At 43.7% G+C, this 108735-nt stretch overlaps 11 protein-coding genes across 23 annotated transcripts; 8 read left to right on the top strand and 3 right to left on the bottom strand.

The window, feature by feature from the left end:
* The first annotated feature begins 849 nt into the window (after positions 1-849).
* On the top strand, positions 850-5566 carry LOC106748632 (cytochrome P450 6k1-like). Its single transcript, XM_014627342.1, has 6 exons — positions 850-917; positions 1266-1837; positions 2133-2357; positions 2939-3213; positions 4208-4388; positions 4994-5566. Exons 1-6 carry the CDS (start codon positions 850-852, stop codon positions 5155-5157), a joined length of 1485 nt encoding a protein of 494 aa, XP_014482828.1. The 3' UTR covers positions 5158-5566.
* Positions 5567-8616: 3050 nt separating this feature from the next.
* On the top strand, positions 8617-13604 carry LOC106748699 (cytochrome P450 6k1-like). 3 transcript variants are annotated; one of them, XM_014627505.1, is made up of 7 exons: positions 8617-9152; positions 9428-9666; positions 10254-10487; positions 10645-10928; positions 11283-11472; positions 11781-11961; positions 12680-13604. In XM_014627505.1, exons 1-6 carry the CDS (start codon positions 8758-8760, stop codon positions 11936-11938), a joined length of 1500 nt encoding a protein of 499 aa, XP_014482991.1. In that variant the 5' UTR covers positions 8617-8757; the 3' UTR covers positions 11939-11961; positions 12680-13604. The 3 variants fall into 3 exon arrangements, with proteins under 3 accessions (XP_014482991.1, XP_014482990.1, XP_014482989.1); XM_014627504.1 differs by lacking the exon at positions 12680-13604 and adding an exon at positions 12506-12673; XM_014627503.1 differs by lacking the exon at positions 12680-13604 and having other exon boundaries at positions 11781-12204.
* Positions 13605-13820: 216 nt separating this feature from the next.
* Positions 13821-23694, bottom strand: LOC106748698 (DNA topoisomerase 2-binding protein 1-A). 2 transcript variants are annotated; one of them, XM_014627501.1, is made up of 25 exons: positions 23364-23694; positions 22748-22887; positions 22534-22669; positions 22351-22458; positions 22056-22262; positions 21694-21910; positions 21451-21585; positions 21298-21374; positions 21048-21217; positions 20765-20906; positions 20318-20444; positions 19841-20056; positions 19538-19722; positions 18896-19062; positions 18616-18821; positions 18301-18434; positions 17871-18101; positions 17537-17599; positions 17258-17445; positions 17050-17171; positions 16903-16967; positions 16676-16813; positions 16306-16506; positions 14514-14743; positions 13821-14127 (listed from the first exon to the last, which is right to left on the bottom strand). In XM_014627501.1, exons 1-25 carry the CDS (start codon positions 23472-23474, stop codon positions 13905-13907), a joined length of 3939 nt encoding a protein of 1312 aa, XP_014482987.1. In that variant the 5' UTR covers positions 23475-23694; the 3' UTR covers positions 13821-13904. The 2 variants fall into 2 exon arrangements, with proteins under 2 accessions (XP_014482987.1, XP_014482988.1); XM_014627502.1 differs by having other exon boundaries at positions 22534-22666.
* Positions 23695-24726: 1032 nt separating this feature from the next.
* On the top strand, positions 24727-51363 carry LOC106748705 (protein sidekick). 2 transcript variants are annotated; one of them, XM_014627521.1, is made up of 15 exons: positions 24727-26066; positions 38576-38671; positions 40084-40263; positions 40696-40909; positions 41151-41324; positions 41397-41605; positions 41777-41927; positions 42000-42127; positions 42436-42546; positions 43637-44833; positions 45009-48179; positions 49669-49826; positions 50029-50191; positions 50282-50604; positions 50852-51363. In XM_014627521.1, exons 1-15 carry the CDS (start codon positions 25976-25978, stop codon positions 51092-51094), a joined length of 6609 nt encoding a protein of 2202 aa, XP_014483007.1. In that variant the 5' UTR covers positions 24727-25975; the 3' UTR covers positions 51095-51363. The 2 variants fall into 2 exon arrangements, with proteins under 2 accessions (XP_014483007.1, XP_014483008.1); XM_014627522.1 differs by lacking the exon at positions 42436-42546.
* A 2691-nt stretch (positions 51364-54054) lies between these two features.
* Positions 54055-56414, bottom strand: LOC106748687 (probable aminoacyl tRNA synthase complex-interacting multifunctional protein 2). 4 transcript variants are annotated; one of them, XM_014627471.1, is made up of 4 exons: positions 55990-56414; positions 55053-55238; positions 54697-54907; positions 54055-54535 (listed from the first exon to the last, which is right to left on the bottom strand). In XM_014627471.1, the coding sequence occupies exons 1-4, from the start codon at positions 56197-56199 to the stop codon at positions 54144-54146; spliced, it is 999 nt and encodes a 332-aa protein (XP_014482957.1). In that variant the 5' UTR covers positions 56200-56414; the 3' UTR covers positions 54055-54143. The 4 variants fall into 4 exon arrangements, with proteins under 4 accessions (XP_014482957.1, XP_014482958.1, XP_014482959.1 ...); XM_014627472.1 differs by having other exon boundaries at positions 56008-56414; XM_014627473.1 differs by lacking the exon at positions 55990-56414 and adding an exon at positions 55407-55498.
* A 130-nt stretch (positions 56415-56544) lies between these two features.
* LOC106748686 (nucleosome-remodeling factor subunit NURF301) lies at positions 56545-78808 on the top strand. Of its 3 annotated transcripts, none has more exons than XM_014627470.1 (24): positions 56545-59017; positions 59781-60063; positions 60359-60567; positions 61330-61677; positions 61964-63172; positions 63663-63853; positions 64536-65982; positions 66236-66371; positions 67119-67411; positions 67552-67689; positions 68202-68312; positions 69129-69331; positions 69853-70089; positions 70224-70446; positions 70812-71135; positions 71395-71592; positions 72013-72240; positions 72514-72847; positions 75436-75640; positions 76016-76290; positions 77049-77216; positions 77563-77758; positions 77879-77963; positions 78295-78808. In XM_014627470.1, the coding sequence occupies exons 1-24, from the start codon at positions 57949-57951 to the stop codon at positions 78495-78497; spliced, it is 8313 nt and encodes a 2770-aa protein (XP_014482956.1). In that variant the 5' UTR covers positions 56545-57948; the 3' UTR covers positions 78498-78808. The 3 variants fall into 3 exon arrangements, with proteins under 3 accessions (XP_014482956.1, XP_014482955.1, XP_014482954.1); XM_014627469.1 differs by having other exon boundaries at positions 61330-61710; positions 67152-67411; XM_014627468.1 differs by having other exon boundaries at positions 61330-61710.
* A 2060-nt stretch (positions 78809-80868) lies between these two features.
* LOC106748681 lies at positions 80869-92162 on the top strand. Its single transcript, XM_014627461.1, has 12 exons — positions 80869-81384; positions 82533-82767; positions 83590-83820; positions 83980-84074; positions 84320-84389; positions 84643-84813; positions 84955-85442; positions 85702-85860; positions 85982-86334; positions 87455-88359; positions 88889-89136; positions 89265-92162. Exons 1-12 carry the CDS (start codon positions 81377-81379, stop codon positions 89437-89439), a joined length of 3138 nt encoding a protein of 1045 aa, XP_014482947.1. The 5' UTR covers positions 80869-81376; the 3' UTR covers positions 89440-92162.
* Positions 92163-94032: 1870 nt separating this feature from the next.
* LOC106748684 (4-hydroxyphenylpyruvate dioxygenase) lies at positions 94033-99393 on the top strand. The gene is made up of 12 exons (XM_014627463.1): positions 94033-94243; positions 94359-94385; positions 94478-94540; positions 94740-94844; positions 95000-95125; positions 95410-95499; positions 95841-95941; positions 96218-96295; positions 97290-97524; positions 98381-98503; positions 98580-98696; positions 99003-99393. Exons 1-12 carry the CDS (start codon positions 94241-94243, stop codon positions 99075-99077), a joined length of 1143 nt encoding a protein of 380 aa, XP_014482949.1. The 5' UTR covers positions 94033-94240; the 3' UTR covers positions 99078-99393.
* On the bottom strand, positions 97655-102718 carry LOC106748685 (probable nuclear transport factor 2). Of its 4 annotated transcripts, none has more exons than XR_001374780.1 (5): positions 102380-102580; positions 102226-102297; positions 101894-101992; positions 99924-100132; positions 97655-97758 (listed from the first exon to the last, which is right to left on the bottom strand). XR_001374780.1 is itself a non-coding variant. In XM_014627466.1 (5 exons), exons 1-4 carry the CDS (start codon positions 102479-102481, stop codon positions 101151-101153), a joined length of 387 nt encoding a protein of 128 aa, XP_014482952.1. In that variant the 5' UTR covers positions 102482-102718; the 3' UTR covers positions 100047-100132; positions 101144-101150. The 4 variants fall into 4 exon arrangements, 3 of the variants coding, with proteins under 3 accessions (XP_014482951.1, XP_014482952.1, XP_014482950.1); XM_014627466.1 differs by lacking the exon at positions 97655-97758 and adding an exon at positions 101144-101264 and having other exon boundaries at positions 100047-100132; positions 102380-102718; XM_014627464.1 differs by lacking the exons at positions 97655-97758; positions 99924-100132 and adding exons at positions 100153-100230; positions 101144-101264.
* On the top strand, positions 102634-104776 carry LOC106748682 (tRNA (adenine(58)-N(1))-methyltransferase non-catalytic subunit TRM6). The gene has a single exon (XM_014627462.1). It carries the CDS (start codon positions 103187-103189, stop codon positions 104603-104605), a length of 1419 nt encoding a protein of 472 aa, XP_014482948.1. The 5' UTR covers positions 102634-103186; the 3' UTR covers positions 104606-104776.
* Positions 104777-105670: 894 nt separating this feature from the next.
* On the top strand, positions 105671-107375 carry LOC106748639 (transcription initiation factor TFIID subunit 10-like). The gene is made up of 3 exons (XM_014627351.1): positions 105671-106029; positions 106668-106732; positions 106854-107375. The coding sequence occupies exons 1-3, from the start codon at positions 105919-105921 to the stop codon at positions 107053-107055; spliced, it is 378 nt and encodes a 125-aa protein (XP_014482837.1). The 5' UTR covers positions 105671-105918; the 3' UTR covers positions 107056-107375.
* The last annotated feature ends 1360 nt before the right edge of the window (positions 107376-108735 follow it).

Below are 108735 nucleotides of genomic sequence, written 5' to 3'. Positions count from 1 at the left end.
ATATATATATATATATATATGTATTATCGTAAGTATTGTTTATATTGCAGAAATTTTTACCTATCTGTGTATTACCACAGTATATGTAAATACGTGTCCGCAGAAAACATGACACTTGAGCAAACAAACACAAGAAACTTCTTAGTTATTGTAAATCGATAAACACTGTTTTACTATGTCATAATATATGCTATAAACTTGTAAAAAACGTAATGGACTTTTGTTTAACTGTTTCATGTATAAGTACAGAACGAATAAAATTTAATTTTTCTAAATGTACGTAAGTACATTTTCTAATGTATGTAAGTATATGTCCGCCACTAAATGTATATGTCACTGTACATGGGAAATTATTTTAAATAAATAATTCATGACGTTGTTTTACTTTTAGTTTTTTTTTCAGTTTATATTACATACATGATGTTATTAAACCTTTTTGGACAACGATGATAAATGCAATTGTTAGTTTGCAGTACATCATCAGATTTCAGAAGATCATTGCCTTATTCTGCGTAAAGTTGGAGAGAATTCTCTTATTTTCTTTTTTCCTTTCTCTCTCCCCCTCTTTCCCTTCCCCTCTCATTTTTTTTATAACACATAAATAAGCTACGTTTTTAATTTGAGCTATTTCAGCTACTTAATTACATTAATTAAATTGTGATGAAGTTCGTCCGCTCGACTGTGATAGTTATCTGATTTATATTTCGGACTTCCATTTTATATATTTTGACTGATAGGCGCAATACAGCTGCCGCTATCGGATTACCGATAAGTATATAAGTGACGACTGCAGACTTGGAGCAGCACTCAGTTCTCAAGAACAATTAGACGGTGAAGAAAGATTAAAGGATGGAGATTATATTGGCCACATTCGTATTGCTCGCTGCGGCGGTATTGTTTTTCTACGTATATTCCAGGTTTGTATCAAACTCAATAAAAAAAAGATCATCGGACTATAAAAGATAATAAAGTATTTAAGTATGTTAATATGTGTTCTGCGAATGAGCAAAACTATAACGTAATTTCTTCTTGTTTCTTCATATTTGTTGATTTTTATTTTAACACATTATTTTGATTAAATTCCATTTATGGTTTAAATTCTATCATTAATACACACGTGTGAGAACGACGAGCAATTTTTTCTTTCTCTCTCTCTCTCTCTCTCTCTCTCTCTCACAAGTTCTATGTTTAAATTTAAGATAAATTTCTCTTCATTTCGTAAACCTGAAGCATACCTTCACACGAACGTGCTATGCTGTCGCTAGATATAAGCTGAACTACTGGAAGAGACGCGGCGTCGAATCGCTCCCGACGGATTTCATTTTCGGCAACTTCAAGGATGCCGTGCTCTTCCGTACCGCACCGGGATATCATCTCGGTGACCTGCACAAAGCGGCCAGGTCAGAGGCGCCTTTCGTCGGCTTCTATATCTTCCACAAGCCCTGTCTGCTGTTGCGCGACCCCGAGATCATCAAGCACTTCATGATCCGCGACTTCGACAATTTCTCTGACCGCCACTTCGCCGGCTCCAATCAGAAGGATAGCATCGGCATGAAGAATCTCTTTGGCCTGAAGAACCCGATGTGGAAATACCTGCGCTCCAAGATCACGCCTACCTTGACGAAGGGCAAGCTGAGGCAAATGTTCCCGTTGATGATGGAGACAGGAGGACCCATGATGGAGTTCCTGAAGAATCAGCCGACCGACATTAACAATACGAAGCTCGTAGACGCCCAAGATCTCAGCTACAAGTACACGACCGATTTGATCGCCTCGGTTGCTCTCGGCACCAAGATGGATTCCTTCCATTATCCGAACGGCGAATTCACCACCGCAGGTAAACTGACTGACCCACCTTAAGATCCGAGTTGTTCTTAAGAGCGATTAATTTGCAATTATTATTAAAATGTAACTTTTAAATTAATTTAAAAACTGTTCTCTTCGGTCAAAACTTTTTGGTTCGTTCTCTCTCTCTCTCTCTCTCTCTCTCTCTCCCTTTTTTTATCAGGTAAATTCCACTCTATTTTTTTCCCGTGTATCTATATATAGTAAAATAATAGATTACGGGGTTCATCGGTAGGGAAAATATAGTAAATGATATTGGTATGATAAATCGCAAATGAATCGTGCAGTTGCCGAGTTCTTCCACGGGTTTAAGAGGATGGTCGCGTTGGTGATGGTGTTCTTCACGCCCGAACTGGTTGAGCTGTTGGGCACAAATATACTCTTCAACTCCTCCTTCGTGAAGAAGGTCTTCTGGGATGCGATGGAGAACCGTGAGAAGAGTGGCAAGAAGAGAGGGGATTTTATCGACTCGTTGCTTCAGCTGAAATACGGCGACCAGAATCCCGATTACAGTGAGTACCAATCTACCTCGCAGTTGTATATTTTTCAGAAAATTTGTGAACACTTTATACCGTGAAAACTCAAGTGTGTTTCGAGCTTTCTGGCAAGTTTCAACCGGCAATTATTTCATTGTGTTAGACGGAAAAAATCTCAGTTCCTGCAACTGAATAGGAATCGAGATGAAATTTAGACAATATAAAACATCCTGAAACCGTTCCGAATGCGCCGAGGAGGAGCGTCTTAATACGCTCCTTATAGCATCCGGGATACATTCTGGATGATTTTAAAACATCTTGTGCTATCTGTGAATCTCGGCGACGGGAAATATATCATCTGTTACCGCGACTGAGAACATTCGCGTGAACATTCGGCCGCATAATAAAACTCGGCTGAGAGGCAAATGAGAACGATTAACTGAATAGGAATCCGGGAATCTTTCTGTTGCTGCAACCGAGTTCTCGTCTAGTCCCCAGGCAAAAGAAAATTCAATTATACCGACGAAAACTGTTTTTTCCGCGTACGAACGCTAAATTGGACCATAAAACTCGAAGATGACGATAGAGACTGAAGTATCGAACTCTGTCTGTCACAGAATTCGAAGGTGACAATCTGTTGTACCAATCCGGGACCTTCTTCTCCGGCTTCGAGTCGAGCTCCTCCTGCATGTCTTTCACGTTGATGGAACTGTCGAAACATCTGGAGTATCAGCAACTGGCCAGGGAGGACATTAACAGGGCTATCGACAAATACGGCTGGACGTACGAGGCATTCAACGACATGAGATACTTGGATCAAGCGATCGCCGAGGGCCTGAGGTTATATCCGCCCGTGTCGACGATCGACCGATACACCCGTCAAGATTATGAGGTCGGTACTCTCGCAAAAAATATATTGCCTGCAATTTGAAATTTTACTCGGAATGAAATTGTAAAAACGTTGAAAGTTTTGCAAGAGGTCGTTAACTTTCAAATAACTTGGCACTTAAACAACACGTATATCTGAAAGACCTTTAAAAAACGCACTTTAGACGTCTTATTGTCTAAAAAACCTCTTTACGACGTTCTCAGAATGTTTTAACGTTATCTGGGTAGATATTTGGGTAATTAAATTTATTATAATTTATTATTAAATTTATTATAATAACTCAGCTAATGTGTAGAATTATTTCGGATTTAGAAGAAAAGATAACGCTTAATTACCAACATCTCGACTTTCAACAAGTTCCTCCTTTGTTCGTTTATCCATAACAACTTCAACATTTTTATATCTCGTTATCTTTTCATGAAGAAGTTACGTTACAGATAAAGTTGCCGATCCACGTGATTTCTACGTATTATTTAATTAAACCTATTTACAGTTCTGAAGTACTACAGTACTCAGACTAAAGTACTCAAATTGCAGAAGATATTATATATTACATATTACATAATTAAATACTATATATATATATATATAGTAGGCCGATCGATAAGAGATATTCTTGACTTTGAAATACACTTTATAAATTTATATATATAAATATATATAATTGTATAAATTTATATTAAATTTATATATATATATAATTCTTTTTTCTCTGTATATATAAAATAATATAGTCTTATATTATATATAATATGCAATCTGAGTCAACATGTATTATTCTTAATGTAACATGTTATGTAACATGTATCATAGACTAACGCTTTTTAACAGTGAAGAGAAATATCTCACTTTCTCTAATTTTTGTACAAATTACATTTCACCGATGATTTTTTTCATCGCTTTCTTTTATTAGAAGGAAAGTTTATATTGATTTGGACTGTGGATTTCTTCGAAGCCGAAAATTAATAGCAGCGAAAAATTTGTGTTCTTATTCCAGATTCCCGGCACCGACATCACCATCGAAAAGGGCACACCGATATACATCTCTCTGTACGGCATGCATGAAGACCCCAGGTTCTTCGACGAGCCGCAGGTATACAACCCCGACAGATTCTTTGAGGATAATCCAATCAGCGACGCCTACATGCCCTTCGGACTTGGACCCAGAATGTGTATAGGTGCGTATATAAGAGAAGACATTTTGTGATCGTTCGGCCGATCGATAAGAGATGTTCTTGACTTTGAAATACACTTTCCTATGATTAATATCACATCATTGAGATTGAGAGCGCGATAAAGCGGACATGTAATTATCTTCCGATAATACATGTTACATAACATGTTACATTGAGAATAATACATGTTGACTCAGATTGCATATTATATATAATATAAGACTATATTAGATAGACTATATTATTTTATATATACAGAGAAAAAAGAATTATATATATATATATATAAATTTAATATAAATTTATACAATTATATATATTTATATATATAAATTTATAAAGTGTATTTCAAAGTCAAGAATATCTTTTATCGATCGGCCTATTATATATATATATAGTATTTAATTATGTAATATGTAATATATAATTAAATATATAATTAAATACAATACTCTATATTACATATGATATAAAGAGAATTGCACATTTTATAATTATATATAGTCATAAACAGATCGATGAGTCTTCGATGAATCGCATTCTGACGACGTCTTGAGTAATTATTCAACAAAGATTACTCAATCGAGTCTCCTATTCGCTGTTTGCAGGATCGAAAGTGGGTACGTTGCATGCTAAGGTTGTTCTGGCGATGCTTTTGCGCGAGTACGAAGTCTGGCAGAGCCAAGAGAACAAAAGCACTTTGGACACACGATCAACCTTCACCGCAGCGGCCGATGGCATCAAGCTTCACTTCAAGAGAATCGTTCGATAAGCGGACGCATATCGGACATAATCGCAACTGACTTTGAAATCGAATTCGTTGTCAGACAATCAGCGAAAATAGCAACGGCGAATCCGTTTCGCCGAGGAATAATTGTACACCATGTGTGTCCACCGAGTGTGTGTACACACGTGGAAAACACACTGCAACGATCCGAATTTTTCACTTCGCTTATGGCAGTGTACTTTCCAGGTATACTTCGCTTCCCCGTATCCGGGTGTCTTCTTGACATTAACAGTGATAAAACTGGGAAAACATTCGGATATAGAAGTGGATTTCTTCGTACAATATACGCACGTGCAACACACACACACACACACACACAAATACACATACGTTTATATTAATATATACGTTTTATATTGATTCTAGAAACGAAGGACATCTTCTTTTAGCTTCGTTAAATTACTCCATAATTTTCATATTATTATTTTATTATTTCAATTTTATTCACGCGTTTATAACAGAGAAATCACTCGAAATGATTCATTAGTTATGAACTGAGCTCGTTAGTCGGCGTTAACTTATTTAATCCTATGGACTATAACATGAAAATCTTTCTAGACTTGAAAGATAGATATTCGGAGCGAGAAAAGAATCAATAGGAGTGTGTCGCAATAATCAGAGCACGAATGTTAACGGAGTGTTAAACAGATAATATTAGCTCCAAGATATTAATAATATTGACAAACGCATTTGTAAATACGCTTCCCGGTTATTCCGGAAACGACGAAAAAGAAATTACACTCATAACGTTGTGAACAACGTCAATATCGAGCTTCTCGTGTGAATTTATGTCGGATAGAATTTAAGACTAAATCAGAAAGGGATCTCTCTGGCCCGTTAGTAATTCCCTCTAACTAATCAGTGCCCGTGATAGTCGAACATCGTCGTGTCGTGCGAGGTGTCTGGAAACTTGCGTCTCGAAGTCGTACTGAGTCGATACTGTATTCGAAATGAAAAGAAAAATATTGTTATGTACGGTTAAACTGTTACACAGTTTAACACAAACACATGCGAGTTTTCATACACCTCACATAGTAAGTGTTTATTTATAGTCAGTGTCACAATTAATTGTTAATTACTGTTGTCTGTCGTGCTTCAAATGCCTCGTTTGAATACCTAATTAAGGCACAACTATTTATTAAAATTTCTTATTGTCAACGCAAGATTAAATTAATTAATATACATATATACATATACAATAAAGTTATTGCTAATAACATAACTGAAAACACGTGTACATAGTATAGAATCCAAATCTCATAATCTCCAATTTTTCCTTTTCCTGATCTCACTCTGTTCTATATTCTGTTAACAATAATCAGTAATTTATTACCATAATAAATAATTGTAAAATGAAGAAATAGCCGCAGAAGGAAAAATAATAGTTAGAAATAATAAAAAAATAATAGTTGGAATCGAGTAGGAAGAAATAACAAAAGAAAAACGAATATAAAGAGTTGATTAGAGATGTGAGAAATATGCGAATACGAATTGACTAGAATCAGATTCGATTTGATTCGAATTCGAAACCTTATTATTCAAATCTAGATAATTCGAAAATATCGAATCGAGAAAATTCAAGTATGAATCTCACACATTAGCATTGACGAAGTAATAAAGACGTCCAGCATGACAGGAATTGGCATAATATAAAAAATTCGCTGTACGTTAAGATCCTCTTCAAACATATTAAAAGCAATAGCTCAAAACAGCAGCAAGAGAAATACTATTAAAATCAGCGTATTTAAATAAATTTTCATAATATCATGTGAATAAATAAAAAGCGCTGGCATTAGTGGTAACTTTTAATCATTTGATATAAATATTAAATTTAGCCTGTATCGCAATATTAAATATTATTATCAATTATTAATTTTACAATTTATAATTATTCTGACACAAGTCTCGCAGCTGTGCATATCTACGATGCGCAATATATTATTTTTATGAAATTGCATTTTTCTAAAATCACTCAGTTTCTGCATTGATCGTGAACGACCGATAACATTTAAAAAATTTCTTTGGAACTAATTATACAATAAAAATGTTGAATTTGTGATCAGTGACTTCAAAAACACTTCAGCTATTTTTTTCTCGATAACTATGGGCTTAAGGAAAAATTTTCTAAGAACAAAAAAGTCTTAATATTAGTCAAAGAATACCCTTAAATTTTTTCAGATTTTTTAAACGATTTTTCGAAAATTTCAATTTTCCCATTTTCTGGAAAGTCAAAAATTTTCTTTTATGGTCCTGAAAAAATTAGAGGGTATTCTTTGACTAATATTACGGCTTTTTTGTTCTTAGAAAATTTTTCCTCAAGTCCATAGTTATCGAGAAAAAAATTGCTGAAGTTTAAAACTAAAATTTGTTGTTTCGGACGTCATTTTGTCTAAATAAAAAAATTTTTTTTAATTATGTATAGCCAATAACTTTTAGTTTTGGTGTCATGGACGCGATATTTATCGGTCTTAAGTATGTAGAAAAATGCAAAAGCAAAAAAATTACCTAAAAAAAAAATGTTATCAAAAAATTTATGTTTTTTTTTTAATTTGCTATTTTTCCATAAAAAACTCATTTTAGGGTCTTCTAACCACCATCATTCAAAAGAGCAACCTTCAAAACATAGGGAACAGTGGTTCCAAAATTTTTTTCGATCAAATGCGTCGTACAGTGACTCTTTGAACTTTGGTACCGAAAAATGTCCGTTCAGGCGCTAATGGGTTAATAATTGATTTATAATCTTGCATATCTGACTATTCCAACTACCGTTACCTTAAATAAAATATATTTTATCAGTATCAATTTTATCATCAATTTTTACTACTAGTTCAATTTTGTTCTAAATATTCAAATATACGTATCTTACTTTCTTACTTTCTTACTTCTTACATATTATCACAAAATCGATGTTATACCTTTCATACCGAAGTCTTTCCTTACTACTGTCATGTCGAATTTAACGATTACGTTGTTAATTAAAAATTGTGTTTCAGCAGTTCGATTCGAAAATGAAAAAAATGAAAATCGATTCGGCATAAAAAATTTTTAATTCACGCAGCTCTAGAAGTAATGTGCACAGCCAGGTAAAAAAAAATAAATAGCCAAGATTCGCGAAGCAAGTATAGTCCCCCTTTCTTATTTAATTGTTTATTTATTCATTCATTTAGTTAATTGTTTACTCATCTATTCACTTAGATTTTACTTAATTTTTTACTTGTATAATTTTAAAATTTTATCTTTTATTTATTCAGTTTGCATCTTTCTATCTCTATACCAGTTATCTGCGACTATGACGTAAACAATATAAGCTGAACGTAAAGCGGCTAACGTAGCGGATAACAGCTATCTTTATCGGCACAAATGAATAAAAAATTGTTATCATGCCCCTTGATAAATGACTTAGCTATTTATTCGTATTCGTTTTCGATTTCTCTCTTTCCTCTTCGTCCGCAGTTTCTTACAGTATCTGTAACGGCTTGCATTAACATTTATTTATTACGCAGTTCTCGGTTTACGTAATTTCACCTCGGTGAAGACCAAGTTTAACGTACAGACGCAAGGTTTCGTTAACGATATAGGTTCGCGATGACGAATATTTTCTTCATACTTTTGGCGCTCTTGGTGATGCTGTACCTTTGGGGGAAGAGGAAACATTCTTACTGGGAGAGACGTGGCATACGTTCGTTGCCCGGATTGCACTGGTTCTTCGGGAACTTCAAGGACGCCGTGCTGATGCGCAAATCGTCGGGTATGTTGATCGGTGATCTACATAAGCAAGCCGCCGACGAGGATGACGTCGTGGGCATCTACATCCTGCACAAGCCGTTCCTCCTCGTGAGAAATCCGGAGCTTATCAAGCAAATGCTTATCAAAGATTTCCATATGTTTCCAAACCGTCACTTCTCAGCCCAAAGCACGATTGACGAAATCGGTTCCTCCTCTCTCTTCTCGATAAGCAATCCTAAATGGAAGCATATGAGGTAAATATTATTATTATATCGCAAATTGTATCGGAGTTATAATTCAAGCTCCAACGCTCCGATGTAAATGCCGAAAATATCTGTTATCGAGGACCATCGTGCTAAGTCTTCGAATATTTATGATTACATTTAATTTCTTAAACTGGGCCGTGTCGGAAAAGCGCCAACTCTTACATTTCTTTTTCTCTTCCTTTGCTTCGAAATTCTTTAGGTTAGTTCATCGACACAAAATTAAATTAAAATTAAGTGATAAATCTCTTATGTTCCTTCCACAGGACGAAAATGTCGCCGGTGTTCACGAGCGGGAAGCTAAAGAATCTCTTCCTGCTGATGGTGGAGTCCGCAGAATCCATGGGGGCATATTTACGCGATCAGTTTAAAGGAGACTCCAAAGTTGCGTCGTTCAACGTCAAGGAGACATTCTACAAGTACACCACCAACGTAATAGCTTCCATGGCATTCGGAATTTGCATCAACTCTTTCGACACGCCCACACCGGAATTTTATACTAATTGTAAGAGATTTTTAAGTTTAAAGATCCATATATATGCGAGTAAAAACGATACACGGAGAAAAATATTACTTCACTGCTAACAAAAGCGATTATTCCATTTACTTCCCTTCTTTTAAGTGATGATTATATTCGACAAATATTTCTTCGAAGAATATTTTCTTGATAATAATCTTCAAATATATTCGTAATGAGTATGTATTGTCATCACAAATTTTAGAAAAACACTTTAGAAAAACTCATTATTACGTACTCGAGAGAATTTATTCTTTTTTCAAGAATATTATGAGCTTTACCGAAGAAGTAAATTCGGTTAATTTAAGAAAATAAGCAAAACCGAAGTTTGTTTTAACTTAATATTCTTGAAGTACCAAATTTGTATATACCAGGATTCAGAATACATTTCGAGTAAATTTGATGTTTATGATGAACTTGTAACATATAAACTAATGAAATACTCGAAATAAGTAATATTTGCTTGAATGCAATAAATGTATTTTTCTGTGTATATGATTATTATATATGATTTCTTCTCTCTCGTGAAACAAATTTCCTACCACCTTTGATATTATTTTTCTTCTCTCACATAGCGGTCATAGCTTTCCAACAGAACTTCTTGAGGTCCGTGAGGTTCTTCTTTCTTTTCTTCTTTCCGAATATCGGGAAATATTTTGGCCTGAAAATGCTCGGTGAGCAAACGAATTACTTCCGTAGGGTCTTCTGGAACTCGATGGACAACAGACGATTTAGTAAGAAGAAACGGGGCGATTTGATCGATTCTCTCCTGCAGCTGAAGAACGAGGATGCAACAAACGAGATCTTCCGTGAGTGGTTGTCATTGATTCGCGGATGTTCGTGCAAACATAAATATCTCGACAGCATGCAGACGGAAAAATAAGAGACCGAGATTAAGATCGAAAGATGATTCGATCACTACCGGTCTGCTCACTTATTGCTGTGTCCATTGTCTGCTCCCCTCAGAATTCGAAGGGGATACTCTTATCGCTCAAGCAGCGATCTTCTTCGCCGCCGGCCGCGAGACCAGTATCACCACTATGACCTACACACTCTGCGAGTTAGCCAAGAAACCGGAGATACAGAAGCGCCTCAGACGGGAGATCCTCGAGAAGATCGAGGCCGCGAACGGTGCTGTCACGTACGAGGCTGTCCAAGATATGAAGTATCTGTATCAAGTGGTGTCCGAAACGATGAGGCTGTATCCGCCTGCGCCGCTCATCGACAGAGTTCCCCTCGAGGATTACACGGTAGGGCATGATTTAAAAACGTAACAGTATGTAACATAACGCACATACACAAAACATATACATATGTAACATAATATACATATAAACATGTAATATAAAACATAATATAACACACTACAAAACTAATATAACACACAATAACAACATAATAATAACAACATAACATTACTAATGATAAAAACATACAAAAGTAAGGAGACGATTAAAACCTAGTCATACATGTAGGAATTTAATAGTGAAATTAAAGTGATATTCGTGATACAATATGGAGACAGAAATCTATTCTCGTCACGTAAAATTAGTTCGGCACGGAAAATGTCAAACGTTACAGTTTATGATTTTTACAAATTACAGTTTCCCGGCACAAAGATAACTGTCGAGAAAGGCACGCCGGTATATATCGCGTTGTACGGTCTTCACACCGATCCCAGGTATCATTCGAATCCCACGACTTTCGACCCTGACCGGTTCAGCGACGAGAGGAAGAATGAGATGCTACCGTGCACCTTCATGCCGTTCGGCGAGGGTCCGCGCAATTGCATAGGTCGGTAAATCATATCCATTGCTAATGCATCGGTAGAATTTCTTGCTACTTGTGTGCCGGAATGCACACAATGAATAATGTATTTATAACTATATAAATACATCGTGTATACCAGACAGTATCAGTCAAATCTGTAGTACGTAGGATGTTACACTTATGAATGAGCCTACTAATTATTCTATTTTGATAAAACAGTGGTGAGTAGAAATTTATAGAGAATTCATTTTAAGGAATATCTTTTTTTTTCTAATCTCTGCCTATATCACACAATCGGTCTTTCTTTTCTAATACAATCTATTTTCGAGCAGGCAGTCGATTAGGATACCTGCAAACCGCCGTGGGACTGATATCGATTCTGCAGGACTACGAGGTCGCGTTGAATCCTTCTTGGCTAAGCACCGTGGACAAAAGAAATGTGTTTACTACGCCACCGATGGGATTCCAGTTGGATTTGAAGAAGATATAGACGACATGCGTGCACGGTGACATGTTAGTATGTACATTATTGACTTTCCGGTGTTGGTACGGTTGATCAAAAGATCCGAAAAACGTTGATAATGTCGACTTATCAATAGTGCAAAAATAGAACGCGTAATCTCTGAAAAAAAGGCATGATCGATATATAATATTATCGCCTTGTTTTATTATTGTGGACACAATGTTAATTGTCTAAGACCTTGGGAAGTAATATTTTTTTTATTGATATAATAAATATATATTGGTTTATCGAGATTATACATACATTAAGAATCCTAACTGCGATCCAGTGGCTTTTATTACATACTCTGTCGTTAAGGATACCAGCAGGATGGCTGATTTATAATTTTATGACAATGTCTTGCCCAGATATAAATGCTGATCGTGTTTTATCACAATGTAGTTGTATGTCATGTCATACTGCGACTCCAACTTAATACATTTTTAAAGATCATTATGTAATTAACATCACATGAGCACAAGATGTACACAAATGATGTGTATAAGTTTTCGATTTGTGATTATGATTAACACTATTAGATTATATATTTTCCAGACATTATGGAGAGAACGACATCTGAGCAGTATCCACGCGCATCTGTATCTATTTTTGTCGATCGCAGCGAGGGATATCGTTAAATCTGTTCTACGATTTTGAACGACAGTTATCGTTATCGTTACGTCGTCGTTGCGCAGGTATAATACATGGCAGAAAATCTGTCGTTAAAAGTTGCAGAAGAGATCTACTACTACTTCAAGGAGTTTTTCACCTGGTAACAAGCTACATCGATCACTTATTCCAAGGATCTTCCAGGATCATTCTCGGGAACGCAGAGGGTTGCTACGGGACATTCTTACGACGACATTAGCAGAACGCCGATATTCTTAAGGGATACTTCTTTATTATCTGTAAAAAAATCTTTATTTCGACATTTCATCGTCGTGTTTTCAAATTGACTATATACATTATTGTAACCCGTCGTCTACAAGGTAGATCGTAATCTACATTGCGGAGAGAGTAACACATGTACCTCGTAGGCGTCTTCACATTTACAAGTAATTATAGTTTTGGTTCACCGTAATTTCCTCGATAATGCGAAAAAACAAAGTATGATATCGCGCGTCACTGCGATATCTTTCGTATTAGGAATCACCGTCGAATCAGTGATGCGCGATGAATCAAGATCAAGACCGGTATTCATAGTAAGATCTTAAAGTTCAAGTCTTAAGTCCATCTTCAGATGTCCCGTAGCCAATGAAATGAGCCGTGCAGCATCCGAAGACGAGAAGACGATCTTTAATATAAGATATGTAGTTTTTAAAATTTCGAAAAAATCCGTCACTTTCTCCATTCTCCCGTTGACTTTTTCGCCTTCTTATCTTCTTTTCGGAAAAAAATAAATATGGCGGGTCTTAATCGAGCACACGTGCATTTTTCTAAACGAATTTTTATACCCTCGAGACAGAAAAGCCGAAGAAATCCGCGGAAAAATTGGGAAAGAATCGGTTTCTTTCTGAAACTTTGAAATATAATAAGATCCGTCTATGAATGCCGGCTCAAGACGCGACCTCCTTTACTTCCTCTTCGATTGGCCAGCGTTTCGATTCTGACATCGAATGCACAGTGTGAAGTGACAACGGAAAGAAAAAAAAAATGTAAAAATTAACGAGTCGATACTTCCTCGTGGCAACTATTGTGAGTCTGTCGGCAAAGAATTTCGAAATCCAACTTGCAACACCGGTATCAACATCGGCCGGCCGCGCGAATCACTCTTCAACGTCCAAGCGATTTCCGAGCGGCCGAGGCACGCGAGATGCTCCTTTTGCCTCCTTTATACCTTGGCTCTCTTCACACCACTGATTTCAAAAACGAAAACATGACGCTGTCCCTGCCACAGGAGCGGCTATCCATGCAAGAAGGAGAAGCAAGAAGAATATCCTCGACGAATCGGATTTTACTTCGGCAATAACGCAAGGTATTTCTTGAATTCCGGCAGTACACAGTCCCGCGGATTCAACGGTATCGTCACCGTCAGATAGTCGCTCAGGTATTGCGGCAGGAAACAGAGAATGCCCTTGTTGGCCAACATGGCCCAATCTATCGGCTGATTCACCTGCCTGACGTTCACGAAACAGTGAGTGATCCTGCGTCCGGTCGGACTCGCGTCGTACGGCGGCCTACGACAATTTATCGCGACGATAGATAATTGAGCATCTCGCAAAACAATTTGACATTGTCGTCTAATGTTAATTTCTCAATCTGTTTCAACCCTGCGAGTGGCAACTATTGCGACAGGGTCATTTGCTAGTTTGAAATTCTTCCCTATTGCACAACTTGTAGCCTTTCATATGTACACGTAAGTTTGAAATTATTATAATCAAAGCTATTATAACGCTATAAATCATTATAACCAGAGTTACCTCTGCGATTTTCAACCTTATGCGTTATATATAAGGTTGAAAACCGTGTGATTTTCATTCCAGGAAATAGTACAGCAAATATGACGTTGATCAAACGATCGGTGCAAAATAATAATACAATTGAATTTCGCGAAGATACACACCGTGCTTGGATGACCACACCGCCGCCTGCTTCGATCAGTCTTTTAAACTGATCGTACTTCTCCTCGGAGACCAGCAGTAAAGCCACCATGTCGGAGAACGGACCGTCCGATTTCATGGACAATTTCAGCCTCCACCTGTAAGCAGCGGCCGCGATCGCCTGCTCGATCTCACCGTTCGGCTCCGGGATTGTACCTTTGCTCCTCGGGTTGCCCCATTCGTACTCCTCCTCCTGCAAAATTGTCATTTGCCAGGATCAATCGGCGTTCGATACTTCGCATTCCGTCAGTCGCGAGCACTTCACATTCGTAAATCATAAAACTTTTTCAAATTCACTTTCAATTCAAGCCTCCTTCATATAATTCAAACTCTCGTATAATTTTAATTATCGCATTTGAACGCTTCAAACTTCTTCACGTCAAATATAGAATTGCACGTACAAAAATACATATGGAATTGAGCTCCACGGTAATCTTCCGCTCGCGATCTTGCAAGTGAGCGTTATCATCGATCATTCAGATTTCATATGCCGATTCTACGAAAATGGTGGACTTTACAGCATAAGTTATCACATTGATATAATAATAATCGTGATAACGGAGTTATTATATAATAGTTATCGGCGATGTTGCCTACACATGCGAATCTAAATGGAAATTATCAGATCCACGCGCTCTGTAAATACAGATTGGATCAGTATTGTAATGTACACCAATAAGGGCCGATATCGAATTTCTTAATGGAGCCGAGATATTTTTTTATCGCGAATAACAGGTTCGTGGAGAGTTACTCAAAGTTAATTTTCGCATGCACATACTACAACAACGATCTGTATTTCGTTGCAGGAGAGATCTGGGATAACGATGTTATCGTTTGTATTATCACAAATCGCTTATCACTATTTAATATGGCGAAATTTATCCGATGCAAATTTATCTAGAGTACAAAAATACGCGAGTTCAATAGGACGCGATTATAAGCTCTCAGCGCGACTTTCACCGATGGAAAAGTCCACAAAATTAAGAAACCTAGAAACGGATTTGTTTCCGATGTTTCGTGTATATTCCAGTTCACTTCGCCGGGAAAAGGAACGTCATGAGGCATGAATTGCAATGAGAGACTCAGGTTGCTCTTCTCTGCGAAGAAGCAAACTGGGATGTTCATGAAACGTCGGAAATCTATGATGGTGCTAACTCGAAAGCGAAATCCAATATTTCTTCACGTCACCGAAACCGAAAATTCACATTATGAAATCTAATTCAATCCCAATTCGACACTCACGTGTCAAATTGATCCAAGCGAAAAATTAAGATCCTATAGTCAAATCTCGAATAATCGCATATATAAACAGAACTTTTTTTTCTTAAAGCATGCGAAATATTTTGCTCTTTTCTGTGTAGAATCTACACATTATCTTTTTTCACATACCTTAAATTGTTTATTTAAAAAATAATGATTGCAATAACGTCAACCAAGGGTTAACGTAGAATTTATCGACGAGCCATGGTCGTCCGTGAATCATCGATACTTACATTGAGCTTTCACACGTTCGCTTAAAGTATGTATTATCGCAAAAGACTGTTCAATATCGTTAATCGGCACATGATTATTGTTTCATATATCGTTCGATTATCACTCGTGCGGCGTGAATAAAAGGTCACGTGAAATCAGTGCAATATTCAACGCGCTGATCTGCTTTTAATTTCGCGAAATGAATGGAGAAGCGGCCTCGATAAGTTGTTCGAGGGATCTCCAATGCGACAGCGATAAGGATAGAGACGCTACACTACTAACGTCGAGGAATCTGCCCGCTTGTTCGGAGTTGCGTAGATACGAGCAGTGCAGGACCCACTTCCCGGACGCTATGCTTCCGAGCATCTTCTCGTTTCGCGACGGCCTGATGCAGAGGAGATGCGTTGCACTGTTGTCGAAGTTCGCATCCATCGATACATCTCCGCCAAGTGCATGTATTACTCGCTCGTACACGTGTCGGTCCTGTGCCGGGCATTAAGTTTACGTTAAGGTTCTTGAATATAGGAGGATATAAGGAATCTTGAATATAAGAATACGAGAGTTCAAGGAGACGCTATTTTTGACTCGATGACTCGAATAGAAAAAAAGAAACCAGCAACACTGGATAAATGTTATGTATCTGAGAGCGTACTTTTACACCCGACAGCATGAACTTTCGTATCGACGACGGTTCGCATTCGTATTCTATCGACACGTCTTGTTCAACGGGCTCCTGGACTTCGCTGATATCGCCCTCGTCCTCTTCGATTCTTTCTTTGCTCAGCCTCGACTATAAGTACACAGATCTCGCGTTACAAGTGAGAAGTAACAGGACAGAGAACGGAAAGAAGAAAACACGCATGAGCAATTGTGCCTTACTCGTCTCGAATGACTCGGATCCTCCCACACGATGGCGTCGACAGGCTGCGAGTCCTTTACCATATCTGTGTGTGAGATGATCAGGAAAAATTAGAATAGATATGAAACTTGAAGGAATGACACTTGATGAATACAGCGGACACTCACAGTTTTGTATGTGGTCGGAAGTTTCGTCGTCGTACTTCTTCGCGTTCTCACCGGACAGAGAGTACCTGCTCTCAGGGGTGCTGGACGTCCGTTGAAGCACCTGATCCAACTGCGCTATTTGCCTGTTTAGACATGAATTCACAATCTCACAAATTACTTGTCTACACGCAGTAAAAGGAAATACAAAATGAAATATAAATGTACGTACATGTTTATCTCATTACTCGGATCATTCGATACCGGAGTACCTTCCTGACTGAATTCGAGCTTCCTGTTGATTAACGTAGGAGTCGACGGACTGTCTTTACTAGACCGGTCGTCGTCTTGTTTCTTTTCCGTCCTTGTCGCGAGAGAATTGTCGTTCGATTTCGCTGCCGCTTCATCCGATGCGTTTTCCTAAAAGTATGAAAGATACGTTAAGAAGGAAAGAGTGAGTTTAAGGATTATATGAAAATGATTAAAATAATAAAACATGTTTATGCCTCACCTTTTCAGACTGACCTGGGTTCTTCAGTTTCTCCCACAACTGTCTCTTCAGTTCCGAGAGCGGCTGTAAATCGCGCTTAATTATAGCTTGTATATGCAGTTAGAGAAAGAGAACACTCGTGTATAACACGTCCCTGAGGTGATTTCAAACTATTATTCTATTCATTGAAAACTCAATTAAAACTCACGGAAGGATGTCAAATCAGAAAATCGCATTTACATAAAACATTTTGATTTCCAACGTAAAATATCTTACCGATAAAATTAGAATTCGCGAATTATACATATAAGTATTTTCAGTATTAAAATATTCCCACTGACAAAGCGGTACTCACAGTACTGGGTGCGCGTCGTTTCAACGGCGGTTCCGTCACCTGCAAATCCGGGAAATTCTCAACCCACTTGACCCAGCCCTTTCTCGTGTCAGGCGACGGATCGGGTTTGAAAATCTGTCCATATGGGGTCTCCGGAGTGGAGACATGAAACGGTGACTGCGGCGTCTTATTCATCACGAGGCTGAGTCTTTTGTTTATCAACGGGGTGTCGCCGGACATTATCTCCTGACTCTGTGTGTGTGCAACGTTGTCGAAGTTATTATTTAAGTTTCAAATTTTATGCCGTGCATTTAAGTGCCTCGAATTATATTTTTTACGACATTAAAAAATCGTTTCTCAAGCCTTGGGTACATCGTCGTGAGACTCTTCGCACAGACACGTGCTTACAAGGTCTCTTTAAAGATCAAGGTCACTTGAGACAGACGAGTACCTTGATTTGAGGCAAATGCCGTTTTGGCGTGATGATGTTCCTCGTGGTCTTGTCTGCCGAGTTCATTTCACTTTCGTCAACATTCGAGGGATTTATCTCTATATTGATACAGCTGACGGTCGACCTGTCGGGCGCTTTTACCATAAGCAAACATTAGAATTGTGCGATGCACCAAAAATAACATTTCGAGATGTGCAATTATAAAACTGAGAAACGCAAATACGGAGACACGGAATTTCGTTCACGTGTAATCAATTGAAGGAGAGAGATGACGGACAAGTTAGAGGGCGACTGATTCTTTCTAGATCAATTTACCCCTCGTTTCCCCGACGAGGAACGACGTTTCGTCCACCAGCGTCAGCTGATCCGCGCAAGCCTTCAGCCAGTTGGCAGTGACGGCCGGTAGTTTCCACCTCACCGCCGCGTTGTACTTGTTTCCCTCCGGAGTCGGGCAAACCAGATGCGTGCTGCCATACACATTCTTCCCTGCGTTCGCTTTCCGTGAGAATATGTCTTGGCATCTGTGTGTAGAAATGTATTCGTGTATATGAAAAAATACTGTTGGCGCAAGTTTCACGGTTGGATTATACGTTACATAGCGCCGAGTTCCGTGCCCAATGCCGAGAGGTACTTCCGTTCCATCCCCGTGTACATGCTCATCGTTATGACGCATTCCGACAGCGGCCGACAAGGTTTCCTGATCGATAACGGCTTGTGATAATACTCGATGCCGACGATTTCCTTCTGGTTTATGCAATCTTCCTGTTTTGACCAGCGAATATCAGCGGTGTTTTAATACATCTAACACATTACAAGACTCGAGTCCACTCGATAGATAGATAGACAGATAGATGGGATAGATAGCTAGGTGGATAGATAAATAGATAGATACATGTGTAAGTAGATGGACATAAATAGAAAGGTAGATAGATATCCAGTAAACACTAAGTAACAGTAACGTAACATCACTTGCGATATAATGCTTGTGTTATGTAACCGTTACAATATTGTAGGAAATTGTAACATTGATGTTACGTTGTTGATAGTTGGTATTTATTAGATAGATGGATAGATGGAGAAATAGATGGATTTATTTCGTGCTCTGGGAAAAAAAATGTCTTCTCAAGCGCTAAGAAAAAGAATAGAAATTAAAATATAAGTTAAAAGAAAGAGAGAGAACAATGACGGTCACGTAGAAAGAGAGAGAAAAGATATGAGTGATACGAAGAATACTTACGATAAACAAGTCAGTGACAATCTCGTTGACCGTGTGCTTCAGTGGCGCGCCTTGCACGGGCACGACGCCGTAGTCCGGAATACCGGTGTACGAATTCGAGACCACGCGCCCGCTCAATGTCACAATCGTGTCCTCTGGATTACCATCCTCGTTGTTATCGAAGCCAGTCACGACGAACGTCAGACCTATGAACGGATTTATATTGATTCATTAATAAATATAAAGAACAACTCTTTGTGAGACTTCATCATACGGTTTCTCTCGTTTCGCTTCACACGCGAACAGAATCGCCATCGGTCATACCTTGGAATAGATTCTTGTCCACCATACAATCCTGACCGACCAACAGAATATCGCTGTTTCCCGGGTCCTTGGTTTGCATGGTTGCAGAAATTATGCTTTTAGGGCATGTTTCGTTCGTCATACTGTTGTGGTTCTCTTGATCTTTGCCTTCGGGCGTGCGGGGCCTCGCGAATTCTTGTACCGTGCTGTTGCGTGCCGCGAACGAATTCTCTGTAACTATAATTCACAATAGCAACTACTATTATTGTAATATACAGAAGTATGTAATAATAATAATAATAAAATATCGATTGTAGTAATTGTAATTTATAATAGCAACTGTGTTCATATCGTAAAACTTAACAATCACAGCAACATATCTGTGTTATTTTTCTTCGTAGTAAAACATAATTTCCATTCGACAATTATTATTACGGCATGTTCAAATATATGTTAAATGTACCATCTAAACTGTGCATTCTTTGTTTTGATTATTACCGGTAGTTTCTTGCAGGTATTGCCGTACAAGATCAGGTTGCCGTTCTTCATTGTCAGGTGGAATGTCTTTTTTCAAATTAAAAGATGGTACGGGAGGCTTCTTCGGTGGTTGCAACATTTGCAAGTTCTGAAACACACGAACGTGTGCATTAGTCTCTCGGTAATACACATTAATTATTCGTATTTAGTACTTCGAATTTGATTTTAAAATCAAATTAAGAAAATATTAAGTTAAAATCTAATTAAACGATAGCAAGAAAGCTCCTCTGGCATTCAACCAAGTATAGAAATGACATAGGGCTTTAAGGAGCTAAGCTAGGTGGATTTTTAATTCCGCGCTTAGCTCCTCAAAAGCCTGTAAAGTTAATTCTTCAATTTCACTAATTTTTGTAAATTTTTTATTGCTGTACAAATCGTGGAGAACACGCATGTTAATATCAACTGTACCTTTTTACTGAGCGGCGAAGCAGGTGTCTCAATGCTCTTCTTCGGCGCACCGCCCTTCGTTTCAAACAGGAAGCACTCCTCCGGTGCGGGGCGTTTCAGTTTCATACTTTCCTCTAGCCATTCTATGCTCAATACGTAAGGACTACTCAGAACAAGGATAAATGTAAAATTGTCAATCGTGAATATGAAATCAAGAGATCTATTATCGTCAGGTGAATCGCAGAATCTTTATTTCAACTCGATTCAACCTCCGATCCAATTTAGTGTATCGATGTTACCGTACCACAAGCCTCTTAACTTCATCACTTTCAGTTCCGCGGATGCTTTATTCTCATCGCCGACGATCACGTGTGTCACAGCGTCCGAGATGTCGTCGAGACGCGTCGCGCTGCCGACGTTTAATATTCTGTTCAGCTTGTCCCTGACGCTCGTTGCGAATCCGGCGAGATAAATCTGCGAAACAGAACGCGGTGATGAGAAACTCAAATGATAAAAGAATGCAACGATATAATGGAAAATTGAGAAAGATTTACATTACATCCATCCAGAAATGGTCCAGCCAATTTCGCCTTGCCAAAACTTAGCCTATCCAAAACGGTTGAAGTAGCAGCTGCTCGAAAGAAAACGTATGTTAGCGTTCGAGATTTTGATATGTTGAAATGGATTATTAAGTAAACAATACTCACTGCCAGTGAAATTATTAGGTAACTCCATGGTAGAAAAATTCGATATTGCCGTACACGAAGTTTCGTTCAAGTAATTGTTGTGATGCTTATCGTACGGTATCGAGCTGATGTCGGAACAATTGAGCGTTACACGAGCTGAAAGATTTATCGAGTTATTTATTAAAACGTTGTTTATTTCAATCCGATATATATGCATACGTAAACTATTCATTACAATAGCAATCGCTATCATTATTTACATACTATGTAGTTTTTCCGGTGTCGAGCATGCCTTCGTAGACTCGATGAGAAAATTACGAAAAGGCAAAGCGTATCCTATTTCGATGCTCTTGTATACCCAGTCGATTTTCAAGCACGCGATACCGTTGTCCATGGCATACTTCAATTTGTCGCTCAGCGGGCCGTTCTCGGAAGCTATGACTACTCGAACCTTTGCTCCATCGAGAGGACCCATGAACGTCTGCAAAATGACAAATGTAATTATAAACGATATAAAAAAATTCATAATTTCTGACTGTACCGTCCAAATTATTATCTAACTTTAAGAAATAAGAAAATTATAGTCTATCTGTTGATCGCTATGTATCACATAGGTTTCAACTTACTCCACCATGATCGTGTATCAAACGTTTGACCTCCTCTTTCTGTTGCTTGGACAGATTCGTCGAGGTGACTACTAGATTCATAAAAACCGGACATTTGTATTTACTGAAGACTTCGTCGTCTGCCTTCACTACTTCATTCAAGTTAGCGTCCCAAACGGCATTCACCCAATCTTTCGTCATGATTGGTATCTTCATATCTATAGCAACCTGAATGAGAATGTACATACACGCATTATACTAGTATTGTTTACACATACACACATATATATACATTGAGAAATGAAACAAAACATACCTCATACTTTATAGACATAACCGAGTCCGTAACCAAATGTGTGACAGAATTTCTGAATTGTTTTGTGAAAAAGCCTCCCATATACTCAACATATCGTTGTATTTGATCCTACAGTTGAACAACATTCTATATAATTTATCAATAAATTTATCTATAATAAAAGAGCAACTACCAAAGCAGTACCTTGCTTTCTGGGCTCAAACCTGATGCGCAAATGCACATTCCTCTCATAGCTGTCGTATAGATCGGACTGTTTCCTTCTGGAATAGGTTCATCATTGTCGAAACAAATAAGCAAGCAGTTTGGTGATACTATCCTGCTAAAATATAATTTACAACATTGTAGGTTGAGCACAAATACAATGTATTCCAAAAACACATTGCTTGTATACACTTACGAGGATCTGAAGTTTCTTAGCTTTTCAAATAGATCTCCCTTAAAGTCTTCTATGATAAATACATCATTTTTAGTCGGTTGCATCTTAACACAGAATGTCTTGTTAACCCATCTTGGTTGCAAACCAAGTCCGTCGCATTTCTAGTAGAAAAACCAGATTATGAATATTAACTTGTAATTACAGATTATAAGAGCTATATGTAAGCAAAACTCGGATTCTTTATTCCTCAAAATTAAATTGGCAAAGCTAAGAAAGATCCTACCATGTGCAGATTTGCATGACAATTTCTGAACGTGTTTTTCTTTTTCTTTAATGAAAACGACTAATTTTGTCACACAAGATTTGTTCTTTTATCTCACTTACTCCAACTATCAAATTTCAAAATTTCGGAATTACTTTTGTTTCTTCTCTTATACTCCGATTAGACCCAGAAAATTGAATGGGAACGGTAAAAGGAGCAGAATTAAAAAATGCGTAATTATATTTAATATTAATGCGTAATTATATTTAATAATATCAGAGAAACGTTGAAGAACGTGAGTTCCGTTATTTCCTGGTCCCCCGAAATATCGATATTGACATCTAATAAGAAGGCAAAAAATAATGATATACGAACATTAAAAGCCTGCCACATCTTCTCGCTGCAATCATTCTCGGATTCATAGTGGTCCGGCACGACGAAATGCACCTTTACGTTGAACGTGTTCTGACTATCTTGAGTCGTCATATTGACGGTGAAATCTTCTGCCGAGAATCATACACGCGATATATCCGCCTCCTTCTGCCGAAGATGTACATATGCGTGGCGGATGCACCTCGTGGGCACACTCGAATTAAAGTTCGACGAACATGTCGCTCCGAGATTCGAAAATCACTCGAGGAAGTCGGAGATGCGGGCGCCTCACACAAAACGCGTACGTTGTGTATACACATTGGCGGTAAAATGGACACACGGACCAGTAGCGCCAACTATGTCAGCGCAAGCGTAAACACCAAACTGCCGCGACAGCGCTCGCGAACTTACCGCGATAAATAACGTGCTGCATTATCGAGGCAATGTCTCAATTATCTCGATAAGGTAATGGCGGTCTTTACTATTGCCACTGTCGTTGACACGATTGTAGATCGTCGAGTTCAATTAACTTTCCGTTAAATTGGCGTTTGAAAAGTGGCCGGCCGCCATTACAAGTCCTTGTTGTTGTTCGGCAAACAGAACAGCCGAATGACCGACGTTTGGAAAATGTGATTGGATGTAGATTTAAAAATGCACCAATAATAAGTAAGTTTTATTCAACGGTTGCACGAACCTCGTGTTTATCTAAATTTTTTTAGCGAATGAGAGCACCGCACCATAAAATTAAGAAGGCTTATTTAAATTCGTTGAACGTAACCATTATCGACCAGATCTGAGGATGAACGAAAAATCATCAGTTCCTCCGTTTCGCAGACACTTAACCAGGAACACTTACTCTATATTCCACAAGAAGACTAGTAAACTAAAAAACTTTCGTACTCGTCGATCGTATCTCTCTTTCCCTCTCGGGCTCTTTTTTTTGCCCGCGCTTACGATGACACGGAGGGGATACACATAAACGACGATCCGGTGAAAGACGGAAGTGGGTGTGAGGTAACAATGGCGAAGGTAAACACGAAAGAATGAACAATCGTCTACCATTGTATTCACACACGACAAGATACCATCTTCTTCTCGTAAACAGCCGCCGACAACGGCATTTGTACGCGCGCGTGCAACAGGTGGTACATCTCGCGTAGTTTCACGAGAGCATTTTCCGTTTCCGCGATCTTCCCGAGATATCACTAGCGACCGCGGCTTCTCATTGGCCGCCGCGGTCGCGACGTATGCGGAGCGGCCTTAGCGCGCCGTCTGCTCGGCGCAGGCGCTGTGCGCGCCGTAGAGCGACCGAGCGTACGCTCGACGGCGATTGGCCGTCGTCAGTCCGACGCCTGCGGTGGTCATGCGCGTACGTACGATTTCAAGTTGACGCTACGCCTCTCGTGAGCGCGTTTGTCCAACATCAAACGGTCGCGATAAAGCCCGGGACGATTCGGTGTGAAAGCGCGCGTCCTCGCGGCCGGCGTGGCCGTTCACCTCGGCAGGATCGCGAAGGTCGTGCGGGGAAGGAAGCCGGGCACGGAGGAAGTGTTTATGTTTGCGAGGCGTCCCGCCGGACTCCAGCGGCTGTGTGTGTATCGTGTTCGCCAGGCGTTGCCAGGTGTTACCAGGTGAACGTGCGACTGTTAGCGTCGCGTTACCCACTTACAGCAGCTCGTCTATCTGCCTACGACGGAAATCCGTCGTGTACAGGAAAGAGAGAGGAATCTCTCTCATGTCGCCGAGCGTCGTTGGAATTCCGCGTGGAGGATGATCCTCCTCTCGCTGATCCAGATCGCGTGAGTCTCGCTGGAGATTCGTCGCAGGACGCGAAGAAGTGACGCGAACGACGGCGGCGGTGATCGAGTGCGACCGTTTACGAGAGTGAACGCGAATCAAATCGCGTTGTCAGCATCGCGCGACGTTCCGAGTGAACGTGAGAAACTGCGAGTGATCGTTCGTCCGGCGAGCGATCGAAGGTCGCCCCGGTGGAACGAGGAGAGATAGAGAGAGAGAGAGAGAGTCACAAGAAAGAGAAGGAGAGATCGAGGAAAGGAATCTCGACGATCTCCGCTCGACCAATCGATAGATCCTTCTTTTCCCGGTAGTCCGGCATTTCCGCGAATCCTTGCTGCGCGCGCCGGAGAGGAGGAGGAAGAGGTGGACACGCAACGACAACACGGACGCACGGTTTCGCAGCCGTGGAGCCGGAGGAGGATGCGCGCGTCGTCCCGTGAGCGGGTCCGGAGCGATTTTTGAAGAGGAAAACGGAGGAAAGAGCGCAAAGAAGCGTTTTGGTCGCGCGACTAGCGAGACCGACGCGAAAGGGAGGAGTCGTCTCGCGAGTGCAGCGGACGAGGAAGAGAGAGAGGGAGAGACGATCGAGAGAGAGAGCTGCATCGCGGAATGCACGAAGTCACGCGAGTGTTACGTGCGAGATGAAGACGCGCGAGTCGCCGCGATCGTAGAGAGCTCTCCGCGTAGAGCTCCTGCGCGAGTTCCCGGAGTTTTTTTTTCTTTCCGCGCGAACGAGCGAAGGAAGTGGCCAGCGGCGGAGAACGTGGTAGACGGAGACGGGGAGGAGAGGTCAACGTTGCAGCGGCGCGGCGGAGAGGATGGTGCGGCCGGCGGCCTCCGCGAGGACGCGGAGCCTTCTCGCCGGAGTTTGCCTCGTCTTATGGATCATCGAGAGCGTTCACACCAGCGGTAAGCAATGCGGTTCTTCATCTATCGGAAGATCCTCTCTATCTCGCTGCGTTAGCTTATACTTTTTGCCTTTAATCCACGGATCTGGGTAGAGGGAAATATATATTATCCTATTGCGACTCTCTCGGTTTACTTTTCTTTTAAATAATAATATTATCTTGAACAAAAGTATTTTCTCGATAATACACAGCGAAGAATTTTGCGTTGAATTTAACACGCATGTCTCAAACGGCCCGCGCAAATTTTTGTGTTAATTTGATACGAGCTGAATATGTTGAAAAGTAATTTCTGGCAGAAAGTGTCTCCAGATGCGATTCCTAATATTTAAGCGATATTACAACTTTTCGAAGCGCGAGAGATGCTTTTTGTCCGAAATTACGTTATATTTTATTGTTTAGATCAGAAGGCTAAAGGCTCATTGAACCTATTGTAGATCCGGACGTAGAGTGAAACAGATATATAATGTTGTATTGGAGGGGAAAGAAAAAGAGGTCGGCAAAAGAACAATGTCGCCCATAAATCTTATCTTCTAACGTAAACTCATGAGAAGTGAACATTTCTTAACTTCAAAGCATCTGGAACTGGTCACTTTTCATGAGTTCACACTTCAGGATAACTACGGGAAAAGATATTTGACGAAAGAGAGCTATTTCTACTTAACAGTTCTTCACCTTCCTGACGGTCGTATCTTTCCATGTTAGTAAAAGCGAAGAGAAATACACAACGACGCGAAAACAGCTTTTTTTTTCTCTTTGGGTCCATAAAAAACAGTCCTCGTAAATCCTCTATGGAATACTTTTTATAGATCTCTTCTCTTTGTAGCTAAACATTTCGGAACCATCTTGCCCAGACGACATAAATGTTTAAGAAACTCGTAGAGTTAAAAGACATCTTAAAAGATGTACTTCTTTCAGGCGTCTTTTGGACGCTATTTGAACTGTTCGAGCGCGATCCTCCTATATTTTCTATTTCCCCCTTCTCTTCCACCAAGTGTCGACTGTACCACCCACTTCACTTTAAGTACAGACAGTGCAACTATATAAAGAATGGACTTTATCCTGCCGTTTCGCGATGCCTCCAGTCTCTATTTCCATTTTCACACGTGATGCATCGCGTCGATGCAAACTCGAGAATTAAAGATCGCTCGCACATTTAATTATTAAGCGACGTCGATCGCGGTGTATCGTGGGCGATCGAAAAGTGTACCGTGTCGTTGTTGTTAATTGTCACGCTATTATTATCGTGCCTTGTCAGGAGCCTCGTCTCTCTCCAGGGGGTGAACTGACAATGGGAAAAATCTGCGAAATCTCCCCTGGGGGTGGTCGCGCGAGTGCCGTACGCTGTTTAGGAGCGCGTCCCTAATTGAGATTTATTACCACGTTAATCCGGACCAATTGTGCGAACGAAGTTAAACCGTTGACCTCTCGTCTCGATTGCGGCAGACGCACGAGCCGAGGGAGAGAGAGAGAGAGAGAGAGAACAGAGCACGTGCCGTGCACAAAGACAATTCCGAATTAATCCTTTTCTCCGTGCGATTTCTCTCTTTTTCACTCTCTCTCTCTCTCTCTCTCTCTCGCGCGCGCGCGCGCGCGTTTTTTGTCGATTCGACAAAGGAAGCCGAAGCTGCCGCTACGTTTAATTTCGTTAAGAGCCCACGGGCATTCAAAGAATGTTCGTGTCGTTTCCTCGAATTAGATAAAAAAGTTACTTCGATTAGATAAAGGAAAGAGCGGTTAAATAGACGGAGAATTGTCTCTTCGTCTCTCTCACATTATATATATGTATACCCGTCTCACACTGAACACGTGGTTGCAGCGAGGGTAAACAGACCGGCATTGATTAAATTCATTTCTGTAACAACACCAGGCATTGATACCACCGGCCGACCGACCAGATAAGGGCAGATAAAAGAGGGACCAGGCTCTCGTTTGCTTCGCGACGTAGAAAGATCTCGTCGCTTTCCTGCCGAATACGAGACTACGGTGACCGTTATTCTTCCAGCAGTGGACGAGCTGTCATCGCGATCGTTACACCACGGTGCGCGTATACGGGAAAAACAAATGTCTCCGGTGCTTCTCGGTATCGCAAGTTCCATAAACTTTCAAAAAAGCACAGTCCTTACAATTTCTACGTGACGTCAGGAGCTTGTTCACCTTAATCCGAGAATAGTCACCTGGGGTCATTCAGATCCCAATTAAAAGTCGCTATTATTAACAAAATATATCGCTCTATGATTTGTTATTAACAAAATATATCGCGCTATGATTTGTTATTATTTTAGGGACATTACAAATATAGATTTAATTGCTATTTTTTGAAAAAAAAATCAGGAGAAACCAAAAAAATATTTAAGAAACGTAACGAGCGCATCAAGTGTTCGTGATCGTTTACGTTAAAAAAAAAAAGTGACTGTTCCCGGGTTAAGAGGATCGTGTGGTTAGAGTGTAACGGTACGATTTCGTACGTCGAGTTATTGCAACTCGCCAGTCTGCGTATTCGGGAAGCAATTTTGTTCTCCTCGGTGTTCACGTTCGATGAGCCCTTCAACTAGCTGAAGTAAGGCACACGCGCTCGATAAAGCGAGCAAAAGACCCCTAGAAAATGGTGGAGCACACCGGGGGCCAATACACCGGCGGTAAGGGGGAGGGGAAGGGGGAAAAAAGAAGAGGGGGGAACTCGTCGAGCACCAGGTAAAGGCCCTTGTCCTCCATTGTACCTCGGTCGAGCTGACGCCAATGATAGATACCTTTCCTAGCGCGTACACACGTGTGTGCACGCACACACGCGCGCACGTGCACACATACACACGCGCGTCACCACCACCGCCGTAGCAATCGTCGTGGCTTTTACGCGCAGGTTACCGAACGTACGCCCTTTTTATACGCGCCAGACGGTGGATATACCGCACAGCAGCGACCGCAGCGACCTGGAAACGCGAGAATTCACCGTCTCCCCGTGACGACAGCGCGAGATTCAACGAGACCTGCGTAATAATCGTCGTTAACACATTGTTGACCGATCATGGGGAAGCTCGTACTTTGTTAGCGTGACATCACTCGACCTGCCCACGGAGTTATCTTGTGTTTTGACGATGCTCAAAATAAAGCCGAGAACAAGGGTCGGACGGTGTTGAAAACAATGTGTTAGATTATGTAGACAGGCTTTTGGGATTATCACGACGTGAGACGATTGATGATGGAAATTTTGCGGTTTCTTTGATTACATTTATGACGCAAGTACACGGTGTATTGAGTTAATCGTTGACTTTACATCGTACTTGCTTTTCGTTATACTGACGCAGCAACGAATTTAGTAAAAATTATATTCAGATTTTCATGTTATATCTTACACGAGGTGTAATTTCGAGAAAATTTTAATAATTTTTTGGATACTTTTTCTTTACTTTTAATTTGTCATTTTATATAATAAATATGAGTGCTATATGAACCATTCTTAAGGGATGCAACTTTCATTAATCGACTAATAAAGTTACTGCCGAAATCGCGTACATCCGTCTATCTGAATATTCGGTATGAGATCGGTGAGGAACTTCGGTTCAGTTTTCAGTCGAATTCGATTTTATCGCGTTCGATGGAAACGAATTATTCATCGACTAAGCAATCACCGTTGTTTGTGAATTTCTGTCAGTGATCTAGATGTGATCTCTGTCGCAGAATGCGACCAGTTTACAGTTAAAGACCTTGAAAGTCGAAATTTGAGCGGACCTAATATATTCTCACAGATTTCTTGAGTTTTCGTTCGCCGATAAGAAATTCGAGAATCGTTTGGGCCTCACCTCGTCGTCTTTCGCGGCCTTAACCCATCCCGTGCGGCCTTTCGGCTATTATCTTCTTCTCGGATCCTGACGGCCTTTCGCAAAGAAAGAGAGGAGAGAGAGAGAGAGAGAAAGAGAAGCAAGGGAGTACGTGTGTGAATGCCAACGTTCTCGGAGCAGCCGACCGACCGGATGTACCGACCGCCACCTTTTCCTTTTACCTCTCCCGACCGCATCATTTTCATTATCGTCATCATCCTCTCGTCCTCCTCGAGTGCGTGGAATTGTCGCCGCGCTCGATACCCCGCGTTCTCTCTCTCTCTTGATGCGCGTGAACGGTCACCCGGTATGCACAGAGTGTCCCGGGTCGACCGTGTCCTTCGTCTGAATTTTTTCAGCTAATTTTCGAGCCGACTGCAATTTTCCCTCTCTGCGCAAATCACGTCGTATTATCCGAAGTCACAGAATCAAAAAAACCGTGAAGAAAGAACGAAGGCGTCCCGCCGCGTTCTCTCGATTTCACGGTGAATTCTTTATCGGGGCCCCCGGGGTCGCTCAATGTAATGTCCAAGTGGCGTCCGTCCGTCCGTCTTTCGACGAAGACGAAGGAACGTTCAGAATGTCAGGGAAGAGAGAGAGGGGCCCCATGCCGCTGCGCTACGCCGGGCACCGCTATTGTCCCGACCTCATTACTCCGGACCCAGTCGTCCGGGCCTTGCGAAAGATCGGGGCTAGTTGTTACGCTTTTTATATAATTTTTTTTTAATTATCCTGTGTTTCGAAAAGACTGTATATGGGAGGAAAAATAGAGGAGGAGTGGAGATAAGAATGCGAAGAAACATCGTTGTGTCCGAAACGACGTCTATATCGAGGAAGAGGAAGAAAAAAAGAAGAGGAGTAAGAGGGTAGAAAATGCCAAGTGGTGTCTCCGCTCCCCGAAAGATACGGACTAGCGGAGAAAAAGGAGTAGATTAACCGTGGAACTTGTCGACGCGACGCAACGTGAGGCAAGCCGATGCTATAGAACGCCATCGGACTTCATGGGTAGTCGGTGCAGGGGCCACTGACCGCCCCCGGCAAGGCTTTCTCGTCTTTCATGGCTTCTTCTTCTCCTTTTCCTTCTCCTCTTTCTTCTTCTTCCTCCTCCGTAACTTCCTCTCGGTTTTATTCCCTTCGTCGTCCCGTACGAGTCGCGATATCTAGGAAAGGCTTTTCGTCAGGTAGCGTGCAGTCGCTTTTTTTACAGATCACAGCTCGCGAAAATACAACGTAACAACAGGCAGGAGTGAAAACGGCCGGTTGATTAACGTAACCACGCGTATCGTAATTTCCGTTTCCGCGAGATACGTTCCGTGTCGCGCGCATTCCTCGAGCTACACGACGAGCAACTCGTATTCTCCTGTGACGCGCAATTATTTGTAACCGTGAATTCGGTTAACGGCGACGATTTGGGGAGGGCGAGAACAGAACGGAGAAAGACGATGCGTTGCTCGTGCGTTATCTAAGTCCGCGCTTCTCTGAATTTCCCCGCATCGAGTGCCGCGGACGACGATTCATCGGGTGACTCGGCGCCGTGGCATCTCTCTCTCTCTCTCTCTCCCTCTCTCTCTCTCTCTCGTTGGTACCGTCATCTTCGTGAGATGAGCTCAACGTCGATGATATCTCTGGATTAGAGATTGTATCGAGGCGAAGATGTCGTCAGCGAGAGGAAAGAATGCCGGTCTTTCGATTCGATTATTGGATTATTCGATGAGTTCGTAGAGATTTTTGCGGAGGCTTCAAGAACGACGCTTTTACAGTCGGGCGTAACTTTATTCAATGACATGCGCAGGATATATAATAGGGTCAATGATACGAGGCGATAACTATCACCACCATGAATATCTTTGAAATGTGAGAATATACAGGAGAATTTATCTAAATAAGTTCGATTTTAAAAAACCGTGTATGATAATATTGACGGTTTCATTGCCGTCTCAAAAATACTCAAACGGCCATATTGCTTATCTTTATTTATCTTGTAATGTACGCTCGTGCAATTATACCATTTTATAGAAATGGATTCATAATGGCGGCTAGTTAGAACCGCTTCGTGCAAACGGACGAGCCTAATGGAGTTACAACTACGTTTGTTACTAAACCGGATTAGCGTTGCCGTGCAAACGTAGTTTATTACCGGTGGCACGGCGAGTTTTTCCTTAGAGATCCCCACGAGCCCACCGAACAACCTGATACTTTCGAACTCGTGCGACGAACTCGGCGTTTCCAATGTGCTCGTATTTTCCACGCTCTTTCTCCCGGCGCGCGTTCTCCTCGCGCATTATTACTTTTCCCGCGCGTTCCTTTGTTCCGCCACTGACCACGCGCTGTTCGCTTTAACGGGGGAGGAATCGCGGTGAAAAGTGAAAATATCGGTGAACGGGAGCGTCGCGATGAACGTAACGCGTCGTCGCGACGCGTCGGTTGCACCTCGCGCGATGCACTCTCTCAAGGTCCTTATTGGTAACGGAAATCCTCGCTCACCTGGGCGCGAGCGCGAAAGGACGAGGTGTTGCGCGCGTGTAGCGAGTCGAATCGGAATCGCGTAACGAATGAGAGAAAAAGAGAGAGAGACATTCCGAGTGCGCTCGAGAGGAACTTGGACGCGAAGAAATATCTACATGAGTTGGTATAAATTATAATTGTAACACTCACTAATAACAGCGTTTGGCTTTCGTTTGCCTTTTATTTTTTATTCGAACTTTTGGGGAGTTATATTCATTACCACATTTGTTACTCTTTAGAGAAAGATCCATTCGGTTCGGATGCGAGAGCCGAGAGGGGGGTCCTCTCCAAGAGCGTTCTTCTTGTTCTCGTCTGGTTCTCTTCACTCTGTGACCTGACCGCCGTTTCCGGTCGTGCGAGAGAAATTAGCGTCGATGCGCTAAATCGTTCGCGCGATCGCCGCTCGTACCCGCTCGTATCCTCTTTCTTTCTGCCTCCCGGGTAATTTGTACGTCCCTTCGCGAGAGGGACGAGTTTCCTTCGCGGCGAGAACGAGACTCGCAAGCGGGGAAGAAGAGAAGGACGAGGATGGGGCGGGAGACGAAGGACGTCACGCGAAGGAGAAGACTGTGAGAAACTGCCGCACCGATTTCCTCGAGACACAACTTGACCTGACCCAACAACCCCGGCGCGGCGAATTAGATAGGGTAGACAAATAACGAAACGACTATTTTTTAACCCACAACTTTGGCTTAAAACAAAAGACCGTCATTTTGAGGCGGATGTGGTATACCAGACTCCACATGTGCGATCCCGTTCTCTGCATATTTGAAACTAATACATCATTAGTATGTTGCTTTAATAACTTGAATATTAATTTCAATAACACCGCTCACGAAAATTTACTCCACGCTATTATATTGGTGTACCATAGAAACTTTTGTCCGTGTACACCAGACTTCACATATGCGGAGTTAGCCGAAAAATTCCGGTAGGTGAAAAAGTTATGGCATGGTAAATTCCGGTCAGCATTCTCTATTTTCGTGTAAACTAAAAATAAAAATTCGTAAAAAGCAGTTGAGCTACAGACGGAGGGTACGTAAAAAGTTACGTAAAAAGGGCCACGGAAGAGAAATCGAGTTATTTATGACTAGGTATTTATAACCCAATATATAATTACCTTCGGATCGCGTGTTGTTGGTCGTACAGGCGTGCTGCTTTACGGAGGAAGCACGTAAAGTACAGCGTGCGTGTGCACCGCAGGCGCGTCGCTCTTTTGTTACCGTTCTCTCGCTCTCTCGTGGATTCTATCATTTACCGCAACCCAAGTATTTGAAATTGGTGCCCTTAATTTCGGGTACGGCAGGCTTTATTCATTTTATCTCATTCTCTAAGGATAGTAACATTGAAAATTTCCAATTAAGCGCGTTATTTTTAAACTGAAGTGATGCGGTTAATTTCAGACGTTATAAATAATTCACTTTTTTCACGATAACAAGTGACAAGCGAATGTATCGTAAACTCACTACTATTTTCTGCTCGCCGGAATAATATCCATGCATATGGGTGTGCCTAGATACCCGGATAATTCCGAGAGAGTCCAAAGTATCGTGAGTATCATTCGGGTATCGAATTACCTGGATTATGCTGTCAGCATTGCTTATTGAAACCTTTATCTTAGAAGTTTGCTTATCTTTTGATAGTTTAATCACTAAGGCTCGTAATTGGATAGATATAAAAATATCTCTAATAGCCTGACGAGCAATATGTAACTATCAAGCTTGGCCAATACCGGAAGTATCTGCGTCGTGAGAACTTTTGTCCGCACTCTCTCGATAAAAATGATCAAACTTCCCGAACATCGACGTGTTACAGGCCTCTACGTCGAATATCAAATCAGTCTATCTCGAGAAGAAGGGAGATTCACACATTTGATATTACGTGTTGCAGCAACTCGCACTCTCGCCTCGTAACAGTTTGCGCCGTCACGATGACGAGGTTCGAAGCCGGGGTTTCTTCAAGGCCGTAAAATGGGCCAGAGCAGAGGCCCTTCGCATAACACTCCATCGTTTATGTCGTCGCGAAGGTTCCTCCGCTCGCTGGCGTGCGTGCGTGCGTGCATGCATGCGTCTGTTCTGAGACGCACCGCCCGAAATAAGTCACGGAGCGTTTTTCAAGGATGCGCACGTTCTTACTCGCTCATTCGTTCCTTCAGTCTCACACCTCTCAGCTCTCGCTCCGCGTTCGCCTCATTTCGCCGCACTTTATACAATGTAATTAATATACAAATGTAAATTATAACGTGCGCTAACGAAATAATGCCCGGCTTCTCGCCCGCTTTTTTTTGTCCACAACGGCAAAGCAGTCGCGTTCTCGAGGGTGTTATTAACACGCTGCGCATGTAATCGAGCGGGTTAAAGAACCACCTCTCTCTCTCTTCCTCTCTTCGAGATGCATCCTCGTGCTCCGTGTGCAGCACGATGCGCACGAATTCCCGTTCCCCCATTTACATACCGCGCCGTGCCCCACACATGGCCCGACAGCTGCCTCGTTCGTTTTACCCCAGATTGTTCAGTGAACTTCGGGCTCACCGAAGCCGCCCTTCCCCACTGTGTTTTCCCCTTTCTGTCCTCCGTCTTTCTACCCTCTCTATTTCTCTACCCTTTCTCCCCCCGGTGCATTCGCACGCGCATAACAAAATCGCGAGCGGTGGCGGAGAGTTTACGGTGCGATGCGTCGCTGCACTTTGCGATGCGAATTTAAGTCTCGTCAACTCGCACGGATAACGCACGTGTCGCGCTTATTGTGGACGCGTTTGCCCGCGGCCTTCGTTAGACTTTTGTTCAGCCCGGACAGAGGAGACCTTACATCTTTTGCAGAGGTCTACTTCTTTCTTGAGAGGAGGACTGACCAATCTCGCCAAAATTGTTGTCGTTCTCGGCACCGGCTATGCGTCTTGTCTTGCTTCAGCAAGAATGCACAGTGGCAATTTTGCATAAAATATTACTCTCCAGCATTATAGATATATTACAAGGTTTTCTTGGTCAGCGATGTGAGTTTTTCCTAAGAGCGGAAATACGAAGAGTGAAAAGTTTTACATTCCCTTAGTTCGAGAAGTTGCAAGATCGTTAAAGTCGTCGAGTTCGCGTGAAAAACTTTTTTCGCCCTTCACGTTTCCGCTCTGAGGAACAAGTTACACGATCGCTAATCCGACTGTTATTATTTCACGATGCAATTACAAATATCAAGCACCATTTTCACGGTAAAACGAACACCAAACTTCAATAAAGTCTTAATATTACTCGTTAGTTTTTCTAATCGTTCACATCGTGTCTCTGTATACATACATATATTATCGGTGTCATGTACGCTATATCATTCCCTACATGAAAAATTATACGATTTTCAGCCTTATACATAACCCTAATAAGTTTTAAAACGAGATTGTGGACCAAGGCTTAGGTTAAAAATCGCATGAGTAACTGTAATTATAATAGTAGGGTTATGATGGCTCTAATTATAATTATACGGTTAAATAAATATGGCTGAAAATAATTATATGGTTATTATATTCGATCTTGTGTGTTAATGTATAAGGCGGAAAATCGTGTAATTTCTTATTTAGAGAATGATACAGCATACTTGACATCAACCGTACATAATGACACGATTATTCAGCATCTTTGCTAATCTAGCACTTCCACCACAAAAAAAAGTGGAAGTAGCATTTATATAGGAACCAAGTGCCTTTTATGTGATAAAACACGATCTATTCCCGATTTTTCTGCCCAAATGATTTGGCAGAAAATTGCGAAATAAATAAAGGTTGTTCAGCCAATTTATCATATTGACAGACTAACATATCGTGTTATTTTATACGTATTTATTTTATACGTATCGCATTATTTTATATCCAGACGCAATCGAAACGATTAGAAGGACCAGTGAAGTTCAGTCTGGCGAATGTTAAGGTTCATTGAAGCTTATAATATGCGCAAACAAGAGGCTTGTTTTTCTTGTTAAGCACAAACTTGCTTTCTTTTCCCTTCAACGCCAGGTTATAGACTCGTTTTGCTCCGAAGGCAAAAAGTGCAATCTAGTTGAGCTGAAAAGAACAGACCCGAAGACGTGTCTCGCCTCTTGCCCGCCGCGCCTCCTCCGCCCGTACTCGCATCTGATCGCATTGTCGTCCATCGCGTAATAAACAGTCGAGGGCGCATCGTTGCGCGAAATTGCGATTCGCCCACTGGTACATAACGCCCGTCTCCTGTTATCGTCGCAACGGTGCTGGCCGGCCGTTTAAGAACCGCTCGTTCAACGAGGCGTAACTTCGTATTAGCACACACAACCACCGCATGCAGATTCCCACGAGAGATATGTACGTTCGCGCACAGCCGAGAACACCTTTCGTTTGTCCTGACGCGCATCCCGTTGCTCCGCGTTTCCCTATCGAAAGATTCGCCGGGAGAGATGTTATTGTAGTCCCGGTGACTCCGTCAGCGATCGGATGAGATCGATCCGAGAATCGATACCGATTCCGAGATCGGGAGAAATAGAGAGAAAGGGGGGGGGGAGAAATCCATGAACTGTGGAAAGTTTCCTCGACCACGACGGCTCGTTAAAGTACACCGCGACGACCGGCTGTTTACGTTTAATGGAACGCGCCTCAAACCTAATTCAATCCTGGCCTTTTTACGAGCCTCGAACGTGCGTCGACCCTGTATCGAAGCTTCCGAAGTTTGCTCGATACCATATGTGCACTCTCGGCTGAACTCTCAATGCACCACTCATAGTCGCGGCGGGTGAGCGGGGGCGGTCGGTTATTTCCAGACAAACCCTTGAAAAAGGAGCACCACCACCCCTTTCTCTCTCTCTCTCTCTCTATCGCTCTTTCTGACTCACCGACTCGTCTCGAAGCTAAATGTCTTGAAATTGATAAATGCCTGGTAAAACTCGCGGTGCGAGCAGACAATTTTCGTGCGCGGTCCTTACCGGTGATTTTCCGGATCGGAGCTCAAATGCAAGAAGGAGAAAGTTTAGAAACTGAGGAAAACGCAATTTGGACGGGTGCATTTTGTTCGGGTTCGGCCGAAGAGATACCCGGCCCGATAACACACCACCGTGGGGTGGGGGCGAGACTCCGCAAAACGTTGCGCATTGCGTCTTACTCCACGCAGCGGCGGCAGCTATACCATGGTGCAGCCGTCCGTCGCGTCGTTGGCTGCACGTCGACTCCCTTCTCTTCACTGCAGTTTGCAGGTGGTCAACCTCGAGCTACCTCCGAGGACGAACGTTGCATGGCTATATCGCGAAGAGGGCACATGCATACGATCGGTTTCGAAATCCTCTCGGTCGGCGACGGAGACACGCACATCTAGCTCTGAGAAATATTTCAAAGAGAGACATTTTCATATTATGTAACTGTAAATTATTTGCTATATAATTGTAATTAATTGTTATATGTAATATGCTACATAACGTAGAGATAATATAGAGCCAGAGCACTCTCGCAGACTTGTTTACTTACTAGATTAGTTTGATAGTTAGCTTTTTTTAAAATAGTAACTTTATCTGCACTTAATCTTATCTGCACTCCTGTGAAAGTTTATTTTTTCCCTGAAGCCTTTATTCTCATTTTACTCGTCGCTTTTTAATTGTGAATACGTTCGTTTATGAATGGGAAAAAGCAATGAGTATAAAAGTTGCGACATTAGAGCGGCTAAGTTAATTTGTTTGTGAGGAATAACGTCTCACCATGTCCTTATCATAAATCATCTTCTATCGTGAATCATAAATTAGTACGAGTCGTAATTTTACGCGATTACATGTGTTCCACGTACGACCGGCTGATAACTGAGTCATATCGCGAGCACGTGCGTAAACGCGAGCGTAATTTAAGGTGCTCCAAAAAGGTCGAGAAACGAGTGGAAAGAATGCGAACGAACGAACGAACGAGCGGGTGAACGAAGGAACGGCCGGATGCCGAAGTGCCGAGTCACATGCGCGTAAACCGACACGTGCACCACCCTCCGTTCCCGGATCTTCCATGCTCCGACGGTCTCGGGGCACACCGGTGTCACCCGTGGTGCCTTTCCTCGTCGTACTTTCGCATTAAACTATGGTTTAATTGGAGACGCGCGGCGAACGCGAACCGGGGCGGTGTAAGACGCGATAACCTAGATTAGACTTTCTTGAGACCGTCTCCGTGAGATCATCTTGATGTAGCAGAGAACATTTTTCTCTTTTACAGAGCCGCTTCTGGAGCCACGCTTCATCACCCAGCCGGTCAACAGCGGCAATATACTCAGCGAGAATCGCACCAAGTTTCTACAATGCCAAGCGAGAGGTGAGACACACGAACATTCAATCGACATCCCAAGTAGCGTTCAATCCTGGCATCGGTCCCACTTCGACCGCCGTCGAGCAGAGGAAGCCTCCCTCATCACCGAGAGCATTCACTCCTATAGACCTATTCTGTAATTTTTTCACGACAGTGTTGTTATCGTAGAGTTTTATTGTATCTGAATATGCCTTTAAAACCTTCATTTAAAGTAAATTTTAGGTTTTATATAACTTTTTTGTTCCCCACAATTCAAGTTTTGCTCTTTATCGAACTTTACTATAAGAGCAGTGTTTTTAATCTCTTAGAGAAATGGTATAATAGATAAGAGATAAGAAATCTAAGATATAACAGATAATAGATAAGAGATCTAAGAGAAATGATATAATAGATAAACAATTTAATTTTTAACGTACAAATTATTTAGAGATGACACTTTTCACTCACCTCTTTTACTTCTTTTAAAACATTTTTTTTTTAAACTGTCTCACGATCTTCTTAGTCTTTTGAGAATAAAACTCACTATTTTTTATTTACTTGACTAGTTAAATCTCTCCCATGTCTATATATGTTAGGAAAACTGCGCATCAACGAGGTAACGACAACGACACTGTCGGTAAAGTTACAGAATAGAATTACTGGAGCGAAATTTAGTTCCACATGTGTGCTAATTTTTCGTCCCGATCTCGATCTTCTCGCTCACCGTTCGGCTGGAAATCGCATTCAATCGACGCGAGATTAGAGCGACAAACGAGCGCATTAGTTGCGATTAAATTCTGCGATATCTGTGCCGATCTTTTCGGTGTTGTTATATGAGGGTGCAGCTGGATAGGAGTCCTGTTTCGATTGTTCGCGATGGTGCTGGTGATTCGACGGTGATGGTGGTGGTGGTGGAAGGACCACAATAGCGAGGATAAGGTTCGCAATGCTCCATTGTCCTGCTGAAGTATCGGGTAACGAGCGGGTGAGACGCCGACCAGATGAAGCCTTACCAATATTCTTCACCACCACCATTTCCCCACCATTCCCCACCATGCGTAATTCGATTGTATGACCCTGTACTAATAGTATTAGATAGCTCGCAAACTGTAGTTAGCGTCGCCCGTGACTTTGCGTGACGAAAACTTACGGTAAATCGTTCAGCTCCGTAAAATAATTTCTCGCGATATCGAATGCCTTCGGCTAATTTTCTCTCGCGCGCGTTATGCACACTCGTAAAATTTCTCCTCGAGATTTCCATCGGTAATTAATCCTTTCCAAATAAATAATTAATGTTGCATATATTGATTGTATCCGTGTTGCGAAAGATACTGCTTCAGCCAGAAATCAAAATTTGATCAAAATTATCCGTATAGTTCCTCTCTTTCTCTCTTCTATATCAGAAAAATGAGCATCAACAGCACGCTTCGTTTCCACAGGCAATCCTCAACCAAAGTACAGGTGGTTCAAGGACTGGAAGCCGCTCAGCGACAAGCTGACACCAGGTTCTTACTTCCGGATTCAGAATACACGACGAAAGGACACCGGTGTTTATCATTGTGTCGCTACCAACGACGTAGGCTCGATATTCAGTGACCGTATCAGCTTCTCCGTAGCCTGTAAGCATACCTTACAATCGTCAGCCTCACCTGTGCAAACCAATAGCGCGTAATGCGAATTATATACGTGTTATTCGAGCGATTCCACATGACGGATTGTATTTATAATTGGTCATCGTCTGATGAACCCATAATTGCATGAATCTCTGTAAATTATCCAGGCTTCGTAATCACCACCGACCACGTATGGTCGATCGTTTGTGATGATCATAGAAATTCCTGCGACTGTGATTACTCGTCGAATAACAAGTCGATACATCTCGATTATCGGTGGAGCTGAATCGAGTTCAATTTGCAAAGAACTAATGAAAGACTTTCGAGCCGTAATATACCGATCATTCGTAGACTGCTAATCACTGTTAGTACATCACGACAATCTCGACTGCGTCTCTTGCAGCGAATAATGTGTACACTGAGACTTTTCTCGCGCAGATATGGGAAAGTTTGATGACCTCACGGATAGGATAGTGACGGTCGAGTATGGTCACGCCGCGATATTGGAGCTGCCGCCGATCGAGAGCAACCCCAGCCCCGGGGTAACGTGGTTCTCTTCAGACTCGACGGAACTGTACGGCATAAAGTACGCCACGACTGAGCACAAGCTGTACATATTGGACGCCGCGAAGAGCGATGAGGGTTCCTACAGGTTCGCATCTCGATCGAGGACGTCCCTCATTGGTGTAATTTTGCACCGAACGACGCAACCGTTGACACCTTGACTGCCATGGTGGTCATCATGTTTGTTTACAATCTTGATTAATTTGAATCTGAGCCGAACATTGAAATACTCACTGGAGATCACCGTGACAGTCAATGTGTCGAATCGAAACCATCCAATCGAATTCGCCGAAGCTCACGTGTACCCTTCGCCGCCGTCTGTTGTGCAGAGCGAGAGCTTTCAACACGCAGTTGGGCAAGGAGGAGAACAGCCCTTTCTTCAAGCTGCAGGTCACCGGCGATCCGAATGCGGAGGTGGCCCCCAGCATAATCGTCAAGCCTCAGAACACGCTGATAATCAAGGACCAGAATGCCGCGCACATCTATTGCATCGCTAATGCCAGGTAATCGGGAGTCGCCAACGGCCGTCGCTTTGTCTCTCAATTTGGAACAATCGGCGGCGACGTGTGTTTCAGATCGCTTCACGAGCTGCGGATTCTGTGGATGAAGGACGGCATACCGATCGAGAACTCCCGGGTGACGTACAGCTTCAATGACTCGTGGAACCGGACGCTCATGTTGATCTCCGCGAACATGACTTACACGGGAACGTATTCCTGTCATGTGGACCTGAAGAGCGGCGGCTACCCGATTTTGAACGCGAGCGCCGAGGTCGTTGTTTACGGTATGTGTACTTCAGTCGTATCGTACACGGTGAGAGAGGCTGATCGAATTAACGTGGCAATGAACAAACCGAGTGCGTCTTCGTTTGAAGGAAACAGAATTTGGAATTCTTACGAACTAAATTCGATTCTCACTAAATCCTCCGTTGACAGCCTGCATATTTTCTCTCCAGACAAACCGACGTTCAACACGGAGTTGAAGAAAGAGACTCTGAGCGATTACGGATCCACGGTGACGATATCGTGCGACGTTGACGGCACGCCGGTACCGAAGATCACTTGGTTCCGCAATGCCGAGCCGGTGGACAATTTGCTGGAAAACAGGTGCATCTCCCGACGAATGTTTGCTTTAACACTCATAAGCATCGCTCTCTCACAGCGCGTCATGTTTTACAGATACGCGATGGAGGAGGACGGTTCGCTGACGATCAAAAAATTGTCTATGGATGACTCGGGGATGTTTCAGTGCCTCGCGTCCAATGAGGCCGGCGAAGCGTCCAGTTACACGTGGTTACGGGCGAAAAGTGAGTGGATACTCGCGTCGGATGATCGCGAAAGCTATATAAATCTACTGTCGAAGCTGTACGGAGATCGTTCGCAAAATGTGCGCTCGAGATTCCCCGGAAATATACTCGAAATTCCGCTCGAATTCGGCCGGTTCTCTCGATAGATGCGAGAGAAAGTCAGGCGGCGAGGTCGTCGAGTCGCGGGGAACGTTCTCGACGGAGATACTCGCCGAAGGAGACTCGGGCCACGTGTTCTGCGAACGCTCCGTACAACGATATGTCGCACGTGGAGTTAATATACAAATGACGTGTTTTTTGTGGGGCAGAAGGATTAGGGAGCGGATTGAAAGACAGAGTTGCCCGCCGGGCAGCTGGCTACAATATAGTCAGAGTTCGCCAGTCTGACCGCCGTTTTATGTTCTCTCAATATCCAGACCGTAAGGACCATGCTGTTCGCCTTGCGGCGAGATTTCTCTCTTCACCCTCTTTCTCTCCATCGTTCATTCGGCACTTGCTTGAAGACTGCGTACATTTACATCCCACTCTCACGATTTTCGCTTTTCTTAGTGAACGATTTTTGTATAGCTCTCTTTCTTTCTTTTCCTTTAACAAGGCAACACGCACCAGACATGCCGGACGTTGTCCCTTTAGATAGTTTATTGTATAATTTTGAAAGCTCGAGAAAAGTCGTTTTTTGTTTCTTTTTTCAACGATCGAAAAACTGGTTTTTAAAACTAGTTTATTACTTTTCCAATTGTGTAGTTGATGAAATTGTAATGGAACATTTGTCCAGTCGCGGGAAGAAAGGGCCGAGCTAACGTCTAAATGCAGTCAGCCATGCAAATATATGCCACACTCGGGGAAGTTGCGTTCGAGAAACTTCGTTGTTCCACCACATACACGTGACTGCATTTAGCCTCGAATTGGCTTCTCCCTTTTCTTACTCCGATCCGACATGTCACGGAGCCTCATTTCAATTCCTTTACCCGAGGAACTGATCTTGACGATTTATACCACGCAATTAGTGATTGCGTAATTAGATTTCGTAGTCTTGAAAGTGAAGTTAATTTGAGTAACTGAATGACTCACGCTACTCCTTGAAGAGACGCTGGACGAAACCCGGCAATCCGACGCATCCTGCGAATTGACGATCCTTAGCACGCGTCTGCGACGTCGCGAATACACCCACACGCACGTTCCTTCTACACATCATACACGCGTCCGACGGGATCCGTCGCGAGTTGTCACTTTTTCTTAGTCACCCTAGTTTGTGCGTAGTTATGCTGTATCGAGTATATGTGTATTCATGTTCGTGCTTGTCGTTTGCAATTCGAGCATAGAGAGAGACGTCGAGGCGTCAGCGGATTAGGGACTTTGGGTGTCCCCCCCTCCCCCTCCTCGAGTTGCAAGCGCGATGATTTATGTGTATCACGCCTTTTCATCTGCATGCGTTGTGAAAGAACGCCGGACCGGCGAACCCGACGGCGAAGACGGACTGACCGCGCCGATCTCCTCGCTCTTTTGCAGCGTCCGGCCCGATAATGGAGAACGGGCCGCAGAATCTGACGGTGCTGGACGGCAAGGACGCGACCTTCAGCTGCAACGCGGTGGCGGCGCCGAAACCGAACACCACGTGGTACTACAACGACACGATACCCGTGGAGATAGCCGGGCGGGTGCAGGTGTCGGGGAACGGCGACCTCCTGATCGCGGCGGTGAAGCCGGACGACGCCGGCAGGTACACCTGCGTACGCGCGAACGAGGCCGGCTCCGTGAACGGCACGGGCTACCTCACCGTCATGATCCGGACGCGAATCGTCGAGCCACCGGTCGACACGTCCGTCCTGCTCGGCCACACCGCCATGCTGCAGTGCAAGGTCGCGAACGACCCCAGCGCTTTGTACGACATGGCGTGGTTTCACAACGCCCAGGTGATAAACACGCAGGCGAGCCAGCGTGTGAAGATGCAGCACGACGGCACCCTGGAGATCTTGGCGGTGCGCGCCTCCGACGTGGGTGAGTACACCTGCTCCGTGGTGTCGCCCGGCGGCAACGAGACGCGCTCCGCCCGGCTGAGCGTGATCGAGCTGCCGTTCGCGCCTATCAACGTCGTGGCGGTGCGTGTCGAGCGCATCTCACCGCGCACGATCAACGTCACCTGGGTGCCCGGCTTCGACGGCAACAGCCCGACGAAGAAGTTCACCGTCGAGAAGCGGGAGGTGTTCGACTCGGGACCCGTGTCCGATTCGTTGGTCAACTGGGACGTCTTGCGCGACAACGTGTCCGCGGATACTCGTTGGGTGCTGCTGAGCAACCTGAAGGCGGCGACGGCCTATCAGTTCCGCGTCTATGCCGAGAACAGCGTCGGCAAGGGCATGTCGTCGGAGCCGAGCAACATCGTCGCACTGCCGCAGGAACCGCCCAATGGCCCACCCGTAGGCTTCGTCGGGTCCGCGCGCTCGTCCTCGGAGATCATCACGCAGTGGCAACTGCCGGCGGAGGAGTACCGGAACGGCCATATTCTCGGGTATATACTGAGGTACAGGCTTTTCGGCTACAGCGTTAATCCGTGGATGACGCAGAATATCACGAACGAGGCCCAGAGGAACTACCTCATCACCGATCTGATCACGTGGAAGGATTACGAGGTGCAGATAGCGGCGTACAACGACATGGGAGTGGGCGTGTTCACCGACGGCCTGAAGATAAAAACGAAGGAAGGAGGTAATCGGCCGTATTGTACACACCTGTTGACCCGGGACTTATAAGTACACATACTATGAGTTAGACCGTTATGATTCTATAATATTCGGATCTGATTGAGATACAATTAAGATCACAGTTTACACCGGAAAGTTCCCTTGTATATCCTACAGATGAGTGACAATTAATTTTGCAGTTCCGGAAGCACCCCCCACGAATGTGAGAGCGGAGGCGGTGAATTCGACGGCGGTGAAAGTTTGGTGGAAGCCGCCGAACCCTCAGAAGATCAACGGGATAAATCAGGGATACAAATTGCAGGCCTGGGTCGGCAACAATCTGACGGAGGCGGCCGAGTACAAGTCGATGACCGTGCCGCCGAGCCTGTTCGACCCACTCGCGGAGCAGAGCGCCGTCGTGAGCGGCCTGAGGAAGTACACTTCGTACAACATCACGGTGCTGTGCTTCACCGATCCGGGTGACGGCGAGAGGAGCCTGCCCGTCGAGATTCGCACCCGCGAAGACGTGCCCGACGAGGTGGAGAATCTGCAGTTCGACGAGATCAGCGACCGCGCGCTGACGGTCAAGTGGGCGCCGCCTAGAGAGACCAACGGGATACTGACGCACTATCAGCTCAAGTACATGATAAAGGAGGTCCCGGATTCGTTGCAGGTGAAGAACTTCACAGCGGACGTGTCGTCCACGAAGGTGGAGCACCTGCAGGCGCTGACCCACTACAAGTTCGAGGTGACCGCGTGGACGTCGGTGGGAGCCGGCAAGGCGAAGGTCGCGGTCATTCAGTCGGGCGTAGAGCCGGTGCTGCCGGAACCGCCTACGAAACTGGCCCTGTCCAACATCGACGCCTTCTCCGTCGTGCTGCAGTTCACGCCCGGCTTCGACGGCAACTCGTCCATCTCGAAGTGGACGGTTCAGGCGCAGACCGCGCGCAACTCCACGTGGTACGACATATACGAGGTGTCGGATCCCGACGCGTGCACCATCACCGTCGACGGGCTGACGCCGTTCATGGAGTACAAGCTCCGTCTGATCGCGAACAACGTGGTCGGCGCCTCGCAGCCGTCCGAGCCCACGAAGGAGTTCCAGACGATTCAGGCGCCGCCCTCTCACCCGCCGAAGAACGTGACGGCGCGCGCGATGAGCGCCACGGAGCTGCGCGTCCGGTGGATCCCGTTGCAGCAGATCGAGTGGTACGGCAACCCCCGTGGCTACAACATCACGTACACGGAGGTGCGGACGAACCGGTCGAAGAGCATCACCATCGAGGACCACACGGCGAACTCTTACATCCTGGAGAACATGGAGAAGTACGCCGATTATGAGATCGTGATGCAGGCGTTCAACGACGTCGGCACCTCCGCGACGAGCCCGAAGGCCGTTGAGCGGACTCGCGAGTCGGTCCCTTCCCAGGGACCGGTCAACGTCGAGGCGAACGCGACCTCGTCGACGACCATCGTGGTGCGGTGGGGCGACGTGCCGGTGGAACACCAGAACGGCCAGATCGACGGGTTCAAGGTGTACTACGGCGCGAATCCGAGATCGCCGTTCCAATACAAGAACATACCCAGCAACAGCACCTTCACCGCCACGCTGACCGAGCTGCGGAAATTCGTGCAGTACCACGTGCAGGTGCTGGCGTACACCAGACTCGGCGACGGGGCGCTCAGCGTGCCGCCCGTGCGAGTCCAGACCTTCGAGGACGCACCTGGGCCACCGTCCAACGTGTCCTTCCCCGACGTGAGCCTGACGACCGCCCGCATCATCTGGGACACTCCGGAGGACCCGAACGGCGAGATCCTCGCGTACAAGGTCGTGTTCCACCTGAACAACAGCCTGGACCGCCAGTTCTCGAAGGAGTTCCCCGCGTCGGACCGGACGTTCACCGCCACCAGCCTCGAGCAGGAGAGGTACTACATGTTCTCCGTGACGGCGCAGACGAGGCTGGGCTGGGGCAAGACCGCCTACGCCCTCGTCCTCACCACGAACAACCGGGAGCGGCCGCAGGCGCCGTCGACGCCGCGGGTGAGCAAGTCGCAGGTGCAGAGCCGGCAGATCACCTTCAGCTGGACCCCCGGCGGAGACGGCTTCGCGCCGCTGCGCTACTACACGGTGCAGCAGTCCGAGAACTCCGGCCCGTTCCAGACGATCCTCGAAAGAGTCGAGCCCGCCCTGACGTCCTACACGGCCGGCAATCTGAAGCCCTACACGTTCTATCAGTTCCGCATCCAAGCGACCAACGACATCGGCCCGTCCGAGTGGAGCACCGAGTCCGGCCAGGTGCAGACTCTGCCCGCGGCCCCGTCCAAGGGTGTCACCGGCATCAAGGTCGTGCCGATCACGACGTCCAGCGTCGAGGTCCACTGGAACATGATCGAGCAGACGTATTGGAGCGGCGACCACGAGACAGGCGGTTACCGCGTCGTCTACCAGCCGGTCTCGGACTTCCCGACGGCGCTGCCGACCACGCCGCACCAGGAGATCCTCGGGATCAGGCAGACCAAGATGGTCCTCAGCGACTTGACCGAGGATAGATACTACGAGATCATAGTGTTACCGTTTAACTCGGAGGGCGAAGGCCCGCCGAGTCCGCCGGTCACCGTTTACGTGGGCGAGGCGATCCCCACGGGGGAGCCTCAGCACCTGAAAGCCGAGTCCATCTCTTCCACGGAGGTCCGCTTGCGTTGGAAGCCGCCTCAGGCCAATATGCAAAATGGAGACCTGCTGGGCTACAAGATTTTCTATCTGGTGACCAACTCGCCTCAGCAGCTGGAGAAGAAGCAGGAGGAGGAGATCGAGGTCGCCTCGGCCTCCTCCCAAGCGTACAGTCTAGTCTTCCTCGACAAGTACACCGAATACCGTATACAAGTGTTGGCGTTCAACCCGGCCGGCGACGGGCCGCGATCACGGCCGATCACCGTCAGGACGAAGCAGGACGTCCCGGGGCCGCCGTATAATCTGCTGTTCACCGAGATCACCATGACGAGCCTGCGCGTCTCCTGGGAGCCGCCGAAGTCGCGCAACGGTCAGATCGTCGGCTACGTCGTCACGTACGAGACGGCCGAGCAGAACGATCGTTTCAGCAAGCAGGTGAAGCAGAAAGTGAACGAGACGAGCATGCTGATCCAGCCGTTGGAGGAGGAGGTGGCGTACACGTTCACGGTACGCGCGCAAACGATCGACTTCGGCCCGCCGATATCCGGGAACGTCACGACCGGTCCGCAGAAAGGCTCGCCGATGGCGCCCAGCAAACTCGCCGTCACTAAGACCGTCTCCAGCGTGGAGCTGCAGTGGACCAACGGGGCGTCCGGGAAAGGCCCCATATTGGGCTACTACATCGAGACGCGTCGCAAAGGCAAGCATCTCACTTCGTTCTTGTCGTCGTTGTTGCTGAGAGAAAAAAAAAATGAAAAATATTTATTCAGCGATTTATTCATACGTATACACATCGGAATGTCTATTATCTGGAAAAAAAAATGTCGGAAACTTGGAATTCTCGGGGAATTTTATTGAATATTAGGGAATTTTTAAATGTGCATTTTCGTCTGCAAGCTATATCATCGCTTATCGTCAAATATTTTTCATCTCTTCGATGTTTTTTCTCTCACAGTGTACTTCCATTACTGCGATTACTATTCACTATTAGCAAGGACAATGGTGTCGTACGAATTCATCAACAACCTTTCCGCCGAGCAGATCAGTTTTCTTCTCTCAGAACTACATTTCTCTGGAACTGCAATTATTATATTTTTTTTTTTTCTAGAACCACAAAATTGTCGTCCAAGAATTGAAGTTGTAGTTTTAAAGTTGAGAGTCCATGTTTCAGTCGGTATTTTATGATATGTATGTGGACTAAGAGGCTCGTATTGTGTAGTGAATTGACAACGATCGAAGTACCATACATTTCATTTGAATGTGAAAGAGACGTACTAATACTGTCTTTTTTCATAACCGATATAGCGATGGAAGAGTGGCAGCATTGTAAGTGTCAACGCACGTAATTATGCCGAATCCGTCAGTCGTTGCATTAGATGGTTTTTCGATAGTGAGATCCCCCCCTTCCCCCCTTGTTAGAGAGCGACAACGTTCTCTTCTTGCTTCTCTTACCCTGATACGAGCCCGTTGTATTTTATACCGTTATGTGTACACTTTTACACGCCGTGTCGGCGTTCTTGCATTAACGATCTCTGCATGATAGTTTTATAGCATGACGTCATAGTCAGAAACCCCACTTTAGACGTTCAGACGATAGTCTTTTTATCGGATATTAACTCCCTTATGTGATAACGCTGTAATATAATTCATCGCTGAGTATCCAAAGACCCCTTGTCCGGTTGATTGATACACAGAGTGTGTCCCGCTTCCACCGCATTATCTTTTAACTGCGGATTCTTCGACCGATCGGAATCTCCCTTGAGGGGAATCTCTGTGATTGCGCGGAATACAGGTTTTCGGGCAATTAACGCGATTGACGACGACGAGACGGCGACGATACTTCCGTTCCGAGACAGACTGATTAAGTCAATAGGTTAAAAGCAATTTGATTTTTGGAGAATAATTTGACCGTGTGTGTCGGAAGATTTGATATTACGGTACCCGAACAATCTTTATGAAAGGTATGAAGACCTCCCCTTTTCTCCGTCGATATTTCCGTTCTGAGACAGACTGGTCGAAAAATCAACAGGTTAAAAAGCAATTTGACTTGGAGAATAATTTGACTGTGTATCGGGGGACTTGATATTACGGTACCCGAGCAATTTTTTGTGAAAAGACGGTCTCTCCTTTTCTCTAAGAAGGACTCGCCGATTTATCGAAGTTCTAACGCGTTTCGCCCGCGATTCTAGATGACTCGCGCTGGCAGACGATAGTCCGCAGCAGCAACGGGCCGCTGATGGAGTACACCGTGTCTTATCAGAATTTACTGCCGTCCACTTCGTACCTATTCAGGGTGATATCATATAATCGTTACGGAATCAGTTACCCGGCATATTCCACCGAAACGGTAAGGAACTAAGATCGGAAGTAATTGTATATATTATTTAAAATATTAGATATTTATAAAATATTAAGATATTAAATATTCATAATTGTATAGATTAGATGTATTTTGCTCTAATAATTAAGGCTTAATTAGTAATGAGATATTTTAATTACTTTATATTTTTTTCAACGTCATCATTACGTGTAATCGTATGTTATTTTAGATTCTAACGCCGTCGAAACTGTACCTGGAATACGCATACCTGCAACATAGGCCCTTTTACCGGCAAACCTGGTTCATGGTCACTTTAGCTGCTACGTCAATTATAATCATCATCACGGTCATAGCGGTGTTATGTGTAAAGAGCAAAAGCTACAAGTACAAACGTAAGTTTCCGAACAGACTCATGTAATATATTTCAACTATGCAGAGTGTCCCATTTTAACAGACTACATTGCTCATGTATAATTATATAGAAAAAGCACAGAAGACCCTCGAGGAATCGATGGCGATGGACGGGGACGACAGACAAGAGTCGGATCTGGAGCTGTACAGGTCGCGTCAGGGTGGTGGCTGCGCCGTCAATATGAGCAGCGGCACTCTAGGCAAGAGAAGCACATTGGCTCGCAAAGCGATGCATCCGCCGCCTCCTGCGATGCTGGGAAAATCGCCTCCAAGACCGTCCCCCGCGTCTGTCGCCTACCACAGCGACGAGGAGAGTCTCAAAGGATACGACGAGAATCCCGACGACAGCAGCGTCACGGAGAAGCCCTCCGAAATTAGTTCCACGGACTCCCAGGCACGTTTGCTTCCAGATTGTGAAACGAAATTCCTAACGGGGGATATGTTTTTTTGCAGTATTTGGAGATTTTATCGATCGTAACTTTATTTTACTCCTGATTTGCCTTCGCCTGAGTTAGCGTCGCGTCCTTCATAGATTTACCCCCGACACGGTTTCGCGGACATATTTCAGTTCACTTCTTCAAAATGAGAAAGCTAAATTAAATTCAAAATTTTAATTTGCTTTGTTTGATTTCGCATTACAGGGCTCCGAGAGCGAGAACGAGAGCGTGCAGTCCGATCCACATTCCTTCGTGAATCACTACGCGAACGTGAACGACTCGTTACGACAGTCGTGGAAGCGGCAGAAACCCGTCCGGAATTATTCGTCATATACCGACTCCGAGCCGGAAGGCAGCGCGGTCGTTAGTCTGAACGGCGGTCAGATTATCATGAACAACATGGCGAGATCGAGAGCACCGTTGCCGGGCTTCTCGTCGTTCGTGTAATTAACCGAATTACTAACAATTAATTAGTAAGACACAAAGAAACACTTTTTTCTAGCGGAGAGTTTTATAGAATATTTCATCGAGGGTCTTCTTTCTATCTCTTTAACTTTCTCGCCCTCAATTCGTCAATATCAAAACTATCGCCTCGACGATCCTGCCTCGTGCGGTGGTTTTTTTTTTATATGAGTATAAAAGAAGGATAAGTTCTTTTTATTACAAAATTATATATATAATATATGTTATAATATATTATAATAATTATATATATAATGATGTATTAATATAATAATTATATAGAAAGTATGTGTATATATATATATAAACATTATATATATGTACTTTTTAATTAATTATTTACATTTTATATATTTACCTGTTACTTATTCTTCTTAACCTATTGAGTGATTTATCTGAGATATGCTGAGCACTCAAAAGGCTGACATTCTTACTCTTTTGCTGCGCGTTACACGTGAGCGGATAACAGTAGCCACAGTACACCGAGTGTACATAAGGTGAGCCTGGAGAAATTTATCATTGAAGGAATTTGAAAAATTTAAGCTATTATTTCCCAATTCTCACAAAAAGAGACGAATCGAAGCTCAAGACACCAATCAATAGAGACCTTGTCAATATATCGGATATCTGCTGAGAAAAGTTTGTGGTGCATTCCGTGACTCGCCTTATATATACGCGTAAGCGTGTAAAGCGAAAGATTCGCGTCGATGTAGATTTCTAGTAAGGTTTTAAACAGCGAGCTCGGAACGTCGAGGCATCTTCATATATTGTGATATATTGATATACATATATATATATATAAATAAATATATATATATATATATATATACAGATTATATATATATAAATATTATTTATAATTTTCTAGATAAGACATTTGCATTTAATAGACATATTTGTACTTCCTCTGAGTAATTAAGGATCAGGATAGTAGCGGCATATCGGGATCTCGTTGTGTAAGTTCCGTACCTGAGAAGCGGAACGATCCAAGTTTGGAAAGGGAAAGTAGTACCCGGGTTTTCTCTTCTTCAAGAGAAAAAAGCCAGGTCTGTGCAAACGTCGGATCGAACCTCTTTCGCTTCTCACGTATGCAATATATGATTCAGTCATCTTGCACATTCTTCTAACACGACGTTCGAACATATTTATCGTACGTATAAATGAAACACAGGTCGTAAAGAGGGGAACATTAGCGTCAGCGTACCGGCACGCAGGCGTGTGGCGAGGATATCACGGGGGGTTCTGGGAGAAAATGGGATGTCAATTTACATTCAACGTTCGTTGATCGTCAGGCCTATCGTCATATCAGTACACCGTTCACTGGTTTTTCTCGAAGGAAAGAAAAAGAAAAAAAAACGAATAACGTTGTTGTTGGAATATTACATAAACGATACGCATCCCTGCGGCAGGACACCGGGGAGACATTCTTTTACAAGGACGCACATGTAAATATTACGTGAAATACCGCGTCACCGCGCGTATTACGTTTCTAGTTTATCGCGAAAGCGTCACTGTTTCGCGCTTACGAATGATCTGCGAATTCCATCCTTGGCAGAACTTGAAGCGTAAACGGGATAGCCGATAGATATTCGCTTTTATTATCGACTGATTTATCGCAATTAATCCGTAAGAAGTGTCATGAATTTTTTAAGAAACATTTTATATTTGCATTCTTCCGCTGATTATACGCACGACTCGCGACTAAACAGCCGTTATTTTAGTTTATGGAATAGTTTTTCTGAATTTTTACTCATCCCGTGGATGTGAGAGAAAAAAATCGCGAGTGTGATTTTATTTTTATCAGTTCGACGCACAGTAATAAAGTCCTTTATTTTTTAATTTTTCCTGTGCGACGTAATCCGTGTTGGTAATTTTTTTTCTTTTTTTCTATTTTGTTAATGAAATCTATTTTACTTGGAGTTGAAACGAGTACCTAGGAAGTTTGAATCTAGTTTGCCGTAGAATCGAGAAAAGTGCCTGTTTTTTTTACTAAATGTCGAGACATGTTTTTACATGCGATTTAATTACTTCGGTTCATTTGATCTCGAGAACGGCGTTAAAATTGAGATCGCGAGATCGTGACACACACACACACACACACACATACACCGTGCGTATAATTTCATTTTCACGCTCTCATGTGTAAATACATTGTATATTTTTACTACCCGTAAGAGAAAGGGGGAAATGTAGATTTTGTACAACGCTAATACATTAGCTTAGCGCGGAGCTATCGATCGGTCGCATTCGTTTTTGTGATATACATACGCGTACGGTATTATTGTAGCCACTAACACTGAGACAGTATTCGTATCTTCTTAAACATTCTCAAACTTGTCCAAAGTCGGATATCGAACTGAAGTGCGATGTGTAGTTGCGTAACTTCGCGTTCTCCTTCTTATGCAACTGCCTCGAGCAATTAAAATCGAATTTAAGGTAAGAAGACGCGCGCGCGTGCAACAAAGAGAAGCCTAATATTAATTACCGTTTAACGAGTAAGACCGCTCTACGGATTTCGTATTCCGATAAGGTCGTGCGCGAGGAACAAGCATCCTCTCTCCGGGGGAGGGGACGCGCGCTCGAGACCGCGTTTCTTCCCGCGACACTGCCAGCGAATTCGCTTAGTGCAAATCTAATATTATTTATACGTCTGTAACACGCGCATTTGTAACGACGAGTACGAGCGTAAAAATCAGCTGTAGGTGTAAATCGACTAGGATACCTTGAAGACTTTGTTAATCTTTCAATAAAAATTTATGCCGTTCCGGAAGAATCTCTCGATCACGATCCACTTCTTTGCCTGTTTGTCGATATTCTTCCGTTGCATCGGAAAAAGTTCCCGATTTAATATATATATATATATATATTTAACAAAGTAAACGTCGCGTGGTATATTTTGTTAAGGACGGACACAGAGGTGGGATAACGTGGGTGATCAACGCTCGTTTTTCTGCAAAGAAAACAAAATAATTTATTAAAATTTCAAAACGCACTGTATGTAAAAATCTTCGATCGATGGAAGAGCGCGGATGTGCTAATGAGCCGAGGCGTTGTTCATGAAAGTCTCGTCGCAAATGTCGTACCACTCTTGAATAAATCGTGGCAATCTTCTGTTCGACGAGAACTGTTTAATCGTGGACCACGCGGCGATATCCGCGATATCGGGCTCGCCGTTCCTGCCGCTCCTCCATCGCGTTTGCTCCAGTTGTTGATAAAGCAAGAGCAACGCCTCGTCGATTCGGTCGCGGGACGTTTGATGACGCACGCGACAACAACAATCGAGAATATTATCCGTCGCGCTCACGTACGCGAGGTCGTTCCTTTCGTAATTGTGCGCCTCCAGCAGTCTGCTCAGGTATCTGAGAAAATTCACCTCGCCGATCACGGGATATCTGAGCAGGCTCGTGACCATCTCCAGGTCATTGACTGGAAGAAGATGCGAGATTTGACAGAAGAAACGGGGGAAATGAGACTGAGAGTTATCGGGTGAGAAATTTCTTTGGGGAATGTAGGAATGAAGAAAACTTCTGCTTTGATCGCTTAGCTTTCCTTGAGGTTGATAAAATGTGCGTGTGTTTCCGGCTTACCTGCTTTAAATATTACTGTTAAATTCACGACGTTATTTACATCAGGATGAGTACTGTTGGGGAAATCGATGGGCACTCGCCCAATGATAGTTGAATGAGTGTACGATTTCACAGTGATGTTAGTATCCTTCCAAAGCTTTTGCAACGCGTATATCGAGAACGGCGGCTTCCACGGGTTTACATTTAACACTAGGCTAACTTGGACTGGTACCTGCAAATTGAATGGCAAATTGCAAGGCTGCTGACAGCTTAGCGAAAAATGTAATTTATTAACTGCTTGTATCATACGCTCAACACAGCTACTTTTCTAGCTACTTTTTCTACCGAACCCAGTCAAAGGCTGAGATATGTGGTACCTGAGATCGGCAATTTCTCGCAGCCCGCATTCCACTGATTGCATTCAGTATCTTGCTGCTCATAGCTTCCTGGCCAGGTCGTTTCAAGAACTTGCACAGCGTAGAGATCTGCGCCTTGAGCTCCGCCAACTGCCTGAGTATTTCCTCCTGCCTGGTCGCTAACGTGTTGTAGTCCGGCGAGGTGCGCTAAAAGAGAAACAGTACCAATTACAATACACTCGACCCGACATTTACCGCGCGACAGTCGCATGATTTTCACGTGCTGAAGCTGAACTGTGAAATCCCATTGAAAGGTCATATTCGAAGCATCGCTCGACAGTCCACCGCGACTGAGGTTAACAAAAACGCACGCACGCTGTTTGCTACTCCGATGTCGCAATTAACCCACGGTTTCATTCTCGTCCCTTTTGACAGTTCACGTTACACACCGGGATCGCCGTTTCTCGCGAGCCGGTTAAGCTAACGCCTCTCGCCTCGCGACATACCGCTCGCCTCCGCCGCCGATTAATCGGCTTCACTCTTTTCTTCCCCCTCGTGCGCCGCCGATTTTCGTGCTGTTACATGGGAAAAAAATCTCGCGGAGAGGGGGAGAGGACAGAAGGAAGAACATCGATCAAGAAGCCCCCGACGAACGATAACGGGGGAGAGAGAGAGAGAGATAGGGCTAGTGTGCGTGAGTGTGTGAGAAAGAGAGAAAGAGAGAGAGAGGAGAGAGAGGAACCGCACACACTCCTCCGCCCGGTCGATCGCGGATCAGTGCGCTCGTGGAAATTTTCGGGAGGAGTCATGTCTCGCAGCGCGATCGCCAGCCGCGCGTTCCCGTCCGGACGGCCGTCCGCGAGTTCGCGAGCCGTACGCGCGGCCGTGCGCGCGTACGAGCGGTGTGTCGTCGGGCGTGCGTGTCGACTGCCACGTACGCAGAAACGAGTACGGAAACCTGCAGAAGGCGGATAACCTGCTCTGTGACATCGGGCATCTTGGTACCATCACACGGCGGCGGCGTCATCGTCGTCTGGCTCTCGGTCGTCTCCTCTTTCTCGTCGCGCCGATGTCGCTCGACCCCTTGGATATTTCGCATCTCGTACATGTTTTTCACGCGCGGATGCGCCTCCGTGGAGGTTACGATCGGCCGTAGCACGTACATCATCGTATCTCTTTCTCTCTCCCTCTCCCTCTCTCGTTCTTTTCGTCGCGGTCCTCGTCTCAGCGTGCGACCGTTCTCGTTCGTTCGTTCGGAGAACACGCGAGGGCACGCTCGCCGTGTGCTCCCTTCGGAAAAAGCGACGAATCCGCGTGTGTGTGCTAACGTAGCACCCCCCGCTCGCGCACTCTCGCGTGTCGGCCGCCGGTTCGTCCGCCGGCCATGCTTCCTATGCGGCGCAATATGGCGGCGCGCGAGTGGCCAGCGCCGCGGTGGCGGCCTCTGGCGCGGCGACGTGCGCACTCGGAGACGAAGCGTCCAGCAGCGCCTGGCTTGTGATTCGCTGGTAACGACCGGGGTGGCTAGAGAGAGAGAAAGAGAGAGAATCGTGCTTCGCGGATACGGCCGCACACGCACGCACGCACGTATCGTAGCGCGCTACGAGTACGCACGAGACAGCCGAGCGAGCGAGAAACGAGTGAGAGAGAAAGAGAAAGAGAGAAAGAACGAGTGAGTGAGTATGCCGGTCGTATGCTGCAACGCCGGCGAGGAAGTGATCGTGTCATTCAGCGTCAAGGCTCCGCGCGCGTCCTCGACTATCCCGCGGATCGCATCCCCGGCGCATTCCGGAACGTTCTTCGTCTCGTGAAAGTGTGGTTAGAATTGCGTTTTTTGTTCGCCCGGCCGCGCCATCTGTCGTCGCGTCAATCTGACAGAGGCGACGGCGGTCGTGCGCTCAGTTACGGTGAAGGCGATTGGAGCTCGTGTGCCTCCACGGTGGAGACGGGCGATCGGCTGTTTACAAGCGCGTACGAGCCACGAAACGTGTTCAGCGCCGTGGCGCACGTCCCTTAGCTCGCCGTGGACGATTGTCGGCGGCGTCCAGGCCGAGAAGTTCGCGAACGGCCGGCTCATCGCTCATCCTCCGTCACGTAGCTGGCTGGCGAACGGCCGACATGGCGGCGCGCCGATGAACCAATCGCAGCGCCGCTCTCACCGGCCTCAACCAACGACCGACGACGACGACTACGTCGCCATCGTGCGGCCAGAGACGCTTCCGCCGCGTCGTCACTCACTTGCCGTCGAATTCGACGGGCGGTTTTTTTCGCGCACGCTGCGCCCGAGAGATTCACGTACGAAGGTGAGCTTCCGCGACGAGACCAGCGGTAACGGTCGCCGGGCGGAGGTGCGCCCGTGCTAAGCACGCGCATACATACACACACACACACACACACGCACCACCACACGCACGGACGCGCGCGCGCGCGGAATCCCGGTCCGCGTCGCGGCCGATTGTGTTTGGTCACGTGACCGTGGGGCTACCGTGGGCCGAGAAATGGCGCAAAGATCGGAGTGCGGACACGGGATCCATTTCGTTGCCGCGGCGATGTCACTCGTGTTTGTTTACAAGCGCGCGAGCACGCGCGCCACGTGCTGAACAGTGAGGAGGCGGCGGCGAGGAGAGGCGCGGAGAGGACGGGAGAGGAGAAGAGAGTAGGGTAAAGTAGAACGGACGAGGAAATAGGCGAAGAGAGGAGAGGAGGAGAAGCGTGCGAGATCGGCAGGTAGGCTCTCCTCGGAGTAGAGAGCGAGCGAGTGAGCGAGAGAGAGAGAGTGAGAGAGATAGATAGATAGAGAGAGGGGGAGGGCGAGTGACACACGGAGGCCCCACGAGGACCGTGGGTGCTCGAGAAAGGAGGTTGGCGGCGAGCACGACCACGGGGACGACCACGTCGGCCGCAACGGACGACAACAATGACGGGGAGAGGCTCGAAGAGACGGGGGCGGCCGCCCAAGTCTGTGGTGATGGAGCGGCCGAAGAAGTTTCAGTATCACCTCATGAAGAAGCCCAAATACCTGCAGAACCGGACAGTAAGCGGTGCTGAGACACCGGGTTCGCAGCCGAGCACGCCCACGGCGTCGCGGCCGACCTCGCCATCGGTGGAGAGTGAGGAGAACAGCAACAAGCGCAGCACACGGACGCGGAAGTCGCGCAGCCAACGCGACCGGCATTCCCGCAAGGGCGGTCACAGCGGGTCTGGTGGTGGTGGTGGCGGTGCTTACCAGCGGCGTGGCTACAACCCCAATGTGGACTACGGTGACTCGGAGTATCATTACGGCTCCGACTTCGGTGACGAGTCGAGCGAGAAGAGCGAGCCCGAGGAGGAGCTGCAGAGCGACGTCGATTCCTCTGAGAGTATGGAGGAACCGGATCCGTCGAGCGACAGCGATTTCTCCCTGTCCAGTTACAGCACCACCAGCGGCACACCGCGCAAGGCTCTGCTCATCCAGCAAAGACCACCTAGTCCGGAGCCGTTGTGGCTGCAGAACCGGGATCTGCCATCGTTGATCCTGCCCAAGTCCTCCGACGACCTGCTGGTGCCCAAGGAGCTAGTGATGCCGTCGTTGTCCGTCTACGAAGTGTTCCGCCACTACCGCACCCTCGTGCGACTATCTTCCTTTCGCTTCGAGGACTTTTGCGCAGCCCTCATGTGTGAGGACCAGACCAACCTGTTGGCTGAGATTCACATCATGCTGATCAAGGCGCTACTGAGAGAAGAGGACTCGCAGCAGACCCATTTCGGGCCGTTGGATCAGAAAGACTCGGTGAACGTCAGCTTGTACTTCGTCGACTCCATGACTTGGCCGGAGGTGTTGCGCTCTTACGTGGAAAGCGACAAGAGCTACGATCAGAGTATTCTGCAAATACTCACCACCACTGAGTATCCGTTTACTGCCATTGAAGACAGAATTAAGGTTCTGCAGTTCTTGACAGATCAGTTTTTAATCACCAATCCGGTGAGGGAGGATCTGTTGCATGAAGGTATGCTGATACGTTAGTAAGTGTTGTGATGAACATGATATTGAGAAATGCTGTAATAGTTGATAGTAAATAGTGCCTAACAAGTTGCGATAGCATGATGGTTGTAACAAACACAGTTAGATCATGTTATCCCTAAGTGTAGTTGCATCAACACGGAGAGAGAGCGCTTTGTGTCCGTGCTGATGTTTGATTTGGATATTAGCACTGAGATTGTGATCATGAAATGGCCATAGTTACATAGGAAGGATTCAACCTACAAAATTGTTGAAATTTGACTACTTAGGCAGTCTGTACATCTTTCTCGATAAAACAAAAAGATCTGAGCCTTATAGGTGACTAAAAAACAATTTTTATTCTCTATTAGTTGTCCAATTTTTCACTAGTAATCTTTTTTTACCTTACCTATTTTTAATTGGTTAATTATTGAATTAAGCTTGTCAATGAATACTCTTAAAGAGAGGAAAATGGATCATGCTTGACTTCTTGAACGATTATGTGAAGAATCTCAGTGCTACTTTTGAATCATGTATCAAACTTTTATCTTCATTTTTCTCGGGACGTACTCAATCTGGATTGTATTCTTCTTGCGTAACTACGGTCAAGTGGTTTGAATTAGTTTCATTTCTGGGAATGCGATTTGGATTAACTTCACGGAATTGCGCCAAATTTTGTAGATACACGATACATATTTAGATACATACACCGACAACTAAGGGTATGTATTACAAGAGAGCAAAGTGAAAAGCACCATATTGTATTGCAGGGAGTATGCACTACGACGACCATTGTCGAGTGTGTCACCGTTTGGGTGATCTGTTGTGCTGCGAGACCTGTCCGGCGGTGTTTCACTTGGAATGCGTCGAACCACCGCTAGTGGATGTGCCCACCGAGGATTGGCAATGCAGCACGTGCAAGGCGCACAAAGTGACAGGTGTCGTGGATTGTATCCCCGACGTCGAGAAGAACGGATCGTTGTGTAGGCAGGAGCACTTAGGATTCGACAGACACGGCAGAAAGTATTGGTTTCTCGCGAGGAGAGTCTTCGTGTAAGACACATTTTGATGTTCTTTTTTCCGGGATCCTATATATATTTTAGGGGAGCACGAGTGTGGCATAGTAGACAGCGCACTGGTCTCTAAGAAGAGGTCCCGGGTTCGTTTCCCGGTAAAACCAAAATATTTCCGTACACACTCGTGTCTCCTCCCCGATGGTTTGGCAAGCCAACGAAGAGAGAGTATCTTTGCCACGAAAACGAATTTGTTGATTATTACGTTTTATTTCGCCGCGATTTATACGTTTCACGAAGCATTTTATTTATTTATTGTGATTTTACTTTTCCAGCGAGAGCGAAGATGGCGAAGTGTGGTATTACAGCACGTCGTTGCAACTGGAGGAACTGATGCTCGTGTTGGATCAGAACGAAATGGAAGTCGCGCTTTGTCGCGAGTTATCGGACTACAAGGACGAAATTGTCCGCCAAATGGACCTCACGGAATCCATCACGAATCAGTTTAAGGGAAACAAAAAGTCGTATCTGGAAGTAGAAAATGGTAAGAGCGATTTTCCTCGATCAGTCGTTATCTCTCGTGTTTCTTTCGATTGGTGGTTTATCTGTCCATTAGTGGTGCATCAAAGAGGCCACTAATAAATTTTTAATATATATCAAAATTATATTCCTACACATTTATTTCATTACTTAAATAATAAATGTTAATTTGAAACGAAGTTGAGGTAAACATATCTACACAGTATTACGAAGATATTTGTTTTTTTTTTACATTTCTTATTAATGCTATATTTATTCATCAGTTGTCTAATAGAAATACACAAATGATAGAAAGAGATATATAAGTGATTAAATATATGCATAGATTTCAAGTATTACTATAAGTCGTGAATTTTATACTGCTATATTTTCAAAACAAAATTGTTAATAATCTTGAAATTTGTTTTTATAATATCCGCATGTTACTTTTTAACACTATAATAATTCTTCATTGAAATCTTATTTTTAGTTTGAAAGATATTAAAAGTAGAAATTAAAAATAGCGTGCTAATCTCAAGGAACACATGAAAAAAAAATGTCAACTTTAGTTACAAATATTTCAGCTCTTCAATCGATCGATCTTCTTTTAATCATATAAAGTAGTGTGAGTTGGATAATATTTCAACATATAGATTCATTTTTAATTTCTTCCAGAATTTATTTATTATTTCGAGGCAACACGTTCTTAACGCACCGACTGTTACTTGCCACTGTCGACTTGTTTCAAAACCAAGTATGTTCTAAAAAAAACTTCACACTCTTTCAGGCAACATCCAGAAAATACAGAAGGAACGACATGAGAAGCAGGAGAAAGAGGAGGAAGAGAAGAAAGAGAAACAGAGGCAGGAAGCCGAGGAGATGATACGCAGGATGCACGAGGATACAGATTCCCTCGAAGGTCGCCTGGCAGCTGTGACGGAGCAACAGAAAGACTCGAAGACGCCGGCAACGGCCGATGAGTCGACTGTGCAAGTACCTGATGTGGTCAGTGAAACTGTCGAGGTTGATGCGGACACGTCGGCCTCGGTGATCATGACGCCGAGCACGGACAAGGCCGCGAAGACCAGCACTTCCACATCGTCGTCCGAAGATGTCGACGAAGAGATGTTGGAAGGTGAGGAAGGCATCACAAAGATCGGCAAGGACGGTGAGTCATGAGATATATGTATAATCAGACCGTAATAAAAGCCTGCGATAATTCGGAACGAGATGTCTGTTCGCAGTTACCGTGTAATTGCATCGCACACAGCGAAGAAACTTAAACGGTCTCTCTCTCTCTCTCTCCCTCTCTCTCTCTCTCTCTCTCTCTCTTACACGAAATGTCTTTATTCCATTCAACTTCGTCCTGACGATCAGTTGTATTTCTCTCCCACGACCAAATGCCGTTCTCTATTCCTTAGGTAAGAAACACACGATCGTGACGAGATCGAAGACTGGTTCGCTACAGCCGCGCACCTTCAACATGGACGACCTGAAACGACGCAGCACGGCGCCGTTGTCGAAGGAGGAGCTTGAGAAGCTGGACAAGAGCGCGAAGGACAACACCGCCGAGGCCGACGGTAGCACGCGGCTGACCCGGCAGAAGGCCCACCAGATCGCCTCCGGCACACATCTGTTCAAGCTGGGCATGGACAACAACTTCAAGACCTACGTGAACCAGTACAGCACGAATCCGATCGCCCTGAACAAGATGCAGCGGAACGAGGAGCGCGACAAGAAGCGTCACCTGTCGCACAAGTTCTCCCTCACGCAAGCGTCCGAATTCAAGTGGGTGGGAAGTTTGACCGGCACACGCGCCTTGTTGGTCAGCACCCTGCGTCAGACAATACTGCAGCTCGAAAGCAACATCCAGGCGCCGTTCATGCACTCGAACTGGCCGCTGCTGCGGAAACCGTGGACTTCGGCAGTCGGCGCCTGCGTGAATCCCCGCGACTTCGCGCGCGCTCTCATCGTGCTGCAGGCGTGTATCAAGTCCGTAGTGTTCGCCAGCGTCTGGCACGACCAACTTGGCCACGTGAAGCTGCAACGCGTGACCGCCACCGAGCGTGAGGAGAAGAAGCGACAGGACAAGAAGGAGAAGAAGGAGAAAGAGGACGAGGAGGAGCGCAACCGGTTGTTCAACTTCGTCAAATACACCCTCGGCCTCAAGCATCAGGTGTGGAAGCAGAAGGGCGAAGAGTACCGGGTGCACGGTCAAGGCGGCTGGCTCTGGGTGTCGGCCAGTCGTCGTTACCGCTACTCCGAGATGTCGAAGCACGGCCTGCGCGCCGGCCCGCAGAAGATCATGGTGCAGATACGCGATCAGACCGGCGTCAAGATGCTCGCGCTCGATCCGTCCACCTACGAGTTCCTCATGCGGGATTATTGCCCTTCCAACACGGAGAACAGCGTCGTGAAGCAGGAAATCAAGGACGAGAAAAAGGAGAACGGCGACGCGGGTAACGCGATCAAGCAAGAGTTCAAGGTCGACGGTATGAAAAAGGAGCCTACTGTGACCGACGACGATGCAGCGAGTTCTTCTCCAGCTGCCTCCTCCTCCTCCTCCTCGGTGCCGTCGGTGAAAACGGAACCCCAGTCGATCAAGCAAGAGACGAAGACGAATCTGCCGCGTATGTACCTCTCGATTTTCTGATATGCTCCTCTAAAGCTTCTCTTCTAAGGCTGAGTGTGCGCTGAATGAGCGAGAAGCAAGTTTCTGTTGTTTTCAATTTCAAGTATGGGGGTCACACTCACTTTTCTCACTCTTCTTCGTTTATTTAGAAATATTTTACTTTTTCTCACTTTTAAGGGAAGGAATTTCACTCTTCTCGCTTTTCTCTTGAACTTTTTCACGAAAAAGTCGATTGCAAGGAATCGTGTGTGTGTGTATTCGATAACTTGGCTTCTTTAAAGATGAAACAAAAGATTCAGAGAAGATAGAATGTAATAATATAGTGACAACGTAATGTTCATAAAGTGAAAAACTGATTTTACTTTCGAGTCGATCGATTTTCTTATAAGGCGGTTTATCAAAGAAAGTTCGTGCGTGTTTAGATGCGAACCTACGTGTTCATATTAAATACTCGCTATTCATTCATTAGTCGTTCGCTCATCCTTCAGTTTTAGCCGGTGTGAAAATCGAGAAAGTTTACACTCCGATCACCGAGTTCGACGAGCTCGACATCACCAAGGCGCTAACCACCACGGGAAGGCTGTATTACCCGAAAATTGCCAAGAAGACGAGGATCGACGATTTCTTGGCGCGTAGAACGCATTTGAAGACCTTAGAGGAGAGGAAATTGCTACAGTCTGTGAGTACACTTTGTATTTTCACGATGTGGATATCATTCGTACGTATTGCTCAAGCATCTTCTCAGTGTGAATAAAACTTGAGAAATCAAAGTGAATAATTCACTCTTGACGTAATATTATGCAAGGCCGGACCTACAATAGGTATAGTAAACCTTAAGTTGCAAGAAATTAACTAATCAGTTATTTTCCTCACGTTCGATTGTGATTGTGTTCAATTTCTTACGGCTTAAAGTTTGCTATGCCTATTTTAAGTTACGCTTATGTATACAAACGTTGTGATATACAATGTGACGTCGAAAATGAATTTCGAACTATGATTTCTCAAATTTCGCTCGTGCCAAAAATTTCTTACGTTCGACTCTCACAGGCTTTCCCTCCTTCGACATTATGATATTTCACTTTTTTTTTTAATTGGTATTTTCCTCCCCTTTTCACCAATGAAATTTTAATCAGAGAAGAAACCAGGAGAATTTTTCATAATTTATATTTATACATTGGAGCCATTAAATGCTTCATATACGAAGTTCTCCTTCATTCGAAACTATAGAAAATATTCACTTCTGTTTCAAACTTATAAATAGGCCCCTTAATATTGCCACTGAAAATCCGGAATTCTACGGACCAACTATCTCTATTAAAGTACCTTTCTTACCGGTTGCGTAAAAATCTCCTTTCACACAGGAAAAATCCAAGGAACTCGCGAGTCAAGCGTCGAGTCAGAAGGCGAGCGCCGACGGCGACACCGAGGGTGGCGACGTGGAGAATCACGCGGAGAACGCGGTCGGCGGCGGAGAAGGCACCCTGCAGGGTCTGTTGAGCGACAAGTCGTCGGCGAACAAGACCGTCGTCTCCTCGTCGACGAAGGAGATATTGCCGACGATCAACAAGCACATTCAGCAACTGCGCGCTCGGTACGCGGAGCTGTTGAAGGTCTGCAAGGACATGAGCTGTTATTCGCGCTACTGCAACATGACGCCGTCGGCGAAGAACAACGTCGCGGTGACGAAGGGCTCCGCATGCAGCTGTTACTCACCGCTGTGTATGGAGAAGGCGCGACTGAAGAGCGACATAATCGTGTTACTGCGCAAGGCGAACGCTTTGAACAACAATCAGTCCCTCGCTGTCAACACGTCGTCCTCGTCGCCGCAGAGCGTCGTGAAGACTGAGGCCGTCGAGGAGCCGAAAGACACGGTCAAGCGCGACCTGGAATCTGCGCTGGTGACTCAGTACGAGAAGAAGTTGAAGCGCTCCGTTAGTCCGCACACGAAGCTCGTCAGTCCGCTCAAGGTGAGCCCAAGCGCGGAGGACACGATGGTCGACGTGATGACCACGACGACGACCACGACCAGCAACATCTCGGTCGTTACGACGACGACGACGACGACGACGACAACGACATCGATGAAGAGCGCGAATGGCGTGGTGCAGCAGGAGCGTTCGACGACTCGCAATTCCGTCACGGTCTCCTCCACGGAGACCAACATGATCAGCGACACGACGAGCAACGGCTTGAAGACGAAGGTGATAGTGAACCGCCGGGGTAGGACCGTGCAACGGTGCGCGTACCGCAAAGAGTTGAACGCGGACGGCAGCGAGAAGATCTACACGGCTACGTCGACGCAAGGCAGGATCTACCTGAAGAAGATGGCGATGACCGAGCGGAAGAAGAAGCGCACGCCGGTCAAGTATCCTCTCTGCTCCACATTCTGCACGAAGAACAAGCATCGCAGCATACTGGTGTTGCCGCAGCACGAGCTGAGGAAGCTGTCGCGGATGGGCGGCCGTATGCCGGTGCAAGGCTTCCACCATCAGGCCAAGGCGAACCTGTCGGTCTGGCCGTACCCTTGTCCGAGGCCGCTCTTCAAGACTTGCTGGCTGTACCGCACGGTCGGCCTCAAGTCCTTGGCCGCCGCCGCGATCCAATTGCGCATACTTTGGTCGTGTCTGCGGTGGGACGACATGGCCGCCAAGCCACTCTCGTCTGACGGCAAGAGCCAAATCACCACCGACACGGAGCTCGTCACCCTCGAGATACTCGAGCATCGCCATGTCGGACAGTTCCTGGATCGCACCCAATACATGCGCCGTAAAGTTGTAATACCGCTGGAACTGCCGAAGCAGGTTCGAGGTAATTTGTCTGATTATATTAATATGATTAATTACGAGATGATGCCATTTTCATTCCGAGGTAATCTAATCAATTCCAGATATAATTGAAGATATATATGAGTATATTTTTATATATGAGAAATATATATATATATATATACTTACGTTATATATCTTTACTGTGATATATATAAAAATATAAAATTAAAAATATAATTATACGAAATACTACTACATGAAAGAAATTCATATCACACATGAAAACTTCGCAGAAGTGACGTCCATACGAAGCGGTCTGAGGAAACGAAAGCGTCCGGAATCGCCGCAGAGCACCGAGCCGCAAGTCACCGTGGAGTGGGTCGACGAGGACAAACTGGAGCTGTGGGAGATCAAGCAGTACGGCGACAGGTATATACGTCGTAGGACGGATTTTTGACGATGCGTTTGAACGTTTCATGATTTTCGAAACCGCATGCTGTTTTTGCGTCTCTAACTTTCGTGTGAAATCGTTCTCTCTCAAACATCTCCTCCTTCATCTCTACTCGCGAATTCTACACCGTCGGTCGACCTTCTCATCGAAGTTCGGTTCGCGATTTCGGATTAACGAGTGCCGAAGTGTCAAATTGTCCGTTAGTTCTCAAAAGTAAAAGAACTATTCGGTAATAATTATTTCGTGTTATTTTCTTTTTTTTTTGTTCTTATTATTTTGGTTTTCTCGGTGGTAAAATTTTCTCTCCGATCCTGTTTAATATAACTTAACGTGCAACGGTAATATATTAACTCACGATGCAACATAACATCTCTCATACCAGTATTTTGCAGATTTTATAACGAATTCGGACGAATTGAAAAACAAAACATAAGTCGAAAGTATAGGTCTCGCTTCTACCTTCCTCGAGTTTTCCATTCAAAGTACCGTTCCGTTCCGTGCGGCACGTGTCTCTGCTCACGCTTCCCAGGTTCACGCGAAGACAACGACGACGGTGTCCTCGCGCGAAACTATTGTCTTCAAGGACTTAACATTTCTGCTTGCTCCGTCTTGTTTGTTCCCTCTTTTTTCCTCCCTTCCCTCCCCTCCCCCCCTCTTTCTCCTTTATCTCTTTCTCTTTCACCAGCCGAACTAACCCTCCGCTTTGGTGTGTGTCCTGTCTCCAGGTTAGAGAAGGCTAATGCCCAGATTATTACTAGGAGTCGTTCGGGAGTGCCTCAGCCGGTAATCGTGAGCGGTAGCAGAACGTCTTCGACCACCTCGAGCACGACCGGTCTGGGCGATCAGCTTGTGAGCGGGAAAGCGACGCCGGAGGAGATCAAGGAGAAGATGGAGCAGCAGCTGCGCATGCAGCGGGCGGCTCATCAGCAGAAACGTGCCCTGGAAACCCTCAAGAGCCCCGCAAATTCAACCTCGCCGTCCGCTCAACTGGTGAAAGTTACGGCGAATTCCTCTCACGGTAAGCTCGAATGATCGTTGTCGCGACAAGTGAGAAACAGCGAGGAAGAAATGTAAGCGTTAACGTTGTATTTTATCTCTCAAACACCGAGTAAGATGAATTGTTTTAATATTCTCACTTTTTCTCTTCGCGTGTTTCAGACGGCACAGTTAAGTTGGTCTCGAAAGTCGCGATACCCGCGAGTCCAAACAGCGGGGCAAAGTCGCAGTTAACTTCTCTTCTCACCACCCCCACGCAGACCAAAATCCTCGGGACGCGGCGGATTTACATGACAAAGTGTAAGTGTCGTGCCGTTCATGCCCTTGTCCTCGAACGTGATGCGTAATTTTCAAGCTATCCATCACCTAGGAAACCGGGGATTCTCGGAGAATTTGTCTATGCCTGGAAAAATGAAGGAATTTCACTGAAAATCGGGGAATTCAACATTTTTGTCACAAGCCATATATTGTCGCATTATTCATTTGGACAAATATTTTGTGATTGAATTTTATTTAATAATATTTTCTTAACTAAGAATCATTAAAAAAATCAGAGTTTTTCGACTTAATTAATTTTAATTAATAAAGTATAGCAAGTTTTAGAGTCCTTAACATTTACTCAATGAAAGTGATTCTTAATTTTATTTTATGATTTATGAATGAAACGTTTATGAATGAAAACTATTAAGGACTTTGCACAATAAATATATTTGCGAAATATATTTGAAAATACTTGCATTTTATCTGGAATTTTTTTTTTCAATTTGAATATAAACACTTTGATTTTATACAATCTTCCTTCTTGATTTCAGCGGCTGATGGAACGACCAAAGTGGTGTCTGGCCCCACCAGCATCTTGCCGAAAACATCGCAGGGTCAGGCGTCGAATCAGCTGCAGTCTCTGATCAGAGTGGCACCAACGGGTAAGTTCACTCGAAACGTTTTCTCCGAAAGCCTCCCATCTGTTAGATTTCAATGACATGTCGATATTGCGAAATATCGTATTTAAGGTAATTGATCCGTGACAATACTGTTAGAGAGAGGTAATGATTAACACAACATGAAGAAGCTCGACAAATCTGTGCCAAATATTTATAAATATGATTTATGATGTACGGACTAAGCACATTGTAGTTGAGAGAATGTCAATCAAATTTACATAATGTTTAAAAAATCATGAAGAAATAATCGCTTTTCGTGCTTTGACGCATAAACTTTTGGCTAGGACTGCCTGTGTTAGGCATATGTTTGTGAATATATCGTACGCACCGATAAATACACGCTATTAGAGAAATAATCGTGACGTCGGGTCCTTCTATATTTTTTGCATTTTCTTATATCGATTAACAGNTAAAAAAAAAAAAAAAAAAAAAATGTCTAACCAAGAGGCAAAGGCAAATATAGCGCGTATAATATCGTATCGCCAAATCTTTACAGGTTAACTGTCATATACTTCAACTTCGTAATCGGAAATTGTGTGTACTTAACATATCAATTTCTGGACAACTAGATGGTCAGTGATCTTGTAATTTGTTATAACATTCCTACAAGTCTCTTTTATCGTCTTCTCGTTTTTCATTAAAGCCATAAAAGTAGTTTGGTTGCTAGAAACGTGATATTGCGGCAGACGTTTTCTCACCTGTGTAAATAGCGCTGCCAACTTTGACTTAGGATCTATCATAACCTTCTTCCCGTTTGCTTTACTTACCCGAGAAGTAATGAGAATGTCACACTTCCAGGTAACTCGCCGGTAGTGCAGCAGAGAGTGCAGATTCTGAGGGGGCCGGACGGCAAGTTACAGGTGCGCGGCTTGCTGCCTAGCCAGCAATTGGTTCAGATGCCAGATGGAAAGCTGCATGTGTTGAACGTAAACCCTCATGGTGGCACTCATCTCACGCAGTGCATCACGACGAATTCGACGACGCCTACGACCACCTTACAGGTAATACATTTAAGTGCTTTTCACAAATGAATGATGAAAATCGACGTATCTTGACTGTATGAGATTGATGATGGTTTGAAGTTTCATGTTTCTGTTTCCTCATGTGACACAAACTTACATGCTAAAACAACACAAACAGAAATGCATATACATCCATAGATAGTGATTCGTTTCCAATTAGATCTAGTGGAGCAACTCCGAAAGATACTCATCCTGTTCCATCTGAAAAAAATCATCACTTAAAACTGTATTAGATTATTATTGAAGATCAAGGATTCTAAATTAGAAATCGAGATCTCGTTCTTGACTCAGTTGATCGGATTCAGATTTTCAATAATCTGACAAGGTATTTACGTAAATATTCTTCTAATTAGAAGAACAGGATAGAGACATCCTTGGACACGCCTCGCTAGACCTAATGGCAATCATTCATGAGTGTAAACATATATAAACGAAATATTACAAAGTAGATAAACAAGTTGATACGAGTCAATATAACTGATACGAGTAATATTTCTCAGGCAAAGACCGTGGCTAGCACGCCCAAGACGGTATCTTCAGAAAACACCCCGACCAAGACCAGTCCGGTTAAAGCTACAACGAACTCGACGCAACAAGCGCAAACGCCACAGCAGGTGCAAGTTGTGCAGGCCGTTCAGCGCGTTAAAGGCGCGGCCGTGGCATTGGCACCTGGCACGCCGACTAACCAAGCAACGAAGAATGCCATAGTGGTCGCCAATCCCGGACAAACCGCACAGGTAATAAGTATTTCTGATTAAAAAAAAAATTGCAAAAGGAAATTATGTTGATTTTTACATATATGTATATATATGCACGCACATACACACGCGCGCCTATATCTGCATATTCTATTGTCAATTATGTGTTACAGATGATATCCACCGGCGGACAAGTGATAAGCGGCAATCAGATAGTCGTGACGAATGCGAACTTGGTGCAACAATTGGCGACTGGTAAGGCCCAGTTGACAACGATTGGCGGCCATCAGGTTGTGATACGCGGCACACCCACGGGAAATCAGATCGTTCATCTTAACTCGGCGAACAGCGGTATCATTGTGAAAGGAGCCGTTACACCCACTAAACAACAGCAAGGTCAGTTGGTTGAATTATTGAGTTAAACTCGGTACTCAATACTCGAACAATTGATATTCTTAATCTTTAATGTGACGTTAAATAGTACGGTAGAATTTTTGCAGTGAATTAATGCAAAAGTTATACTTCAGAACTATAAGCATTATCAGATATGTATGTGTACACACACTTATAAATATATGTTTCACATGTTAATACAATTAAATATTATATAAATATATAATTGTATATATTTTCGTACAGTATACTTTTATATAGCTGCTTATATCTGCATATATTACATATATTACATATATTTACAAAACATGTAACTGATAACATAACGGTGATAGCGAATGGTGGTAACGGGAGAACTATATTTTTAGTTTTGCAAACTACGCAAACTTCAACGGCGGCTCAATCAACCGCAAGCACGAACGCGAGCGCGACGACGACCACCGCGACTTCCGCCGCTTCATTGACGACGACAACAAGCCAGAATTCTGCTTCAAACACAGCTCCACCTCAGGGGAGCGTAGAGGCATCCTTGCTAGCTGGTCAGCCGCCCGGCACGGTGATCAAATGCGTGACAGCGCAAATTCAGATGACTGAGGGTCCGCGAATTGTGCTGCAAGGTCTACAGGGTGCCGAGTTTACGTCGCAACAGTTGGCTATGGTTCAGCAGCAAGTGAAACAGCAACTTCTTAAAGGTTAGTGATGGAACTTAATGAAAATATCAGTTGGAGATACTTAACAAAATGCGAAATCAAGTACAAAATTTGTTTCTTTTTAACTATTTTCGCGCTTCAAAATATACAAATGCACATTGTTGGAACAAAATGTAATTTATAACTATATATATATATATATACAATGACTATATAAATAATAACAATCGAAAGCATTGTGTAGCTTAAAAGGTAGTTCGATGCTTTGGCGTTTCTCTATGTATGTTTGTATGGATTTCAGCACATGCGACAACCGGCAAGCAAGGCGTCTTGGGCCCTACAAAAATTTATTTAGCCGTTCAGCCAGTTCAGTCATCCAACAATCAACAACAGCAACAAGCTCAGACTTCCCAAGCTTCGTCGACGGCAACTGTTGCCACGACGTCAAGTCCAAAACAACAGCAGCAACAGTCTGTAATTTGTTCACCACCTGTCACTGGTACTTATTCTCTAATTCTTTATATCTTAAATTTTCCAAAAATGACGAAATTATTTTATACACATTTATATTCAGATATACAGAGCTTCCTATACATGTGTACACACACACACACACACACACACACACACACACACACACACACACACACACACACACACACACAGAGTATACATGTATATACATATACATATATTTATTACATATATTTATAACATATAGTCATTTTATTATATTTCTCCATACTTTTTCGTATATAAAATAAGTAGTTAATTATATGTAAATGTCCTCGCGAACGTATGCGATAAATTTAATTATAGAGCAATTACCGATATTTGCGTGCAATTTTATATAATTATATATATACACAAAATTATATGTGTAAAATGTTTATAAACACATATTTCTTTCCTTGTTTAGAATCACAAGGATCCACGGAAACCATTCCAGAACTTTCCCAGGTAGTAGCGACAAAGTCGGCAGACAAACCTAAAGTAGTCGTGCAACAAGTAGGACGTGTAACGAACGCGACTGAGGATGAGACGCAAAAAGCGAGCATAGCCAATGGTCAACAACCATCGTCGCAAAAGGACGGAAACGACTCGTCGACGAATAAATTCATACTTACGCCGGACTACATTCAGCAGAGTGAGTATAAACGAAATAATACAGTGAAAATATGAAAAACACAGCGCAAAGGATATTTTTAACGCTCAATCATTGATATATATTGTTACTTCAGAGAACTACCTGTATTTTTTAAGATACGTTGTGCGCGGAAAAGATTCTCATTAAGAGTGTCCTCGACGCGATAAGATTTTTCTCTTTGTCCCTGCATCGTGAGACTTTTCTCGCAAAAAGAAACATCCTCCCCCCCTCGAGGAGCAACGCTTTCATTCATACGTTTTCTTTGAATTTCAGCGATTAAAAACGCGTTGAAACAAGAGAACCTCAATCCCGAGATAGAGGAGAAGCTGTTACAGCTGCAACGGTATCAGGAGAAGCAGATGAAAGGTAGCGGCGTGGAGAATTCGGTGGCTGGTAATCAGACTCACAACTCGCCGGCCGCGACGACGCCGCGCCCGCCGTCGCGCAAACGGCCGGCGCCCTCGAACATTCCAGCGGCGGCGACGACGGCGACGACGACGCCTACGAGCGCGCAATCGTCCGGCGACGACAAAGACGACAAAGACTGGGTGGAGACACCACCCAGGAAAAGACCGGCGCCGAAGCAAGAAAATCGCGAGACACCAAAGTAAGAATCACACGTATGTAGCGCACGCACACACACATACACACATTCGTACGCATTATATGTATTAACATTCCACTCCCGTTTGTTCTCACTATTTTATTTATATTATCGTTTTCTTGCTGTTCTCACTTCTACCTGCTCGCTTATAAGATGTGGAAAGCAGCGCAGCTTCTCTTCTAGCAATTTTTATTCCCATTTGATAATTTATAGAATTTTTATAACTAGGTATTTTTTCGTAAATTTGTAGATATCCCCCGCTTCTATCCGTGTATATTTAGGGACTTGAAACTTTTTATACTTTTGTAAATTCTTGTAGGACGTTTTATTCGATAAAAATTTGTATAGGAATTGCTGGTATGTCACATATGACAACACACGTTAATGCAGACATGTAACGTGTACAAATAATTTCTATATTTAATGTATTTGATATATGTTCTTAGATACATTCTTAGATATTTCATCTTGACATAATTTTTAATATTTAGAGTATTTTTAATATTTAGAATATTTTTAATATTTAATATTTCGTGAGAACGTGTAAAAATTCGTTTTTCACGTATCAAGCATTATCGATCTCAAGTGTTAGATATAAATGTCAAATAATGCATGAAAGAAATTGGAATTGTTTGAATTTTTTAATAAAATGGTATGTCATAAGTAAGATCGATAATTATAATGATTATTAATCAATGTTCCAACCAGTTCTCTCGAATCTATATATACCGCCTTAACAATTAAGCTTGCAAAAATTTCTCTCCTAATCACTTGGATCTCCAGTTAAACCGCGTATTCGATGTCCGCTCGGACGCGTAGACAAATTAAATGCGTAGAAAAAGAAACATCCTGAATTATAAAATTAGATAGGTAATTAAGAATTCTCATGAAGGAAACGTTTAAGAAGAAGGTAATAAAACCACAAAATTTCGCTCCTAATCACTTGGATCCTCAGTTAAACCGCATATTCGATGTCCGCTCGGACGCGTAGACAAATTAAATGCGTAGAAAAAGAAACATCCTGAATTATAAAATTAAATAGATAATTAAGAATTCTTATGAAGGAAACGTTTAAGAAGAAGGTAATAAAATCACAAAAACCTGCATGAAAGATACACTGTATCGTTATGTTTCCGTTCTGTTATGTTCCGTTTAAGTCTTTAATATCGAGCTGTCTTGAAAATATACGGGGAAAACATATAAGAAGGAAATAATAAAATGAGAAAACTTGCATGAAAGATACGCCGTATCATCGTGTTTTTATATTGGTTAAGTGTACATCAAGTTTTTCTTGAAAATATAGCAGACCAGCAATAAAGTTTATCTCGTGTTTATTCCCGTCTTATTAATACTTAGATTAGCTCTAGATAGATTGGCTCTTTCGGGTTGGAAACCTGATTATCGAATGTGCACAAAAGGTTCGAAAGGGCACGAAAGGTGAAGTTGTCCGACTAGAGTGGGAGTCCGAAGAAAAGGACTAAATTTACTAAAGGACAATAACAAGATCCGGATCGGACGGTACTCGAAGTGCAATTTTTATTAATTTATTTCAGGAGAAATAATAAAGGAATTCGTAGCATTGTGCCCGTCAAATTATCGTTCCGCTTCTATTAATCCGCACAGACAATCTTATAAGCACTGAACGAACACTGAATATGCTTTCAAGTTGAAATGACGCTCACACGTGACGTTCATGTAAGAAAAACGGAACGCGTGGATTTTGGATGGCCATGTTTAACGGGATGCGGCCACCGAACGTTCGACAATTTTTCGGACGACCGATCGTATTTCGGGAAGAAGTAACTTTTCCGAATAATTAAAAGTTGAGAGAATATAAAGAGTTTTGTGATGAAAAAAAGAAAAAAAATCATCTGGTGAAAATATTTCAGCTAATTATCGAGAAAGTCCAATGTTTACACGAATAGGTGCTTTCCTATACCATCATTCTCGACAGATGTTCGTCTAAAAACGGTCCATCAAGGATCTAATGCTTTTTTAATGGAAATCCATCAATTATTTGCGAATGAAATGTTTATGATTCTGCCATTGATGCGGATAAAGAAGAAGAGAAACGCGTGCGCGCAATATAATTATCGTGTTACGAAAAAAAAAAATATATATATATATATATAAGAGAAATATAATCTAAAAGTACGTATTTCGCGAGTGAAAAATAAACAGAGCCAGTGCGAGATTGCGTGACACACAATATGTGTAAGAATGAGTTCAAAGAGCGAACATAGAAAAAAATGAGTTTATCAATAATTTCTTCAATAAACTTAACGGGTGAGTTTCCTCCCTCTTTTTACTTTTGTTTTCTTTTTTTTTTACTTACCCGGACTAGAAACTTAATGTTCTAATCCGTCAAGTATTGATATCTTATCCATACTATGTCAGCTTTTGAGAAATTTTTCAAAAACAATAAAAAAAGATTTATCATATAACTGTCATCTGTACATTGATAAATACATCACAATGTGGTGAAAATCCTTTTTATAAGAACTTACTCACTTTTACTAGTGTACGTTATCCAAATACTATCAATTAAGGGTGATGTGATGTAATTAAAACTGCGTCAAAATTATTTTCAGGGTGCCGAAGCTGTCAGAGGCATTGGACAACGAGACGTCGCCCAAGAACCGATCTGCGAAACAGAAGGACAGCCAAGAGCAGCGAAGAAAACAGCAGGTGCATTCGCGAATGCAGGTTTTGTTGTTCCGTCACAAAGAGCTTCTCAAAAAGGACATCCTCAAAAAAAGAGCCTTGCTCGAGAAAGAGCTCCAAATCGACATACAGGTAAACGCGATTGAGAATGAAGCTCGTCGTTAAAAATGTATACAACTGTATGAAAATAATCAGCTTCTCATGGATTCGTGAAATTGTTACCTTTTTGTTTATCATCGGAGGCAACTTGATTGATACAAATTAAAGAGAAGAAGAAAATAACAGCTGCAATTATATAATTTTGAAAATAACACAATTTCCGTCCTTGTAAGGCACAGTTTTGCATAACGTCGGTGGTTTGGCTGCCGAGAGGAGACACGAGCGTGTGAACATTCTTAACTCTGCCAAGCATCGAACTCGGGATCTTTATAGCACGGCGGACTAGCGCGCAGTTTGCTATGCCCACGCTCAGGACGGGACATAATATCGCTCTAATAATCGTTGCAGAAGGACCTGTCCGCGGAGCTCGCCACCAGGACGAAGGCAGAGAGGCACAAGCAGGATGAGGTGAAGGTCGGTAGCGCGAAACGCAAGGCGAACGCTCAAGTGGCGCAACAAGTGAGCCCGTCGTCCAATCGGAGTAGCGGTGGCAGCAGCAGGCCGAAGAAGCATAAGGCGCAAGGTAACAGCGCGACGCCGCCCGGAGGTTCCTCGGCCGCCGCGACCCGCATCAAGAAGGAGAAGCTGTATTGCTTGTGCAGAACCCCCTACGACGAGACCAAGTAAGACCGAGCGAGATTTTATAGCCGAATCAGTTGAACTGACGGAAAGTTGAGAAAGGACGAAAGGTTCGGCTTTCTCTCTCTCTCTCTCTCTCTCTCTCTCTCTCTCTCTCTCTCTGAGAAGTTCTCGCTGATCGCGAGAAGATTTTATATCGCAGTGTTAACTAGAATCGACGATTCTCGTTAGGATTCCTCGCCACAAATAGCGTCTTGTCCGATGACGTCAGAAGCGAGAAAACGTACGTCCAAAATTCCTGCGAAAAATGTCTCGAGATAAATAGATACATGTCCGTGATGTGACGCTTGTGATGGGTCGAGCGCACTTGTAAAATGTCCCGAGAACTTTTATTCCAGCAGTCGATAAATAACTATAGAATTAACATGAATTAACGCTATGTAAGTAACCTTATTTTTGGTGTAATTTTTCTTCTTAACCTATTTTATTTCTCTCATTTTGTGACGTTAATATATTATTTCATAGACGTCATTTGATTTCAATGTGTTTCGCGAAAAATTTCGGGCAATACGTTTCTCCGCTTCTGACATCCCAGGAAAGAAAGATTATATATAATCATAAAATTATATATGATTACATGTGGACATATATAGACATGGACATACATATAAATTCATATATAATCATTTTTTCCCGGCATCGTCGATCAAGTTGGCTGCGTCGAGGAGACAGGATTTTTAGTTTTCGAGAATGAGTATTGTAATATGCTATAATCGAGATCCTTTTTTTTTTGTTTCTCAAGATTTTACGTGGGCTGTGATCTGTGTAATAATTGGTTCCACGGTGACTGTGTGGGCATCACAGAGGAAATGAGCAAGTCTTTGTCAGAATTCGTGTGCACCGAATGCAGACACGCGAGGGACACGCAAGAACTGTATTGCCTGTGTAAACAGCCCTACGACGAATCTCAGTAAATTGATTATATCATTAATTATACAACGCACATGCTGCAGTGGATGGTACAACCGAGAAAAAGGAGCGCTTCGAGAACGTATATTCCAAATTATGCAAAAAGAAATATGAAGACAGTGGAATAAAAAATGCTTTTCTTCTTTCATGAGGATTCTCAAATTTTATCCCGCATTTTCTGTTTATTTTTGCGTAGACGTGATCGTCTTCTCGATTGTATCACTTATTGCAAAACAGTATAGTTAATAATATACAAGGCGTAATTGGTGCAGTTATTGTGATTTACGTAATTAATTAAATTTAACGATCTGACGAATTGAAATAACATGTCGTTTTTCTCCTTGCAGATTTTACATATGCTGTGACAAATGTCAAGACTGGTTTCATGGCCGGTGCGTCGGCATTCTTCAGTCAGAGGCAGACAATATCGACGAATATGTGTGTCCAAATTGCCAACGGAATTCCTCTGTTAATTTCGCTAACATGAAGAATCTAAATGCGAAGGACCTTGACCTTTTGAAAAAATTAATCAAACAGATACAGGTATGCTGCCGATTCCTTCACTGAAACGTCGCATGCTTAACTTAAAGAATCTGACTCCAAGCCTGTTTAGCCCAACGTTTAGTTATGTGATACTTAGTGTGCACAATTTGTCTGTTTCAGGCTCATAAAAGTGCATGGCCATTTATGGAACCTGTGGATCCCAATGAAGCACCCGATTACTACAAAGTGATAAAGGAACCAATGGGTAAGTATCATATCACTTTGATTGATATCACTTTGTGTGTATGTGTGTGCGACATCAATTTTATGTGTACCAATTTAATTAATCTTATATCTCCGATGTCTTGAATCTTAATCGATTTTTCAGCTCGAAAGAAAAGACGCGAAGTAAAGACACGTTTTATTTTCCTCAACGCTTTTCCTATATCAGAAACCTGTGTAGTAATTGAACGGAATTTTGTTTTTGTGTGATATATTTATTTTTATTTATTCAATTTATATTTATTCAATCGCATATTGTAACACGCTTTTGGGAATCCGTTAGGGCTGCGATTAATTATTTTGTCGTTTCGCAGACTTGCAAACCATTGAGTTGAGGATAAATGACCGTTCATACAAGAAGTTGAGCGAATTCATCGGTGATATGACAAAGATATTCGACAATTGCCGCTACTACAATCCGAAGGAGTCGCCGTTCTTCAAGTGTGCTGAATCCCTCGAGACTTACTTCGTACATAAAATTAAGAGTCTTAGGGAGAAGTTCTCCGAGGGAAAGTAGGCCGCAACGCAAATGGGACATTGTGTGAAAAAAAAAAAGAATGAAAGAAACTGTAAAACTTCGAATCGAAGTGATGAAAATGAAATGTGCACGAGAGAGGAGGAATATTGATACATACTGATTTAGTGCAGTGCCCTTCGGTGCGGAGAACGCGGACGAAAAGAAGAGGAAGACGGACGCGTCGGTTTGTGCCAGTACACGTAGACAAATCGAGAAAAAGAAAAGGGGGAGGAAAAAGAAACTGAGACTCTTGGGATTAGACTTAAGTGTGTATTAAAAATAAGAATGCGCGTGCGCACCGGTCTCCGCTATTTATTATAGTTGTGTGAACATTCTCGCCTAACCCACACCCCACGTCCCCCCCCCCCNACCCCCCCCCCCCGCCCCCCCCCCCCCTTTTGCCCCCTCTCCCCAGCGCAACGCAAATTTCGTTTTGTGCCGTATAAAATATAGTAAACCCTTGAAACTCGCGGTTGGCGAATTCGTTAGAATAATTTGCAAATAACGAATCCGTCGGTACCGTGTCGCCGTTGGTTCTGTCTGCGAAAGATCCTTCTTTGGCCTGTCGCTAAACGGAGGACAGAAGGAAGAGACACAATGGCACGATTGAGATTTCTTGGAATAATAATTACAAAAATTTGTAATTGTTATTCGAGATTGATAATAATTGTTCTCAGTTTAGAAGTATGAATCCCTTTCATTTGTTACGCAGTGAACTGTTTTTAATATGTAAAATGAAAGAAAGGTAATATCTTGCGAAGCGGGTGATAAGAAAGGAAGAAAAGGAGAGAGGAACCAACGGTCGGGTGTGTCACTCCGAGAACTCGCTCGAGGTGATCCGAAGGAAGCAAGAAAGAAAAAAAGAAACGCTATACTTTTCGTCCTAGTTTATCCCGAGACGCGAAGAGGAAAGAAAAACAGTTCTATGTCACCGCATAGCTGTAAGACTATTTTTTAGAACACACATAATAAATAATGAATTGTACAAATTCGTTTATCTCGTGCTCACGCAACACGTACATACATTTACACTGACACTCACAAGTAACGATGATTTTTCTCTATTTACTTACGTTATTTTATTAATCGCAAATAGATTTTCTATGAAATTGTTTATAATCGATTTAGATAAACACATACAAGCGCGCGCACCACACATACACACACACACACACACACGTATACATTTAGATTGTAAGGAAGAAAGAGAGAGAAAGGGAGGGAGAAAGAGAGAGAGAGAGAGAGGTCTGCTTTGTATATATAATCACAGGCAGGTGAAAAAATAAGGAACTACGTGATTACCAAGAAAGAAGCAGTTGTAGAATTCTTTGATTTGCAAGCAAAGCAAAAATAAAAGCGATGGAAAGAAAGCAACAGAGTTTGTCTCGATGAGAGAAACGAAGATTGTTGTCTATATTTTAGCTGTATTAATAATAAATAAGATAGAATGTCGATATGATTATCTTTTTAAATTTTTTTTATTTTTCTGCAGGCTTCAGGAATGCATTTTCGTTTTGCGAGGGATTATACAAAGAATATGAGCACATTCCTTTGCATGTCAAGATTATATATATATACATATATATATATAAAGATAGGAGGATTAAACACAGGCTTACAACATAACAATACACACACAAATTTATTCATATGACATTAAATCCATTGATGAGAATTATTTTGATTTTCAATCGATAATAAATGCTCTTACATTCGTTTTAAATATATTTATTATATCTATGAAAAAAGAAACAGCGGAATGCACGTGTAAGATAATTTATTAATGTATGATATTGCACACTGCACACGCGTGTACAGTCAGAATTGAAATACTTTTTAGTGACTAAACCTAGAGATTTCTAGGGAATACGTTTCTACATGATGTACCCATACTTTGGACTCTCTAAAGAACCATCTACATTGGCAACAGTAATAAGTAAAATGCGTCTACATTGGAGAGTTTTTGCAATAACGTTTTTCAGATACGATGAACACTCAAGTGCGTTCTGTAAATTTAAGTTTAGTGAACTTTGGTTAAATTTCAATCCAATCTCGATCCTAATCCGTAGTCTGATATGGGTTTTAGCTTTATGAATTCCAAATGACGATAGAAATGACGATAAATTTGGCCTTAAGCAGAAATAACTAGATTTCAAACAGGTTTGAAACAATTATTTCCTGATATGCGTTCAGAAATCCTACTCGATCGATAGAGCAGCATTTAATGGACCAATCAAGCACTTCCGGGAGGCTGTTGGTCTGTTCTTTATAGTCGTACCGGCTGCATAGTTCAAGAAATTGACATACACATCGAAACGTACGAAACGTATGTACGAAATTCTCGATGCTCGGTGTAAATAATTTCTTGGATTAATGTAGCCAGTTCAGTTAAAAAGAACACACCATATATGTCTGTCCCGTAAATGTTGCCACGCTTCCTCTTGCACGGCACGGGCCGGTCTTTCTGTACGAGTCTCTGGATTGAAGAGACGAAAGGAAGGACCTCCTGATCGCCGTAGTAGAGGTGGAGGGGGAGGAAAGAAGGAGCATTCGTCGCGGATCAACTTTGTCGTCGTAATCGCTGGGAAAAAAAAATGGCACATCGTGCGTCTTGTCACTGGTCGACGACGTCGCCGCAAGGGTGGTGCGTTTCTACCGCGGGGAGACAAGGCGACGAGAAGACGCGGTGTTTCGACCGGTCGACGAAGAGCCGTCAAGAAGCGGCACCGTCGACACGTTAAGATCAGCACACCGGAGCGCAGCCGCAACTTGAGCCCGCAGGCGAAAGAGAGTCGAAAAACTAGGCGAGCCTAGTTGACATAACACCTTGACACAGTGACCGGTTGGTTGGCGGGCCGTGCTCGACATAAACAATCACCATGGCGAAGTACGATCGCGCAATCACCGCCTTATCTAATTAGAGTATACATTGTATACAAGATGGAGGAGGGAGCGAATGAGCGAGTGAAGGAAAGGGAACACGCATACATGATAATGCTCTGTTTACTATTTTCTCATGTCTCTTCTTTCTCTCTCTCTCTCTCTCTCTCTCTCTCTCTCCTCAGAGCTGCGCCTGTAATTTCATTCCTGTTGCGATATTCTGTCAATATTGTTTCGGCGATATACAAGCTTTCTTATATGTGCAATGTAGCTCTATGGTTTTCATCGAAGTAGGCTCACGTAGGTGTTTAAACATTTACTCAGGCTGAGAACCTTCTGTTATAGCAATTAAATTATCTATGACAGTGATTGAGTCATCTATGTAACAATTGAAAGCGATACTATTGTAAGATTCACCAGGCAGAGTAATTTTACAGAGTACAATGTGCAAACCATCAACAGAGGCATAAGAAATTTTCTAGAATCATTGCATTTCAACTTGCCTGCGTTTAGGATCCTTGATCCTTTTCAAGGAGGAGATTCGAAGCATATTGTGGTCCACAGAAAACCACTTCTGCTTCCTGCGCTATTCAAGATGTGCTCACTGAAACAATGTTGAACCAATGCTCGAGCCTCGTGATATACGCCGCTGGCAATTTTAATCTTATCTACCCCAGTGCCCCTTATCACTCACTAATAGCCCCCTAATCCCGCCGATCATTCAATCATGAATGATTCGCCTGCTGGTCTCAGTCATGTGCCAAAACTGAGACGTACGGCGAAACGTATCCTCTGCGTTGTCCCTGTGCAATTTTTTACAATGAAAAGCACTCGGATGCACTTACGGTCGCCGTCACAGTATCTGGGTAGAATAGACCTGGGTAAGCCACATGAATTTTGCAGCTAAAAAGTCCAAGTATCCCTTTCGTGGGGAGTTACATAATGACACATTGGTTTTTTGGAGCTCGACGGCTCGCCGTTTTTGCAGGCTCACTTAACTGTATCCATAATTTTAGGATCTATATTTATCTGTGCTTTATCTCCTCCAGACGTATCTCTCTCATGCACATTGTGTTTTATCGTCTTCATTGTATCTTGGATAATTTTAGTCCACTATGAAACGTTTGTTCTAAAGCAGCGCGTCTCGCTTTCCAGGGAGATGATGATAGTATTCGTTTACGACACTGCCAAGTGTTGTAAAGAGGAGGATGACCCTGCCGAGGCGGTCATGTACTTTCATCCGGCCTGGGTGTCCCTGACGCAGAGGTTGGCCCTGGCAGGGCAGTTGATGGGTGTGTATCACTTCCTGTCGACGTCGTTCTCAGCTCCACGCTCCATCACATTGCAAGGTGGCAAGTTTGTGCTGGTGAAGCTCGGCCAATACATACTGGTGAGTGTCAGTTATAAGTCGTGCTTGACTTGTTATAATGAAGAACAGAATTCGGAATAATTTTGTCTAAAGAACGCTACTTTGGGGAGATAAATTCAAAATTTGGAAAACGAGCGATTTCCCAGCGAAGACGCGAACATAAAACTTGAACGTGAGTGGGTGTAAACGATGCGATCACACGATTGATTGATTGATTGATTGTAGTAGCTACCCTATAAGCGCGTGATATTCCTAGAATATTATATGAATATTACTAAATATTAAAATAATATTCTAAGAATGTTGTGTAATATTTTTTAATATTATATCAATGTTCTATTGATGTTATACGTCCACTTCGCATAATATTTTTGGCATATTATAAAAATGTTTTTAGAATATTAAAAAAATTAAATAATAATAATATAGAAAAAAAAAATATATATATATATATGGTATACGTGCCATCAAACAATCGCTAACATTTTCTTACTTTGGGAAAACAAATAAGAATTTTAGATGCGGCTGTTAATAGCACTGTGAACTCCGCTCTGTCGTTGCAGCCGACTTCTCCATCGTTCTCACAAGACGGTTCAATAGAACGTAGAACAAACACTCTCTGCAAGACTAGTGTTCTTATTTATGCGTATTACGCATTCTCTCTCGCTCGCTCCTCCCCTCGTTTACTTTGTATCCGAGGTTGAGTTATTAGAAGTTATCTGCTGACACGATTCATTCACCGCAGTGTTTCCGCAGGGGGAAACACACGCTAATATGTTTGTCGCGTGCGGCCGCGAGAGATTAATGATCATCAATTGTTCTCCGCGCTGATTAATTTCGCAGGCGGTGGGGACCGACAGAAACATACAAGACTGGATACTCGAGAGACGCGCGGACATACTGGAGTCGTTGTTGAAGTTTTTCCACTGTGATCTCGTCAAGATACTAGAATCATTCAACAATGACCGGAACAGGTTCACCGAGAAACTGTATCAGATGTTTGAGACCTACCTGCCAATTTTGCAATACAGTGCCAATTTATTTTCGAACATTCCCGTTATTAAACTCCCGAAGGTGAGCACGAGTTCTTGTTAATTTTGAATTGCGCGAGTTTGCCCATAGTTGTATGAATAATTTAATCTGATTTTATTGAATTCTTATAATAATAGTCGATATAGAAATATTGAAAGATATGAAAAATTCTCTGTTCCACAGTGAAACTGTTTCTTTCAGAGCGCCAGCAACATATTTTTGGAGGCGATCCAAATGCTGCAACACTTTCAAGAGACAAATGGCATTTTGGGTGGAGCATTGTTCTACAATAATAAGTAATTAAAAGGAATAATATTCTTATTGGTATGGTGAATAGTATAAAAATAATATACATTATTCATAATAATATTCTTCAATATTATCATATATGAATATAAAATAATCATGTTCATGGGCAGAATTATAACGTTCTTCTATATCGCTTATAAGTATCTCTTAGTGAAGTATTAACGTCGGTTCTTATTAATTATATCCTAACGCTATTCTCTTATCAATACATCTTATCTCTGTCACTTTTCAGAATAGTTGCCACGCAGCTGGGCGCAGACTTAACGAAGCAGATTGTCATTACCGACCCTTACAGGATAAAGGTATCCTATTCCTTGTAATCAAATTTAATCTTAAATGATATATAGTTCAAGAATACGATATTATTGTTTTTAATAATAATTAAAAAAAGTGTGATATACATGATCGTATGCAAGTGATAAAGTAAACACAAGATAAATATATTTCTCACTGATATAATTATATCTATGACTGATAAATTTACTAATAAAGAAAATTTACTTTATACAATTATAATTTGCAACGAATAAGTTAATTTTTAATTTTTATCCGAAGGCTCCCGCAGAGAAGGTACCTACGGAATTCCATTTGCCAGTCGGTGTCCAGTTGCTGCAAGTGTACATAGAACGGAAGCAGCTCGAGAAACTGGTGCAAGAAGCGAACAACGAACGTTATTATCACTCGTACTTGGACACCGCGATGAGGAGGATTCCTCAACAGAGGAAGGTAAATGTGCGATGTGATAACAAGATATATGTAGTCGTAGTTGAAGTTTATTTAATTTGACTTCGTATTTTGAACGACGGTATCTTTGGTTGTGAAGATCTAATCGCGCACCATGAAACCGACTTTCGACGAAATTTCCAGAACACAGTGCTGCAGAAGGGAAGCAGCGCCAAGGAGCCGCCCGTCAGCGGCGCGTCTTCCGGCATGAAGCGGGACACGTCGCGGATCTTCACGGTGCTCGAGGAGGGCGAAGAGGGCGAGTCGGCGAATTACAACGACAGCGAGCTGGCGAAGTCGCAGTACACACCGTCGGTGCCTCCTCCGGTGAGCTACGATTCGCCACCGCCGGTCAGACGCAAGCAACAGGAGGCCAAGCAAGAGCGCGTGACCATGAAGACCGCCGTTAGTGCTACCGCGAGCTCGCTCACGCCTAGCGTGTGCGCGACGCCGTTGAAGGACGTCAACCGGGTGCTGCACGACATGGCCGTGCTCATATGCGGCGCGCCGGACGAGGACGAGAACGGCGAAGAGAGGAAGGAGAGCGATCGGAGCGAACGCAAGACGTCGACGAGTTCGTCGAAGAACCACGACGACGACGACATTCCTGACGTCGTCAAGGAGGCACTCAGGTGAACATTCAGTTTATTTAGTTGGATAGGGTTATTAAAGGATTATTATATGTAATATATCTCTCTGGGATCCAAGATTCATTTAACGTGGAAGGTTGATTCGTCCAGCATGTTTGTCCGAAGGATAATCCGATGCGTGTGTTATTGCACGTTAAACATTTGTCACACAATAACTTAAAAGATCTCGCCGCAACAGCAGTGATTAGACTTTTACAAGCTGTTATTTCTTGTCATAATTAATTCTGGATTATTATATTAGATGTAAACGCCTGAACAAGCTGAGGAACGCCACTTCGAAGGAAAGGCTGATGAAGAGGAAGGATTTCGACAGAAGGAGCGCCAGTTTGCCAGACTTGACGGCGGTCGACCCCTGCTCAGGCAGCTCTTCCAGAATTTGCCTGCCGGAACTGAGCAAAACGTAATTACCGGCATCGAAGTAATACCGATTTATAAGTGTGTCGACAAGAAAGTAACCACCGTTCTACTACAATTCTACATCGATTTATGTCAAGTGTGTTCAAATGCCGGTCTGGTTACAGGTTATCCAAATTCGATGAAGTTTCTCCGGACCGGAAGTCGGATTCACTACACCGGAAGCCGCACGGCAACGAAGGCGACCGGCGGCACTCGCGCACCATCACCGATCCTTGCTTCCCCGTGTTTCGGTACGACGGCCTGCCGGTCTCGCAATCCTTGTACGAACAGTATGTCGCCTCCCGTTACGACTATGAGCTACGCGACGATGACAGCGGCGGCGGCGGCAACGTCTACGAACGTCGCAACAATAAGTTGTCTGAAGAGCAGTTTGGTTGGGGAAAATTGGCGAACGACTTGACGAATGCAACATCGCCAGGCACGGGCAACGGTCCGGCGACGACGAATCCTCGCGAGGGTGTGAACTTTTTCTAATAATAATAATAGTAAGGAGACCTGAGACAGCCGTCCGTTGGAACACCACTCCGAGTCCGTTGCGTTTCAAAGTCAATGCTGTTTCCTACGAGATACCTGACGAAATACAATTGTCACACTCGCCGCCAGCGTTACGCATGTGCGATTGTATAAAATGCTCGGTTCGCTTATTCGAGATATTTTATGCGCGCATAATTGCAAGTATGCATTATATTGTTAAGGAAGAAAAAGGAAAATCACTTTTTCCGGAGAAATCAATTATTCAACATGTACTGATATTTTTATCAGATATTTGTGTTTGTATTTTTGTGTATACAAGTTTGAATTCGCCTCTTCGCGCATGTGTACATTTCGTTCTCACATTTCGACAGAGGCTTGGCGAAGAAAGGTGTATTTACATCACTGACTTCCTTCGGGGACACTCGTGATGTATATACAAAGTTAGAATACCCCCGTCACCTCTAAACACATCCCGCATTCAGATGAACGTATCGTAACTCGGAATACATACGTGTGTCGTTTGATCTCGCGATCGGGTTTACATATTTTATCTAGGCTTTACCTTAGCCTAGTCGGGTCACATGCAACGCATATTTTATCACCTTGTACGAATGTCTCTTTAGTACATCCGTGCAATTCGTATTTCACTTGAATCAAAAATGTTCCATCTGGACTACCAAAAATCGGAAAAACGTAGCGGGGTGTATTACGCGCCTTGTGAAATGTGTTTGGTACTCAACGACGGAATCGGAACGATGGGACAGTAAGTTCGCAGCTCCACGGGCAATATTTGGCGTTTCTTGCTGGAATCATTTGCCCAAGAGGACAAATATTCTAATTATTTGCAAGAGAGTAACGTATGTTCGAAATAAGGGATCGACAGTGACGTGATCTCGTCCCGGACCAAATTGGATGTGAGGTTTGAACTCGCCGGTTAAAAAGTTATTTGAATTTCCATGCTGTTTGTTGACTATTTTGACTCTTGCTTGAAAGACACAACGCAGGGCACTACATGGCCGAGGAACGATCTGCTCACTCACTCTGCTAGATGTAACAATAATACTAACAACAACAACAATAATAATAATAATGTCTATGTTCAGTATGCACGCCCGAGGATGGATGCGCCTACGGCCTCAACAGAAGTCAGCAGCAGCAATCCCTCGCCAGCAAGAGCAACCGAAGGTCGATGAGGTTGCCGCTGAAGCCGATAAGTCTAACGAACGAGGAGGATCATTGGGGAACGTGCAGTGGTTCGAAATCGTGCAACTTGACGTATCTACGGAAGGATGGATTGGACGGTCTGCAACTTACCCCATTGATATCGAAGCTCAGCGTACTTGCGCACGAACAACGTTGCTGGGGCCCTCGGGACAATACGCCAAACGAGAGCCGGCCGGACGCGACGGCCTGTGCAACCTTTGCCGGAATTGCGCCTGCCACAGCTTACAACCTAACGGAACACCAAGTGGAGCAGCAGCAGCAGCGTCCAACAAAGCAGCAGTACCAAGTGGAGCAGCAGCAGCAGCGTCCAACAAAGCAGCAGTACCAAGTGGAGCAGCAAGCGGAGCAGCAACGCCAAGTAGCAGAGCAACAGCAGCACCTACTGGAGCAACAGCATGTAACGGGACAGCAGTTAACAGGCCAGCAGCATCATCTAACGGGGCAGCAGCTAACAAGACAACAGCAGCATCTGCTGGAACAGCATCATCTGACGGGACAGCAACAAACGACGGGACAACAGTATCTGATGGGACAGCAGCCGCAGCAAATGACGGAGCGAGAGTTCGAGAGGATTACAAGTCGGATCAGCAAGGACGCGGGCAACAGCAACGACGACGAAACGAGCAACGACCGTTCAACGGGCCACGTGGACGAAAGAAATTCATGCGGTCAGTCCGCGAGTTTGATCCAGACGGAGCTCTTCGTTTGTGGCCAGCAGAACATAGTGCTGGTATTGCTAATGGAGAACGGTACTGCGAACAACCCCGAGCTAATACACGCCCTCGTAAGTTGCTGACCCTCTCGCTGAATCCTGATCGATTTGGTATCTCAAATATTCCGTCAAAGTAGTAAACTTGTAAAAGATCGAAGAAAAAACATACTTCGTAGAATATATATTTCTTTTTATTTTAAGAAACGTGCATTTAACAAATTTTTCAATGTAGTTTCAAAATTTACAAATGTACTTTGTCAACATTTGCAAGTATACTTTCTGCGATCTTAAGAGGTACCTTTCAAAATTTACAAATGAGCTCTTTGACACTTTTTAGATATACTTTTTAAGATTTAAAAGCGCACCTTTTGAAATTAAACAATGCGTACCTGTCAAGTTTATGATGTGTCCATTTCACGCATACTTTGTGTGCGAAATGCACAGACCGTATAAAAGCGGGGTTGCTTACACACTATGTTGTGTTGTCTAAGACACGTAAAAATCTTTCATGAATATCTCAAAATGTATAACAGCCTCGATAAATGAAAAAACCAAAAATCACACATCTTCGCGACTTTATTGGTGAATTCGTTTGACGCAGTGGCAAACCTGCGTGAGCACCCTAGGGAAGCTCGAAACGCGGCTACAGCAGTGCCTGGAGCCGCTGCCGTCTACAGACCACAAAGAACAGTACAGCATCCTGAACGTGGACCCTCAGTGGGACACCATCCAGAGAGCAGGTTTGTGGGGAATCACCGATCTAGATATCGTTTCCAGTCTTCACGACAGATTCCTGCGTTCCCGTCGCCAAAAGAATGGATCGCAATACTTAACGGAATTAATAATCAGGTAACTGATAAAATATAAAAATATCAGCCTTCTCCCACCCCCTCTCTTTCTCTGTCTTTCTCTTCCTCTCTTTCACTCTCTCTGTCATATTAGATCGTTGAAATTAATTTGACTCTGATGGAACGCAGGAAGGAGGACTCGGTGATTTACGGCAACCAGTGCGGGAGGATGGAGGTGTTCTACCAGCAGACGGTGTCGCCGAGCAGCTTCGGGTCACTGCCAACTCCAGCGGACCTGATGGGAATAGTAGCCCTCAAAGCGAAACGTAGATTGGAGAGAGATCACGGAATTGTACTGCTCTAAACGGAATTGCATATCACTTGCGGTCGCAGTGAAGTGTGCACAGCGCCGCGAGGATTGTTTTTTTAACCCTCGTGTGATGGCGACAAGGGAGGGGAGATATTTCGCACGCTGGAGAATTGATTCGCGGAGAATGTAAATCGTACAGTTATATCCGCCGACAAGGTGTACTTCGCTGCTGAATAAGGTAGTTAATAACGATAGTGTGTCCGTGTGTATCTTTCTCGATGTGTGATTCACGACTGGGGAAATTGGAGAATACGATTTTTCGAAAATTCAATTTGGAGATGTAACTTTCTTTCCTTTATTTTTCCTTGATTTCTTCGAGTGTAAACTTCATGACGACAATACGATGCGTCGTAACTGCATGAGCGTGCGCCGCTGTTTTCCTGCGTAAGAGGAAAATTTACGATCTCATATTCGGTGACGGTGTGTGCTTTTTATCACCGAACGAAACGAAATACCGCGGAAAAGAAATTACACGTGTATGTAATCATCATCACACGAGGGTTAATCAACTTCTCCATTCGATACGTTGACGCATGATACGTTTATGTTTTTTTTCTTCCCGGGTTTAGAATACATACCGTTTTTGTACATATTTTTCCACGCTTGCAGACTTAAGTGCATCGATTAAGTGCGAATTGTCCGGCATATATTGCGAGCTTGGCGAGGAAGTTCGTTCGACCGTGTCGAGATGATAATTTTAATGACCACGGTAAGGGGAGGATACGCGGCAAAAAAAAAAACGGTTTTTCTACATATGTATTTTTGTAAACACAGGATAAATTCGCAGGAAAATTGGCCACGATCGTGAACAAGAGCTTTTATATGTCGCCGAAGGGAGTCCCGGACGGCGCACTCCATGGCAGGTTTTACTTTTTATGTGAGCGCGACGAGCGCTCGTCCGGGGGGTGCGCAGTAACTTTAACAGCGCGTTTCTATCCGTCTCGAGGAATTTTCTACGATTACAGCTGATCGTCGACATCTCGAGTCAACGTGTCCCCTCATACATATGTATCCCCCGTCGTTTCCCATCGCGTAGAATAGGCATCGCAGCTTACAATTTACTTTGTATTGCGCAAGGTGTCCCAGAATCGGGACGAGGAGTGGATACGCGCACGGCCTCGTCTTCCTCTCGAGATTCCAACGCCATCTCGAATCTCGGACGTTTCTCTCGGGGAAGTTTGTCGTCTGGCGCCGATGGTTCCCTCGCAATCCTGCGAATCGAAAACGAAGCGTTCTGGAAGCGTTATTCGTAACACGATCTCTCATCGATCCAGATTCTATCCAAGGGTTCGGTCAGTGGGATTCATTGAACATTGTAATTCGAGGGGAACCGTCGAGAAACGATGATGATGTCTGTTCGTCTTGTTAGGGGGGAAAAAAACATACGAGAAAAGAGAACGAGATAAAGGTGAGATCGCGTCGGGTCTCGCGAGAATCGCGAGTCATGTCCAGTTACTGTCCACTGTCTGCTCCAATTGTCGGACACCCTGTATATAGTAGAGTCGATTATTCCTTGTACATATGTGTGCGTGTGTGTGTATGTGTGTGTCCGTGCGCGTGTGTGCATAATGAGTCAATTTTTCGTAATTTATTGCTTGCGTTTCAACGGAGCGGACGCTTCCGCGGGTTGCTTCGGCTGCTGTTTTATCAGAGCGACGCTGGCGGCAGCTGAGCGAGAGAGAACCGAATGTTCAACGGGCTACGAGAAATCCTCGAGGAACGCGAGCAAGGACGCGATTCCCAGTGCGGAATTAAGTCGAGATGCGATTATCATTTACCTGGTTTTCTTCGTACGGTAGCTTCGTCGTCGAAACGAAAAGACCGACCGTTCTTCCCGCCAGTTCGGACACCTGCGTTCAACATCGTCGTTCAATTGATCCCGCCAAATTGATCCCGAATCATCTCGACTCACTTTCGCAACGAAGGGATTCCTTCGTACCGCGCTCGCGGCTCTGGAATTTTCGCGGCCCGGCGAGTATTCGCGCGCATGCGCGCGCGCGAGAATCAGTATTCCACGATATGTCCGTGTTAAAACGCGCCGCTGCGTCCAATATTTACTAGTCGTCCGGATTGCTGCTTTCGTAGAAGCAGAGAAGAAACGAATAGCGCATCGATCGAATAATGATAATATCGAATAATTGTCGGGGCACGCGACAATCGTATCGTCGGTGGCCGGTCGTCGATTTCCGCGTGAAATACTTTGCCGCGCGCGACGTCGGGCGCGTGCTCGGCGCTTTAAATCCGTTCTTCGCCGCGTCGCGACATAAATCTTACTCTTAAAATGAAAAAAAATGTCGACGAGCTCGCGCAAAAGTCACTCGCGCGGGAGACGAGTTTTGTTGTCTTCTTTTTCCTCCTCCTCTTTTTGTTTTCTTCTTTTTCTCCCTTTCTCACTGTTTTTATCGTAGCAACGACGATACGCGAACTGCAACTGCTTATGTAAATACATACACACATATATATATATATATACATATATATACACACACACACACATATATATATATATATATATATATATACATTTATATATTGCACGGATTTCGGGGCTTTCTGGCGGGCGAGACCAAATCGCGCGCGATACGTTATCGCGCGCGATACGTTATCGCGCTCGTTCCGCCGGGATGATCTTTTTTGGCATTTTGCTTTCCGTAGATCCTTCTGGGCTTTCGTTCGAGAGACGAAGTGTAATAAAACGATTCGTTGCTTTTCGAATACCCCCACGAGTGGATTACTGTGTCTCATATCCGAAAGATCCTGCGATTTTATCCTCTTCCGTACTGTAACATTGATTTGATTTCGATTCTTATTGGAGATATATATTATTTCTCTTAAATTCTCGATGGAATAAATTTGTTAATAATCTTCGGTTTCTGAAGTAGTGACACGTGAGGATCTTTTTGATTTCGATTCTTTTGAAATCAAATATCCAATATTTCATGATTTAAAGCAGTGACATATGAATCTTCTTGGTTTAATTTCTTTTATTAGAGATTTTTTTATCTCTTTTTAATATTTGCTAGAGAAATGAAATTTTCGATATTCTGCGGTTTTTGATCAATATTGACATGCACAAATTTTCTGGTGTCAAACGAGTTGAAATATATAAGTGCAAAGCATGTGAATAGTAACACAAGCGCTGAGTGCGTAGGTAAAACGATTTTCGATTTGATTCTTTTTAGTGTCGCAAGTGGAGCAGCAGAGAGCGGATAGCTCAAGGAAGGTTCGTAGTAGCAACTATACGACCAGAAGTTCTGGAAGGCCGATCTAGACGAACTTCCCGGTCTAGCCGGTTCATTATCATACTCGTATCACGTAACGAAGCGTTTAACGTAAACAACTAGAGAAAACGGCTTTTTTTTGCCCCGATTTAATATTACAAATGCATAAATGCATTACAGGGTGTGTGCACGAGGAAAAACTATAATTTCTAATGCCGCGCGACGTAAATATGTTTTGCGAGGAGAGGTCACGGCAAAAAGTCACTTCGGTATGCGACTGCGGGAATTCAAAATTCCACGGAACGTGTCTCGCATCAAGACGTCGGAGATGTCAAGATCAGGAGCCTGGAATTTTACATCTGAATCGCGCGTTTCATTCACGCGGAGAAAAAAAGAAGTGGTTGGATCGACAAAATCGGCGGCAAACATTCGTTAAAGAAAAATCTCGTGTCCGGTGAACAAATTACGCGTCGGCGCAACAATATGTTGCACTGGTTGTAGCTGCTGAGTAAATCGCAATCGTTGAATCAATCAATAATTCATTACAACAACTATATGACTTCATATTCAACGAGCGTTGGCTTTGGCGAAAAATTTGTTCAAACAGGATTTTCTTGATTCTACCACTTTTTTCTCGGTGCAGTAACAGTAGTTTCAGAATAATTGCTTTATTCCAAGAAGCAAATTTGTTTCAATTAAAGGAATATTATTAAATCGAATCTTTTTTCTCTATATATCCGATTTTCTATATATATATATATATATAATTTTTTCTCTCATTCAATTCGTACAAATTATTTTCGAAAAACGAGAACATGATATTTTTAACAGAATTATAAAGAATTTCTTCATGTCGGAACAACCCAAGTAGCAAAATGACATAAAACGACGTCTTCATGGCGTTTCTACCAATCAATAATACGTCATTTGAAACGTTATTCGACGTCACCTTGCTTGAGGAATTTTATCTTCACACGTAAGATTATATATTTTTGCTCACATATAAGAATGATAAGATAAGATGAATCTCGAATTTATACTAATGATTTTTTTCCCACGTAGAAACAAGATCGTATAGATTCAATGTGTGAAACTGATGTAGAAAAACGAGATATTTATATGATTCTTGTTTTTATTTGTACGTGAACCTCTCGTGAACAATTATTTATTTCCTATTTCAGGTGGAATGCAAACGTCATACACCGGCAACGTGGAGAAGGCGAGCCCACCGGCCTCGCGCAAAATGTTGCTCGACATGCGTATATATGTGTCCGTGTGGGTGTATGTCACGCACGTGTATGGCACTCTGTTAATTAAAACATATCGATGTTGAGAAAAAGAATCCGACTCACGCCGTCGGATCGTGGTAATGCACGGTGGAGAACACACGCCTCCGGAGCGTGGACCAATGGCTCCGGGAGAACGGCGAGCCCACCGCGTTCATCCGCGGTATTTAAAGCGCGGCATGACGTGCGGTACGCGATGAGACTACACTCGCCCGTTCTCGGAGAATCATCGCCGAAAGTCTTCCACACGTTTATCCTTCTCGGATCCCTCCCGGAGAAGTCATCCTGATGGTAAGAACAAGAATCGACGAAAAATTCCATTTTGCCGAATCTCGCGAAAAAACATTTGTCGAAGTTATCGCATTAACATAATATTTTGTGTTCTCTCTCTCTCTCTCTGCTTCAGACTACCTACACTGATAAAGGGTCGAAGGTAAGCGTCTCGTCGTGTCTCATCATCTGGAATTAAGTTACGAGTCAGATACTATCGCGTTATGTGTGCTTACATGATGCCGCGCTTTTCAGCCAGTCGGGGGGAAGTTCCTCAGCTTCGACCATGTGAAGTTCTGGGTCGGAAATGCAAAGCAGGTATAAATTCGAATAAAAAAAAAATATATATATATATATATGATTTTAAGGGCTCTGATTGGCCCTTTTACGCGAGAGAGCCTTAATTTGTTTAATTTATAATCCAGTATTCTTACATTCAGTATTCTCTCTCGTATTAATTATATGCTCGATGAAATATACTTCGCTTCTCTGAAAAACGTAATTATGTCTTTCACAGACCGCCAGTTTCTATCGATGCCGAATGGGCTTCGAACCCTTGGGATATCGTGGCCTGGAAACCGGCTCCAGACAAACAGCCGCGCACGTTGTCAAGCAGAACAAAGTGAGTAACTGCGACTTGAATGCGAGCGTGAAACGAAGCCGCCTCTAGGAGAGTTGTTCCGAAAGTTCCAACGTGAAGATCGATGAAGTTTTGCTTATTAGCAGCTACCAACGCGCGGGATCTTCTAATGTATCTAATTACGATCGTACTTGCAGATCATATTTGTATTCGAGTCGCCCTACGAACCCGACGATGAAGTGATGTCGAGACATCTCGCCAGACACGGGGACGGAGTGCGAGATGTGGCGTTCAGCGTCGAAGATATCGACACCATAGTGAAGGTAAGCATTTTGTCTTCCTCGAAATAGCGAGAACCATTAGGAAGTACGAAGTGAGTTAGAATTATTATTGGAATTGTGAGATAAAAAGAAAAATTTCATTATACGTTAGGAGTATGAATTAAATTGATAAAAAGTATGAAATAAATTTAGAACTTTTCTTAAAGTATAATATGGACTTCGAGGAAAATTCTCTCGAAATCTGAGTTGATTTTCTCATGTAACGTTCGATGGTGGACGACAATTGTGATGGAATTCATCGAAGCTGATGTTCTTAACAATTGCAGGTTGCCAAGAAAAAGGGCGCCAAGATAGTGCGCGACATATGGGAAGAGAGCGACGAGTACGGCACTGTGAGGATGGCCACCGTGAAAACTGTAAGTGGAAAAACCTGTCGAGAGACCGTTGATACTTTCTCCCAAGATAGTACAAAGTAGACCCATCCAAGATAGTACAAGATATCCCAAAATCATCAAGAATGTGTTCGTAATGAGGAGGGTCTTCGGACATTCTCCGGCATATCCAGATTGATCTTAAGACGTTTTATGCTGTCGGTAGACCATATTGGACATTGCTAAGTGAACTTAACATCAAATATTACAATAATGAAGGACAACAAGAGCCCATTCCTTCGTTATTGTATTTTATTTGATTTTAATCAATGAGTTTTTCAATCTCATTCACACTCGAACTTAATATCTTCGTTTTTGTTTTCCAGTACGGAGACACGCTTCACACGCTCATCGACCGAACGAAATACAAAGGCTTCTTTCTCCCAGGCTTCGTGAGGACGCCGGAAGACTGTCTTCTGAAACAATTGTACGTACAAAGCGCGGTCTTGCGTAGCGCATGTCCGCTACATATCGAATTGCTCGGAGGATACGTGCGATCTCATTTTTGAGAAAAACAAACAAAAGCGACGTTTCCTTAATTAAACGGTGATCTCGTGATTCTTCGCGCAATCGGAAAATTCCTGTCTTCTTGGGTCTTCTTGGTGCCGAAAATATATGTCTCTAAGGTGGCGCAAACTTTCCACGCAACTCGGTATTCCTGCGATATCTGTTTCTCATTCTCATCGACTTAAATCCATTGCAGACCGCGGACGAATCTAAATTTCGTAGACCATGTGGTGGGTAATCAGCCCGACAAGCAGATGGAACCTGTCGCTAAATGGTATGCAAATTCCTTTATTCGTAAACACGTTTATGCTAACAAGAAGTAATAAATAATTATAGTTCTTCCTGAACTTTACGTGACGTTGTTAGTTTTGTTACGAATCATCGATAAGGTATTCTGATATGATGACACGATATTCACGGTGAAACGTATAATATGTTAAAAATGTCGTTAAGAATGGGAGGAGGGAAGGAGGAGATACATTCGTTAGTACATTGAAAGAAAGAAAATACTACATTCAGGTAAATAATTACTCCAATACTCCTTAAAAAAATATTACTTGTATAATAAAATAGTCGTATGACCACTCGCTTTTACGGGAAATTACCCTTTTTCCAACCTAAACAAACAGGATCATATTTATTTAGCCAAATGCACGCTTTCACTATTAAAACCGACAGTTGTCGCGGGTTGAAAACGGTGAAATATTTTGTAAGGGATTTTATTTTATTACACTGGCATCATTCGGAAACGTTTAACATATTAAAATAGCCGTTTATTTCATAAACAAAGTAATTTATAAAAATACTGAACTATGATATTACATATATGTATATATCATAGCTTAGTATTATTATGTCAGAATACATAGTATATAATACATAGTATATAATACAAAAGAGGTGTAAATCTGACCGGGCAATCTCCACGTAGTACGCCTTGGATAATATCAATACCGGTGATACTGCAACTCTCAAGCCTTATAAAGTCTCGAAAGGTACTCAATGAAAAAACATTTCATTAGAGGGTTTTGAAAGGCCCTCGAGGTAAGCTACGAGAATATGCAATGAAAAATGGGAATTTCCGTTTAAGAAACTGAAAGTGACCCTCGTGTGATCTTCAAACGATTCACAAAACCTTCGTACAAAACATTTTTCTCTGAAATGCTTTGTTTTCGAGATACAAATTTGTCACGCTTTAACTGACTCACCCTGTATAACAGTATAGAGAATATTTATTACGCTAGAAAAAATTTCCCTTTTTCCTACAGGTACGAGGAGTGCTTGCAATTCCATCGATTCTGGTCGGTGGACGACACGCAGCTGCACACGCAGTACTCGGCACTGCGGTCCATTGTGATGACGAATTGGGAGGAAACAGTGAAGATGCCGATCAACGAGCCCGCGCCGGGCAAGAAGCGCTCGCAGATCCAAGAGTACGTCGAGTACTACGGCGGCGCCGGCGTGCAACACATCGCCCTCAATACCAGCGATATTATTACAGCGGTGGGTATTACGATCCGACGACTTTTGTGCCGACGATGCAGTAACGCGCACATGCAATCGAACGTAGCTCGAACGCGATCTAGAAGACGTTTCGAAGACCAATCTTGCGCTCGCAATTCGTAATAGTTACTTGGGAACCGTGGAACCGTGTGGATTCCAAGCTCCAAGTAGTGAAACCTGCGGAAGCAGTTTTCACGCAGTGTCGGCAGCTTGCTAGCAGAAATTCAACAGAATCTGTTGGCAGAGTACGATGAAAGATTAATGGCAGAAACCGAGCAGGATCCGTCGTTACGTAATCATTTATCCAATAAGCAAAATGTCAGGTAGCTCCTCGTGTTCCGCCTGCTGACATAACTTGACGGCAGATTGGTGGCAGCAACTAAGCAAAATCTGCAGTATATACTCCGTTTATAAATATATTTTTACAAATATTTAATAATTAAATATAAATTATATATAATAATTTATATCTTATAGAATTATATATATATATATATATATATAATATAATTATATATTTTTAAATGGAGCATACACGTACTGCAGATCCGGTTCAGTTTTCGCCGAGCCAACCTGCTATCAAGTTATGTTAGTAGGCTCCGTCGATAGAACATGAGGAGCTTAAGGCGAACACAGATGACTACAAACCTGCCGCGATATTCTGATCGAGTCCATTGTCAATTCGCCGGAATATTTTTGCTAAAATTTTGCTTATTGTGAAGTAGGCCAAAAAATCCGAGATTAAGGAGACACTTGGTGGATTTGACGCGCTATTGGCGCATCTTGAATTGGAAAAATTCCGGAATTTTCACGCACGATATGACACAAATGTCCGTAAAACGCTCCGTTTCCGCAGATAACGCATCTGCGCGCACGAGGAATGGATTTTCTCGAAGTGCCGGACAGTTACTACGATATGCTGAGAAACCGCCTGCAGCTCAGCGGCACGAAGATCGTGGAGGATTTGGATATACTGCAGGTATGTCCCCATCGTAAACAGTGACTCGATTATCCGTTAAGCGCAACGTACGTTATCAATTATTAATATGCCGCAGAAACTGAAGATACTGATAGATTACGACGAGAACGGCTATCTCCTGCAAATCTTCACGAAAAACATGCAGGACCGGCCGACGCTGTTCCTCGAAGTCATACAGAGGCGCAATCATAATGTGAGTAATTAAGAGTCCGAGTAATTAAACTTAAAAAAAAAAATCGATCACTTAACACGTTTGCCGCTCCCACACGCAAACACACGTGTGGCGCACCCTCACCAGAGACCAGTGAGCAATATTGAAAATCCACAGTACACGCAACGTGGACCGATATATTTTCAGTTCTGTCCGCACATTTCAGAATGGTGATTACAGCTATAATAACGACCTTCAATTTAAGCGCGGCAGCGAACGTGTTAAGCTTCGATGAGAAATCGACGAGTAGCGCGTGCTTCATTTTCACGTCTTCCGTTTTTCTTTTAGGGTTTCGGTGCCGGAAACTTCCAAGCGTTGTTCGAAGCGATCGAAATGGAGCAGGCGAAACGCGGAAATTTGTAAAACACACCGATATATACTCGTTGAACTAACAAATGCGATCGATCAGCGCGAAGCCGATTTTACACGATAGCGCCACGTGCGTTGCTCGATTTCATTCATTGGTCGTTCCGTGTGTGTATAAATTCCTCGTTCGGATGGACGAATTTTCTCTAACAGCCGAATATCGGCCCAACCTGCGCTCGCCGCATCGTGCGGAAGCAGTTCTTAAGCCGATCGCGGAACGTGCAATGAACGTCGGTCACTACCAATTAATTCCGTATTCTTGTATTTAATGGCCAACAGTCGTATTACAAAAATACACAGCATTAATGTAAAATATGTTACAATACATTTTGAAGCGTATGTAATAATGCAAACTTTACCTGCCGTCGAAAATCAAACTCTCTCGACAAGGATTACCTAAGTGTACGTCCCCGTTATGTATGTGTGTATTGTGCTACGACAAATTCGCGTATATAAGGTTAACCAAGTGACATAGATTCCTTTTTGAGAAGTAACGCATATCTACGTAATATATGTACACATATATATACACACACACATGCATACATATATATATATATATGTATATTACGGAGGAGAAACAAATTGTATTGTGTGTACGTGTATGTGTGTGTATGTGAGTGTACATGATTTCATTTATCTCTCGACGTCTATTTCCCTTTTTGTCGTGGCCAAGATATAAGCGGACAGATATTCTTCATATAAAACTTGTGATATCTAGAAAGAATGAGGGTGAAAGGATGCGGGGGGGAGGGGAGGGGAGAAAGGGCAGGGGATGTGGGGGTAAATATGCGATTGTGGCGAAGAGGGAAGGGATCGATGACGACGGGTGGCTGCGCTCACTTGGCTCGATCTCTTCGGGATGTCCGTCGCACGGCAACCCCCGCCTGCCGGTGATTGGTTACCAGTCGCGGTGAACCAGCCCGATCTCTCATTGTTCACGCGGTATCATGAATGCCAAGGCGAAAGATATCGTGCTGACAGAAGTATGAGTTCCCCATCGGCTTCAGCACAAAAGTCTGTGAGAAGGCGTGCGGCGGGTCCTCGTCTGCCTGTGTACAATCGGAGAGGCTTGAACGAAAACGGACTCGACGGAAGGCAACACGTTCGCGAGAGAGTGCAGGTCCTTTTTTTAGAAAACATCCTTCATCTATTACAAAAAGAAAATACGAGAGACTACTGCACTTCTGGGAGAGAGCTTTTTTTTAAAAAAACAGTTTCAAAGCTGCTTTTAGAAAAGAAGAGAGAGAGAGAGAGAGAGAGAGAGAAAAAAAGAGCAGCCTTCGTCGTGCCGTTATGCATTTCAGAAATAAATACGAGAGCCATACGTGTAGTAAAAATAACTGCATCCAGGCTTTGGTGAAATCATTTATGAGACATCGTATTATTAGCGGCGTAACACTGAGTGTGCGATCTACAGGCCTGTTCTCGTATGTTATAACGATATCGAATTAGAACATTGTTAGCGAAACACACCGCCCACCCGTCGGTACGCGATATTAAAGTGTCTGCCGATATTAATGCTGCGGCCACTTAAGTTAATTCAGCAAGAATCGTAAGATACGAGATAACTTACGACTTAGATCGAACGTGACTCGCTGGATTTGAAGCATAGAAACGCTGTAGCTGCAGGCATTTTATTAATAACGTAAGTGCGAACCATGTTGCTGCTTGCAATCATCAGTCCCAATTTGTTCAGCAATTTAATCTTATGCTACGTTAAGTCGCTTGTTTGCGACGTTGTTTATCGAGTAACTGGCGGGTTCGGTGTCTGGGAAAAACGCGTGCTGTGTCAGTACGGGATGGAAGCGGAGAATCGCGCGACATCCGATCCAGCGGGTGAAAAATTCGTCAACGGAAGGAGGAGGGCAGAAGTCAACGCAATAACAACCAAGCTACGTTGTGCATTACGTAAACAAAAAAAAAGGGGGAAAAGAAACACCTGGATTTCTCGAGGTGTTTACGGACATCTCAAACGCTCGCAACGAAGCTCACCTATAATGCAGAGAGNGGGGGGGGGGGGGGGGGGTAGCGGAGGCAAGAGGAACAGTTTTTTCCGATACCTGGTGCCTAAACCGTGTCGTGCAATGCGAGTCTGAAGATGTCGTGCTGCACGTAAAAGCTGGTGCCGACTGGCTTCAGGACAAACGTCTGGATGTACGCATGGGGCTGATCCTCATCGGTCTGCCCAAATCACGACAACACAATCAGCGAGTGAATTCTTTCTTATCGCTTCTTTCATCCTCGAGGTAGATTCGTGTAACGAGTTGTATCGAATCACATGAAGATTATAGGATTATGGGGGGGGGGAGAGAGAGAGAGAGAGAGAGAGAGAGAGAGAGAGAGAGAGAGAGAGCTATCGAGATATCAGGGTAGAATTGCAGATATAGAATGTTATAAATAGAAACTGAGGGCTAAACTGACTCGCTCGATTAGAGATCAATTGTTTTTCTAACATAATTGCACCGGATGTATCGCGTCTAATACATCAGACTTCTTTCTCTTTCTGCAAATATATGCGTGAGACTGAAAGAAATATTAAGAATATAGGATACGCGGGAATTAAATTACTGAACTGAATTGGATTGACAATGACACCTGTTCCGGCTTGAATTTTACACAGAACCAACGTCACTCTTGACCGCGCAATACTTGACGCTACCTCGACTACAGAACGTAGCTAGATGGTTTGTGGAGATTTGCCATTTGACATTGCTCTTATAAGAGCGGTTAGTTAACCAATATTTAGCTAACCAATATGAACAGACAACTATCTAGCAGCTCTATGTTATACTAACAATTCTTTTTCTCACCTGCAGCCTTCCTAATACATTAATGAGAACTCCACCGTCAAACATAGGTTGCGAATCGATCGCTGTTATTATCCGATTTATCTTTTGGAAAGATAAGCTCTGGAAACAAAAGGAACAAGTCAATACGACAGTGTGAAACATCTTGTTGGTAATATTTCAACACTTTTAACAAATAATCTTCAGACTAAAGTGGCAGAATGTTTGACAACAGATTACAGGATGGTCCTTGGTACATCTTCTGTACAAGTGGCCGAAAAGCAAGGGTGACAAGAATATGCATCAACAGACAACGCTCGGATCGAATTGGGTAGGCATTGCTCGAGCTTACTCACAGTTAATTTCTCCATTATCTTCATGGCACCTTGTAACTGTAGACCCTCGAACGTCATAAAGGAGGTCTCCGTCTGCGAAAACAGGTTATGTTAGGCGGCACTGTTACGGCGGACGAACGGTAGGCAATGTGGAACAACGACGATCGGCACTTACATTATACATGTTTATAAGATTCGGCCTCTGTGCTGGGTCGTCGAAGAGCATGTAATACTGCTGAACGAAGCCCTTACCGATCGCCTCGTACTGCGCGTTCATCGTTACGATGCAGCGGGAACCCGAGAAATCGCTACGAGACCGTACGGTGTCCGATAGCCGATGCGCTGTGAAAAAGTAGCGTTGACACGCCGATAAATACGAGCGTGCCTCTCTGCTTCGTCCGCTCTCCTTCACGCCGCTCGCTCGCTCGCACCCTCGTCTCTCGTCGACTCGCGGTAAGTTCGTTCTATCCGGGCTACGTTCCGAAGTGTGCCGACAATACCGCTGTCCGATAGTACAGCTGCGTTCCGATATTTACCGTTTAAGCCCGCGTCAGTTCTCGATAGATTTAGTAACGTAGAAGAAATGCTGCGTTCCGATTGGTTAATCTTCAGTGTGTCACTAGATCTATGAGAAAACAAGCATCGTACGACGTAGGGACGGGCAAAATCATCGAGTGTTGAGACTTCGATGTTCACTGGTTTCTGCCTACAGGACGCGGTGATGCTTGCCGCGCGCGGCAAGCATTCTGCCGCGTTTTGCGGACGGAAGCCATAACCTAGCGTGATTTGTGTGTACTTTCTCAGAGGGCGTATCGAAAACAATCCCCTGAGAAACGCACAAGGATGGCTGTTCTCAGGTTTCCTTCTGTTCGTGTGCAGCAGCCTCCGGCATGCCCCGATGCGGTGTAGGTGCGGGTGACCGGGTTCGCTGCAACTTAAAACTCAGTCTCCCGCGAGGTGAGCGTCGCTCGATGACGACAGGATGAGCGAAGTCGCAGGGAACACGTGCCAGGAACACGCGGACGATGCGGTCACTTTGGGCACACACGTGATAATCAAGAAGCAAAGCTACAGTAAGGTGTACAAGGTGTCTAAAAACGGTATTCTGACGCTCGGTAAGGACCAGGTGGAGATGCGCGAGATCATCGGCAAGCCGTTCTGGAGCACCTTCGAGATGGTGTCGGTGCAAAACGGCAACAGAACCTTCACCCTGAAGCTGGCCGAGCAGACGGAGTCGTGGGACGACCTGAAGGGCGAGCTGAGTGGACACGACAATCGCTCGATCACGGACGACGGTATGTCGCAGAAGCTGTCGAAGGAGGAGATCCTGCAGCTGCAGGAAACCGGCAAGACCGGCAAGGAGATCATCGGCAGCCTTATAGAAAACAGCAAGTCCTTCGCCGCCAAGACCGAGTATTCCCAGGAGAAATACATCAGGAAGAAGGAGCGCAAGTACTTCAAGTTCCTGACGGTATGCCGACCCACCGTGGCCTCGCTGCACGAGGTGTACTTCAGACTGAACCACGACAAGATCGGAGGACTGCGAATGGATGCACTGGCGCAGATTTTGTCCTATAGTGATGTGCAGTCGGACGGCCTGCACATGCTGTACGACAGTGGATCCCAAGGACTGCCCGCCGCAGCAATGTTGGACAGGATAGGTGCCGGCACCAGTGGTCACCTGATCAATCTGCATCCGGGTAATATACCTCAGACCACTATCGTTCAGGCCATGAACTTTCCTCAAGAGTTGAAGGACAGGCACGTCGCGGTGAACATCTACAGCTTCCTGAGATTACACTACCAGGGCGAGTCGAGCGTGTTGGATAGCATTATCGCGTGTAAGAATACCGTTGGTAACAGAACAAAAAAGCCGGAGGACTCAATAGAGACAACTGAAAGAGCTAATGATGGAACCAACAGTGATCCGGTGTTGAATTTAGATGACGAGGATATCAAATTGGATGATAGGACAGAAACAGATGTTGCATCGGTCGCAAATGAGGAGTGTGGCAATACTTTAAAACGGAAACTCGACGAACCGGAGAACGTGGTGCCCGCGAAGAAGCCGAAGTGGTTCTTCGAGACGCAACGCGCGGTGGAGCTGTTGAAAACGTCCAAGGCTCGTGGCCTGACTGTCGTAGCCAAGGAGCATCCTTTGAATATTGTAACCGCCCTCTTGCCCTTCCTGGGCGCGTCACGACCCTTTGTTATCTTCCATGCGCATCGAGAGCCGCTGCAAGAGACTTATATAGAACTCAAGCAAAAGCGCAGTGTGATAAACCTAAGATTGTTCACGAACTTTCTGCGTTCGTATCAAGTGTTGACCGACAGGACTCACCCTAATATATTGACCAGCGATACCGGTGGTTATATTTTGACAGGATATCTAGTTGAATAACAAGAAAAGTGTACTTTAATAGATTTTGATATGATGATCCCGTCAGCGTGTACTCGTCAAATTCAAATATTAAGGAATAAGATGTACAGCCGACAGAAAGGGATAGAAATTATAGTTGAATTGAAAGATTGTAATAAAGTAAAAGCAAGAAATAAAGTTTTTTATATCATATATATATATATATATATATATCTATGAGCGCGAGCGTGGCATGGTAGACAACGCACCAGTCTGTTATAGAGGCCCCAGGTTCGATCCCCGGCAGAACCAGAAAAATTTTCATACGCTCGTAGCTCCTCTTCGGTGGTCCGGCAAACCACCAAGAGTAATCACATGCCAAGAAAACTTCTCTCCAACTGCTGTTTGGAACCGGCGTTAAACTGTAGGTCCCATATGCATGTGTACAATCTGGGTGCACACCACATGCATATGTAAAGAGAGAGAAGTAGGCCAGGGCCCGGCCTTGGACTGTTGTTGCGCCATAGTAGTAGTATATACATATATATCTATATTTATGTACTGTATGATACACAAGATGTTTCAACATTATGGAACCATCAAGCGTGAATTTAAGCTTAAAGCCTTAAATTTTCATTGTAAACCCCGCTTTAGGGTGCTATTTCATGTATCGTACGACAAGTATTGTGGAATGTGCCGATTGGTTGTCGGATAGAAAATTTCTAGGGTGTCTAGGAAAAATATTAGAGACAGCCAATTGGCATATCGGGCAAACTCGTATATGTAATACCAGTTATATACGAACGCTAGTGCCGGTCAACAGAAGATATTTCAAACCTTAAGCCTTAAGAAATTGACCAATCACAGTCAAATATAAAGAGAATAATTAAATGGCTTCTGCCCACAAGACGCTTGGCACACGGCGAAAGTTCACGCGGAAGCCAATAAACTTCTACTTCTTACCGAAAAACGGCATGTTGATTAACTACCGCACGAACTTCCGCGGCGCGGTAAGCGTTACAGTGTCCTATGGGCAAAAGCCATAACTGTAATTGGTCAATTTCTCAAGGCTTAAAATACCAATTGTGGATCGACACGTATGGAACTCGCCCTAGAAGTCTCTCTCCACCTCTCTCTCTCTCGACTTACTTTCACTCAGGATTTCGCAGACTGCGCACGTTTCGCTACTGTAGTGTAGTAATCGAAATCAGTCATCCATAGTCGTTTGTGTGGACGTACAGATCGGTCGGGTGTAGCGCGTTCGGCGAGAGAGAAGAAGAGAAAATCGAAGTAATTGGATTTTTCAATTAAAGAAATTGCGCCGCAATTGTTCACGTTATTACGGTACACGAAAAATGGCGGAGAATCTTGAGAGGCAAACACCACCGAATTTCAACGAGGAGACGAAATCTGCTGGACAGCCGTTGTCGGACTTTCTGTTGCAGCTAGAAGATTACACGCCTACGGTAATTGTTTCATATTTATTCAATAATTGTCTTTGATAAGATCATTCACTATTTGTCGTACACCTAACCTTAATGTTACATCTTACGCGTCATGAGGTCTGTTCGTTTTCGCTGCACCGCTGAACTAGTGCGATAAGTTGAAGCGAGACAAGTATATGTTTTCTCACTTCAACTTATTGCACTAGTTCAACGGTTCGGCGAAAACGAAGACCTACGGCGTCCTGTTACACAGCAGCGCCAATCCGATTCAGCGATAATCGTAGTTATATTCTGTCATTATCACTTATTATATATAAATACAAATAGAATGATACTTTTGCGGTGATAGTTCACTCCTTGAATATACCTTAAACCAGATTAGCGTTGCCATGTAATAGGACTCATTAAAGTCGTATATATAAGCTTGTATTCTGAACGCGCTTACAACAATGTTAGCACGCTAACGAGTTTACTTAGTAGTTCTGAGTATTCTATTATAAAAACGCATAATTCTCGATCTTTCCTAACAAAGTATTGTTATTATCGCATTTATAATAGAAACGATACTAAGAATGCTCATATCTCTTGTTGGTGCGTTTTAAATACGGGCCATAGTTATCATGTTAAATCGATTTTCATATAATGTTGATGTATAACAGGTACCTGATGCCATCAGTGAACATTATCTGCACACAGCTGGTTTCAACACTACTGATCCCAGGATGTGAGTATGAGACTATCATTTGTACCATGTCACTATTCTCAGTGATTGAAAATTTAATACTTTTTTGGTAATATGCTTATGTATCATTGTCATTATTTTTCGATCATGTTTCATCTTCTAGAGTACGCCTGGTATCGTTAGCAGCTCAAAAGTTCATCTCAGAAATAGCTAATGATGCACTACAGCACTGTAAAACACGTGGTGCCAATCAGAACACAAAGACGAAGGGTAAGGATCGGAGATATACCTTGACTATGGAAGATCTGACCCCAGCAGTAGCTGAATATGGTATAATAGTGAAGAAGCCGCATTACTTTGTCTGATGGGAGAAGTTCGAGCGTAATATCTTATACGTTATGTATGTATATGTGAATGAATGAATGAAGTATATATGTTCATACTTGTGTATGTATATCATATATCTTGCTAGGAATATTTTTATAAGTATTTAAGCAATATATCTGTGATGAAATAAAAAATCATATTGTATCAGTAGATTGACAATATATTATAATAGTATTAAAATATGTCATTTGGCATGATTTGTTCTCACTAATAATAGAAAATGTAGTTTACGATAGCTGTCATTGGAGTGAGTAAATATTCTGCAAGTGAGGTATACCAATAAAAGCAAATTATCAAATTTGGTTCTAAAATATATAACCTAATGACTATCCAATTGACTATCCATGACTTCACCAATTCTGGTTAATTCAACAGAATTGATCAATCACATTGATCAGTTTAATTAATAATTTCGCAGACCAGCACGATACGCAATATCGAATGAACATACTGTTTTTCCAGAAAAGTTGCATTTTGATTGGATATCGCATCGCATATTACGTTATTTTGCGGGAGCCATAATTTTCTGCAATATGATTGGTCAATTCTGTTGAGTCGATCAGTTAAGTTAATCTTAGATCACTAAAAAATCGTGTATCAGACTACGGATTGGAGATTGAGATTGAAATTTAACTAATCAAAGCGAAGTTCGTTAAACTCAAGTTTAGTGATCTAGAGTTAATTGGAGTTGATGAAAGTGACGCTCAAAATACTCTTTTGTTCGTGAGAACTACATTTCGAAGTGAAATTGCAACCGGAGGTTCAGCGGCGTAAGGGAGCGCGGCTGACCGGAAGAAAAGTAAAGAAGACCTCCGGTAGGTGGCACCGCAGACCCACCTAACGCAAAGGCAAGGCGCGACTGTGATTGGCGAAAACCTGCGTCGTCTTGCCGCACGTTAATCAGATCAAGCCTTTCATAATATTTTCGTTCGTTTTGCGTTATTCTTTTAGAGTATTTGTAATCCATATTTTTATTTGTTGATCTCATTATCATTTACCGCGCTAGTATTTTTTAGTTTTAATAAATAGAGTTTAGTTATTCGCTTCTAAGAATACGTGCTTCATTTTTCGTGCCTTCCTTTTTTCATACTGTCTGAGGCGGGTGTCCTACGATTCGAGCATCTCTTCGGAGACGACAGCGCTGCCGGGGAGAAAAATCCCTCCGCACACCAACCACTATACGGCATATCTGGGGAGACTTGGCCGATCCAGCTTCCTAGGCTGAGAGTTTGGGCGGAACTTTAAAAACGCCCTGATGACCGTGTATGGGCAGCGGGATCCTTGGAAAAGTGAACTTCTAGATGTTCGGCGCGGCGTGGACGGTTTAGCATCGATTTATCTACTTATTTAGTGACACCCGGTCACAAAATGCAACTTCACCCTAGAGATGCTATTCTATGTCACCGCGTCGATATCGCCGCGTCGGTCCTGAGTAGTGTTTGGATTCAGTTTTCATGCTCCTGTTTATGTTAGCAGCGGGACGCCTTATCGCATTGAGAGATTACGGTTTCTCTTGTCTATAGTCGATCCATCGATTTTAAGACTCTCTAACGACACGCAGTGTCGTTTCTTCGGCGTTATAATTTTAATTATAATATTTAACGCGCGTGAATATACATATGCGCACGTACTTACATCTAGTAACATAGGGATAAAAT

This window comes from Dinoponera quadriceps, unplaced genomic scaffold, assembly GCF_001313825.1.
Source record: "Dinoponera quadriceps isolate SergipeBrazil2010 unplaced genomic scaffold, ASM131382v1 scaffold2094, whole genome shotgun sequence".
Classification (NCBI taxonomy): Eukaryota; Metazoa; Arthropoda; class Insecta; order Hymenoptera; family Formicidae; genus Dinoponera; species Dinoponera quadriceps.
Note: the sequence above shows the minus strand (reverse complement) of the source record. Positions and strands in the feature narration are given on the sequence as shown.

Bases quoted from the DNA above. Each gene is read 5' to 3' on its own strand.
- LOC106748686 (XM_014627468.1), top strand. From the start codon at position 57,949: ATGACGGGGAGAGGCTCGAAGAGACGGGGGCGGCCGCCCAAGTCTGTG. The intron at 70,447-70,811 runs GTCAGTTGGTTG...CTATATTTTTAG, and splicing joins ACCCACTAAACAACAGCAAG to TTTTGCAAACTACGCAAACT. The intron at 71,593-72,012 runs GTACTTATTCTC...TTCCTTGTTTAG, and splicing joins TTGTTCACCACCTGTCACTG to AATCACAAGGATCCACGGAA.
- LOC106748681 (XM_014627461.1), top strand. The intron at 84,075-84,319 runs GTAATTAAAAGG...GTCACTTTTCAG, and splicing joins GCATTGTTCTACAATAATAA to AATAGTTGCCACGCAGCTGG. The intron at 85,861-85,981 runs GTAATTACCGGC...GTCTGGTTACAG, and splicing joins CTGCCGGAACTGAGCAAAAC to GTTATCCAAATTCGATGAAG.
- LOC106748639 (XM_014627351.1), top strand. From the start codon at position 105,919: ATGGCGGAGAATCTTGAGAGGCAAACACCACCGAATTTCAACGAGGAG. The intron at 106,030-106,667 runs GTAATTGTTTCA...GATGTATAACAG, and splicing joins TAGAAGATTACACGCCTACG to GTACCTGATGCCATCAGTGA. The intron at 106,733-106,853 runs GTGAGTATGAGA...TTCATCTTCTAG, and splicing joins AACACTACTGATCCCAGGAT to AGTACGCCTGGTATCGTTAG.
- LOC106748684 (XM_014627463.1), top strand. The intron at 94,541-94,739 runs GTATAAATTCGA...TGTCTTTCACAG, and splicing joins GGGTCGGAAATGCAAAGCAG to ACCGCCAGTTTCTATCGATG. The intron at 95,126-95,409 runs GTAAGCATTTTG...TAACAATTGCAG, and splicing joins ATATCGACACCATAGTGAAG to GTTGCCAAGAAAAAGGGCGC.
- LOC106748699 (XM_014627505.1), top strand. From the start codon at position 8,758: ATGACGAATATTTTCTTCATACTTTTGGCGCTCTTGGTGATGCTGTAC. The intron at 9,153-9,427 runs GTAAATATTATT...TTCCTTCCACAG, and splicing joins CCTAAATGGAAGCATATGAG to GACGAAAATGTCGCCGGTGT. The intron at 10,929-11,282 runs GTAGGGCATGAT...TACAAATTACAG, and splicing joins TTCCCCTCGAGGATTACACG to TTTCCCGGCACAAAGATAAC.
- LOC106748682 (XM_014627462.1), top strand. From the start codon at position 103,187: ATGAGCGAAGTCGCAGGGAACACGTGCCAGGAACACGCGGACGATGCG.
- LOC106748687 (XM_014627471.1), bottom strand. From the start codon at position 56,199: ATGATGTACGTGCTACGGCCGATCGTAACCTCCACGGAGGCGCATCCG. The intron at 55,239-55,989 runs GTTTCCGTACTC...TTTCTCTTTTAG, and splicing joins AGGTTATCCGCCTTCTGCAG to CGCACCTCGCCGGACTACAA. The intron at 54,536-54,696 runs GTAAGCCGGAAA...ATCTTCTTCCAG, and splicing joins AACAGTAATATTTAAAGCAG to TCAATGACCTGGAGATGGTC.
- LOC106748685 (XM_014627465.1), bottom strand. From the start codon at position 102,481: ATGAACGCGCAGTACGAGGCGATCGGTAAGGGCTTCGTTCAGCAGTAT. The intron at 101,993-102,225 runs GTGAGTAAGCTC...TTTTGTTTCCAG, and splicing joins AGATAATGGAGAAATTAACT to AGCTTATCTTTCCAAAAGAT. The intron at 100,133-101,893 runs GTGAGAAAAAGA...GATTGTACACAG, and splicing joins ATGTATTAGGAAGGCTGCAG to GCAGACGAGGACCCGCCGCA.
- LOC106748698 (XM_014627501.1), bottom strand. From the start codon at position 23,474: ATGACGACTCAAGATAGTCAGAACACGTTCAACGTAAAGGTGCATTTC. The intron at 20,907-21,047 runs GTACGGTAACAT...TGTTCTGAGTAG, and splicing joins ATGAAGTTAAGAGGCTTGTG to TCCTTACGTATTGAGCATAG. The intron at 14,744-16,305 runs GTTAGTAGTGTA...ACAATTTTGCAG, and splicing joins AAGCGGGCAGATTCCTCGAC to GAGGAGGAGTACGAATGGGG.
- LOC106748705 (XM_014627521.1), top strand. From the start codon at position 25,976: ATGGTGCGGCCGGCGGCCTCCGCGAGGACGCGGAGCCTTCTCGCCGGA. The intron at 26,067-38,575 runs GTAAGCAATGCG...TCTCTTTTACAG, and splicing joins CGAGAGCGTTCACACCAGCG to AGCCGCTTCTGGAGCCACGC. The intron at 48,180-49,668 runs GCAAGCATCTCA...CCGCGATTCTAG, and splicing joins CATCGAGACGCGTCGCAAAG to ATGACTCGCGCTGGCAGACG.
- LOC106748632 (XM_014627342.1), top strand. From the start codon at position 850: ATGGAGATTATATTGGCCACATTCGTATTGCTCGCTGCGGCGGTATTG. The intron at 1,838-2,132 runs GTAAACTGACTG...TGAATCGTGCAG, and splicing joins CGGCGAATTCACCACCGCAG to TTGCCGAGTTCTTCCACGGG. The intron at 2,358-2,938 runs GTGAGTACCAAT...TGTCTGTCACAG, and splicing joins CGACCAGAATCCCGATTACA to AATTCGAAGGTGACAATCTG.